The 137,169-nt window shown below is 39.0% G+C and overlaps 8 protein-coding genes across 20 annotated transcripts; 5 read left to right on the top strand and 3 right to left on the bottom strand.

Annotated features, from left to right (window-relative positions):
• Positions 1–4,287: 4,287 nt before the first annotated feature.
• On the top strand, positions 4,288–13,471 carry snx24 (sorting nexin 24). Its single transcript, XM_088355549.1, has 7 exons — positions 4,288–4,573; positions 5,196–5,279; positions 6,020–6,124; positions 9,725–9,819; positions 9,943–9,972; positions 10,046–10,110; positions 12,583–13,471. Exons 1-7 carry the CDS (start codon positions 4,505–4,507, stop codon positions 12,651–12,653), a joined length of 519 nt encoding a protein of 172 aa, XP_088211675.1. The 5' UTR covers positions 4,288–4,504; the 3' UTR covers positions 12,654–13,471.
• A 3,913-nt stretch (positions 13,472–17,384) lies between these two features.
• Positions 17,385–33,580, bottom strand: ggcx (gamma-glutamyl carboxylase). Its single transcript, XM_088356280.1, has 15 exons — positions 33,404–33,580; positions 32,790–32,990; positions 31,778–31,936; positions 29,348–29,513; positions 29,203–29,281; positions 29,034–29,140; positions 28,800–28,963; positions 25,937–26,232; positions 22,632–22,763; positions 22,412–22,563; positions 20,420–20,589; positions 20,222–20,352; positions 20,004–20,151; positions 17,816–18,020; positions 17,385–17,758 (listed from the first exon to the last, which is right to left on the bottom strand). Exons 1-15 carry the CDS (start codon positions 33,426–33,428, stop codon positions 17,599–17,601), a joined length of 2,295 nt encoding a protein of 764 aa, XP_088212406.1. The 5' UTR covers positions 33,429–33,580; the 3' UTR covers positions 17,385–17,598.
• A 3,388-nt stretch (positions 33,581–36,968) lies between these two features.
• Positions 36,969–44,144, top strand: gmcl1 (germ cell-less, spermatogenesis associated). Of its 6 annotated transcripts, none has more exons than XM_088356043.1 (15): positions 36,969–37,285; positions 37,678–37,844; positions 37,934–38,057; positions 38,346–38,442; positions 38,610–38,707; positions 38,801–38,913; positions 38,998–39,063; positions 40,313–40,397; positions 40,470–40,560; positions 40,630–40,770; positions 40,851–40,920; positions 41,010–41,085; positions 41,306–41,451; positions 43,040–43,127; positions 43,191–44,144. In XM_088356043.1, the coding sequence occupies exons 2-15, from the start codon at positions 37,684–37,686 to the stop codon at positions 43,329–43,331; spliced, it is 1,497 nt and encodes a 498-aa protein (XP_088212169.1). In that variant the 5' UTR covers positions 36,969–37,285; positions 37,678–37,683; the 3' UTR covers positions 43,332–44,144. The 6 variants fall into 6 exon arrangements, with proteins under 6 accessions (XP_088212169.1, XP_088212168.1, XP_088212173.1 ...); XM_088356042.1 differs by lacking the exon at positions 36,969–37,285 and adding an exon at positions 37,321–37,481 and having other exon boundaries at positions 37,678–37,848; positions 37,938–38,057; XM_088356045.1 differs by lacking the exon at positions 36,969–37,285 and adding an exon at positions 37,325–37,477.
• A 782-nt stretch (positions 44,145–44,926) lies between these two features.
• On the bottom strand, positions 44,927–47,455 carry timcc (TIM double twin CX3C motif chaperone). The gene is made up of 3 exons (XM_088356048.1): positions 47,185–47,455; positions 46,973–47,113; positions 44,927–45,642 (listed from the first exon to the last, which is right to left on the bottom strand). The coding sequence occupies exons 1-3, from the start codon at positions 47,269–47,271 to the stop codon at positions 45,454–45,456; spliced, it is 417 nt and encodes a 138-aa protein (XP_088212174.1). The 5' UTR covers positions 47,272–47,455; the 3' UTR covers positions 44,927–45,453.
• A 343-nt stretch (positions 47,456–47,798) lies between these two features.
• pcyox1 (prenylcysteine oxidase 1) lies at positions 47,799–64,660 on the top strand. Of its 3 annotated transcripts, none has more exons than XM_088320220.1 (8): positions 47,799–47,872; positions 48,083–48,214; positions 50,244–50,450; positions 51,959–52,133; positions 52,202–52,413; positions 55,338–55,490; positions 57,539–58,243; positions 64,563–64,660. In XM_088320220.1, the coding sequence occupies exons 2-7, from the start codon at positions 48,109–48,111 to the stop codon at positions 58,207–58,209; spliced, it is 1,524 nt and encodes a 507-aa protein (XP_088176346.1). In that variant the 5' UTR covers positions 47,799–47,872; positions 48,083–48,108; the 3' UTR covers positions 58,210–58,243; positions 64,563–64,660. The 3 variants fall into 3 exon arrangements, with proteins under 3 accessions (XP_088176346.1, XP_088176347.1, XP_088176345.1); XM_088320221.1 differs by lacking the exon at positions 64,563–64,660 and having other exon boundaries at positions 57,539–57,946; positions 58,050–58,173; XM_088320219.1 differs by lacking the exon at positions 64,563–64,660 and having other exon boundaries at positions 57,539–59,110.
• On the top strand, positions 64,588–86,011 carry LOC148350541 (uncharacterized). 6 transcript variants are annotated; one of them, XM_088320223.1, is made up of 12 exons: positions 64,588–64,736; positions 64,823–64,873; positions 67,016–67,042; positions 70,489–70,539; positions 72,808–72,837; positions 72,916–72,933; positions 73,020–73,058; positions 74,199–74,234; positions 76,229–76,270; positions 76,348–76,377; positions 79,452–79,481; positions 85,899–86,011. In XM_088320223.1, the coding sequence occupies exons 1-12, from the start codon at positions 64,682–64,684 to the stop codon at positions 85,910–85,912; spliced, it is 423 nt and encodes a 140-aa protein (XP_088176349.1). In that variant the 5' UTR covers positions 64,588–64,681; the 3' UTR covers positions 85,913–86,011. The 6 variants fall into 6 exon arrangements, with proteins under 6 accessions (XP_088176349.1, XP_088176348.1, XP_088176350.1 ...); XM_088320222.1 differs by having other exon boundaries at positions 72,913–72,933; XM_088320224.1 differs by lacking the exon at positions 85,899–86,011 and adding an exon at positions 81,958–82,798 and having other exon boundaries at positions 72,913–72,933.
• A 4,126-nt stretch (positions 86,012–90,137) lies between these two features.
• On the bottom strand, positions 90,138–110,253 carry slc20a1b (solute carrier family 20 member 1b). Its single transcript, XM_088355524.1, has 11 exons — positions 109,973–110,253; positions 105,442–106,061; positions 104,575–104,715; positions 104,029–104,114; positions 103,685–103,781; positions 99,635–99,754; positions 96,653–96,904; positions 94,313–94,871; positions 92,733–92,918; positions 91,398–91,482; positions 90,138–91,328 (listed from the first exon to the last, which is right to left on the bottom strand). The coding sequence occupies exons 2-11, from the start codon at positions 105,776–105,778 to the stop codon at positions 91,164–91,166; spliced, it is 2,028 nt and encodes a 675-aa protein (XP_088211650.1). The 5' UTR covers positions 105,779–106,061; positions 109,973–110,253; the 3' UTR covers positions 90,138–91,163.
• A 5,909-nt stretch (positions 110,254–116,162) lies between these two features.
• On the top strand, positions 116,163–127,128 carry stard7 (StAR related lipid transfer domain containing 7). The gene is made up of 8 exons (XM_088319784.1): positions 116,163–117,036; positions 118,741–118,904; positions 118,968–119,017; positions 120,433–120,543; positions 121,704–121,786; positions 123,645–123,744; positions 123,823–123,907; positions 126,238–127,128. Exons 1-8 carry the CDS (start codon positions 116,573–116,575, stop codon positions 126,417–126,419), a joined length of 1,239 nt encoding a protein of 412 aa, XP_088175910.1. The 5' UTR covers positions 116,163–116,572; the 3' UTR covers positions 126,420–127,128.
• Positions 127,129–137,169: the final 10,041 nt, after the last annotated feature.

The raw sequence follows: 137,169 nt of genomic DNA, 5'->3' as shown, positions 1-137,169 counted from the left end.
TGTCTTCAAGGTCTACTGAGGTTATAATTCAGAGTTTGGGGGTCGTATCAAACAGAGTCCTCGGCCCCTGAACCCAAAAAGGACCATTTTACTTTCATCAATCCACAAAATGTTCCTCCATTTTTCTTTAGGCCAGTCAATATGTTCTTTGGCGAATTGCAACCTCTTCTGCACATGCCTTATTTTTAACAGAGGGGCTTTGCGTGGGATTCTTGAAAATAAATTTGCCCAAATGCACAACCTTCGGAGCGTGCCTATTATGAATGCTGGGTCTTGTTTGTTTTCTGAGAATCTACTGCGCCTACCGGTAACTTGTCTGGCATGTAACGATAAATAAATAAATAAATAAATAAATAAATAAATAGATAGATAGATAGATAGAGACGGAGAGAGAGAGAGAGAGAGAGAGAGAGAGAGAGAGAGAGAGAGAGAGAGAGAGAGAGAGAGAGAGAGAGAGAGAGAGAGAGATAGTCAAGTCAAGTCAAGTCAAGTCATTTTTATTTGTATAGCCCTAAATCACGAAGAGTCTCAAAGGGCTTCACAGATTGTTACACTATATTACACAAACTATTTTCAACCGACAAGAGGAGTAGGTTATTCGTATGCAATGGAGTAGAAGTGAGTTTTAAGTTTAGATTTAAACATTTCCACTGAGGTTGCAGATCGAATCTCAGGGGGAAGAGCATTCCACAGCACCGGTGCCCGGATGGAGAACGCTCTCGAACCAGCAGAAGACTTCTTTGCTCTCGGGATCATCAGAAGACCAGCACTCTCAGATCGTAGGCTTCGGACCGGGACATAGTGGCAGATCAGATCTGAAAGATAAGAGGGAGCAAGTCCATGTATGATTTTGTACAATACTAAGAGAACTTTGAAGTCACATCTTTGGCTAACTGGGAGCCAATGCAGGTTAGCCAAAATCGGTGTTATGTGATCGTACTTTTTTGTCCTGGTTAAGAGCCTCGCTGCGGCATTTTGTACTAGCTGAAGAGACTTGATTCTGGACTTCGGGAGACCGGAGAGTAGTGCATTGCAGTAATCGAGACGGGAGGTAACAAATGCATGAATTATTGTTTCCGCATCAGACTGAGACAGTATTGAACGGATTTTAGCAATGTTGCGAAGATGGAAGAAGGCAGTTCTAGTAATTTGCTTTACATGCATCTCAAAGGATAGATCAGGGTCAAATATGACACCTAAATTTTTAACTGAGTCACTCTGTGTGATGTGACATTTGTCAATGTTCACAGCAGTTTTTGAGAATAAGTCCCGGCATTTAGAAGGACCAATGACTAACATTTCAGTCTTTTCAGAGTTAAGACGCAAGAAATTGAGTGACATCCACTCTTTTATCTCAGTGAGACAGGCCTCCAAATTTCCACAGTTTAGTGTGGAAGATTCCTCCAACGGAAGATATAGTTGAGTGTCGTCTGCATAGCAATGGAAGCTGATATTGTACTTGCGAATAATATCACCTAATGGAAGCATGTAAATGTTGAAAAGTAGGGGGCCGAGCACTGAACCCTGCGGAACACCGCAGGTAACATTAAAGGGCTCAGATGTCGTTTCACCATATTTAACACAGTGTGTCCTATCTGAGAGGTAGGATTTGAACCACGAGAGGACAGCTCCTGAGAGACCAGTCCATTTTTCCAACCGTTCTAGTAGGATATTGTGGCGCACTGTGTCAAAAGCAGCACTAAGATCCAGCAGCAGCAAAAGTGATGAAGCGCCAGAATCCATTGACATTAGGAGATCATTTGTTACCTTGATCAGAGCTGTCTCAGTAGAGTGGTTAGCCCTGAATCCTGATTGCATGGATTCAAAAAGGTTATTCTCCGATATGAAAGCATTCAGCTGCTGTGCCACTACTCTTTCGAGTACTTTAGAGAGGAAAGGTAGGTTTGACACAGGTCTGTAATTACTTAATATTTCTGGATCAAGGTTGGGTCGTTTCAGTGTGGGTTTAATAACGGCGGACTTAAAAGCTGCTGGAACTACACCTGAGGAGAGTGATGTATTTATAATATTTAGAACTGAAGGCCCAAGGACGCTAAAAAGACTTTTAATAAGTGAACCTGGGAGCGGGTCGAACTGGCAAGTTGTCGGTTTGGCCGCATTCACCACTTGTTTGAGATCATCAAGTGACAGTTCACTAAAACCGGCCATTTTCCCAGGGCAGCCACCCTGTCGTGCATCTGTAAATTTCAGTCCTTTAATACGTGTGGTACTAACAATATCTTTTGCAATTTCTTCCTGTATGCATTGAATCTTCTTAGTGAAGAAGACCATTAAGTCCTGAGCAGAGTGTGTCGAACTGTCTGCGATAGGCTGTTGCCTTGTAAGCGATGCTACAGTGTCAAAAAGGGCTTTGGGGTTGTTCTTTTGAGACGCAATCACCTTCGAAAGGTAGGCCGATTTTGCAGAGGCAAGGGCCGCTTTATACTTTAACAAGCTGTCACACCAGGTTTGATGGAAAACCTCAAGCTTGGTAGCGCGCCATTTTCTCTCCCATTTCCTGCATTCTTTTTTAAGGGTTCTAGTTTCATCAGTAAACCAAGGTGTGCGTCTTTTAGGACGTGATTTTAGTTTTATGGGCGCTATTGAATCCAGCACACTAGTCAGGGTGGTATTGAACTCATTCATGAGTGAGTCAATCGAGCCATTGTATTTAGGAAAGGACGCAACTGCTCCAGGAAGGAGTTCAAAGAGCTCAGAAACTGTGCCAGTGCTTATATTGCGTCCGCTAAATCCCTCAGCTTTATTAACTCTACATTTAGTTAGCACCTCAAATGTCACTAAATAATGATCAGAGATAACAGTAGTACACGGTAGCACCATAATGTTTGAGGTTAAAACTCCTCGAGTCAGAATCAAGTCTAGCGTGTTCCCATTTTTATGGGTTGGCAAGTCAACCAGTTGAGTAAAACCAAATGCATCAATTAGAGAACTAAACGCAATAGTAAGTGAACTGTGTGGGGAGTTCATATGAATGTTAAAGTCTCCCATAATTATAATTTTGTCTGCATAGGTTACTAGTTCAGACAAAAGTTCAGCAAATTCGTCTAAGAAAGTTGTGTATGGCCCAGGTGCACGATAGATAGTTATTACATCAATTGACAATTGAGGGGACCGCATCACAAGAGCCTCAAACGTTTTGTAATTATTAGAGGTACGTGTATTAAATTTGAGCGATTTTTCAGAGATTAGCGCAACACCACCACCCCTTTTCAGCGTGCGTGCTATATGACTACTCTCGTGGTCTGGGGGAGAGGCATAATTTAGCGCTAAGTGCTCATCCGGGCGTAACCACGTTTCACAAAGACCCATACAGTTAAGTTTATAATCACGAATAATGTTATCAACAAGTAAAGCTTTTGGAGCAAGCGATCTAATATTTAACAGACCAAATTTCAGCTTTGCTGAATCATTTGACTTAGCTGAACTCTTTGTAGTCTTTGTCGAGATCTTCAAAAGCTCCCGGCGTTGTGGCCGTTCGTGAGCGCTGAGTTTAAAGCGTCGGTTGTCCGGCGAGGAATGAATGGTGGAATTAGTTACATCCTCGCATCCATCTTGCTGCTTGGACTTCACACGCTTCACACATCTACCTGCACGGCAACCACGTTTCTGTTTCCTTTCTTTACGGGGCCGCCGCCGTCGTTTATTAAGAGGAATAGCTGTCCGCAAGGATGCCGGGTCTCTTTGAAGTTCGCTCGGTATATCATAGGCGTTATAAAAAGTGCCCGAAAAGTCGAAATTTAGACGCCCACCCAACCGAATAAGTTCGTCCCTACTGTAAGTGTTTTTGGCCACACATGTGTCCAAAAGTGAAAGCAAAAAAGACAAGAGAAGGGCAATAAATAGAAGATTAGCTGGACAACGAGCCGCAAGCATGTATCCATGCGCCGCCATGTTGGATCGATAGATAGATAGATGGATAGATACATAGATACATTGAAAGACAAATGTAATGCTTTTAGTCATATTTTATGATGTACAGTAGATGAAAAGGCAGTGTTACTCAAGACTAACTATGCTCAACCGCCACTAGAGGGCGCTAACGTTGCTAAAAAAAACAACCATCCTGAATGTTTGATGTCTACTTCGAATCGACATTGCGTCCTTCTAGCCTTCTCCGACGTTATTTTTGTTGAACAGACACAATGTTATATTATGAGAATACGTATTTCAATTTAATGACTCATACAATCTATTGCTGGTTCATTTCAATAACTCATGGTATTCAAGATCAGTCAACGATGCCTTCTGAAGTGCCCGGATGAGTCACCCGACAAGCAATGCATTGTGGGATATGTTTCATTTTTATGTCTAATCCCCGCGCCATGTCTTCTAGGTAGGACACAAACATACACCGGTATACTAATGCGTCGTTTTAGCTTCCTAGCTGCTAAATTGGGCACAACGCTAAACCTTGTGCGCCTGTGTGTACACTAAATGCACGATTGTGAGAGGAGTGGTTTTACGTCGTACTCTTGCTGTTGTAATGCATCCTATCAGCATATCGATTCCATCTTTTCGTTTAGAAAACAACTACACGGAGAGGGGCTATACGGTGAGTTTTAATCTACTTTGTGTTGTGGATTTGATTCAGTAAAAGCTCTGTGATCTGCATTTTCTTTCTCCTATTTAACAACGTAACATCAATTTTATGTGGAAATCTGGAGCACTCCTGGCAAACGTTAATTTGCAGGAAAACTACATTTCCCAAAATGCACCATCATTTATTTAAATGCCAACAGTTTACTCCAAAATGGGTGACATTATCTTCTTTTTGGTGTTAAAAATATGTTTGTTGGGCTGAGTCTCTTGTTTTATAGACAAGTATTATGTGTTTTGTGTGTTATTAATGCAAGCATTTCTTATTATTACTAAAAATTTGAAAGGCAGCAGAATCTAATACTTGTTTTTATTGAACAAAACCCCATTTTTTAATTGTAAATTTATTCAGTAAAATACACAGGTGTTTTCACTTATGCACATTTTATATGTTCATTACGATCTAATAACCTCCTTTGCACATGTATCATGGAAGAGTGGGATTGACAAGAGGAAGTTAAACCGTCCTAGCCACACGCTTCCCCCTAAAAATGAATGGCACATCATCTTTCATTGCAGTCTGACTAAGGTCCTCTTTTTATTTTTATTTATTTTTGATTATGGTCATACTATTTCAGGTGTTTCGAATCGATGTTCTGGCAAGTGGAAGGCAACATGCTGTTGAGAAACGCTACAGTGAATTCCATTCCTTGCATAAAATGGTGAGATTCGAATCACACGTTTCCTATGCGAGTTGATGTCATCAAGCAGTGTAAAACATTGGTCTCATAGTATTTGGGTGGCACTCATGTCGTTTTTTTTTTTAACAGTAGGCTAATCGAAGATCCATAAAGGATGACAGAATCGGTTAGAAATATGATAAAGCTGACTGTGCATACCATGTTTGGATTTACACTCACAATCCACAATTTCTTTATCCGATCCTTTTTCATGGATGTTAAGATAAATTAACTTTCTAAATTTCCCAAAAGTGTAAATGTGAGAATGCGTGGTCTTTGTTTCTACTGCATGTACTCTGCAGTTGGCCATGCTGAGATGAACTGAGCCTGTTTTCCAGAGTCAGGAGGTGCAGAGGAAATATCAGCCGCAAAAAAATAACCTGTTCATCAGTTTGTTTGCAATCTCAGCCATAAGTACTTCCGCTTCCCATTTTTTTATTCTTAACTGGGCCTCATGACAGAATGCTTTGTGTTCTCTTAAGGTCATCTATTTGCATAATTTTTACCCCTTTGCTTAGTTAGAAACCTAATTGATTCATTAGGTGTTTACTTGTATGATAACTTTATATACTGAGCTTGTTACAAATGGGTGTTAACCGGCAAAGGAAGAGAAAAAAAATAAAATGAGCTGTTCAATTTGTACTGTATCACATTAAATGTGGTGGGATTTGCTGACTTTGTTTCTGTAATTTGTTTTGTTTTATTCTTTTACCAAAATCCAGTTGAAGAAGAGCATAAAACCACCGGAGATCCCATCCAAGCATGTGAGGAACTGGGTTCCCAAAGTGCTGGAGCAGAGAAGGCATGGGCTGGAGCTTTATCTGCAGGTATTTGCTCGCATTACAACTGCTTGTCTGGTATTTTGTCTTTGCAACTGTACTTGTGAAATGAATGAAACTCTGAAATAAGCTCTTCCGAGTGCCTGTTATGATAGTACTAACTTTCTGCACTGTGTCAAGATTAAAATTCTAAACCGGGTTCACAAGAATGATTACCAAGAGATTGCTTGAAAAATGCTACTTAACCAACTCAAAGTACATTATAAATTTATGGTGCTGTACAGGGTTGTGTGGCACTGAGTTCTAAAATTTTGGCGAGAGGTCGGGCCAGGAGGAAAAAGTATTTATTTTATTTTACGCATCTGCGGATACAGTGTTTTGATCGATACATGTCATGAAATTGGTTTTGAAACGGAAAGAATGGACACAAAATGATGCGGCCTTTTTTTAAGCACTATACAGACGCTGTCCTATTTACGAACGGGATAGGTTCGTAAGTTGAATTTGTTCGTAAGTTGCTTCAATGCTATATTTTGTATGTTTAAGGCTTGTACAAGTAACCTGTATTGTTTTGTACTAAAAATAAACTTTTCATAAAACAATATGCTCTGTAAAGATGAATAAATTTGATTTTAACTTACATTTGGAAGATGCACCTCAAGAGGTGGTAAAAAGTGGCCGAAAAAAAGCGATCCAACCATTTTCTCAACCGCATCAAGCTGCCTTATTCCATTTTCATTTCAAAAGGAACAGCTTCTTTACACTTTACACCAACCATATTAAATGGATGCATGAGATATTGAACACTAAAAATGTCAAAGTTCTTAACACGCTGGATACAGTATAATATGTTTACACACGAACTAGAAAGAGGAAGCCGGATTTCTTCTTCGGGGTGAATGCCAGGTGAGCTCTCACAGTGCCACACGCCGGAAGTGGCGGAAAGAATCACTACAGTACTGTCTTCTACTCGGAAAAAGCTGCACAATACAAAATCTAACTTACAGCAATGTCCAAGTATTTTTCGACATCCCGAAAAAAATGTTCGTCAGTAGGGGAGTGTCTGTATTTGGAAAAATGCTTTGATCTCAAAAAGCAAAATGGCAAGGAAGTGTTTTTTATTGCTCAACATTCTCTTTTTGTAGCAAAACCCTTTTTTTTTGTTTTCTAGTTAAATAATATGTATACAATTATAAATCCATTTGCGAAATACAGGAAAATATAGCCATGCTATTATATCACCATTGTTTGATAAAGTTTGATAATGACTTATTTGATTATTGAATACAATTTCCTCAGATACGCCTTGCCTCTGTGCATTGAGCCATCAAGAATTATTTATTTTACATCGTCCATGCAAGTGATTCGGATATTGTTACTAAAAATAGAATGTAGGTGTCTTGTGTGTGGAAAGATGTGTTCGGATGTGGTCAGCAATATCTTTGGCTGATAAATTATTGTTCAAATAATATACTAATACAGCTGAATGTGTTACCCAAGCCCTCATTTTAACACGCATGAGTTATTTGAAGACCTCCCAAAGCGTTTTACAATGTGCTTCACACTTACCCATTTACACACACATTCACACACCAATAGATAGATAGATAGATAGATAGATACTTTATTCATCCCCTAAGGGAAATTCACATTTCCAGCAGCATCCCTGAGCTGAGAACAGTACAATAATAAAGCCAAAAGAATACAATATACAAATACCCAGTGTGACGTGCAAATGCCCACTGTAGCGTGTTATATAGAGTAACTAAATAGTGCTACACAGAATACATATTGCAGTAAGATTCGGTAATATCCAATGTAGGTGGTGTGGTTTAATGTGGGCCTTTACTCTGCCGGGTGGAGTTAAAGAGCCTCATGGCATGAGGAAGAAAAGATCTCAATAGCGGCCATGAAGCCATGCAAGGCGCCTACCTGACTTGAAAAGCACTATATAAATGCAGACCATTTACCATTTAAGGTTTAAAAAAAAACTGCATTATACACAAATAGTTACGATAATTACCAATCCTTTAAAACGTCTTTGAAGTTATGTGCATAGCAGCCGCTGATAACGTCACGATCGTTTCATCACCTCTCCAATCTTGTCAGTGCAGTATCCATTTTTCTTTTCTTCATTTTTAATGAAAGGCTTGAATGTCAACTTGAAACAGATTGAAAATTAAAACTAAAAAGAGAAGCTTTGAAGGTACTTTTCTGTTTCATGCACGGATGCCTCACTGTAGTTCTGGTCACCAATCGTGCAGCTGGGAACTGATAGTGTGCTGTACAATTTTCAACTTGGTTTTAAGGAATTCCAGCAATAGGTAAAGAAAATATTTGTAGTACCGTATTTTCCGCACTATAAGGCGCACCTAAAAGCCTTTCTTTTTTTCAAAAGCTGACCGTGCGCCTTATAATACAGTGCGCCTTATATATGGATCAATATTAAGTCGCAAAGTCTTGCAACTAAGGCAAGCAGCCGCCGACTAGATTTTCCCCCGAAGGTGAAGTAGTCCGCGGTGTATGCTGGGATTTATATACCGGCGTTTCATTTCCTAACCAATGTGTCAATCATCATTTGAATCAGTCACTATTGGCTAAGTTATTCGGAGGTAAAGGGGGCGGATCCTTTTTAATCATTTACAGGCTCGCATAGGCTAAAGGGGCGAAACAAAGCCTGCAATTGGCCGAAAAAGATGAATGTGAATCACACGATGGGTTGCACTACGGCATAGAGAAAACATTTTTTACTATTCTGTATTTGTAAATATTTTACTCTCCTGGATTTACTACACTCAAAGGGCTGCACAGACTATTATTACACCACCGCCTGATCTAAAACCTACATGAGGGCAAGGAAAAACTCAAAATGAGGAAAGTTAAGAAACCTTGAGAAAGGACCGCACATGAGGTAATCCCCCTTCCAGGATGACCAGGCTCCAATGGTTAATGCAATAACAAATAATAAACAGATATTGTCAACACGAACTATAGGTCATTCATGAGCTATAGAATAGAATTGTGTTTTAAGCCTAGATTTAAACAGTTCCACTGAGGTTGCAGATCGAGGGCATATTTTAACATATTTTTACTATTTCCTTTAAAGTTTCAGAAGCCCATTGGTCCGTAGTCTCCCCAGTTTTGGTGTGCTTACACTGCTTAGTAAAATACAGTCACATAAAAATCAAAGGGACCATTGCAATTTTATAATCATTTGCCCCTTTGAAGAAAAAGTTTGGACACCAACGCTGAAGCAGTAAAAGTTGCAGACAGTCAAAGGAAAGTAAACAAAAGTAGTAGTTAAGTCATGGAAACTACTGTGTGATGTATTTTGTTTCTTTGTGGCAAGTAGTCTCTAAGCCAGCTCATTGGTTTAAAATGCAGAATCCACCAAAAGCATCTTTAGTTTACAACATTAAAAGGTGCAGTACCCAAAAATATGTGCCATGATTCTACACCCCTGATTTATTACGAGTAAGTCATTTTGTTGTGAAATTTGGCAGATGATCTTACTTTGACTGCTCTTATTTTACAGATTTTTATTCTTCCAAAAAATGAGCGATCAAAATAGATTTTGACCATCTAGGATTGCCACGCAGTGTAACAAAGCTGTGTGTTTTTTTTCTCCCGTTTTCTTCGTCTTGCCAGACTATAATTATGGAGAATGAGGTTCTTCCAAAAATATTCCTGGACTTCCTCAATATCCGCCATTTCCCTTCCTTGCCAAAGACTGAAAGCTGCGGGTGAGTTGAAACTCAATTCAGACTCTCCCCAAAATGCACCCTCTTTTTCTTTGTCTATGTGCATGAGATAATTGAGGACTGAAAGTGCTCTTTGCCTTCCCATTTATTTTTGCACTCCTTAAGGTCTTTCGATACAGACTCAACGGAATCGAGGTGAGTTTAATCTCATTGAGAATATTACAGCAGTTGATCACGCTAAGTCAATTTAAAAATATTTTATTTTCAGTAAACTCTCGCATCAGCCCATTTTGGTGTTTCTGAACGACCCATACCTGCTGCCGGATGCTCACGGTGAGTTCAGGGGAGATTTAAAAAAAAATGTATTTTTAAAACAAGCATCTATACTTAAATAATTTAAAGGGACAGTGTGTATTATTTGACAACTAGATGTTGTGTATTGTGTAGTGCACTGGAATACGATTACTAAGAAGCAGAAGAAAAAAATACAAACTATGAATATTCAAAGTGAACAAACCGCACAATTTTTTTAACCAGCCTTTTTCAAGGTTTTAGTTTTTGGGGAGTACCCGTAGTAGTAAAATGGCAGACAATCATGTCATCTTCCTCTAGGTGAGGCTCATGGTATGTAAAATAAAAGCAAATTTGTTTTTATAATTGTTCATGTATTTTTGCTTATTGTTTAAATCAATGTCGTGTTTTTTTTAATGGTTTCAAGTGTTTTTACCACGGGGCAGCACGAAATGATACACTGTCCCTTTAAAATCGATGTTTAAATTACACTTCAATATTCAAATTCGTAAGTTGAAAATTGCATATTCTGAAGGTTCACTCTTAAAAACATTTGGTTGATAAAAAATCATTTAGTTCAGCAGTGGAAATATTCAAAACTTGGTTTGATTTCTCAAAAATTGGGTAATTTTAACAATCGACACAAGAATAAAGAGTGGTTTCAGATGAAAACAAATTTGGGTAGTTTTGTTTTAAACTTTACTTTTTTTCCCAAAATCGGGGTAATATTGTACAAAATATTCCCCCAAATCTGGGTCATTTGGTTTGTTTGAAACAAGATTCAAAGTTTTATGTTAATAACAATCACCCTGATTTCTTTTTTTTCCTTAATTTTGATTGTTTTGTTTTTACTGAAACGTTGGTTAATGGTTAGGTTTGCCACCTTTCAAATCAAGTCACATTTGAGTGGCAATTTATAGCCTGAAATGTGCTTTACAAATAAATGTTATTTGATTTGATTCAATTGAATAGCCATTAATCATAGAAAGTACCAAAGAGCACCTGAAAGAATAGTATATGGACAGTATATTACCCAAAAAAGGTTGAGAACTGTCTTAAGTGATAGATGTTCCAGACCCATCAAATACGAAGAATCTTTTGGAGTCTACTTTGACAGCTTAGAGCAAATTATAAAATATATACAGACGATGCCTTACTTACGGACGATTGTTCGTAAGTTGAATTTGTTCGTCAGTTGCTTCAGTGCTATATTTTGTATGTTTAAGGTTTGTATAAATATGTTTAAGGCTTGTATAAGTAACCTGTGTTGTTTTGTACTAAAATGAATCATGTAATAAAATAATATGCTCTATAAAGTTTAACTTACTTTTGGAAGATGTGCTTCAAGAGTTAGGCGGCTTCCTCCTCCGTGGTAAAAAGTGGCCAAAAAAAAGTGTTCCGACCATTTGCTCAACCGCATCACTTTCTTATTCCACTTTCATTTCAAAAGAAATGGCTCGCCTCTTTACACCAACAATATTGCATGGATGCACGAGATATTAAATAATAAAAATGTCAAAGTTCTGGAGATACAGTATCGAATTTTTACACACGAACTAGGATGAGGAAGCCGGATTTCTTCTTTGGGGTGGATGCTGGGTGAGCTCTCGGCGCCACACGCCGGTAGTGGCGGAAAGAAGCACTACAGTACGGCCCTCTACTCGGAAAAAGGTGCACGCAATACAAAATCTAACTTACAGCAATGTCTGGATATTTATCGACACCCCGAAAAAAAAATTGTACCTACCGTTTTTCGCAAGTTGAATGTCCGTAAGTAGGGGAGCGTCTGTATTTTCGAAGAAAATTACAAAAATTGACAAAATAAAACAATGTTCATTTTTACTACACTAGATGGCGCTTTTGGTCTAAGTACAAATTCTAATTCAATACCTTTTGAGTGCATCTTTATACAAAGAGTGCCATCTAAGGAATCATTTTTACGAGTGCTTTATGAAACTTCAGTTACTACCAAGTATTTACATTTTAATCACTAAATCTGTTGATTCTCACAAATAATAAACAATATATTCATACCAAATGTGTACAATGTAATTATTATGATTGTTACTTTGTTTTCTACAGTTTTTTTAAGCGATAACATATTATCTAAGAACCACTTTCAACCTAAAAACGGCACTCTCAAATCTTACAAGGACTTCTTTTTCAAAATCTGAATATTTTCTTTATCCATTCTGAAATACCAGTTTCAATATTTGATGTTCTTGCACATGTGGATAATTTCAGGCGAAGGGGTTTGTTTTATTTATTGCTTTTTTCATCATTAAAAAGGTAAATGAAGCTAAAACCTGCACACCCGTTTTGTTTGTTTTTATCCTTCATTTTCATCATGTTGAGGTTTTTGAGTTTTTCCTTGCCCTTATGTGGGTTTTAGATCAAGGGATGTTGTAATAATAGTCTATAGTTTGCTATACTGTAGTCTGTGCATATCTTTGAGACTCTTCTTGTGATCAAGGGCTATACAAATAGACTTGACTGTACTTTTATGGTTTTCAGACGCATTTGCAAACGCTGTAATTGAAGGCGTGATCCATGGAGTCTTCTACGCTGATTTCCAACCCAGGTAGAGAACGAGAAAAAGCATTTTTTGTTCTTGGACTTTAATCTCAGCATAGTTTGTGAAGCGTTTGCATCAGATAAATGAAGTTAATCAAGACATTTTATTGACTCAAGTAGCAAAATAGTCCTTTGCCTTCTTGTTATCATGTTGTATACTGTGAAACTTGTATTAATAATCAGCAAATATTGAAGAGAGTAGTGAATCATGAGATTTGTTCACCAGTGATAAAAAAGGAGAAGCTATGTTATGAGGAGCCACAGAAGAAATGAGGCTTTGAAAGCCTTCTGGTTAAAGAAATATGTGGTGCAGGGTGGTGCTGCTTTGAAATACTAGCACCCCAGGTCACAGAGTTTGCTTTTAAGGGACATTTGGTTCATTTTACTGAACTTATTCTTGTTTAATTTTCTACATGCACTAATGAGATTATTTTTCCTCACACACAGTAGTCTTATTACTACTTAACCATTATTTCTTGAAGGCCAGTATGTGACACTAGAACCAGCAATGTCCTAAAAGGGATGCAAATAATGAAGTGAAAGTTTAAATTTTGTGCAATATTTAACGAAACACTTTGTGATGTGTGCATCTTTAAAAAACTACCGCAACGTGTTAATAGAACATCCTGAGCATTGTCTACGTTGTGAACTTGATTCTGTGAATTGATGTGTACGTTTCAACAGCAGGTTTGAAAGACCTCTCCTTTTTGATGTACTGAATCCTCTTTGAAATTTGTCTCTCACTCACATGTATAATTGCACTGTTTGCAATCTCATGTCCTGATGTGTCACACACTCATTAATGATTAAAGCCATAATGTTACTGACATCACAGGCTTCTTTTATTATAATGAAATTGAGTGTAAAGGTGTTGGCTCGACAAAATATTACAGTGTGGAGGTTTGCATACATGCTCACCCAATAGCAGGAATAAATTTGTGTACATATGTTGGCCTGGAGAAGGATGGGTGCCATCAGGTTGTACTTGTCCAAGACACACCACCTATGACTCTAGTGGTTAAGGGATCCTACCCAACCCAACCAACCATCACTGAAATAGTGATCCCGTTAAAAAATAAGCTAAAAAAAAACTACACTGGCAGTCTGAAGTTGATCAAAACTACACTGCTTGGTAACGAATAAAAAGAGAACGGTGCACTTTTGTGACTTTTGAGCAGCGCTCTCTCTAAGCTGCGCGCGTGCGCAATTGCGCACTGCTCACACATTCTCAGCGCAGAAGAAAATCTAGCCAGCGCACAAAAATGAGGGCTCAAAATTACTAATTAAGAAGCGTCTTAAGTCAAAGTTACAGTGCATGAAGGTAAAAATACACGGGTTCCCCCTGACGTTGTGTCCTAAATGCGGTATTTTGAAGTCGAGTCGAAGTAGAACGAAGTTGAGTAAAGTTTGTCGAGAACCGGCTTCTTCGGCTCGGCTCACTAAAAGGAACCGGCTCTTTCGGGTCCTAAACGGCTGTTAGGGTTGTTTTTGCTTTTTTAATCCCAACATGACCAAATATTATGTAAAATTATGCACAAAATGACTTAAAGGAAGGGGGAATAGAACAAAAAAGAAAAAAATACCAAAATGAAAAAGTGAAAAGCGGAGAAAAAAAAGAAACAAGGGGAAGAGGAAAAAAAGAAGGAACAATTTAGAAAAAAAACGGAAAAAAAGAAAAAGAAATGTAGAAAAAAAGTAAATTGAGAACCAAAAGAAAAAAGTAACAGCTCGGAAAAAATAAACTAAATGAGATTTTTTTTTAAGGAATTTTTTAAAAGTTGAAAAAAAACACAGAAAAAGGAAAAAATTTTGTGTTGCATTCAAACAATTTCCCATTATATCAAGTGAATCTAGTTGCCAACATTGTACTTCCACTAAAAATGTGATTAAATTCAGTTGTGTATTGTGCAACTGACTCAATAAGCCCCCAAAAATGTTAATATTATGCGACAAAATATATCAGGTAATAAAAAGAAATGGATATCTTGTGAAAGAATTGTAAGAACAAACGACATTTGTAGGCCGTACAACCTTTGCAATAGTACATGAGTCAATTCATTCAAAAGAGAAAAATAATTTTTGCATTGCTGGAAACTTAGCAAAATGTAACGTGATGTCAAGTTTTGGACATGTTTAAAAATGACTTAGTTGCCACACTTGGGATTGCTGTTGTTCACTTTTGTTTCAAGCGTTGCTCACCGACTTTGTGTTAACGCTCAAACCCGTGGAAAATAAGAGGGAACATTGCTTTTGAGTCTCTGTAGTTTGTATGCTTTTTTTGCACTATTTAGCCAACGTTTTCAGGTGCACTACACGATAGTGACATCTAGTGGGCAAATTATACAGTGTCTCTTTAAAAAAAAGGTTAAACAACACAAACATATGGGTCATGTACCAAAAAAACTGTCCTTTTAATACAAAAGTCAATTCCATTGAAGTTGGGAAAAAGTTTAAAATGTCAGTAAAATTAGAATAGAATGACTTGCAAACCTTTTCTAACCCATATTTAAATGAATACACCACAAAGACAAGATTATCCATGTTCAAACTCATAAACTTTATTTCCATAAGCAAATAATGATAAACTTAGAATTTTATAATTGCAACAAGTGCCAAAGTAGTTGGGAAAGGGGCTTCTTCACCATTGTGTTACATCACCTTTCCTTTTAATAACACTCAATAAACGTTTAGGAAGTGAGGAGACTAGTTGTTGAATCGTTGATAGTGGAATCCTTTCCCATTCTTGCTTTATGTACAGCTTCAGCTGTTCAACAGTCCGGGGTCTCCTTTGTCTTATTCTGCGCTTTATAATGCGCCACACATTTTCAATGGGAGACAGGTCAGGACTGCAGGCAGGCCAGTCAAGCACCCGCACCCTCTTACTACGAAGCCACGCTGTCGTGAGACGTGCAGTGTGTGGCTTGGCATTATCCTGCTGGAAGAAGCAAGGGCGCCCATGGTAAAGATTCTGTTTGGATGGCAACATACTTTGTTCCAAAACCTGAATGTACTTTTCTGCATTAATGGTGCCTTCACAGATGTGCAGGTTACCCATTCCTTGGCCACTCATGCACCCCCATACCATCACAGATGCTGGCTTTTGCACTTTGCGTGCATAACAGTCTGGGTGGTTCTGTTCTTCTTTGGACCGGAGGACACGACGTCCACAATTTCCAAACACAATTTGGAAAACTGACTCATCAGACCACAGAACACTTTTCCACTTTGTATCAGTCCATTTTAGATGGGCTCGGGCCCAGAGAACCCTGCGGCGTTTCTGGATGTTGTTGATGAATGGCTTACGCTTTGCAACATAAAGTTTTAACCCACACTTACGGATATAGCGTCGAACTGTATTGACTGACAGTGGTTTTCCAAAGTGTTCCTGAGCCCATGTGGTGATGTCCTTTACACATTGATGTCGGTTCTTAATGCAGTACCGCTTGAGGGCTCGGAGGTCACGGGCATTCAATAATGGTTTACGGCCATGCCGTTTACGCACAGTGATTTCTCCAGATTCCCTGAACCTTTTCACAATATTATGGACTGTAGATGATGATATCCCTAAATTCCTTGCAATTGTACTTTGAGGAATGTTGTTTTTAAACTGTTCAACAATTTGCTCACGCAGTTGTTCACAAAGAGGTGAACCTCGCCCCATCCTTGCATGTGAATGACTTAGCTTGTTCGGGTCTCCCTTTTTTATACCCAGTAACAACTCTCACCTGTTGCTAATTCATCTGTTCACCTGCAAATAGTTGGTTGATTTCCATTCATCCACTTTCTGAGTAGTTATTGACACCTGTCCCAACTATTTTGGCACGTGTTGCTGTCATCAAATTACAGAGTTGATGATTTTCTCCCAAAACAATAAAGTTTATGAGTGAAGACAATAAATATGTTGTCTTTGCTGTGCATTCATTTAAATATGGGTTGAAAAGAATTTGCAATTTACTTGGATCAATTTTTATTTGCAATTAACACACTTTCCCAACTTCATTGGAATTGAGTTTTGTACAAAATAATCTATGAGGTTTTTATGGTGCACATATGCAAAATTGATCAGCATTGTGTACAGACTACAGGCACTGCTTTGGATGTAAAATCGTTAAAAAGGACAGTTTGTTATATTTTGCACCTCCTTTTGGTTAATTTTTAAAAATTCATAAAAAAATTCATTGATTTTTTTTTTTAATTGCACGAAAAAAATGAACTATCGGTAGAGAAATTAGAATTTATCTTGCATACAGGAATCTCATCTAGAGAGACCTGACATAATCGTCCGCCATCTTGCAGCTACGGATACCCAAACATCCTTAGCACTTTTTTGGCTAAACGACACAGAACAGCAACATTCGGTGAGCAAATTATACTCACTTACAAAACAGTTTATTTGTTAAAGATCAAGTCTAATACTTGACCACTAGATGGCACTGAATAGTAATGAGAACAAAGTCGAGTGTTGCATAGCGTAGCGGCAAAATGTCAAACATGGATGCGACTTCTAGGTAGAGATTCTAGAAGTAAAATAAATACCAAATTTCTTAACCTATGATTATTTCTGCTTAATAAATAACATTGGAATGTTAGTTCATGTAGTTTTACCTAGTATTCAAATAATTGTCTTTTGTACCATTAGGAGGCACTAAATATTACACACTATCCCTTTAAAACAACCCAAAAATACGAGTGATGATATCAAATGTTTAAAAAAGGAATGTACATTTACCACCCAAATTGGATTGTTTTTGACCCAAGTGCTTTTATGGAGCACAAAAGCAAAATTGATTGGCTTTGTTAACAGACGTACTAATGTAAAGACATTTTTCCAATTGTGGAACAAATCTCAAATGACAATAAAAAATTAAACATTGTATAAAAGCGTCACTCTTGACTCTGTGCTTGTCCCGTAGTAACAGTCTGGTAGTACCAACACAAAAGGCAGCAGTCACATCTTTAAAGTTCTTCATGCCCGACTTCATTTTTCAGTTGCTTGTCCTGGTCGCTTTCCGCCTCTGGTCCTCTTTTATTGGCGAAAGCCACTTCCCGCGTCAGCTGCTCCAGAGGAGGCAAACCCACAGCCAGGTTTCTCACGGCGATGGCGGTCATCAAGAATCTGAAAGAAAGCTGCTTCAATGCACACGCGGGAAAATATTTAAATGTTTTAACTCACCCTCGCCGAATGGCGTAGTATTTCTTTACGGAAAAGCGCTCGAGTCGTTCCATCACACCAGCCTCCCTGCGTTTCTTCACTTCTTTAATGCGCCGCTGCCTCTTGAGGAAGAGCTTCACGACGGGGTCGGTTGCGTTGACTTCAGCGCCGTCTTCGTCGTCTGTTGACAGGAGAGGCTGCAATTCGGGCGGGAGGGGTTCCGTTTCTGTTCGGATGAGACGCAAAATAACTACAGTGGCCCCTTTATATACGAGCTGCTGTATTATCCGGACTATAAGGCGCATCTGAAAACCCCAAATTGGCTAGAAATTTGGAAGTGGGCCTTATAAACTAGAAAAAGTCTATAAACTTCGCTCTGCATGATTACAATTACATAATTCTGCATTCGGTAACTGTTCTGCCTTTTTGAAACAGTGGTCTTTGAGTTCCCTCTTATGCGTAAACCCCCTGTGTAATATCTAACCACAAGTTGGCACTTTGTCAAATGTGAATGAAAACCAGTGTCACAGAGCGCAGCATAGCAGCAAGATGCCAGACAACATGGCAGCATCCTTAGGTAGGGATTCCACTATGTAAAATAAATGCATTTCTCGACCAACGATTTTTAATAAAATTAACATTGGTATAAAAGTTCATTTGTTTTTTTGCCTAATATTCAATTTTTTTTTTTAATAAACTAAAGTTTTTTATACCACTAAGGGAAACTAAATATTACATAAGTATAAATACTGCAATTAGGAAACACAAGAGAAGGGAACAACTTTAAACGCTCACTGCGAATCTCCTTTAGTAGTTACTTTCAAAAATATTAGTCCGTAATTCTGAAACATATAGTGTAACATATAGCTAACTGTGGTCATTGTGCTTGCTGTTTATGCTAACGTTAGCATAGCGCTAAATCTCCTGCCCGCTGCTATCAATAATAATAATAATAATAATTTCCTTTGTATTGTCATTCTTTGTGACAATGTACACAGAACGAAATGTCGATACACCTGACCCGTTGTAGCGAGTCGATGCAGCCGCAGCCAACAGAGGGCGATAAACAGCAGCTTGCACATCCCAACGGAGCTTTTATCGTCGCCGGCGACTTTAATCGGGCATGTTTATGGACTGTACTCCCCAAATCCATTCAATACGTGGACTGAGCAATTTAGGAAAATACACTGGACTGTGTGCACTGTAAGATCAAACATCCAGTTCGATCCACCATTTCTGTTTGTCCCTCACCCCCCTCATCACTCCCCACCAGAGGAAGCAGAGCCTATTTACAACAAAGACAGTTAAAACATGTTCTTTGTTCCTTTATCTCTTTGTTTCATTATCCTCACCGTAAAATGTGGAACTGGAGTCATCCAATTTCGTTGTTATAATATATCCCATGTTGTAGCAATGACAATAAAGGCATATTCTATTCTATTACCTGAATGAAGGAATTAAGATTTTTGTTAATGGTAACGTTTTATACAAAAAGGCGTACTCCTGTCTGAATTATTGTTGGCATGGCTTGTATACTTAGTGTCTGAAAACTTAGCAAACTAAATGGTCTTTTAGTAATTTTTTAGTTTGACGGCAAACTTGTAAGGGTGGAGGCCATTGTCCAGATAAACAGAACCCCAAAACCTTTGAATTTCTTTTTCATTTAATCAAGAGAAAATAATTAAAACCAGCATAATGCTGTGTGAGATTTTATCACTATTTGATTTGATTATTTTTCTGATAGTTAAACAGCTTCGTCAAACAAGATAAGTTATTTAATATATTTCCCTGTGATATCCCATGACCAGAAAATTTGTATATAAAAATGGAAAAAAAAAACAACGTAATCTGCTGCCACCTACTGATATGGATGAATGTTGCTCGACTGATAAATGGAAGAAGACAAAGATAGAAGAAGGCATACTTTTTTGCAAAGATAAGATTGGCAAATTTCCTGCAGCATCCTAGACAAGGTCTCAGCGCACACCGGTAAAAAAACAAACATTGTAAAGAGTGAAACTGGTCGTCATCCATGCGTAGTCCACCTCTTAGAGGTGGAGGAGTCAAATTTGTGGTTGTGTCTGAAGTCAAAGCTCCCAATTTAAGCGTGAATGTGTGACCAAAATAGCCATCAATTTTTAAGGGATTTAAACAGCATTGATCAAAAACGGATGGCTGGATGCTAGCCGCTAGTAGCTTTCAATGTCACCTGTCCCGTTACGAATGCGCTCCTGAAGGTCCAGCAACTTGGTGAAGTTCTGCTGAAGAGCTGCCTCAGTAGTGTTGACGTAGATATACATGTAGCAAGATGGTCCCTCAGACACCGTGTGTACTCTGTGGTAAGCCCCAGGAGGAACCTGTCCAACACAACAAATTGTGGGTAATATTTGAACGTTTAAGGCTTGCACCCAAATGTCCTGTTCTTACCTGTATTTTCTCTCCAGCTTGCAGGGAATAATTCTTTTTCTCCTCTAAAATCTCCACATTGAGACTACCTTGCAACAAGTGGATGCTGGTGTTGCCCAGATCTTCACTTACAAAGTTTTCCAAGTGAAGACCTATAAGATTAACAGTTTTCGGTAAATAAACACACAGAGTGGTCATGTGTGTGGCAGCAGTTTGAACCTGGGAAGTCGGCGATGAAGACTATCTCCGTCTGGTTGTCCAAACTGCTCTCAATCTCTTGGAACTTGGTTCTCCAAGGCGAAAGGTCCACCAGCAGGGGCATAAGCCACCCGTTAGGTCGGAAAGGCGACCATTCGGCCCTGACGATGTCCACGCGAGGGTCGAAGATCCTTGAAGCAGATCCCATTGACTATTAAATATAAGGTTTCCTACAGTGCTTTATAAGCCTAGAAGTTCTATTTTTTGATGACCCGCCCCCGAATACACCACAGCCCCTCCCATTTTCAAAGAATTCCCTGCAATAAACAATTAGAGAAGGAAATAAAACAATCCTTTTAACTTTAGATTATCCATCTATCCATTATCTGCACCGCTTTGGGCAGTGGACTCCCCAAATTAGTTGCCAGCCAGTTGCAGGGCACACAGAGATAGACAACTCACTCGCTCATTCATAGGGACAATTAAGACCGGCCAATTAACCTGACATTCATGTTTTTGGAATGTGGGAGGAAACCGACGCAGGCACGGGGAGAACATGCAAACTCCACACGGGGAGGCTGTTGTAGCTGGACTTGAACCCTGAACTTCTGCACCGTGGGGCTGTGCGCCAACCACCCAGCCGCCATGAAGCAACTTTACATTAACTTTCCAATCCATTAAGCTAATCAATGCAGCAGATAAACCCCCTAAACTATTTAAAGGTACACTGTTATATTTGAGTAATAAATGTCGCTCTATTGTGTAGAGCAACGGAAAACGAGGACTAAAAAGATCAAGGAAGAATATACAAACTCTGAAATTCAAAATGACCAAACAGCACCATTTTTCTTGTTTTTTTGCCTATCCGTTTACAAGGTTTGCGTTTTTATTTAGGATACCTGTAGCAGCAAGAGGGCCAACAATTATGCCAGATGAGACTCAGGTTATGCCAAATGAATGCGAATTTCTCGACAGTTTTTTTTTTTTTAAATGCACGTTTATATGAATTTCTTTTTTTTTGTTTATTGTTAAAATCAAAATTGTTTTGTCCTCAATTAAGTTGTTTTTTATCACTAGGAGGTGCTAAATGATACACACTTTCCTCTAAAGAATTGTACAGGGATAGAAATTGAATAGAAATGTAATTAGTTGTAAGAAGAGGCAGCCCAATTATATCAGAGGTGAGATAGTTAAAGTTATATCTATAATAGTAATAATGTCAATAGTTTATTGTGAAATAGCTTAGAACAGGTGTGGGCAAACTACGGCTTGTGGTCACAGGCTTTTACACCAATCCCGCCAAAATAAAATGTCAAATATATAATGTGTCTAAAAATGATATTTATAAAATTTAAAGAAAATAAAATAACATTTCCGAGCTTGCTGTATTGCATTTTGAGTTTTCAATGCATATCATATTTAATGCTTAAAAAGAGGACATCAATTATTTGCCTCAACTCTGAGACTTTCAAAACTAATTCCAGTAAATTATTCATAGACAAGAAATTACATTTAACATGTAAATGTCTAAATGTCTGTTGCAGATCATTGCTGCTATTCTAAAAAGACTTCTGCATTTTTATCACTATTTTGACTGATTGAAATGTGCAAAAAAATGCCTCAAATATTTGTTACAGTATCTGATTCGAGACTGTATCGGTAAACACAAAAATACAATGAAAAATTGTTTTCTTCCCGGCCCTCCTGACAATTTTTTTAACCAAATGCGGCCTGCGGACGCAAAAAGTTTGCCCACCCTCGACTTAGAATCACAGGATACAGTATATGCCCTTTAAAATGACTTTTTCACAATTAACCAATCGTTTATAAAAAATAAATGCATTCACATTAGAGTTGAGCAAAAAAATGATTTCTTGAAAAAGGTTAAATTCCTCAATTTCTGAGGTTAACTTTTTAAAATTTTGATTCAAAATTAAGATGACGAGTTTGGAATCCTCAAACATTTTTGTTCAGAAACTGAAATTTGAGGATTTGGATTTTTTAAGGTTCTACCTTTGCTGGAAGCGTTCATTGATGGACACCCAAATATCAAAGTAGATCTGGGGCTCTGAAATGTTGTAGCGAGGCAAGAGCTCACTCAGGCATGTAGCGTACTGCTTTAGCATGTCGCCGTGGTCCTTCCAGCGTCTGCTTTGTGTGAACACCTAACACACAAAAAACCTCAACAAAATAGGTTCAAAACACCAGTCTCGTCTAAGTAATCAAAACTCACCCCTGGGTTAAGGTATCCCACGTTACCCGTCACTCCATCCTTGTATGTGATCTTGACATGCTGGTGGCTACGGGAGTGAACCATCATGTCCCATGAGTATCCGTACAAGCCATTGGTCCAATTGTTGTAACCCTGGAAGGCAAAAGCAAACCATCACGACATCAGCAGGAGTGCGACCTTGCTTACCTCTGAGCAACGATAAGCAGTGTTTCCTCTACATAGGACGGATCTGGCAGGCCAATAGGGTTTAATTGGTCCCGTCAGAGTCTGTATTAAACTAAGAAATATAACAGTATTTTTTAAATTTATATAAACGAGAAGTTAGCCAAACTAGTCAAGTCATGTTTATTTGGATAACCCTTAATCACAAATAGTCTCAAAGGGCTGCACAGTTCAAAGACTATTGCAAACTACAGACTTTTATTACACCATTCCCTGATCTAAACCTGAGGGCAAGGAAAAACTCAAAAACCTCAACATGACGAAAATGAAGAAACCTTGAGAAGGAAGCGCGCATGAGCTAATCCCCCTTCCAGGATGACAAGGCTGCAACAGATGTTTCAATAATAATACACAGATTTTCTCTCTATAGCCATATTTTTCAAATCTGAAATATTTTTTAACTGCAACCCACTTTGATTTGACCTGCTGATTTGATCAAATCAATTCAAAATCAATTCTATTTGTAAAGCAGTTTTCAGGAAATAAAGTGTTCCCAGCATGCCTGGGTAAGTGTGAAACACATTGTAAAGCGCTTTGGGAGGTCTTCATTGACTTGAAAAGTGCCATTTAAATGCAGACCATTTACCACATTGTCAACATGAACTATAGGTCATTCATAAGCTAGAAAATAGAAGTGTGTTTCAAGCCTAGATTTAAACAGTTCCATTGAGGTTGCAGAACTAATCTCAGGGGACAGAGCATTCCATAACACTGGGGCCCGAATGGAGGACACTCTTGAACCTGCGGTTCTCTCCTTGGCTCTTGGGATCACTAGTAGACCAGAATTTTAGAGCAAAGGCTCTGAACCGGAAGAACATCTGAGGACACTAAGATTGCAGGCGGGACCGCACATGAGGTAATCCCACTTCCAGGATGACCTGGCTGCAATGGATGTTGCAATAACAAATAATACACAGATATTGTCAACATAAAATCTAGATTATTTGTATGCTATAGGAGTGTGTTTTAAGCTTAGATTTAAACATGTCCACTGAGGTTGCAGATCGAATCTTACATTTTTCATTATATAAGTGATCGCAAACGCCAATGTGTGTATTTGTGCTACGTAGATCTGTCAGTGAGAAGGAATCTTGGTCAGGTCACGTCCTAACCTCGTGGTAAAGCGCGCACTCGCACTGTCTGTCGCGGCGTTTGTCCTACCCCGCTATTAGACTGCTTGGTAAAATGTGACATTGATGAGTGTCGCATTTTCCCCAAGTTGAATATTTTTACAACCACCAGAAAAAAAGGTTTAGTGCGGGGCATACCGCGCTGAAAGTCTGCCCCATGCCCCCTCAAACTGCAAACGTTGTCAAGAGAGTATAAAAAGGCTGCTGTTGCATCACTTAAAATAATTTGCCCAGAACAGGAAAACGCTTTGGTGGACACGACCCTAATTGTAGCTCACAAGTTACACGTTACAATAACCTCCTGTAAACCCTCGAAGAAGAACAGACATCCCTTCATAGCAGCAATCATAAAAGCAGCGGAACTTGATATTTAATACTGCAATTTGCCAAATCACCAATAGGAGTATAACCAGTGTCTGAAATGACGTTTGCCCAAATGCCCGGGGCGTGCATCTTTTACGTCGGACGTACAACTTACAAAATATCTCCGCCCGGGTGGCCGACAACTTTTTCAAGGGAAAAAAAAAAACAAAAAACGTTCGGTTTGGAAATTTCGGTTTGTTTGGCAATTTGCATGCTCGGCAGCCAATCAGAAGCCTGCATCAAATAACTTTGTGCTTCCGGACTTTCCCGAGCGTTACAAGGTCGTGCATTTGCATATCATTTTACAAAGTAGACGCACAGAGAACACAAGAAAAATGGATAAGTGGTGAGGAATCAAGCCAAAACCTCAGCCCCAGAAGAAAGATTCAAAGGAAGCTAACAAAATTTATGATGCTACACAACGTAAACGTACATTAAAAGCATCATGGAAAGAGCAGTTCACGTGGCTTGTAGCAGACGACGCAACGCAAACATTGCATGAATGAAGATGAGTAAATACAGGTTCATACTGATGGCAGATGGAAAACAGCGACGCCATATCTATGCAATGAATGTTATAAGTAGATTTATAATAAACTTAATTTTAAAGTGTTCTGTTATATATTCTGATTATCAATCCTTAATACTTTGCAACAATGTTTGTTGTTTTTTTTGCGATTAGTCGTCTTATTGTGTTTCAAGTTGTGAAAAATGGGGCATGCCCTGGTGTCCGGTAACTTTTTGTTATGAGTTTCAGACACTGGTATAAAATTTAAAAACATTTAAATCTCATATTAGTGATTTGTTCTGTTAAATAGTACAGCATCAACACTAGTTATCTCATCTCATCTCATCAGCTGTACCGCTTATCCTTATTAGGGTTGCGGGGGGGCTGGAGCCCATCCCAACCATCTCCAGGCAGTGGGCAGGGGACACCCTGAACTGGTTGCCAGCCAATCGCAGGGCACACGGAGACAGACAACTCACTCGCTCAGTCACACCTAGGGACAATTTAGACTGGCCAATTCACCTGAAATGCATGTCTTTGGAATGTGGGAGGAAAACCGGAGTGCCCGGAGGAAACCCACGCAAGCACGGGGAGAACATACAAACTCCGCACAGTAAGGCCGGTAGCTGGATTTGAACCCACGCAGGAGGTTCCCACGACCTCAGAACTGTGCCGCACACACGCTAACCACTGCGCCGCCATGCTGCCCAACACTAGTTATTTTTAGTTTAATTAGATGACAAGCAGTTTTTTTTCTCATTAAACTCCTGTCTTGTTTCCCATCCTTTGTGGATGTGACTTGCTGTGTCTTTGCTTTTTATAACTAGTGTATTTATGATTCAATACTTTACTAGGGCATACATTCATTATAGATCTAGCTTCTTGATTTTGCTCTAAAAATGCACCAGGGTTTGAATTTAAAATGTGCAAAACTTCCTCGACCCCACTAGACTGTCCACTCGCTCGGGTCTCACAAAATTCTATTGGAAACACTGATAAGGCTTTGTTGACAGTCAACCGAAGCTTCAGAAGCCTGTTGCAACAAACGATTACATTCTGTCTATGTAAATACAAGCTTGTACCTTAGTTATGAAGTGGGAGTAGGGCAGGAAGAACTGCTCCAGTATGTAGGCCAGAGTAAAAACGGCCGCCAGCTTGTGTTTGAACCGTAGTTTGGGAGATTTAGGGGCGGCTGGGGTCTGTTGCCGTCCACCACCAGGGCTTGCGGGATAAACACAGGAGGAGCTGGTTTGGGGTTTCACCGTCGTGAGTGGGAGGATGCCCCCCAGGAACACCGGGAAGCGCCCGAAGAACCTCCTCGGCCAGTCGGCATGACAGAAGAGTGGGGATGTCGCCAGCATTGCATATGGGAACATGCCTGTGGAAGGGGAATGTGAATAAATGACTGCATTGGGAACAATGATATACCGATATCTGCTGGTGTGTAGACAAAGCCCTCCCTTAAAGGGACATTGTGTAATATTTCACCACTACGTGTCGCTGTATCGTGTATGTAACTGAAAACAAGTGCTACAAGGCACAAGGAAGAATTCAAACTACACAGACTCAAAGTGACCTAACCGCAAGATGGCGGACAATGTCAGCTCCCTCTCAGTATCCCTCATGTTATGTAAAACACAAACTTCTCAACCGTGAAGTATTTAAAAAAAAAAACTTTATAGGTAATTGAGCGAGTAAATGGTTGTGTCTCTGTGTGCCCCGCGACTGACTGGCAACCAGTTGAGGGTGTCCCCCACCCAATGCCCGAAGATATGGGCTCCAGCACCCCCGCGACCCTCCTGAGGATAAGCGGTGCAGATAATGGATGGATGATGGATCATGTACATTTGCTTATTATTCATATGAAACTGTTTCACTTTTAATAAATAATGTTTTTATTACTGCTAAGACGCTCTAAATAATACACAATGTCCCTTTAAATAGCAAAAAAAAAGGAGTAATTGATGCCTTAAATGTTTTTGAATTCATGATGACACTTAAAAAGGTGGTACCTGCAACTTCAAAATACTCTACAGTACTTGTTGACCCCCTCTCCTGGCCAAAATAATCATTGCAGCCTCTGTCCAACTCCTTTTGTTGCGCGTGCAAGTACGTGAAGTGCATAAAAAAACTCTTCATTTTTCATCTTTTTGGGGGGTTGGCATTTTGGCTGTGTGAGAAACAGTCATTTTCTTACTTTTACCATTTTCATCCTAGAATGAAAGAAAACTGCGACCATGCACAAGACATCACTCTCCTCCCTTCCCATCCCCCCCACCTCCTTTCCTCCAGCGTATTGCTCTCCGTGGCCAGAACACAGACTGTATAATTAAAATATGAGCAGAATAGGAGAAGTGGGAAAAAATATATAAAGGCTCTTTAAACTCACTTGAGCCTTGTTAACGAATATTTAATCGATAAAAAATGTAATTTTAAACTTTTAAAAGACATCTTAAAGTACGCACCCCACCTTTACCCCGGTTCAAATTAAAATTGTTCCAATAGGTTTACTGTTAAAAACAACAAGGTCAAAATTTGAACAATTCCAAGTGTCATCTGAGAATATATAAAAAAAACTTAAAAGTTGTCTCAAAATATGGTTAATTATAAAGGTTTTACACCACTAAATAAAACATTAAAATGTAAATTTTGTGTAGATTTATACAGCAAAAAAAGTCATTTTAAAATTGAAAAATGATCGAATAATAAATTGTTCTCATCAAATTTTGTACTGATTTTTATAGTATTTTGTTGTATTATTATTTTCTTTTATAAGTTTGTAAACGTAAAAATTTATAATGTACTTTTTAAAAATGTTTTTCTTTACTGTTTATTACTTTTAACTGGACTTTTGGTGGTGAAATACTACAAGACAATAAACATTGTGTAATAAATGTGTAATGCTTAAAAATTATCAGACTTACAAGACAATTTTATTTGGAAAGATTTTTTTTCCCTACATTTTTCTACTTTTTGCAATATATCGGTTGGACTTTAAAAAAAAATGTTTATCATCTAATGATTTTTTTACAGAACTATTTGAACTTTGATCTGCAAGCACTCTAAAAGCCCACTTCAAAAATAAAGATGTTCAAAAAAATTTCCCTGTTGAATAATTTTGCTCCTTTTAAGCAGTATTAATTCATTTTACCATCCGTTTCAATGTATCTTCTCATTTTACTGTATTCTTTACCTGAGGTATATCTTTAAACACTTTAAAAGGAACTGTGTGTATTATTTTGTACATCCATCCATCCATCCATTATCTACACTGCTTATCCTCAGTAGGGTCGCGGTGGTGCTGGAGCCCATCCCAGCAATCATCGGGCAGTGGGCAGGGGACACCCAGAACTGGTTGCCAGCCAGTCACAGGGCACACAGAGACAGACCACTCACTCGCTCATTCACACCTTGGGACAACTTGGACCGGCCTATAACCTGACATGCATGTTTTATGAATGTGGGAGGAAACCCAGGCAAGCACGGGGAGAACATGCAAACTCGATCTCATGAGCTCAGAACTCTGCTGCACACACGCTAACCACTGCGCCGCCATGCTACCCATAACATCACTGATGTACCAAATGTATTTGGTTCATCCTAATGGAAAAAAACCCTTAAAATTCCTTAAAAACCTGCTTTCAAGTAAGCAAAGATACATGAACTAACATATAAACGTGAATATTTCGAGAAATTTCTATTCATCTTAAGCAACGAACCTCACTTTGAAGAAGCTGACATGATTGTCGGCCATCTTGCTTCTACGAATAACCAAAGACCTCTATAAAGGCTGTGTAAAAATTGTGAAAAATATTGCGGTTTGGTCACTTTGAGAGTCTGTCTTTCGTATTCTCCATTAGTTCTCGGTTTCTGTCGCATGATACAATACACTGTCCCTTTAAAGAAACAACTCAAACTAAATTACTCTCCACCGGACGAACTCACCGATACTGAAGAGCTGAGAGTTCATGCAGTGGAAGTAGCTGACGAAGACCATGGCGTAAGGCCGAGTAACATCGAAAAAGAGCAGGAAGCCGGCACTCAAATCCAACATGAGCCCGCCACCGTGTACCACCAGCAGACTCACCAACTCCACGGGAAGGATGGTCCTAAATCAAAATCAACGCAATGAGTTGGCATGAGATGAAAATTCAAAGTTGTGATGCAAATGCTACTGACTTGAATGGATCAAACAGCCAATGGTGCGCCAGGTAGGACATGGAGTATCCCTCCACCCAATCGGCATCCAGCTTTTTCACGCCGGCGAGGAAGTAAACGATGAAGATCTAATCGAAAACAAAACTGTCAGATGAGTGTAAATTACATCTGCCGACATGGATCCTCAAACCTGCGTCCTCAACAATGTGTAGTTCCAGAGTGGGACGTGAGCATTTCTGATTGAAGGTCTTCTCAAGCCATCCAGTGACCTTTAACGTAGCAAAAATGAACATTGGAATCCTCCCATCAGCATTCTATGCAAACCGACCACTCACCAATATCTGTTGCCGTCCATGAGTGTGAGTTGGAAACCGAGGAGGCCGTAGAGGTAAGAATGATTATTCCAGGCGGTTTTGTCCAGGAAAAAGATGTACCAATATGTGGATATGAACATGAGGCAGGACAGACGGTACAAAAAGCCCAGCATGATGCCCAAAGCGCCTAAAAAATGATTTGGGGAAAAAAATGGGTTTGCCTTTGTATGATTTTATCCCCAAAAGTACCCTAACGAAGCCAAAGATTATATCCAGGTGTCTTTTGTTACAGCTTAGGTAGCCAATTTTCCCTATTACAGGTTTCTCAAAAGAAGTCCTTCAGACATGGCGACTGGCTGTCTCACCACAGTAAAATGTGCCTCTCCTCCCTATCTATACTAATCTTTATCTTCAAAGGTCAGTTGGCCAGCTAGCCAATACTTTACCTTTTGTTTCCCATTTATTATGATAGTTGTGACACCTAACGACCAGCATTATATCGTTTCATGGTATTATATGATTTTGTTTAAGCCAATCAGATCCGTTTTGTGTATTCATGTGATCTTGTTTAAGCCAGTCAGATGTGTTGTTTTACACGTGTGTTTTTAATAATTGGGCAAGTAGTTATCGGATGTGTGTGATTCCTCTCTGAGACGATCTTGGAAGCAGATCTAGGGGAAAGCTCAGGTGGGATGCGCCTCTGATGAAAGGGCTACCCAACATCAGTACCCGACTCAGAGTGTGTTTCTTTCTTTACTTCATTACAATTCCAAGTTTTAACCTTGACATGCACAGCATACCATTTCTCATAATTACTTTTAAACCCCTAAATTTACCTTTAGAATAAAAATGTATGCGATTGTCATTGCAAATAAATATACTGTATATTATTTTAATGAAAAACAGCTTATCTATTTTTTTTAATATTTAATACACACAAGTGACTCAATTTCCTTCTAATACCCGACAACTATACATTTTCAAAACACTCAAAAGTGTGCTTATTTTGTTCCATTTTTAAACAAAGATTAGTTTGAAATTTAACAAAATAAATTGGTTTAATGAAAAAGTGTTCAAAATATTGTTTTGCAGACAGGTTAACAAACTGAAGTGGATATTTAAGATTTTTTCATATTTAACGTGTGCTGGGGGCCACTTAAAACTGAAGAGTCATAAATGGTTCTCATGCCATGGTTTGGAGACCCCTTGTTATTTATCATGCCTCTTAATTACTAAAAATGACTGAAAGTAAAGAATAGTTCGGAAATCAGAGGGAAGGGTAAGCAATTGTGAAATGGTAAATGGTGTGCATTTATATAGTGCTTTTAAAGTCACTGAAGACCTCCCAAAGTGCTTTACCATGTGCTTCACACTTACCCATTCAGACACACACTCACACACCTCTTAAACTAAATTAAGTGTTCTTTTTAAAATTAAATTTCCTGAAAATTAGTTTGGGAAAAGCACAGATCGAATTTTAACCTGCAAATCCACCACATCATCCTCCAAACGATCACTTCAAATAATCTAATCTGTACTTAAACCTATTTACTAATTTATCAGTTTATTAGCGTATTTTGAACTTTTTCTCACATTTCAGTTTAAAAGCACTTAATTGCACATGAGCTGTCATGACAGTGATCCCCTGCCTGGATTTTTCTTTCAAGCAAGAAAAAAACCTAGTGTTTATAGATAGATAGATAGATAGATATATACTTTATTCATCCCCGTAGGGAAATTCACACTTCCAGCAGTCTACCCCGTTGTTTATTAACAGATTAACATGATGCCCGAGGGTGCTTGTAGCGGAGTGGATGACGTCACGCCAGTCCAAAAGTTCGACATTCCTGCGGCAGATGGAAATCTTTTCTTTGTGAGAATCCAGGGATACACCACCTCGTGTTAGCAAGTCCGCCTCCTCTCCGATTCCCCCCGGCTTTCATGTCTCTGTTTAGCGACGTTGAAGCCGGATTTCTCCAGGTGGCTCCGGGTGGCTACACGTTAGCGTCCGGAATGCTAAACGTGAGCCACGTTTCCGCAAAACACAGCAACTGCGCTCCCTGTGCGCTTCGATGTTTTCAAAAAGCACTCGATGATCATATTTGGTCGTGAGTTCGCATTTACCATGATTACGGATGGTACCGAAGACTTATAACGCCGCTAGCCGCTTCGCTAGCTCCGGCTCTTCTTCCAGGATAGGCCCCTTCATCACGCCGGCACGAGAATTCCTCAGGGCAAGGAGTTGAAATACACGCATTTCTTGTGCGTTGAAACCCATGTCCATAGGATAGAAGTAATCCATAGTGTAGTTGTCAAAACGGGAAGAAAAAACACCGAAGATAGGAGCAGACAATAAAACAACAGGGCAGCTGCTGGAAAAGGCAGCCGCTCTTGGCAGCGCCGCTTTGATCTGATGATGAGGAGTTCCAAGGAAATTGAAATCCAACTTACCAAGGAACATCACCAGATAGACCACGTACATCCAGTCCATTGGAAGCGGCTTCAAGAAATTGAAGAGCGGAAAGCGGCACACTGGTGAACCATCCATGTACCTGTAGTCTACATGACTAAGGCCACGTTCCTGTGTGATGTCCACGGCCATCAGGAGACCTGCATAAAGTCATGATATGGATCACCTTAATGCAGTAGGTAAGGAATAAGAGATAAAATGCATTTTTTTAACGCATTGAATTTGGGAGCACAATACCATGTTTCTACCACTATCGGTAGGAGCGCTGTAGCGCTATTCTACCTTTAAGGCTGGTAAGAAGAAATGCAATTGTTTTTTTTCCCCTCCGTTTCTCTTACCCAAAGAGATTTATCAGAATACACGTGAATGTGACATCTACCTTCTACTTTTTCCTGGTTTCGTTTTTCCAGTGTATAATTTGCATATTTTAAGAAAAAATGAAGAATAATCAACAATGTGCATGAAGACTTTTAAGACGAATGTTTGTAGTTTCCAAAGATGTCCAAGATTTACATCTATAAAATGGAATGGAGGACAAATAATGACCACTCGATTCCAAAGAACTGTGACCACCTCACACAGCTCAAGGTAAATGCATACGCATCCTTCTCATTTGCAGAGCTTTGTGACATTTTTACAAAAGAACTCTGCTAGCACCTTCATTAGAAAACCAATATTGATGGTCAAATTGAACTTCAGCGATTTCAAGTAACTGCAGAAGACAATCTAAGTGCTATATTTGTTGATATGGGATACAGGTTCTAGAATGATTATTATTATTATGTCATATTTGATGAAATATGCAAACGTCACAGTAATATTAATTGCAGTGAAGAATTAACTTTTATCTGGAGATCAGGTTTGGCAAATTTGTTTCATCTTGTTTTATGGCATGTCATTTACTGGAAACCAAAACTAAATATTTAGCTTAATGTTTTTTTGAGTCAAAATAGTTCCTGACCCTACAGTATGATTTTCAAGATTAATAGTCACCAAACAAGAAGCGGAAAATGCCAAGGGACGCGGGATCTGTTGGCCTGTTCAACAGAGTCACAAGGCTGGACCAGGAGGTCAGGTCTTCCTTCTTGAAGCCGAAGAGCTGCTCCATTTTACTTTGAGGAGAGGTTTGTTGTTTTTTCTTGCGTGCTGATTTCGTTTTTGTTGTTTGCTCTCCATCGCTGCCCACTAAAGCACCTTTAAAGTAATAGGAAATACAGACCAACCACCATCACACGGATTGATGTGACATATTGCTGCAATTAAAGTTGTTTAGTGGCTTTTTATCTAGGCACAGGACAAAAATCACTGATTAACAAAGGAAACACTACTACGTTTGCACAAAACAGTTGTACAATAAAATAATAAAATGCATAAACATGCGCCCAAAGGAAGTAGGTTGAAACCTTAGCTTCTAGGTGCCTACCCCATTCCATTTTTTTCCTTGCAGAAAACAGAACACCTCCCCACAAAATATAAAGAAAGAATTGCTCAGAAACACATAAGTAAACAATTAAGTCTTTTATAAGGAATCAGCTCGCCATCAATTAGTTTTTAGTGTATTTTTATTGATTCAAACTACATCACAAGAGCCAAGCTAGTAACCTCACCTCCACTTGCGTCCCTCGCTTGCATGGTTCGAAATGTTGAAATAAAAGCAACAAAAACGGGATGGGTTCATAAAAATAAAACGGTCTTCAGTCTTGGATCCCAGGTGGGATGGAGTCCACGGGATAAACCAACTTACGTGTCACAGTCCCACGCAGACCCCGAGTGCAGGCTGACCAGGGGGCGGGACTCGGGATTGTTGTCGAAGAAACTCATTCTTAATTGGCCGGTAGAAACCACGCCCAGAATGTGGTACTTTTGCGTCATATCCGGATAGCCGAAAAATAAAATAAATTTTTGCAAAGTACAATACTGTATATTTATATTGTATTGCAGTCACAGTTAAACTGTAAAATAATTTAGGTCCCTGTTTAGAAAACTTAATTTGAGAGTAAGTTTCGTAGTATTAATGTAGTACAGTGATCCCTCGGTTATCGCGGTTAATGGGGACCAAAACCACCCGCGAAAAGTGAAAATCCGCGAATTAGCGACGCCCCTTCAAAAATGCTTAAAATGTATTATTATTATTTTTTAATTATTTTATTTTTTATTTTTTATTTTTAGACCCGGTTAATGGGGACCAAAACCACCCGCGAAAAGTGAAAATCTGCAAAGTAGCGACGCCCCTTCAAAAATGCTTAAAATATATATATATAGATTATTTTTAGTTTTAGATCAGGGGATGGTATAATAATAGTCTGTAGTTTGCAATAATCTGGGGTCTGTGCAGCCCTTTGAGACTCTGTTGGTTTAAGGGTGTCATAAATAAACATGACTTGATTTGACTAGTAGTAATTCTGTATTACATTTTTCTATTTCTTTTTATTTTTTGAAACATTCACAGATAAAACAAATTAATATATTATGTCCCTGTTTTGGGCACTTAATTTGATATTTAGTTTTGTAGTATTTATGTAGTATTACTGTACTAGTATTTCTTACAGTATTACTTTAGTGGGATTTTATTCCAGTTTTTCTGTATTAGGAGTTTTGTAGTATATCTGTGGTATTTTTATGGTATTATTGTAGTGGTCCCGCAACCCTCATGAGGAAGACAACTGATGGATACTATAGTTGGATTTTTGTAGTATTTCTGTAATATAATTTCTGTATTACAAAATTTCCTTTTTTGTATTTGTTTTAAATTAAATTTGTTGCATAAAATTGGTTTTGAAACACTCACAATTGAAGCAGCATAATATATTAGGATCCTGTTTAAAGCAGTTAAATTTGATATTAAGTTTTGTAGTATTAATGTAGAATTACAGTATTAGCCTTTTTATAGTATTGCTGTCGTAGTATTTTTTCACTATTTCTATTGTAGGCTTTTAGTAGTATTTCTGTAGTAGGATCTTTGTAGTATATCTGTATTATAGTATCACAGTAGTCGTAATTTTACAGTATTTCTGTAGTATTTTCTTTTCTTTTAAAAATGAGAAAAAAGAAAATAATATGTTGGGTACCTATTTTTAGCACTAAACTGGATTTAGCGCTCGGTAGTCATTTTGTAGTATTTTTGTCTTGTTTCTGTCGTGGTATTTTTGTAGCACACACAAAGTCATAACGGAGACAAAGTTTGCACCCAAAAAAAAAAGTAGTAGCATTTTATTTACTATTATATATATATATATATATATATATATACATATATATATATGCATTAGATTTTAACCATTTTTGTTCGACAGCCCGTGTTAAAGTGTAGTTAGCCCACGCCTCCTGTATTAGCCTTTGCTATTTTGTATTGTTTTTTTAATAAACAATTTTCTTCCAAGGGTTTTCTTGTAAAAAAAAACACATTATGAAAGGATAAGATGCCGAATATTGACTGGTTGTGCACTTTGGACTCTAGAAGAGAGCTGCGGTCCATTCAACAAATGTTTACATTGCAAACCTGCAGAATTTGGCTCTTTCGCTGTTGGTTTAGTCTTTTTAACCCGAGTCTTTTGGTCTATTGGTGTAAAATGTAGCAAATGTATTTATTTATTTATTCACATATCGTCACTGGTTCGCAGTGTTCTTCAGGCAGTGTCTCGCGGCACACTATTGTGCAGAGTGGTTTGAAAAAGAGGATGCCATTGTTCAGTATCTGTGCATTTATTTCAGAGATCAGTCGAATAATTGGAAGGAAAACAGCAAGTACAAATACTGAATGGACGCAAATAGAAGAGGCTATTGACCAGGCCATCGGCAAGCTCATGCACAATGAAGTGGTTGGCAGTCAGGGTGAAACAGCTAGGGGTGGGGAACAACATCGAGGTTTTGTCAAAGGCAACACGAAAGGAAAGGAAGATTTGGTGATTAAAGAGGTGGTCAGGCACGAAAAGGGGCAATAACACATCAAGGCGCTCAGACAAGCGCAACAAGGGCAATGTACAACTTGGAAAGGAGAGATCAACAAAACATTCAAGTGGAAGGTGCCTCAAGCAAGGCTGAGTTTTCTCATTTGGGCAACATCCGACACTGTACCCAGTTAAAGCAATCTTAGGCAATGGAATGGCTCTTAGGAGAACTGCCAGCTCTGTAACGCCCCAAACACAAGCCTACAACATATCCTGTCCAATTCCAAGACAACGCTGGGGCAGGGTAGGTAGAGGTCACGGCACGATCGGGTTTTGCGAAAGCTTGAAGATTCCAAAGAACGTCCTTCCAAGACGCAAAAATGTATCCGCTATGTTGAACAAGGGGTCGAAGCTCAGAACATCAGGCACAGGGAGAGACCACCTATTTCAACACTAGGATGTGACTGGAACTTAACGGTGGACCTTGGTGAAAGGCTCATGTTCCCACCAGAGATAACATCACCGCTCTGAGGCCAGACGTATTGCTGTGGTACCCTGCAATCAAGACAGGGATCCTGACAAAGTTAACCGTCCCCTGGGAGGGAGTACTAGAGGCTGCATATGAAAGACAGAGATACAAACGCACAGAGCTGGTAGCCGAGTGCCGAGAAGCAGGTGGGGCAACATCTATCCGCCCTGGAGGTTGGCTGCAAGAGGTATGTTGGAACATCCATCCAACGCCTCATCAGCTAAATTGGAGTGAGAGCAGCGAAAATGAAGAGGGCAAAACGGGACCTGACAGAAGAGGCAGAAAAAGCCAGCTTCTGGCTGTGACTGAGAAGAAAGGACAGGTCATTGGGGAATGAAGGGTCCTAGGGGTGGCTGCAGGGAGGTGTCCTTGCCGTTGCTCCACCACCATGAGATGTTCCAGAATAAATAGAGCGAAACATCAATGAAGGGTAGTTCCCGGCTGATGGCCATGCAGTTACTCCTGCAGAGGTGTGTCGACGGTGGTAACGCAACGCAAGTAGTTCTTACCTGTGCTCTAATCTAACATTCATGCATATCATTAGGTGGGAAACCAGCGCAGGTATTAAACTTTTAAATATATTAAATAGACAGTGGGTATCTAGTTGTTTTATGTTAAAGGTGTTCCTTGACTCTGAAAAGGTTAGGTAAAGTAAAAAAACGTCTTAAAACGTCTCAATTCCGTTCTTTTTTCTACACGTGCGTTTGTCTGAGTCGCCACAAGTGGCGCTGTAGGAGCGATTAGCCTCCCTTGAGGAAGCAAACGTATGCCCAGACAACCAAAGAAGAAGGAAGAGACCACAACAGCAGATTTTCAGTTTTGTCCCACTTCAGCATACGTTTCAAATTTCATATGTTGTCTTTTTTGTTGTTTAACAACATGTAACTTGTCTGTAGGCTTTAGCGAACGCATAGCTTGTGAAACCCGACGCGGTCGTCGTTGGAGGCTTTGTTTTGTTTAGTAATTCGTAAAGCTAACCCACTCTCAGCTGCCTGGGTGAGGTGATAAACAGACGTGGTTTTGTTTTAAAGTCCACGTCAAAGCTAGGCAACTGACCCTGTGCTCGTCAAAAGGTAAAGTTACATATTCGTATCGTATATGCTGAATCAAACATCATATAGATATACAATTAATTTTATGTTAGCAGTCTTTTAGTTGACTCCAGGATGTATAAGTGGTGTTCAGTTCAGCGTTTGTATGTTGTACACGTAGAGCCCACGTAGTAATGTTCCTATAATAGACATTTTGTGATACAAGGGCATAATGTATGTAAGTGATTGAAAGTAACCCAGTGTTGGTTCGAAAAACTAGTTAAATGTATCTTTAAAACTCATGTTAGGATTTGTTGAACGATTCTGTCAAACTCAAATATTAAGAGGTGTAAATGTGTTGAAAAGCATGAAATGTTTCGTCATTTTACAAAGTAGACTTCCAGTCACTGTGTGACAGCCCCTTGGTTCTGCAGGTAAATATGGGGAATATGGGAAGCAGGTTTCAGTCCTCAAAGGGACCAGAGGAAACTGGTGAAAGTAGCCGTAAACATGTTTGCGAATGGAAGAGGAAAAGGAACACACAGTGTGACTGTGAGGAAGACAAGGAGGACAACGACGCCATTTTAGATACACCGCGGAGGCAAGTAACATGGTTACCGGAGGCAAATATCAAAAGATGTCCTCACATGTCATCTTTCGATGCCACTTTTGCTTCTTTATCATGATCAGGAAGAAACTGAAGAGCACGTCCAACTACATTTATCAAACGTTGTTCCTTAATGGCGAAAACAGCGACATTCGCATCAGTGCCCTGGGAGAAGAATGGAACCTTCATAAATTATATCTCTGCCAGGTAAAACAAATATGGTACATGTTTTACCAATTTTGTTTACAAGTGGCCTCGATCGACATTTCACAGATATAATCCAGTAATAACAGGAGATGATGACCTTTTTGGTCAGATAAATTAGAAGTTGAGTTTGCACTACTTCTGCATAGAAATATTTATTTTCCATTTACACAGAAATAACTAACATCCCATTGTGTCATTTGAGAGCAAAAAACAAATCACAAATATGTCACTTGAAGCATGAAAGTCCATTCTTCCTTTTTTTATTTTTACCCTTTTGTTATTTGGCAGTCGGGCTATTTCTCCAGCATGTTCAGCGGCTCATGGAAAGAGTCCAACATGATAGAAATCAACTTGGAGATACCTGATCAGAACATAGACGTAGAAGGTGAGGGTGAGACTGCAAATAAGGTGAAGTTTAAACATGAACAGTTAAAACTGGACAAACAGAACTGAGTGTGAAGCTTTATACTTTCGTGTCCCCACTCTCTGGGTTCATTTTGTGACATGTAAAGTTTTCTGATCAGAATGCTGTCTTTTTTCACACATGTATAGCTCTGCAGGTAGTCTTTGGCTCATTGTACCGCGATGATGTTCTCATCAAGCCCAGTGGGGTTGTCAGTATACTTGCAGCTGCTTGTATGCTACAGCTGGTCAGTATAATGATTTCTTTTTAAGTCAATTGGTGCTATGATAATATTTAGACACGCTGGAGTGAAGCTTGTCTTTGCTTGTTGTGATGGCAGGATGGTTTAATACAGCAGTGTGGCGAAACCATGAAGGAAAACGTAAGCGCAAAGACGGTGTGCAGCTTCTATGCGTCCTCTTGCATCTACGGGTTGGATTCCGTCATGAAAAAGTCAGTGCACATTGTTAAACATTCCTCCATGAATAGGTTTTGTGCTCCAGAATAAATGACTAGTTGGCATATGTCTTTGTGCAGATGTCAAGAGTGGCTACTAAACAATCTCATGACACACCAAAATGTGGACTTGATGAAAGAAATCGGGTATGTGGTGAAAGTTTAAGTGTTATTCCTTCCATTTCCCTTGATTGATAGAACATCTCTATTTTCTGATTCAGTGGGAAATCAAACAGAACAATTTGATTCTGTATTTTTTTTAATTGTATCCTTAACTTCTTTTCACTTCAATTTTAAATGATTCGGTTCAGATTTATTTTTGATTGACTGGTATATTTCTTTGGATTAATATTTTAATTTCTTAAATTTTACTAGAATTCACAAGGTTGTGTTTGTAGTCTTTTCTAAGGCTAAAAGTTGACATTAAAACTGCATTTTGTTGCTGTTATTGTTTTCTAATGAATATTTGTTCATTAAAAATAATTTTTTCTCTACTAGTTAATTTCATGTAAGCCCCCCCCCAAAAAAAGAGTAACATTAAAACAGTTACTTCCACCTGAAATAGTACAATTTAATTTATTTAACTTGTCTATTTTAATATTTAAGAATTTAGTAGTCCATTCTTTTCTGAACTACAACTAGAAATTAACATAAAATTGGCAAGGTTTGATAGAAAAAGTATTCGTTCATTTAAAAATAATTCAGATCTATTTTAATTCACTTCCTAAACATACAAGTCCATTTAATGTAAATATATTTAAAGAATAATCAAATAATAGTGGAAACAATTTGTTGTACAACTATATTTCACCTCTGCAGACTACAAGTTGCTCCGGAATATAAATCGCACCAGCCAAAATTAAGAAGGAAATAACATATATAAATCCCACCCCCAGCCACACTATGGAAATAACCTATGGCTTATAGTCTGGAAAATAGGATATACATGTCTTTTATTTTTACTACTGTCAAAATTCAAAGCCTCATTAAAAACCTGGTTTATATCAAGAATTAAATTGTCGTTGAACTGAAAAGTTAAAGCTTAAAGCAGGTGTCACCAACCTTTTTGAAGCTGAGACCATCTTTTTGTTACTGAACGATGCAAAAGACTACCGTTTTGAAATACATTTCCTGGGAAAAAAATCTTATCATGTTATTACTAAGCTACTAGTATGTTAGAAATCAAATTTCTTAGATAATCGCATTGACCCATTACCGGTAAGCTATTTTCAGAACCTGTCTGCATGGTACTCAAGTGTTCTTATGGGGTCACCTGGTGCCCGTGGGCACCACGTTAGAAATGCTTGGCTTAAAGCTTTAACTTTGACAGCACTGTAAATATTATTATAATTTTACATGTAAATATTACATAACTTGTTCTCACATATTTGCTTAGAACGGAGATGATGGAGCAGCTCATCCAGTCTTCCGACCTGTTTGTCATGCAGGTGGAGATGGACGTCTACACTGCTTTAAAAAAGGTATCAATCTCTTCAGGATTCATCAGTTTTTATGAAATTTGATGTTTATTGACTTTGTTTTCTTTTCCGTAGTGGATGTTTCTCCAGCTTAATCCAATGTGGGACGGGCCAATGAAGCAGCTCCTTGCCGATGCTGACGCCTGGCTGTGCAAAAGAAGGACGGGTATGTCGTGTCCTGTGGAAAAGGTGTACTTAACTTTGCACATTTTTTAAAGATTGTTTTGTTCTCCAGACCTATGTGAGAGGGAGCCCTTTCTAAACACAGAGGAGGGTGCGCCTTTTTGCTCCGTGTTCAAGCATGTGCGTCTTCAGTATATTGTCAATGACCTGGCTTCTGCCCGCATCTTGGAGCGGGACAATATTTTACCTCCTGGTATACAGTACACTCTGTTTCTGTTTATCTTAATCTTGTTCTTATTTAGATTATACATTTGTGTTTACCCTCTCTTCCAGATTGGTTGACAGAAGTGTACAAAACACAGTGGTTTGCCATGTTGCGGACAGAATTCGATAATGATAATGGGTAAGTCGAGCTTTACTTGGGTAAATCGTTGCTTTTTGTATTTGAAATAGGCTTAATGCACGAAATGAACTGTTATTACTGGTGCCCAGTCCACAGGAAGCCAACAAAGAAGAATTTGAGTTGAGCAGCATGAGGTGTGGCAGGAAACTGACTAAAGATGGAGATGTGAGTCTGACATAATGCACAACTTGCTCATATATTTTTAAAAATATGCTTCTTAGATGAATTGAGGCCTGGAAAATATTTTCATTCCAAAGCTTAAATATGGATGCACATTTTTGTATACTGCAAGGGCTACTTTGAATGGATTGTTGATAGTTGTAATTAAGAATATATTACAGCATAGTCTCATGAACAATTAAGGGTACATTTTTGTTATCCTCAGTACTGCTGGAGGTGGACCGGTTTCAACTTCGGTTTCGACCTACTTGTGACCTACACAAACCGCTTTATCATCTTCAAAAGGAACACACTAAGTCAACCGTGCGGGGGCGCTGTTAGCTTGCAGCCGAGGCGACATTTGGCGTACAGGTAAATAAGCAGAGCGCCCTATTTAATTTAAGTACTTTTAAATGTGGCTGAATATAAATATAAATTGATTTTAACTTTTAAAAAACGATCATTTAGAAATTTGCTGAATCTTAAAATACAATGAATTGTCATTGACTACAATGCAGGGAACATTGATCGCAACATGATTAAACATGGCACTCCAGGATAAACATGAAGTAAAGACTTAAAGAAGAAAAATATTTTTACAAGGTAATGCTTGGAGGCGGGCCGAAGTTATGATAAGTGCAACGAAAATATGGCCCGATAAAATTTAACAACAACAAAAGTCCCCAAGTAAGTTTTAAAAATACATTTTTCTGTTTTGTGCGGTTGTTTGGATGTTTAAAATGAATTCATCTAACCTTGTGCTGATCATTTGAAGCCAACCTAGCTAAATGGATCTTTGACTCCGTAACCGTCAATGCAGCCTAACTAAAATGGATCGTTTATACTTAACAACCAATTAATTAAACAATAGATACTAGCTAGTTATTGTGGCTTTTAAGCAAGTTATAGATCGATGCTAAAATGGCTATTTTTGCAGGGAATAATGACTATTCAGTAAAACTGATTTAAATTAAGCATTTCTTATTAATGTCAGAAAATGTATGTTTTTTTAAATACAAAAAAGATTGAAATCGTTATTGTCAAGACTATTTTTTCTTTGTCCAAGAAGCTCAGGATTTAGTTTAATCGGAACGGTTAAAGGTTGAGAAGACAGAGTACATATGTACAGGGTTAGTACTGGTGCTTGAAATAGTTAATTTTTAATGTTGTGTTTTCGAGGATTGAAAAGTGCTTGAATTTTGGGTGAATGCTTGAAATAGTCGCCATGTGTCTCAACAAGTCTGCTTACCAATGACGCCGACACTGCTCTGTGGTGGCTTCACTTTGCCATTGCATTTGTTCCATCGTGATTAACGGCAGCTCACATTAGTTTGTATAGCAATCTTACTATGAGACATCACTGTTCCTTTATAGGTTGCACCCAAGGGAAAAGGTGCATGCTACACCTAAACATGCCACTATGAAAAGTGTATTACTGCGAGGATTATGTATCAATTATGGGCCATGCAAAGATATGAGGTAGTGTTTCCCAGTGGTAAATTGTAATGGGAAATTTTTCTGCAACTGAAAATGTAAGCCACATATTACTTTTATTTTTACCCAAACAAATAAACTCTTGATTTATTCAAGTTCCAAAAATCACGACTCTATCAATTAAAAATCACATATGAAAATCTGATTTTTTTGTCGCTCTGCAAAATGAAGGATTCACACCAAATACCTTCTTTTAATCGTCCTGGAGACATTGGAAAACTGGCTTTGAAAGTCCTTAAAAAGTGGATGAATTTAGCCTTAAAGGGTGTATGAACCCTGAATGTTTTTTAATGCATCCCAAACTACCAATGGAACATGATTTTGGTGTATTGATACTGGCAGTTGCATTTATGAATGCAGTTTAACTCTAATAAACATCAAAATTAGAGTCAATTTAGCAGTTTTTGTGTTTAATGTCAAATATATTTGGTTTGAAACAAATGTGACCATATTGTTTTTGACCCAGGTTACGGTTGGCCTCCTTTGACAATCTGGGGAAGCTGGCGTGCAGCCGCTCTACTGGTTACCAGCTTCTCACACTCGAGAAGGACCAGGTGAGTCGGGGGTGGTTCATCATCACAGTAATTGAGGTGGTTAAACTCGTATCCTCTCTTCAGGAGTACGTAGTGATGAACCTTGACAGCCGCCTTCTGTCCTTCCCGCTTTACGTCTGCTGCAACTTCTTGTACACGTCGCCTTATGCGGACAACCGGACAGACTCTTATGAACAAGAGGGAAGCGCTCGCAGCATTTCCTGATCTGGACACTGTAGCCGGCATCCGTTTTCGTGGTAACATTTGCACATTCCGCCGGCCCTTTCAACATCGCCATTTGTTCAGCTCGAAGCTAGCGCCCATGTGTCACCCAGAGGACTGCGTCATGCCACAGTGGTGTTAAGGTGAATAGATCAACATGGAAAGTTTTCATTTGTGCGCTTACATTGATGACACCAAACCAGTCACTTCATTGAGGAGACCATTAAGAGGATTGGCCTACAGACTGAAAAATGAGACATTCTTGTACACCTTCAAAATTTTGAACTGCAACTGTTTTTTATAAATAAGAGGAACGGTTACAATATGATTTGTATTGAAAATGTGTTCATCTAAAGCAGAAGACTGTTTTTCACCTGTAAGTACACCTAAAATGTCAATTTACTAGTAGTCACCAACACTCACGTTACTTTTTCAATTTATAATGTCTGCAGTCTTCTTTCACGAGGGTCCACTTGTTTTTGTAAGAATCATTTACACACCCACACAAAACTCACATAGTCACACTCACGCCTTCTTTTCTGAAAGGGCAGGGTTTTTTTGTTTTTTACATTTACCGGCTCGTGTTAATCGGGATGGTTTCTTAATGCCTAGAAAGGCAAGCCAAGCTGACATTCATGCTGCAGTAGCATCCCTTGTTTATAATGGCATTTTTATTTATAATGTTTTTGGTATTTTTACTTTCTTTGGGCAAAACTGTATACAAAATGTTTATTGCCAATAAAACTGCCCAGTGTTGTGGGCTTTGGTGCTAACATTTCATTGAAAAAGCTTTCACATTAAACTCAGCCGAGAGGATTCCCTAATATTTTATTTTGTATGGGCCGCTACTAGTAAACTCATTTTGTGTTTTACAATTCGCGTAAAGAAGCAATTTAACCATGTTTCTTATCCAGCTTCTGGGGCAGCTCTTTTAAAGTTGATGTCAAGGGTCCATCACATCTATTTTGTTTGGGCTTAATATAAAGACAAATCATTGTGATATACAGTAAATATTGCGTTTTATACTCATTATTTACTCATCATAGTACTCGGTTGGTTTGGACACATGGAGAGGATGGATGAGGAGCAAATGTTGAAGAGGATCTACAGAGCAGAAGTAAATGGAAAGAGACCAAGAGGAAGGCCGCGATTGACTTGGATGGATGATGTTATGAGTGCACTGCAGGAAAGAGGTCTAAATATAGTAGAAGCTAGAGCTCTTGTTGGTGATAGGAATGAATGGAGAGGGTTTGTGAAAGGATAGTGGGATGTTTGGACGCGTTATAAGGGATGGGCAGGGAACCCGTATGATGCGGCAAGGGTAAACCAGTGAAAGCTGTCGGGCCCTGCTGTTGAATAGAAGAGTTTGTTGTCACGCTGTCCCGAGAGACATGGCCGCTTTCTTGTGTCCCGTTTCATCTGGAGGGACGAAAGCATGGCCAACTTGGGTGCCGAGGTGCTTAACTTGTTTGGGCTGGCCATGGTCCACAGAATTTTGGGTGTGTCTTTTGCTACTTTTTCCCTTTTTATATTCTTTTTTTGTATGTGTTTGTCTGTCGGTCGTCGCTCTCGAGGGATATGACCAGGGTAGATAGATACTCATTATTTAGACACTATTTAATGTATAGATAGATACTCATTATTTAGACACTATTCAATGTTTGACAGAAGCATGATTCCCACAAGTATAAAACGTAAAGTCATTGGCTTGTACACGAATCGCTGCACGGCATAGTTGAATGACTGCATTTTAGGGCTGCAAGATTTTTGGGAAAAAACCTTATTGCGATTTTTCAGACCACTATTGCAATTTCAATCCAATTTGGGTATTTTCTTTAAACATTGCATTTTCTGCGCTAGGTTTTTTTGTGAGTATTGGTTGCATGTCTTAAACTTAGGTGAACACCAACTGTGACAATTCTGGGTGGCCAAACACTCCATTAATTAAGTAACAGAAGGTAACTGTAAATTCTTGAAAAAAAAAAAACGCACTGTCCTGCGATCACACTACATCACATTGCAATATAAATTAGATTTCGGGTAATCGTGCAGCCCTACTGCTTTCACTGCTTTTTTATAGTCACAAGTCCATGTGCTCTCAGAACAATTGTAATTGTCTTTTGCATCATTGGGCTATAGAGTCCAGGTTATCTTGAATCCTTCGGGTCATGCTGGGGATCAGGTTCATGTGGTCGTCCACGCAACTGCCCACACATCGCTCCATTAGGGACCGGACAGCAGGCTCTTTTGCACCCGAGTCAAACAGATCCTTTGCTTTGTCGTTACAATGCATCGTGCATCTTGACAGCCGGTCCTGATGGAGAAGGGTGAAAATTATGTTTGTGGAACTGATCTACAGAAAACCGGAAATTCCAGAGTACAGATTGCACCCGATTAAAAGTCTCATATGCTAGTTTGAGGATGAAACTCGAGTTGGTTTTGTACAAGCCACACCAAATTTTAACCCACAGGCTCATATAGCCTTAAAAATGAACTAATTTACGCCAATTTCTTATATGTAAAAATAAAATGAGCGGGGAAAGGTCTAGTACAGAAAAGTAACAAATTTTGCTGTGATTAAGACTATAGATCCGTGGGAAGGGCCCGGCGTGAGTTTGAATAACTGATTCATATGACCTAATTGAGGCAGCCATACTGGATGGGCGTAAAATTACCTTATTATTATTGGGATTTACATTTGAAATATGGCAGTAGTTAAACGTTACGTCAAAAAATGTTTACAGATGTATAGACAGGAGAAACGAAGAGCGTTTGGTGCACAGGTTGGGGTTTAAATAAAGCGATCTCAAGACTTCAGGCGGCAACGACATACTATCACCGGCAAGGCATTTTTGGCTTGCCTGGGCTATCCTCGGGAGTCTCAATGCAATAATTCAGAGCCCATCACTGGATGAGGGACTACTCTTTTTGGCCAGGCTTTCAGGGACATCTTTCTTTGAGCTCATTTTGGCCAGAAAACGGCGCAATATATTCGCCTACGGTTTATGGTGCACGCCCATTGCAAGTGAGGTTCTCACTCTGGAGTCAAATCAAACCACATCTGGTGGACCCATCTAACATGACAGACTGTTTGTATTTGGGAGTACGCTAGACGTCACATGGAAACTATCAATGATGCTGTATTCCAGATGAGTGGGGGTTCTCCCATCAGGAAAATATCACTGAAATGACACTCGAGGGGAGCTGTCCTAGTGGCTAATGTACCCCAACTTCATCGATTGCATCAATTTGACGTCACTCGACATAATGGCGATGTCCACAGTGAATGGTAAAACATTATTCACACGATTACAGTGTGCGCTATAGACCTTTGCTGAGATTTTTCCTCCACAATTTGAGCGTTTGCGAGCAAGCAGTGTATTCTAATGAATAAAGAACGACTTTTCTCAATCGACTATTCGTTTGCATTTGCTTGGAATGCTTCGAGGTCGGATCTTGTACCATCAGAGTGAGAAAACCCGACATCCCACGTTTCTGGAATGCAGCATAAGCCGCATGTATTGTAAGCCGCACTGTTTGAAATGTAGAAAGAAAAGTGGCAGCTCTTAGTCTGGAATTTACGGTGGGCCACATGTGCTAAACACAAACCCAGATGATAAACAAAAGCAAGTTTTGTCACCCACCTGAAACTTCTCCAACTCGCCTGTGACAAATCCTTGGGCTTTGGCTAGAGGAGTGTGACACCTGTCGATGCACTGGTGCACCTGAGCCATGGAGTCCGTGGGTCTTTCACAGCATTCCGCACTGCACCTGAACATGCGTGCCTACCAACACAAACAAACTCATTTTGATAATCGTACATGCATGAACAAGTGTGCACGACCTGAAGCCCTACCTGCATTTTGCGGATGTGATCCCTTTCAAGGGTTTGGACCATTTCCTCTACCACTGCCTGAACGCGTGTTTGGTGAGCCTCCGCCATTTCTACTCAATATTTGGGTTATATAAATAATTGTATTCTGCAATGCAAGATAGACGCAAAGTAGGCGGGAACAATCCAATATTGATTACTATTTAACTTATATTAGGCACTAAGGTCACCTCCATTCAAGCATGGTTTGCGAGCGGGGAGTTACGTCATTTCCGGATGGTTTCCGCTACCGGTTTTACTAATGACCACCTTTTCCGGCTTGAGAACTTGTTGCGTTTCAAAAGAAAACAAAACACATTTATGATAAAAAAATGTCTCGTATTAACGAACAGAAGAGTAAGAAACAGACATTTTGGAGTGCGTACCCTAACCAAAACAAATCAGAATCAGTGGCTTTAAAAATAAAAGTTAAATGTCTTACTTCTACGTTTGAAAATCATTTTCTCCCAGCAATTTAAATTATAAATCTCTATCATGCAATGTCACATGTTTTTAAAATGTCATAAGTGCTTCATTGGCGTCTTAGTTTATAAAAACGCTTGTACTACTTTTTTATTTTGAAAGCACGAGAAAACGTAATCCGGAACGCTGTTTCGACTAAACTCAGGTTTATGTTTCAAACTAAGTGTCGTGTTTTTATAAATTCCTCCAGGTAAGTAAACACACATTTTAAAAGATTGTGTTATTTTTAAATGTAAGAGTAACGAAATTAAAACTAATGACAAAATAGTTCAGGCTTGTAGTATTATTTTTCGTCTCTGTACGAACTCTGGCGAAAGACTACGAGCCATGACAGATAAGACATTGAATGCATTCATGGATTCAATTTGATAAAAGTATGTTTTTGCTTTTGTTCTTTCAGACGTACTTGGACGACTTAATTGCACAATGATAGTCAGTACACTGAGAGCCTTCCTCCTCCTAGAGATCCTCCATTCGTCTGAAAGATGTTTTGCTTCCACTTCAGAGCTCCAGCGGCCACCCACAAATATTGGTGAGGTTTTACTCATTTAAACTCTAGATCTGTACATTTTGATCTTCTTTTTGTTCACATTACACGGGAATTCACAAGGAACTTAATTGGCTGCTCACCTTTTTTTGCATTGTTACTACGTAAATAAAAAAACAACACACAGTAATGGAGTTGAAATATTTTTCTTGCGTTTGTGAAGTTGTATGTGTTGAAGACATTATACTATAGCAGTGTTTTTCAACCAGAGTGCAGGGGCACACTAGTGTGCCGTGAGAAATTGTCTAGTGTGCCGCTGGAATTTGCCCAATTTCCCAAAAAATCAGGCCATTATTCAGTATTTTTGCTATCTTCAGACAGGAACTGTAACAGTCATCCTTATCAGTAGGTGGCAGTAGATTTTTGTATACTTTTTATATACCAATTCTCTTCTCATGAGGTAGCAAAGTACATTTAATAACTTAATTCTTTTAACAAAGATGTTTTAGATTGCACTGTAAAAAATATAAACATAAAGCACATCATTCTTCTTTATTTTAATCATTATTTTCTTCTTTTTATATACTAATAATCTGCTTATGAGGTAGTACAGTGAAATATTTGACATAACTTGATTTTCAAACATTTTCGACGCACGGTGTGCCTCAGAACTTTTTTATAAATAAAAGTGTACCTTGGTTCAAAAAGGGTTGAAAAACACTGTACTGTAGAATACAATACTTTGGAATACAAGCTTAAAGTTCGATGAAGAAAATTTCATTTCAGAAAGATTAAAACATTTGTAATTTTATATATTTTTAGAATACAAGGTTCAAGTCGGACAAAGAAAATACAACATTTTAGAAAGATTCAAACATGATTTGTAATCATATATATTTTTTTAATACAAGGTTCTAGTTGGACAGGAAAAAATAAAACATTTCATAAAGATAAAACCATGTTTTTGAGAATGAAGTAGCTTATTTTCTTGAACGAATAATAGAGTAAGTCTTACATTTTTCTAGAAATAATGTGTATGTTTCTGTCAAATGCAAATTAACCAGATTAAAGTTAGACCTATTTCACATTAAAGTTAAGAATTAGATTTGGAAATGCAGGACTCTCTCAGAAAGTTACAATATTGTAATAAAGTTTATTATTTTCTGAAATGCAATAAAAAAAGAGTAATTTATTCTGCTTTTATTATTTATCAACAGAAATATTGCGAGTCTTTTATTATTTTAATATTGCTGATTATGGCATACACTCAAATATCCCATCTCAAAATATTAGAATATTGTAAAAAGGTATACTACTAGGCTATTAAACTAATCAACAATATTAAAAGACTGGCAATATTTCAGTGGATTTGTAATAATTCCTGAATCTGACATTTTTGTTTTATTTAATTGCATGATAGAAAATAAATGTTCAAAATTATATAAGTCTAATTTTGTCTGTGATTATGTTAAATCACATGGTGTGTGGAGAATTTACAATCCTATAATCCTTATTATATGACTTCATATTAAGTGTTTCTTTTTTATTTGAATAAGTTGTGATTTGTTTTACATACATTTCCTTGTTATAATAACTTGTTACATGATTTGATTATTGTAAAAAGTGTTTGTACTGTCAAGAGGACAGGACCAGGATAAGATCTGGCTTTTTGCCGTGAGCTCTTTTTTTCCTTTTGATTTTTCAATCGTTTATCAAAGTGGTTGATTTTGAATTTATTTTAACCTTGCATTGTTTGTAAACAAAATACGAATGTGAATCGATCAAATAACTTTATCATAATAGAATTCTGAGACTGTCCGGTACTATTGTTACTATCTTAAAGTTATTGATTATATGTAAAGCTGTAATCATGCACATGAGATCAAAATGTACATGCTCTCTCCAACACAGCATCAAAAACAAGCTCTCCTAATTGTGCTGGTATTTTTTTGTGATCACTGATCAATAACTGTCTATTTCAATACTTTAGTCCCCAAGCTAGTCATAGATTGTTCCATATGGGCCCTCACAAATTGCACTGTTAATAATGCTTGGACGACTGCATCCTGTGCAGCTGTAGTGGGAGCAGGCATCGGCGGCACTGCCGCAGCGTTTTACCTGAGGCAGGAATTTGGACCCACAGTTAAGATCGACGTGTTCGAACCCGGCGACGTGGGCGGGCGCCTGGCAACGGTGCGGATGGCAAATCAGGAATATGAGACGGGAGGCATGGTGATCCATCCACTCAACCTTCACATGAAGCACTTTGTTGACAGATTAGGTAATTGTGTTGACACACTCGGGGGCTTTTATTCTTTTTTTTCCTAACCTGCAGATTTCTTCTTGGCTCTGGGAATCACTATTGGACCAGCATTTTCAGAGCAGAGTCTCAGATCCAGAACATAAGGAATTATCAAATAAGAAAGACGAGAGGGCACAAATCCATGCAAACCTTTGTATGTTGTCATGCTACAAAACGTTAAAATAACACATTAAAATGAAAGGGAGCCAGTGCAGGTCAGCTAAAATTAGGGTAATATGATAAAACATTATTGAATCGCTGCAACATTTTGCACCAGCTGCAAACTCTTGATGGTAGACCAGAGAGCAATACATTACAGTAAATGAGAAGAGAAGTAACAAATGCATGAATTATAATCCAACCATCAGATTGGGAGAGTTTTGGGCAAATATTTGCAATGTAGCAAAAATGGGAGAAAGCTATCCTCGAAATATTCTTATTGTGTACAGTAATATCGCACTAAAATGTGGTTTACAGGGTTTTGCTATTTCTCAGATTTTAATAGTGTATTGCGATCTGCATTTTGATTGGCTAAACATTCTGCCTGCTTATTATTATTTAACAATACAATAGTTTTTCGTTAGAAACACGTATAAAAAAAATTATACAGTACTTTTATTTGTTAATCAAATGCTCGAGCCTGCGAAAATGATTTGTTCTTTGGTTTGAGTGTATAATAGAGTATTAGTTGTATAATAATTGTAAGCAAATAAATGTTTTCTTTTACAGATTTCACCAAACACGGCTTCCTTTAGGAATGTAACCCTTTTAATAAATGAGGGATTTTCCTCATGTTGAAGTTTTAGAGTTTTTCCTTGCCCTCGTGTAGGTTTTAGATCAGGGGATGGTGTAATAATAGTCTGTGGTTTGCGATAATCTGTGGTCTGTGCAGCCCTTTGCGACTCTTTGTGATTAAGGGCTATACAAATAAACATGACTTGACTTGACTTAACTGAAACAACATATTATCTGCAACATCAGTGGAATGATTAAAATCTAGATTTAAGATACACTTATATACGACAGCTTATACTTGTGTTTTCTTGTCCTTACAAGTGAAGGACAAGCCTGCGTGTTTCCGGGTCCTGTGTTCTGAGCCATCGTATTTGCTCCTGGACCTAATGCATGCCATCATCTTAAACCTGCTGTATCAGTCAAGATTTTGAGACAGGAAGCTTGTCGTTGGTTATTACTTACTTATAGTTACTGTTAATGTTGGCTGTGTATCTTCTAGTATTGCCCTTGCAACATCCATTGTAGCCTGGTCATCCTGGAAGAGGGATGGGCAAACCCTTCTCAAGTTTTTTCAAATTTCCTTTATGCCTAAGTTTTTCCTTGCCCTCATGTAGGTTTCAGATCAGGGGATGTTGTAATTGTAGCCTGTGCAGCCCTTTCAGACGTTTTGTGATTAAGAGCTATACAAATACTTGTGACTTAACTTGACTTCAAGCCAGGCAACAGAAATAACTCAGTACATTTATTTAAAGGTATCGCCACTCGCCGAGAGATCCCTTCGAAGAAGGCAGTCTTCGACGGCAACCATCTCACTTTTGAAGAGAGCGATTGGTTCATCGTCAACTTTTTGCGCATGCTGTGGCGCTACGGGCTCAACTATCTGTTCATGCAGATGTGGGTGGAGAGTGTTATGGATAAGTTCATGAGGTGAGTACTGAGGAAACCAACTCAATATCGTTTAATGTAAAATTTAAAGAGTTTCCTTCTGTTGTTAGGATCTACCAGTACCAGCAGTACGGTTACTCTTTCACCAGCGTGGAAAGGCTGCTGCACGCCATGGGTGGAGATGACTTCCTCAGTTTGATGAATCACTCGCTGGAAGAAACCATGAGGGCAGAAGGATTCACACAGGTCTTCCTCAATGACGTGGTGGCTCCCCTCACACGCCAGACCTACGGGCAAAGCGTCCGCCTAAACGGCCTTGCGGGTGCGCTATTTCCCCATTTACTATGCACTTGCAAAACCAATCTTTTTTTATTAAATTCTTGGTCACTGGGTATACAAACACCAAATTATTTCCCTTTGGAAAACAATATCAAAGGGACATTTTGTACTATTTTGTGCCTCTTAGTGGTTAAAAAATACTTTTATTCAGTGAAAAAATCATTTTAATACTGGGCAAAAATACATGAACTATCATACCCATTAAGTCGCCGCTATGTTTGTTCGGCATCCTGCCTTAGTTGTACTCTTTGGCATTGGCCCTCGCTCGTAACAGATAACACAGTTCCATTTAGCATTCAAATATAACACGTTTATTACAAGAATTAGCAAAAAGCAACAGTAACTCGACATAACCAAAAAGGGTAAATGAAGGAATCGACCCGCTGCAGTGGGTGGCTCCCCACAAATGAGACACCTGAACATGCTATTGTAAGAAAAAGATAACAAATAACCTTGTGCGGCACATTATAAATGGCACAGTAATGTTTAAAGTCCAATCAGGTGGGTGGAACAAGTAACAGGTAAATTACACCAAGCATTCTGGGGTTTAAAGGACATTCATTTTCTTTACATAGTTAAGGAAACTGGTCCATCTTGTATATCATACATATTAACAGAGTCCTTATGTGTAAATCTATTTTTTATTAACAATTTTTCTATTTAATCCACATCGTGTGAGATAGAGAGGCTGGCAATTTCCATTTTAGTAAGATCAAGTGTAATGCTGATAAGGTGATGAAGGCGATGATGGCTTTTGGTAGTTTTAATGCAGATGTTCCAAATAATGCTATCATACGTTCTGGTTTGACTGATGAGGCTCACACTTTTGAAATAGTTTGAAAAATCTCCTTCTAGAAGTTTTACAGAGACAGGAGAGACATGGGCGTGTGCTGGGTATTGATAACACCGTGCACAGTTTGTGTTAACATCCTCAAAGACTTTGGACATCCTTATTTTAGTCCAGTAATCCTTGTGAAAAATTTTGGTCTGAATGAGGCAATTTCCCGCACATATTGAGGTACAGTATGTGCTCTCTTAAGTACAGCCTGCTACAGTAGACCATGTATTTCTTGGCCTGTTTCCTGCTCCCATAGTGTTTTAGTCTTCGTTATTAAGGGCCCAGTCAGGTCGCATATCTGACTATAAACAACCGAAAGACTGGCTTTAAGTAAAGGAAGATGCACTCTATAGCAGTATCTTCTGGAAGAATATTTTGACTTCTCTTGAACAGTGGTACGGACACCTGGGGGAGACAAAGGACTTACATTGAACACGTTGCAGTCGGTAATATAACCTGAGCAAATCCCCCTTCACACCGAACCAACACATTCGGCATCACATGTACACCATCCAAAACACATAAATAAATGATGAAGTAAATAAATAAAATGAGGCAAGGCGAGATAATTAAATATACAGGTTTAGAAATAATGATAAAGTATAAATCAAATAAAAATAACAGTGATAATTAAATAAAATAGTAATGATAATGATAAGACTAAAAATGGGAAAGTGGCAGTTCAAAGTACTGGATCATCTATAGCAGGGGTCTTAAACTCACAGCCCAAGGGCCATTTGTGGCCGTCATGATTATAGTTTGCAGCCCCCAACTTAATAAGAAAGTTAAAGGGGCAGTGTGTGTTATATGAGCTTTGAAGCGACCGAAAACGAGTGCTAACCATCACAAGTAAAATGGAAAATTCTTGAAACTAAAGTGACTATAAGGCCTTTTTTTTTGCCCAGTCTTTCGCCAGGTTTCTATTTTTTTCCGGTACCCGTAGCAGCGTGATGGAGGACAAATTGTCCTGGACGATGATGTAGTATTTTGAATAATTGTACATCTATATGATAGTTCATGTTGGTTTGTTGGAACCCTTAACCACGAGGGTTGTAGTGGCACCATTTCCTGTGGTGTGTTGTGGGCAAGTACAGCCTGGTGGCACCCATCCCTCTCCAGGCCAAAACATGTTTCCAGCCAGTCTCGAACCAGGCACCTTTTGCCTGATAGGCGAATGTGCTAACCACTGCACTACGGAGACAAGATAATTCATGTATATTTGCTAATTCTTGAAGTCAATATTCTTTTTTGATGAATAACTTTTTTTACCACTAGGAGGCACTGAACAAACACTTTTGCTTTAAGTGCAGCCCTAGCTAATTATTGATTCAAATTACAAATTGTTTTATCTTCAAATTAATTCTTAATGTGTTTTTTTTAATCTTATTTTGTGTGTGTATATATATATAATATACATATATAAATTTTAATAGTGGAACGTTTTTATCCTGTTCTTTTTGTGGAAATCGCCGATTTGGCCCAACCTCACGGAGACCCTAGCGCCGTCAGCCCCCACGTAATTGACTTTGAGGCCCCTTATCTATGTCAGACTGCAGAGTGTCTGAGTAATAGAAATGTTTGCGAGGTCTCGTGGAAGGTCTGTCAGGAACCTTTAAGGAAGAATCAATTTTTCTCAAGCTTCACATTTTGCAATATTTCCTGAATCCATCTGTTGTGTGTCGGAGGGGACGCATATGTCCACTTAAGGAAGATGAGCATCCCCTTAGTAAGGTAGTAATGGAGATGAAACTTCCTGGAAGTCTAGATTGGAACGGTGGTGGTGTAACTCCAAAAAGGGCAATGAGTGGTTCGGGGTTTATTGGTAAGCCAAGGACTTTACTTAATGTTTTGAAAATTGCAACCCAAAAGTAATTACGGTAAGCTTGGGACAAGACCTAAACATATCTAAGTAATTCACCGGTGACTGTTTACATATGTTACAATAGTCTAGTTTGTCCGGGAAATATTTTGCCAGTATCGCATTGATGAGATGGCTTCTGTGCAGAATCTTACAAAATCATCGGTCCTATTTTTTTCCTGTATTAAAACTTTTGTTCTGGCCCTACCAGGGGCCGTGTCACTGGCGTGGGCCGACTCAGGGCTGTGGGCGGTGGACGGAGGAAACAAAAGAGTTTGCTCCGGGCTTCTTTACCACAGCAAGAGTGAACTCATCCCAGCCAGAGTGACAAACATTTCCTTCAAAGTCCATCCATCCAAGACAGGTAAACCTTATTGTTTAGTATTTTGACTGTTGCCTAAGCAATAACTGCTTTTCAGTGATTCTTTTACCACATAGGAGAGTGTTTTACTACATTGTTTTTTAGCCAGTGTGCCAAAGCACACTAATTTGTGGTGAGATCTGGTCTAGTGTGCCACCGGAAATTCCTTTAATTTTATCTTTGCAAAAAAGCATGCCGTTGTTCAGTTATTTTTCTTTCTTCCAGTAATCAACTTCAGTGGCAGCAGATAGCAATTAATTTAAATATGAAGTAAGTCTTCATTTACGGTAAGGGTTAGGCTCCAAAAAGAACCTGTGATAGACAAAATCTGTGGAGGAGAAAGTTACCTTTTTTACGATCATACCTAAGACTTAAAACATTGGTACCCATTGTCTCCCTGCTTGGCGCTCAGCATTAGGGGTTGGAATTTGGGGGTTTGGTCACCTAATGAATCCCAACGAGATGTTGCAACACATCAGTTGGATTGAGCGAGGCGGCTGGGAATCCCTTCTTCTCTATCCATTTCCCAGAAAGAGTCAAAAAATGTGAATGTGTTCTTGACTCTAGCCACCTCCCACTTGGGGGGGATATGGCTTCGTAAAGTAGCGAGACCATCAATAGAAAACTGTTTTAGCGAGGGATTACTGTACTAACGATTATCTTCTCATGTAGTAGTACAGGGTAATATTTTTCATAACTTATTTTGCTTGATGAAGCATTTCCACTGCAAAAATAAAGAAATCAAGTAAATAGATCACTTTTGCTAATATTTTGACTGGTTTTATTTTTTTATTTTAGTTTACTTAAAACGATTAAGTAGAACCTAGTGAATTATTTTTTCCATTTCAAGGATTCAATTGTTTGTTTGTTTGTAAATGATTCAAATTGAATCTTTTCTTCCGGCGCCGTCACGAATGGCAGCCACTCCAGCAGCTCCCGTGTTATTTTCGATTGTTCTCGATTGTTCTCAGCTCAGGGATGCTGCTGGAAATGTGAATTTCCCTTCGGGGATGAACAAAGTATCTATCTATCTATCTATCTATCTATTATTTAATTCAAATTTCAATTGCAAGAATTGTCAAGTCATGTTTATTTGTATAGCCCTTAATCACGAAGAGTCTCAAAGGGCTGCACAGACCACATATTGCAAACCACAGAGATCGAGCTGCAAAGATAGTAAGGTTAAAAATATTGCACACAATGTTGCTGTTTTATTATTTTCCCTGGAAAAAGAAGATGGGTGTGGTGGAAAAAGATTATATATGCTCTTTGAACTCAGTTGGGCATTGATAAAGCCCCAGTGTGTAATATTTGACCACTAGATGGCTGTGTATTGTCTAATGCGAGTGAAACCTAATACAACAGAGCATAGCGTGGCAGCAAATTGCCAACAACATGGCGGCGACCTTAGGTTGATATTCCTCTATGTAAATGAAGTTCAAATATCTCGACCTATGATTTTTTTTAACATTGGTATGATTGTTCAGGTATTTTTGCCGAGTTCTCAAAGCAATGTTTTTTTTTTTTTTTTACTGAATAAAAGTTTTTGGTCTTACTAGGAGGCACTAAATATTATACACTGTCTTTTTAACTTATACTTAATGGGAAATATATTTTATTTCATCTTTTTAAGGACACCATAAACGTCATTCCCCACTTTTAAGGGGAGGAAAACGGTAGTGTAACAAGTAAAGCAGTAGTGTTGGTAAGTACGTCATTGATAACAACATGGTAAAACTGCAATGAGATTAGACAGGGCACTCAAGAGCAAACATGTATTAAAGACTTTTAAAACTGTTAGGATAACTAAGACAAATATTGTAGTCATTGTAGTCCTTAGTGACTAGTCTAAGTTATAATAGTAGTGCAATGAAATCAATTGTGTATCGTAAAAAGGGTGCAATGAAAAGCAGTGCAATAAAATTTAGCAGCACCAAAAAAATTCCCCAAAAAGTCGCAAGATATATACTTTTCACAGTTTTGCGCACTCGTTTACCATGGTGATTGGAAACTGTATTTGTATCGATTTGTAACCTATTTTTTGTTTGCAGGCCCCCCCACCGGCTTCTACGAAGTCAATTACGTCGGAGAAACCGGCTCAGGGCACGCTATGTATGACATTGTCGTCATAGCAACCCCGCTTCACCAGGGCAAGTCGGATATCTCCTTCTCAGGTCTTTCCCCGCCGATCTTGTCGCAGTTCCCCGGCATCTACCACAGAGTCTTCTCCATTCTGGTCCACGGCGTGCTCAACACGTCATACCTCGGAGTCACGGGGCCAGCTTCAGAGTTCACCGTGTCAGAAGTCCTCACCGCAGAGTCCAAAGACAACATCATGTACAGTTTAAGTTCGGTCGACCCGATCCATATCCCGCCCGACTACAGCCGAGCTCCTGCTAGTGGCAGGAAAGTGTGGAGAGTTTTTTCTCCCCGGGTGCTAGAGCAAAAAGACCTCCAAGGTTTGTTCCTCTCTTGGGATTCCGTCTCGCAGACGGCGTGGTTGGCCTACCCGGTTTACCGCCCCCCGCAACGCCAATCCCCGCCCTTTATCCTCCACAACAGACTCTATTACCTGAGCGCCGTGGAGTGGGCGGCCAGTTCCATGGAGATGAGCGCCATCTCGGCCAGGAACGCGGCCCTGCTGGCGCACCACCGCTGGCACCAGCAAACAGGTCAGATCGACCAGGAAGATCTGCACACGCGATTGAGAGGGGAGCTCTGACGCGATCGGGTTTGGCTCAAAAATGTCATTTCAGGTATTTGGGTGCTTTCAGGGTTAGACTATTTTCTACCATGTGATGCAGGGGTCCTCAAACCTTTTCCTGTGAGGGCCACATAACGTTTTCCTTCGTTTATAGCAGAAAAATGTGTGACAATGCAGGAGGATCTAAATGTAAAAATGTATTGTTTTCCAAAAAGCCAAATAACACTAGAACAGAAATCTAAAATAAATAACACTATTAATGAAATAAATAATAACCAACTAACCGTCTCTCGATCCTTCACAGTATAAAATTTGCAAAATAAATAATGACACTATTTATGAAATAAATAACAATCAAATATGATTATGTGTCTTCTACACAGAAAAAATTGTCATGGAACATAAACTTTCTGTCTTAACAGTTCCATGTTCAGCTTAGTTGTCAGAGCACTGGATTACTAGTGGTATAGATAACAGTCACCAGGTTTTTTTTTGTACCACTATGAGGCACTAAATATTACACACTGTCCTGTTAACGATTATTGCACTGTAACTAAACCCCTCTCCTCCTTTCGTTGACGTTTTTCGGACTTTTGAAAAGTCTTAAGGAATTTTGCTGTAATTTTACCTCCAGGATTGCATCAGCCCCTTACATTTTTTGTTGTGTAACGATGGGACGTTTACGAGTTTTTTTTTACAGGTAATTAAGCGACAAGTATGTAGAAGTAACTAAAGGTCGTCCTTTTCTCTGTAGGAACTGGCTTAACCTCATCGTGGTGAGTCAAACTTTAGTGACTCATTCCCATTCACGTAGCAAAGCACGTGTACGTTATCCGGGTTTTGGTTTGTCGCCAAATGGCATACTTTGTCTTGGTTGTCATTGAAAAAGACAGAAAAGATTAATTATAACTTATTTTCCGGACTGTAAGGCTCTAAATCAGAAATTCCAAAGTGTGCCTTATAAACCGGAAATACCGTATTTTCTGGACTATATGTCGCAGTTTTTTTCATAGTTTGTCCTGGGTTGAGACTCTTCCTCGGGTGCGACATTTAATGTGTATGTTTTTTTACTTCTCAATTATGCATGTTTTGGCTGCTGCGGCTTGTATTCCGGAGTGACTTATAGTCCAGAAAATACAGTATGGTAAATTAACAATGCAAACCTGTCAACCGCAGCCAATTGTTCCCCTTATTAATGATTGCAATTCCACTTATTAAGCGCTAATTAATGATACAAACAGCGTGGCACCTATTTACAAGACGGACTATGTTGAATTTGGTGACAATATTAGCAATCTACGATGACAATGTCGTTGACTACCAGCAACCGAGACGATCCGGATTAGAGCCGAAACGAAAATAGAATACAATAGTATATAATTGTCTTTATTGTCATTGATATCAACGTCATGAAACATTGTATGCAACAAGACTAGACAAGACACTCCGGGGTAAATAGTGTAATAAAGTCTTTGAAGAGAAATCAAGATGAGAGACTTTTGGGGCGGCAGTAATTCAGGAAGTAAAGCGCTCGTGTCGGGATCAAGAAGTCGCATGTTCGATTCCCAGCCCCCCCAAGTCATATGTTGAGGTGTACTTAGGCATGACGCTGAATCTAATGCCCCTGATTAGCAAGTAGTTGCCTTGCTTGGCTGACACTGCTATTGGCGTTTGAATAGTGTGAAGCACATTGTAAAGCACTTTGGGAGGTCTTCATTGACCTGAAAAGCGCTACATAAAAGCAAACCATTGACATTTAAGGATAACTAGGCAAAAAAATAATTACAGCGTAGTGCTTGGAAAACTTTCTGTAAAATAATAATGCAATGAAAAAGAATAGTGCAATGAAAATAAGTGCAATAACATTTAACAGCACCAATTTGAAAACCCAATATAATTCGCAAGGTATATATATTCACAGTTTCGTTGCTACGGTATATATATTTTCCGGTTTCAATTAGCAACAAAAAAGAGTTTAAACTTGAAATTTCCAAGATATGTTTTCACAGTTTTGTGCGTTTAGGATGGTGATGTCCCTGGGGAAGAAGCTGTCTCTTGTCCTTGTCCTATTTAGTCGTGAAACCAGGGTTCCCAATATCTATGTTATTTTTTAAAGAAAGCAATCTTCACTCACTGTAATTTCATGTACCTTATATGAAAAAATATCTCAAAAAGCAATATTTTGAGGGTGCACCTTATAGTTTGGAAAATACAGTTTGTGTACGTGTGTGTGTACGTGTGTGTGTACGTGTGTGTGTACGTGTGTGTGTGTGTGTGTGTGTGTGTGTGTGTGTGTGTGTGTGTGTGTGTATCTTATATAAATTGAGTTTTTTTGTCTTGTTTTTGTTGTAGGTTTTGATCTATATTGTACAATTGATATACAAAACTCCTACCGAGGGCTGCTTTCATTATTATCCACACAGCTCACATTTTTTGGGGTGTGAGAATGCAGCCTTAAGTTTTTTTGGGGTGTAAAATAATGTTCTACTATCAATTCATAACATGATTTTTGACAAGAGATCGCAGGTTGGATTCCCGGCTCCTGCGTGTTATATGTCGAAGTGTCCTTGGGCAAGATACTGAATCCCTAATGCCCCCAATAAGCAGGTTGGCGCCTTGCATGGCTGCATGGCCGCTATTGGTGTGTGAGTGTGTGTGTGAATGGGTAAGTGTGAAGCACATTGTAAAGCGCTTTGGGAGGTCTTCATTGACTTGAAAAGCGCTATATAAATGCAGACCATTTACCATTTAACTGTTATCCTAAAGATGCTACTACAGTGTCTCTTTATGTTTTTGACACTATGTAGTACTGATTTCCAGGTACTGGTATTGTATTTAGACGATAGTATCGGCTTCTCTTATGGTTGTTTTACGCTCAGGAACTACAAACTTCAAGAATATAAAATCCCCCTTAATCAAAAGTAGTATGAAGAAAATATGCTCTATAGCTCTTTCTTTACATGTTTTACTTTTTGGGGGTCTATGTTATATTCATCAAAACTATTTGTGGCTTTACCACTTATCCCTGCCTACTAAAGAATTAATGGTGTTGTATGAGTTTGGGGACAAATACGTTTTATCAATGACATTGTGTAAACAATGCAATATTTGTTTTTAAAGGAACAGTGTATTATTTGACCACCAGGCATGGCTGTATTGTTTCGTGCTACAAAGCATGGAAGATTACAAACTACGGAGACTCAAAGTAAACACTAATATTCCCCTTTTTTAATTAAATGTGATTATCTATATCTTTTAAGTGGAAGTCAGGCCAAATAGTTCTTAAAGTAACAGTGTGTATTATTTGACCACTAGATGCTGCTGTGCATACTCAACCCAAAACGAGGGTTTAAAAGCAAAAGAAACAATTAGAACTATGGAGACTCAAGCAGTATGATGACTAATATGTCAGCTCAAATTTCTCAACCTCTGTGTATTTCTAAAAAAAAACACTTTTATATGATAGTACATTTATCTGTGCTTGTTTTCTAAATCAATTCTCTTTTTTATTAATAAATTAATGTTTTTTTTGTTTTTTTTTTCAACAAGTAGGTACTCAATGATACACACTGTCCCTTTCACGAGTTTTCAAGTAAGATAACTGATGTTAGTTGAAATACACTACTATGGCCCATCTTTTGGGGAGGAAAAAAATATCAATTATTATAGGCATGACATAGTATGATTTTGTCCTAAATATATATTTAAAAGAAAAATGCAGTATTCCGATACCATAAGGTGTACCTAAAAAACACAAATTGGCCAGAAATTTGAAGGTCCATCTCATAATCCAGTGTGCCTTATTTTTTAGCGCAATATATGCTGGATAAGATTAGAAATACATATAGTATTTATACTATACGTGTGTTACTGGACCTTTTAAATAAACAAAGTCCGATTCATCGTTGGATACACCAAAGAGTTGTTTTACTCGTACTTTTTGCCTTGATTTACCGTATATAATTCAGGACGATTGTTTTCCCCTTTTCATAACATTTGTTTCTGGCACTTTGAGTAAAAATGTTGTGATAATGAGATAAAATCAAATGCCCTTTCATGTTTCATCTGTATCAATAGTGGTCTAGTGATTAAGTTTTGGCCTTTTTACTACCGTGGCCCGGGTTCAATTCCTATTGCATTCACTGTTTTGCAATTATGGTCAGTGACATTTTTCGACTAATAAATCATTGCACTATTATATACCGTGAGTGTGCTATCGCTATACACAAACAAATACAGTAGTTCTCAGATTCAGTGCGCCTTATAGTCCAGTTCACCTTATATATACAACAAAAGACTGTTTTTCTGGTGGTGTGCCTTATAATCTGGGATGTCTTATAGTGCGTAAAATACGGTACAGTACTCCAATAAAGCACTTTTAAAGGGGGTCATTGCACACTAACAAGAATCCACAAAGTCAAGCACAACCATTTTTTATAGAATTGTGAGATTTTTTTACAATCAATGTGTCCTTTATATACAGTAAGCTAATTATTGTTTGCCAAAAGAATCCTATTTGTATTAGACCGGTATCTCTACTTCCTCAGTTCTCTAAAATATTAGAGAAACTTTACAATGATAGACTTGAAAAATTTAGTGATAACCATAAATTGATCAACAGATCAGCAACAGTGGCTGTTATTGACGCAGTAGAAGAAATCACCCAAAGCATAGAAAAGAACAGATTCGTAGTTGGGTTATTTATTGACTTAAAAAGCATTCGATATCATTAATCACAATATACTATTAAATAAACTGTAAAGATATGGCATCAAGGGCGTGGCTTTGCAATTGATTCAAAGTTATTTGATGGGGAGGAAGCAATATGTGAAAATGGGAGAGTTGTCATCTGAATACTTGGGCATCTGCTGTGGAGTACCACAGGGTTCTATCCTGGGCCCAAAGTTATTTAATTTATATATCAAGATATTATTAATGTTTCAAAACTATTAAAATTGGTAATATTTGCAGACAACACTAACATTTTCTATTCAAATGATAATTATATTGATTTAGTAACTTGTATTAATCGTAAATTAATTAACCTAAAAAGATGGATGGATATAGATAAATTATCTTTAAATTTAAATAAAACCAAAGTAATATTCTTTGTTAATTGCAAGGCAAATATCGAAGTAAAAATGGATGGTGCTGCAATAGACACTGTATCAGAAATTAAGTTTTTAGGGGTCATAATAGACTATAAATTAAGCTGGAAAACACACATCAGACACATACAAACTACCGTTTCTAAAAGTATTTAAATAATGAATGAAACCAAATTCCTTTTAAACTATAATGCATTGTATTTATTATATTGTTCTCTAGTTCTGCCATACATAACATTGTGCAGAAGTCTGGGGCAATAATTACAAAAGTTCACTACAGACCCTTTTTATCCTCCAAAAACGTGCAATTAGAACAATACACAGGGTAGGATATCGGGGTCATACTAATATTTTATTCCTGCTAAATTGGATGATTTAGTAAAAATCTTCACTTCACAACTGCTACTTAAGGTCAACAAAAAAATAGTGCCAGAAAACATCCAAAAATTATTCATTTGGAAAGAGGGAAATTATAACTTAAGGGGCTGTAGTAAATTCATAATCCCAAAGGTGAGAACCACCAGGAAAAGTATGTGTGTGTGTGTGGAGTGTTCAAATATATGTACAAAAAAAACATTACTGGCAGAATACAGAGATGAAAAAAATGACGTGTAAGTGATAGTGGAGATTGGAAATGTTGCGTAGCAAATTGAAGGTTTACAACTATAGTTTGTTGTTATTGTTACTATTATTATATCATAACTGTTATTATTGCTATTGTTGTTATTATCATTGGTGTAGCATTATAACGTTAATAGATGGGTACTACGATGATAAGTATATAAAATATGTGACTATTGTAATTATTGATATCCGACCTATGTAATATGTATATCCGTGATATTTTGTTATATTTAGACACAAAAGAGGAGCTATCTGTGAAATGAAATTAATAAGGAAGATGAAGGTGTAGGGAAAATAAGCATCTGCTTCTTACTACCCCTTGTCAACATGTTATGTTGACATTATTTTTGTTGTCGAATCATTGTTTTGTCCTGTTTTTATTTTCTAATGTTCGAAATAAAGTTTTCATTCATTCATTCATTCATTCATATTTGTCAATGTCCTATTGTATCAGAGTGGATTAATAAAATAATAATATAAAAATTAGCTTCATTTGGTCAAAATTGTTGTGTTTTTGTTGTTGTTTTGGGGGTTCTTTGAGCACCCTCCTCTAAATAAAAGGACCATGTGATGGAAGGCCTAACAATAGCTTCCCATTGAGTCTGTGAATAAGGATGAGTCTGTTGTGGTGTGACTCAGGTAGTGAGGGGGACAATGGTACCAGAATCCAAGCAGGACATGTGACAGGACATCAGAGGACATAAAAGAAGATTGCCGCCGTTCGTCAAAAACACTCCCTTCCAGCTTTAAAAGTTAAGATGAGGTTTCTAGTGTCGGTGTTCACCGTGTTTTCTGCGGTAGCGCTGCAGTCCGGTAAGATCCTGAAAATATTTCGTGGGAATTTTATAGTTTATTCATACTTTCACTCACGCTGATAAAAAGATGGTCTCGTGTTGCAGCTCTCTCGGCTTCTCTGCAATCTGCTGGAAGCAACCAGAAGGTCCATCATGGTGAGTAGTTGTTTTAATTAGCCTTAAAAAAAACGCTAAATTACTAGGATTCTTACGGTCGTTGGCCAGAATTTGATGGATATGGGTATGAGCATTTTTTTTGTTCAACGGGCTGATTAAATATTTTTAATACCGGGTTATTTAGGCTCAGGTGCAGCCAAGCCTCTCCCTCCCTCTCACTCTCTTTCTGTCACTTACTCTACACACGCCGCGCCTTCTGATTGGATAAGCGACCGGGGTCAAAGCCACTTAAGCAGGAAGAATAGCGTTACAGCGGAGTAAACAGGAGCAGCTCTGCTAACTCCGAAGTCCGGACATGCCCGTGACTCAAGACCGCTGATCATATTGAGATTTTAAAAAGTCTGTAGTAGAAAGGAGTGTAAAAGTGTAGTTAACTTGTTTTAGGGAAGCACATTCTGGAAAAGACAGATATATGAGCTCTTATCATAACATTAGTTCGTCAATCAAGTGTGTGTGTTTGTGATTGAGAGAGCATAAAATGCACGCTCAAGTGAGAGGCAGAGTTTTTCCATCTGGCTCTGAAACATAGTGCCCAAACTTTTTTAAATTCACAAGCTCTGTTGAAATTTCGATGCACTTTTTAAGTTTATTTAAATCATGTTGGTTGTATTGACATTTTTCTTGATTTATTGTAAAAAAAAAACCTGGGAGTTTTGTAACTTTTGATATACCATCATAAGAGTTACTGCTAAGCCTAATTTTAGTTTTTGGTTTAAGTAAAAGTAAGTTGTTTTGAAAATTCTAATTTATAACAAAATATTCTATGTTTTTTGGGGGGGGCATTATAAACATTTTCTTACACCAGTTTTTAAGCTTCTACAGCAACTGAACATCGGCACCAGATATTGGTTATTAGCCTCCTCTTAATCCTAATAATCGGTATAGGCCCCGAAAATCCTAATTGGTCGATCCTTTTGGATTACCGTATTTTCCGCACTATAGGGCACACTGGCTCATAAGGCACACCTCCCAAAAAATTTTCAACCGTCTTTAATAAATACACGCTCTGAGAAAAGTTTGCAGTACTTGGCAATCAGCGTCGCGACCTCATAGCTCGCCTTTGCGGCATTTTCATTTGACTCGCAGGGTCTCGTAAAAAAGTGCTGCTGTGTTGTTAAAACAGCTTCCAGTTGCTTCACCTTTTCAAAGCGTTTGTTTATGGTTAGCTTTTTTTAGTCAGCATGTTTCTCTGGCAGTGCCTCTTTATATTATATTTTTCTCTTGGCAAAATAGGCAGACACAGTTGTTTTGTATAAAAGTCAGAAAACTTGAATTTTCCACTTGACCTGGATGCGGCGGCTCCGCCCACATTCAACTGTCCTTTTTATTCTTTTAATTATACACACCGAGTCTGAAATGGGGTTGGCTAAAGTTCTGACAGAAAGCCAATGGCGAGCTGGCCAAATTGCTACTGCCATCATCTGGTGAAATGGGATGTTTTTTTGTTTTTTTTGTCGAATGTATTTTATACTGTCATCAACATTACTGGCGGATCATATATTATTCATTTTATGACAGAGCCTGCAGGCCATTAAAAATTTGATCATGGGCTGTAACTGGCCCCCGGGTCAGACTTTGGACATGCCTGGCTCACGGTATATATTGGTGCAATGATTGACCAGTGGAAAAATATCAATGACCAAAATGGCAAAATAGTGTGTGCAACGGGATTTTATCCTAAGTCGCAGTGGTGAGAGCTCTGAAACCTAACCACTAGATCACTATGGATACAAATAACGTACGAAAAGGCATTCCATTTTATCTCATTATTGCACTACTTTAGCATTGCTAGAGACGAATGTTAAAGAATGGAGAAAAACAAAGTTGTCCTGAAATATATTAATAAATGCAAAAAAGCCAGCAAAGGAAACAACTATTTATTTAAGTCTTTTTTTATTTTCTAGCATTTGTTTCTGGCATCATGAATACAAGTAGTGCGTTCATGGGATAAAATCAAAATCATTTTCATATGTAATCTGTAAACCCGGTGATCTAGTGGTTCCGTTTCAGCACTCTCACCTCTCCAATCTGTGTCCGATTCCCGTTGCATACGTTGTTTTGCGATTATGGTGAGCATTGATTTACAAAATTTGATAATCACTTATTCATCTTTACTTGCAGATCCGCTATCAGAACTGCAGAAAATAGGTAATGTAGTGTTATTTTTTTTAAGTTGAGATTAATAAATTGATATCTGAAAACTGTGTTTGTTTGTTTTTCTATTTACAATTGTATTATTATGTATTTATATGTATTTATATTTATATTTTTATTTTCAAAAATGCCCAAATGTTAAACCTAAACATTGGTATCTGTACAATAACTGCTTGTTTCTGTATAATATTAATTTTTTAAAAAAAGTTTACAGAATTAATTTAAGATTAACAATGTGTGATAACCGTTGAAGGTCGGTAAAGATTATAATTTGAAATATAAACACCAAAATGTTGCCGGAGTTATAGCTTTAAAGCGTTAACTCTGAGTTAAAACTTTAACAAAATGGTGAGCTTTAGTTCTTAGCGGTTGCTTTGACCCTTCCTTTCAAGCAGATCCAAAACAAACTCAGCTTTAAATGCTTGAATCCTTGACAGTGAAAGTAATAAACCATTAAGACGGAGTTAAAACTATAAAGGTGGTGTCTCATCTCATCTCAATAGCTGCACCGCTTATCCTCAGTAAGGTCGCGGGTGCTGGAGCCCATCCCAGCAATCATCGGGCAGTGGGCAGGGGACACCCTGAACTGGTTGCCAGCCAATCGCAGGGCACACGGGGACAGACAACTCACTTGCTCAGTCACACCTAGGGACAATTTGGACCGGCCAATTCACCTGAAATGCATGTCTTTGGAATGTGGGAGGAAACCGGAGTGCCCGGAGGAAACCCACGCAAGCACGGGGAGAACATACAAACTCCGCACAGTAAGGCCGGGAGCTGGATTTGAACCCACGCAGGAGGTTCCCACGACCTCAGAACTGTGCCGCACACGCGCCAACCACTGCGCCGCCGTGCTGCCCAAAGGTGCTGTCCGTTACTTCAAAATATTCCATTTGCTGACGCCATCTTCTGGCTCAAATCATCATTGCAGCTCCTTGTGTTTGCACGTGCAATTATGTGAAAATCTTAGATGCGCTCGAATAAAATCTATCCTATTTAGACTTTTGGGGAATTTGGGTTGGCATTTGCACTGTATTTGAAACAGTCCTTTTCTTATTTTCACCATTTTCATCCCGGGAAAAAAACAAAAATGCAACCCCTCGCATATCACGCTCCTCCCCTTCATTACCCCTCCTCCTTCCCTCCAGCACAATGCGCTTCGTGGCTGGAACCACCCATGATAAGAGTAAGATAAAAGCAGATAGGCATGTTGGGAAAATATATATAAAGGCTCTTTGAACTCCGTTGGGCATTGTTAGCACATACTTAATAGAGAAAATATTTAAGTTTAAACTCTTAAGGACACCTCGAATTACGCACCCCACCTTTAACCTTTTCGAACTGAAAAGTCAGCTTGAGAGCTTCAACTTAGTTTTGACTTCTATGGTAAAGCAATTTTAAAACTTGGACCCATGACATTTAAACCAATAACGGAGTTAAATTTTGACCCGCCTTGACTCAAAAGCTATTTTTAGCTCTTTAAGGCTGCTTTGACAGCTCTAAAGGGAAAGTGTGTATTATTAGGCACCTCCTAGTGCAGGGGTCGGGAACCTTTTTGACTCAAAGAGCCATAAAAGCAAAAAATATGAATTTTATTTTGGGAAAGAGCCACACCATATATTATGAGACAAATTTACTAAATTGCTAAACCCGCGCCCCAGACAAGAGCTTAGTCTTCAGCACATTTATTTTTGATGATTTGATAAAAAATATGAAAAGAGAATAATGCCAGAGCCCCTGTCCCAAAATCAACAAACATACCACTTTAAACTTGTCTCTTTCTTGCAATTACTCAAGATCGGTTAAACTCCTTTTGACCCTTTTTTTCATACATATTGGTTTCAAAACCAGATGCAAGCAGTTATTGTGTAAAAACGTCACAACATTCTGCAAATAGGGAGCCTGATGAGCTCACTGTTGGCCCAGACGGCGTAGGGCGAGAGATGGGAGGGAGTGTTTGCACTTTTTGCATAGCTCCACCCATCCCTCCCACTCACCCAATCAAATGACTAAGTTCTCTTCTGGTGTTTTGGCGTATTTACAGTTCTGTGGATTCATCATAAGGTATCTGAACACTGAACACAGATTATATAGTGAACCTTTATACAAAGGATTCTTTAGCGTTGTACAGCCAAAACGAGTTCCCCCCCCCCCCCCCCCTTTTTTTTTGTGTGACACCTTGACTGTAAATTGTAGTGAAAAACGTGCCCTATATATACTGCGAAGTAATACCCTGTCATTTAGCTTTGGTTTGGCTTTGCGTGTGCCTGAATAGGATAAACATTTCAAGTTTTGAACAGGATGGAGAAATTTTGCATGCAATCAAATTTGTCTCTGAGCCACAGATACTCGTAGAAAGAGCCATATATGGCTCGCGAGCCATAGGTTCCCGACCCCTGTCCTAGTGGTTATAAACTCCATTTATTAAAAACAATTGTTTAGAAATGAGCAAAAATACATTACATATTATAAACACGCTTTATTTTATTTTCTAAATACTCGAAAATCGAGGAATTTGCATTTATTTTACATATAATGAGCCACACCTACTTAATTGTCCGCCATCTTGCTGCTACAGGCACCCAAAACATCGCCAAAGGCTGTGCAAAAATGAAAAGAAAAATGGTGAAGTTTGGTCACTTTGACACTCCCTACTTTGTATTCTTCTTTGTGTTTTTAGCACTCGTTTTCGGTTGCTCTGCACAACAGACAGGGTTGGGTAGGGTTACTTTAACTGGATTACTTTTGGATTACTCCAATACCAAATATGCTAATAAAAGACAAAAGAAACTAAATATGAACAACGTGATGACTCACAACACGTGGTAAGCTTTCTCTCCTGGCTTTGATCTCTTTGATCTCCGGCAAAACTAACATAAAATGCGACAGAAACAAAATGAAAATAAATCCAAACAGCTTGCCAACATCATTTTCCATGTTCCATGTATTCCGTTACTCCCCAAGCCTGCACAAAATTTAGTAATTGTATTCATATTTAGTTTCTTTTGTCTTTTATTAGCATATTCGGTATTGGAGTAATCCAAAAGTAATTGAAAGTAATCCAGTCAAAGTAACCCAACCCAACCCTGACAACAGAGCAACATCTATTGGTTAAATGATACACGCTGTCCTTTTAACGATTTTTACTCTGAGCTAATGCTTAAATTCTGTAAATGTTTACCCTCCATATATAACAGAAGCTGAATTACTAGTATACAATATAAAGTGGTGACAGTTGTAGTACTTTTGATTCAAAATATTACCACAAAATTGTTAGACATTTTTAATTCTGAATAGTAATCGTCTTAAAAAATTACTCGAATTTCCATGAAAACGCCTTCTAATTTTTAGTTCCCCGATTCCTGGTTCCACTACTCTCCCATCCCTAATTTCTATTATGAAAAAAATAACATATCATCAATTTTGCTTCTTGTGTTCAGATCAGCTGGAGTTTGAAGCCGCTCAGAGAAATGAAGCTGCTCAGCTAAACGGTATGCTACCGGTGACATGATGTACAGACGCTGCCCTAATTACGAACGAGATCGTTCATAAGTTGTGTTTGTCCGTAAGTCGCTTCAGTGCTATGTTTTGTATGTTTAAGGTTTATAAAATATGTTTAAGGCCTGTGTAAGTAACCTTTATTGTTTTGTACTAAAACATTTCATAAAATAATATGCTCTATAAAGATGAATAAAGTTGAGTTTACTTTTGGAAGATGGGCTTCAAGAGATGGGGATACTTCCTCCTCCGTGGTAAAAAGTGGCCCAAAAAAATTGTTCCGACCATTTTCTCAACCGCATCAAGCTTTCTTTTTCCACTTTCATTTCAAAAGAAACGGCTCGTGTCTTCTTTAACCTTTACAGCACGGGTGTCAAACAGGCGGCCCGCGGGCCAAATCAGGCCCGCTAAGGGATTGAATCCGGCCCGCGAGACAACGCTTAGAGAAGCACAAGAGAAAAACGAGCCACAGGTTGAAATATATCCACATGATGTTGCCAAAGCCTGTCAAAACCCTGTACTTGGATTTCTCTCTCACTCTCTCTCTTCCTTCCTTTTTCTCTCACTCTCTATCTCTCTTTCACTCTCACTGTCTCTCTTTTTCTCTTTCTTTGTTCCTCTTCCTCTCTGTGTCTTTTTACCTTCTTTTGCTCTCTTCCTTTTTCATTTTTCTCTCTTTTCTCTCTCTCCATCTCACTTGCTTTCTCCTTCTCTCTTTCTCTTTTTCTCCTTCTCTCTTTTTGATTTTCTCTTTGGATTTCATACTTTCTCTCTTTTAACCCCTTCTCTATTTCTCATTTCATCTCTTTTGTTTCTCTCTTTCTCTCTCTCTCTTTCTCCCTTTCTCTTTTTCTTTGTCCTACCCTCTCTACTTCTCTCTCCCTCCCTATTTTTCTCTTATTTCTTTCTCCCCTTTTTTTTTATCTCTAATCTACTTCTCCGGCCCCCGAGAGAATGTTTGTTCTATCGTGTGGCCCCCGGGTTAAAATGAGTTTGACACCCCTGCTTTACAGCAACCATATTGAATGGATGCATGAGACAATGAACAATAAAAACATTCTTAGCGCACTGGAGATACAGTATAGAATGTTTACACTCAAACTGGGAAGAGGAAGAGGATTTCTTTTTCGGGGTGGATGCTGGGTGAGCTCTCACAGCGCCACACGCTGGTAGCGGCAGAAAGAAGCACTACAGTACTGTCCGGTACTCTGGAAAAAGTTGCACACAATACAATATCTAACTTATAGTAATGTCTGTATATTTTACGACATCTCGAACTAAATGTTCGTATCTACCGTTTTACGTAAGTCGAATGTTCGTAAGTAGGGGAGCGTCTGTACAATGCAACGTGAATTATTATGCATACCTGTCAACCTCCTTGGCTCCATGCCCTTACAAGAGGTTGTATTTTCCCTTACAAAATACAAAATAATCTTACACCATTTTTTTTTTCAAACGTGTTTATTTATGTAGTTTAACATGTTATATTGTACATGTGTTTTGTTATATCATATATATTATTAATTACGGTAACATCTTGTTGTGAGATACTGAGTTGCTCGACATGAATGAGGTTTATTATAAAAAAGATTCAAAAATTAAGTAGCTTGGATGTTCACCGTAAAAGGAAAAAATACATGCAAATATAATTAAGTAGAATAATACATTTTCTTATTCAAATTATTAATTCATTTTCTGCATTTAATTATTGTTGGTAATATACTGATTAAAGGGATAAGCACAAACCTGTCTTTTTTCATTTTCTCCTTTTATACTTCCTTTTTTTCTTAACTTCTTTATACAACATAATAATTCGTAATATAATGCATCAAAGCAAGTGAGCCGTTTGACAGCCGGCTCTCTTTAATGAGTTGAGCCGAAAAAGCCGGTTCTCTAAAAAGAGACGGACTTCCTTTCACTACATAACTACCACATGAAATCCGAGGCTGCAGACGCATGCGCACAGTAGCATCAAAACGCTCGCTTCGTTTGCAACAAAAAATACGATGTCGAGATAGAGGCTACTGCAGCAAACTCGTTTGACTTGATTGTTTCGCCGTTTCGTGATAGTCGGTGTATACCGGGTGGTACCCATAATTGACAAATTTGCGTTTTTCCGTACAGATTTTCTTGTACGTCGTACACGTCTTAAAATGCATAATAAACGTAATTTGTACGGCAAAAAAGTACAGGTTGTCAGGTATGTATTATGTGTTAATGTGTTGCATTCAAGTGATATAGAGTATTTTTTGTATTCACAGACAAGCAGGTTGAGGGTACACGCTACCTCGGTGAGTGGGACCATAAACATTGCACCTAAACACTCTTTTACAAAAATTAATCTTTTGTTTTAAATATGCAAACAGAAGCTGCTACAGATGAATCTGGTAAACAGTCAAATAAAATCATGTTGCTACTATATCTGTTGCTGAAATGTAATATACACTTATATATATTTTTCTATTGTTCACAGTTGAAGTGCTCAGTGACGATTCAGCTCATGATACAGCAGGTAAATAATGCTTAAAACAGTGGAATAATTTAAAATGATATCAAACGATGAATTTATATGATTTGGATCAGGTATTTATGGAAACCGGAGATATTAATGGACATTTTTGGGGATAAGATAGTTAAACAGATGAGAGTTATGTTTGACAAACAAACCCCCAAAATATTAAGTTTTTGTTCATGACTCCACCATAAGAAAGAAACTGGCCAAAAATGGTATTCATGGTAGAGTTTCCAGGCAAAAACGACTGCTGCCACAAAAGAAAAGAAAAAGTCGTCTCACATTTGCCAAAAAGCATCTTGATTATCCTCAAGATTTTTGGAGAAACATTGTGTGGACTGATGAGTCGCAAATTGAATATTTTGGAAGGTGTGCAACCTGTTACATCTGGCGTGAAAATGGCACAACATTTGACAAAATAGCATGGTGGTGGCAGTGTGATGGTCTCGGGCTAATTTGTGGAATAATGAACTCTGGTGTTTACCAGATGATCCGTAAGAAGACCATCCGGATATCAGTTCCAGCCACGCACTCTTAGATCATGCAGCAGGACAACAATCCAAAACACACCAACAAGTTCACCTCTGAATGGCTTCAAAAAACAAAAACAAAATGAAGTCAAAAGTCCGGATTTAAATCCAATCGAGATGCTGTGCCGGGACCTTAAATGGGCAGTTCATGCTAGAAAACCCTCCACAATGGCAGACTTGAAACAATTTTGCAAAGAAGTGTGGGCCAAAATTCCTCCACGGTGTTGTGAAAGACTCATTGGCAATTATCGTCAACATATAATTTCTGTTAGCACTGCAAAATTGTGGACCAACTTGCTATTAGGTTCAGGGGTTAATTCCTTTTCACATAGGGCCAGATAGGTTTCGGATTTTTTGTGCCTTAATAAATGGAATCAATATTTCAAAACTGCATTTTGTATTTCAATGGGTTGTCTCTGTGTTACAATAAAATTGGGTTGATGATCTGAAACCTTTGTGAGTGATAAAAATGCAAAAAAACGCAGAAATCAGGAAGGAGGCAAATACCCTTTCACGGCACTGTATATTTGTAGGTTTTTGTTTATTCCTACATTATTTCTCCTCTATACACAAGCAACTAAACGTCCCCGATGTATTTTTATTTCCACAGTGGAGATCCATGGGGACCTTTCGACCGATGCAGCAGGTGAGTGCAACACGTGCTAAAATGCTGCACACTTGCACCGCATTACATAACAGTAGCCTAGATGGTAAGGCGCCCGCTTTGAGACTGGGAGGTCGGTGGTTCGCGCCCCGGCCGAGTCATTCCTAAGACTTAAAAAGTGGTCGGCGGCGCCCTCTGTTGGCTGCGGCTGCATCGGCTCGCTACAACGGGTCAGGTGCAATCGACATTTCGTTCTGTGTACATTGTTACACAGAATGACAATACAAGGAAATTATTATTATTATTATTACTTCCTTAATCTCCCTTCTCTAATGTGTCATTCGCGAACAAACCGGCCCTATGAGCCGACTCTTCACCAATCAGGAATCGTCTCCCTTCAATACAATTTTTTTTTCCTCGTTTTCTTTAACATTATATAGGTGTACGTGATTAGTCAATATTCGTGGTTTCTCTAAGTGGACAATACGGAGGACAAAAATGGCAAAAAAAAGAAATGAGTCAAAGCAGAAAAGGACCCAAATTTGGTCTTGATTGAACGATTATTACACCTTTTGGTTGATATTTTTCTGGGGTACTGTCTAGTTTCAGTCTTAATTGGTTGAAAATTGAGATGTAAACAGTTGAGAGTTATTTTATTATATAGATAGTAGCTCACGGATCCCTTAACCGACTGAGTTGTAGGGGCACCATTTCCTGTGGTGTGTCTTGGGCAAGTACAGCACGGTGAAGCCCATCCCTTTCCACATCGTTTTTTTTTTTGGGGGGTTGGTGTTTGCTCCCCCACGTGAAAAAAAAAATTCTGGTTACCAGTAGCATGAGAAGCCTCCTGATCTGACTCCGATAAAGCACCTTCATCATCTTGTCAGTGTTGTTTTACGGTGTATAGTAATCTCTCGCTGTAACGCAGTTTACTTTTGGCGGTTTTCGATACCTCGCAGATTTTGAATTGATTTGTTTTTATTGTCCTTGATATAAACGTATCATACATTGTGTTCTGCAGCAGACAGCACACAGCAAATGGTATCACAGGGGCAGGAGTGTGTGTGTGTTGGGTGGGCGTGACTGTGTGCGCAACAGTTATAGGCTGTTGTATAGATAGATGGATAGATAGATAGATACTTTATTCATCGCTGCAGGGAAATTCACATTTCCAGCAGCATCCCTGTGCTGAGAAACAATACAATAATAAAGCAAGAAGAATACAATATACAAATACCCAATGTGACATGCTTATACCTACTGTAGCGTGTTCTATAGAGTATCTAGATAGTGCTACACAGAATACATATTGCAATAAAATTCGGTAATATGCTGTTAGTCAAACAGGGTGGGCGACGCATAAGTCAAGGTGTCCAACTATAACAAACTGAGAAGCACGGCTACAGCTGCAGCTTGTGTTTCAGTGGCTCGTTACATTGAAAATAAATTCATCAATTAAATCACACTCAAAGAAGAGTCAGAAGAGCACCAAGAAATGGTGATTGGCTCCTTGGATCGTTATCGGGTCCGGGAAGGGACTGAAGTGGAGTCGGGAGAGAAAAGAATAGCCGTGCAGCGGGTCTGGGCCCGATCCTGTATCTTACCAACGCAAAATCCATTACCCATGAAACGGATAACCTGATTTAAGAGTTCATCTTTTGCGTTTTTTTCCCATCTAGTCTTGAGTTGATTGAATTTTTAATACAAAAAAGTTAAATGTTTAAACAGGCTAAAAGTTTACGACAGAGTGAAAAAATAAAGGCTTTTAAAATAATCGTAGAATAATAAATTTTTCAAAATGAATTAGGAATTGATTCGGTTACTTTAGTGTTCATATTATATGGCTTAAAACAACAACAAAATCTGAAAAGCCATTTGGGAGTCGAAGTAGTCGACTCTTTTTAGTCAGCAGAGTCGCAAGAGTCGGTTCTCTAAAAAGAGCCAGAATTCCCAGGGGCGACTCTGCCGACGCCCCTAAACATTAAAGGGCTAGTGAGGCGTAGAATATAACGTGACCCGCTTGTGTCTTTTTACAGGTGCCAAGTGTCTGTGTTCTTCCGAGGAAATGTTGGCACAAGGTGAGTTTAGCAATACTCACGTTAGGAAAGCTGCCAAGTGATTCAATCAACAATCTTGTGTAATTGTTGCTTTCCAGGGCAACAGAAGCAGCCAGAAAGCACATCAGGTAAAACGAAAGCCACACTCGAATGATTATTGTTTTCACTTCCGACACCAGGCAGGGTTGGGTAGGGTTACTTTAACTTGATTACTTTCAAATCCCGGCTCGTCCGTGTTACATGTCGAAGTGTCCTTGGGTAAGACACTGAACCCCTAACACCCCCAATAAGCAGGTTAGCGCCTTACATGGCTGCAAGGCCGCTATTGGGAAATGTGGAGCACATTGTAAAGCGCTTTGGGACGTCATTGACTTGAAGAGCGCTATATGAAATGCAGATCATTTCATTTCATTTCAATTACTTTTGGATTACTCCAATACCAAATATGCTAATAAAAGACAAAAGAAACTAAATATGCATAAATTTACTAAATTTTGTGCAGGCTTGGGGAGTAACAGAATACATGGAACGGCAAAAATGATGTCGGCAAGCTGTTTGGATTTATTTTCATTTTGTTTCTGTCGCATTTTATGTTAGTTTTGCCGGAGATCAAAAAGATCAAAGCCAGGAGAGAAAGCTTACCATGTGTTGTGAGTCATCATTTTATTCATATTTAGTTTCTTTTGTCTTTTATTAGCATATTTGGTATTGGAGTAATCCAAAAGTAATTGAAAGTAATCAAGTTAAAGTAACCCTACCCAAGCCTGCACCAGGTAATACTTTCTGTCATGGCATTTCATTTCGTCTGCAACATTTAAATTAGAATTAAATGCTATTTTGAAATGACGCCGTGTAGAATCCCTTATCTGCACCGCTTATCCTCAGTAGGGTCGCGGGTATGCTGGAGCCCATCCAAGCTATGTTCTGGTAGTAGGCAGGGGGACACCCTGAACTGTGTGCCAGGCAGTCGCAGGGCACACAGAGACAGACACCACACTAGGGACACTTTGGACCAGCCAATTAACCTGACGGGCATGTTTTTCGAATGTGGGAGGAAACCCACGCAAGCATGGGGGGAACATGCAAACTCCACACAGTAAGGCTGGTTTCTGGATTTGATCCCATGACCTCAGAACTGTGCTGCATGTGTGCTAGCCTCTGCGCTGCCGTGCTCCTGACCTATCTATTTTTTTTCTTTTATGAAGTAATATACTGTCAAGACCAAAACAGAGACAGGACCCACTTGCGTAACGTTTCTCTCAGTTTTACTGGAAGAAAGGAAAGGGTTGCCCCCCCGATCCGGTGATCGCTGGTCGCGGGAAGCAGGTCGCTCTAAACGCGGAAGTGGGACTTCCGTGGCGAGCAATGGCGGTGTCGGGAATGGAAAAAACAGGTCCGTAGCCGGGACAGGAGAGCAAAAAAACGTGGTCGGGATCAGAAACGAGTTGAAAGCCAGGAGAGGAGAGTACACGAGGTCCGGATCAAAAAACGGGTCGAAGCCAGGGAACAGACGAAGGCAAAAACAGGTGTGAGTCAGGGTTGAAAAAGCTTGCCTAGAGTAAACTGAGGTTCGCAGATGGACTGACAACAGGTGACAGAAATGAGTGGATTCAAATAGGGACAGGGAGCCAATCAGAGTCCGAGGCAGTTGGCGCCAAAAGAGCGGGCACAGCTGATTCACATCAGTAATCATGACATATACATAGAGTCATCTACATGTTATATTTTTTTTAATATTGTTTTGAATTAGATTATTTTCATAAAGTTCATTTATGAAACAGTTACAATAACAGTAAATTAATATATTAGGTCCCAGTTTTAAGCACTTGATTTGATATTTAGTTACCATTCCTAGAATTGTATTTTTTTCGTAGTTTGTAGCATTTCTATAGTTGTATTTTTGTAGTTAATCTGTAGTATTTCGATAGTACTATTTTTGCATTAGAGTATTACTGTAGTAGTGTTTTTGTGGTCATTCTGGGGTATTTCTTTAACGTTCAGAATAAACGCAAAATGTAGTTTTTTTCTAGTATTACTGTAGTTGTGTTTTTATAGTACTTCTGTAGTATTATTTCTGTAATACTATTTTTGCATTATAGTATTACTGTAGTACTATGTTTGTAGTTATTCTGTGGTATTTCTTATATTTTCAAAATGTCCAGAAAAATAATATACACGGGCCCTGTTTTAAGCAGGTCAACCTTGAAACTTGGATATTTACTTTTGTTATGAGGTACGAGAACAGGATCAGGACCCAAACGCGTGACGTTCCCACACAAGCCTTTTATTTTGTGGGAAATGGGAGTCATGCACGTTAGGCAGCGGTGTGGCGTGGAAAGACTGGAAGCCAGAGACCGACTAGATCGATTCCAATTGCCCGAGTTGACATCGGACAGATAGGGTCGATACCGGACAGGACGGGACAGACAGGATAGATAATGAAACAGAATGTCGAAAATAAACCGGAGTAACTCGACGGGAACGAAAGCTGGAGAAAATTTGTTTGCAAATATCTCTCATCTCATCTCATTAGCCGTATCGCTTATCCTCATTAGGGTCGCGGGGGGGCTGGAGCCCATCCCAGCCATCTCCGGGCAGTGGGCAGGGGACACCCTGAACTGGTTGCCAGCCAATCGCAGGGCACACAGGGACAGACAACTCGCTCGCTCATTCACACCTAGGGACAATTTGGACCGGCCAATTCACCTGAAAAGCATGTTTTTGGAATGTGGGAGGAAACCGGAGTGCCCGGAGGAAACCCACGCAAGCACGGGGAGAACATACAAACTCCGCACAGTAAGTCCGGTGCTGGATTTGAACCCACACAGGAGGTTCCCAAGACCTTAGAGCTGTGCCGCACACACGCTAACCACTGCGCCGCCGGTTGCAAATATATGTTAGGTTAATGTTTGTTATTATAAAATATTGCTTTATTTGTTTGATTGTTTTAGAAGTTTTCAGTAGGTTTAATTAGGTTCCAAGGACTATATGTCTCATTTAAAAAAAAAATGAAAACATCAATCTTGCCCTCGGCCTGTAGCTGGATTTTGTCTTTGACCCTCCGTCCATTTGACTTTTACACCCCTGGACTAAATCGTGTCTAAAATAGACCAAAATATAGCAATGCTGGGTGGGTTATAGAGGCATCTTGTTCTGATGTACCTAATTCTATGGCCTTTTTTTCTCCATGTGGCGGGAGAAGATGACAGTGAGGATTCAACCAAAGAACAAGGTGACCCAACACACACAAACAAACCGCTTTGTTTTTTTAATCTACCCTAAACAATCCAATGACATGATGTATTTCACAACTGATTACCTAACTTTAAGCTCAAAGTCCTTATCAAACCTAAATTCTAAAACGAGGGGGTCAAACTCAATTTACTAAAGGGGGCGCTGGACTTAGGGTCTGGGTGATGTTGGGTCATAACGGCCTTTTGATAAGGAATCTTTTTTTCATTTTCTAAAACACAAAATAATCTCAGTAATGATGACATGGTGGTTAAGGAAAAAATGGAAACAAGAAACTAATGTAGTGATAAAAGACAACGAATGGGAAAAAACATTGAAAGAGGGACACAAAATAACCAATAGTCCGACATGAAGGGAGTTTGAATGGAAAGTAAAAATGCGATTCTTCTATACACCCTCTATCACTTCAAAATATAAAAATACCTCAAATCTATGTTGGCGTAACTGTGGGGGGGGTCGGAGACTTTACGCATATTTTCTGGAATTGCCCTGTAATATTACATTTTTGGAGAAGTATCCAGACAGAAATAAAATTCATTATTGGCTGGGAGTTGCGGTTGGACCTAATGGCCTACGTAGTAGGAATTTTGCCAGAAGAATTACTGTCTGGTCAACAGAAATATATACTAAAGGTTATGCTTCTGGTAGCAAAGAAAATCACATTGTCCTGGCTGAAACCGCAACCTCCTGACATAAAACAATGGAGAGACAAATTAAAGCAAATGTACATTATGGAAAAAATCACTGCAAGACTTCAACTGAAACTCGATCTGTTCGAGAAAAGATGGAAGCCTATCACACAAATTTTACTTGATGTCTAAACACCTCCCCCACCATTTTTTCTTTTTCTGTTGTTTCTTCTGTTATTTATGGGTGTGTCAAGTGTATATGTTTTGTGCTTGTGTTGATGTATGATGGTGGAATCAAACCTCTGTCAAAATTTGTGTGAGAAATAAAAAGTTATAAAAAAAAACACAAAATAATCAAAAAGAAGAAAACACATTTTAAGAATCAAGAAGAAAATCAATCTGTAATAAATAAAGAAAATATGAAATAATACAGGGTATAATAAACACTTAAGAAAATAAATATGAGAGTGGTAAGCTATAATTAACTACGTTTACCCAAAGGTAATACATCATCCAAAGTTACATGCATGGAGCATCCACTGTCCTTTAAGCTTCAGTTCAACAGCGGTGATCAGCTAATTTGTTGAAACTAGTATTTTCTGCCAAGGGCTAAACCCAAAAGTAGCGTGCTAATCCCATTCCGGGGCAGACGTACATTGATTTCAAAACATTAGCGTTTGAATTTTGTATCCTGCTTAACTAATTAGCGAGGAAGTAGCATCCATATTAAACTCTAACATCAATTTCATATTAAGGCAGGGGCCAAAAACTTGCGGGATGCGAGTTTGAGACCCCTGCTCTAGTCTCCACCAGAGCTCATTAACATGGAGCCTATGGGCATCACATAGCCTCCTGAGAACACTTGCTTCGCCTGCAGACTGGTTCTAAAAATAGTTCAATCGTATTTCAACTTCAACTTTATGGTCGAATAAGCTATATGCACAACATACTGCACAGATAATATGACTTCCTCTTTCCCGCATGCAAACTTGCGATAAATAAGACACAAAACAAAAGAAAAGAATGTAAAAAAATATGCACATACAATATAGAAATACATCAAATTTAGAATAAAAATGTGCAAAGTAAAGCCAGAATCAAAATAGAGTTGTGTTGCATTGAGATGCTGTCCTTGAGCCTGCTGGTTCTGGCTCTAAGACCGGGAGGGATGTGAGGCGGACACTAATGACGTTTTTAGCTGTTCTCACAATGCGCTGGAGAGTTTTTTGGCAGTTTCTAGCTGGAATGATGTTTTAGTGGTGACTGAGCCTATGTCAACCCTACTTCAAATGACTACAACCTTGTAATAACCTAATAACAACATAAACAGCATAGTAATCACATGATGATAAGATTTTTTAAATTTTAGATATACAAATCAAACTTGCCGCCTTTTGCGCGAAGAATTGGTAACAAAAAGCAGCTCTCAGCTTCAAAAAGATTGTCGTCCCCTGGTCTCGACACATTAGGGCAGGGGTCCTTTACATCAGAGGATATCTTATTGCCACCATGTGGACATTATTAGGAAAACAAAAAAGTGGCGTGAAAATGCTATTACCTTCTGACAGCATGTAAAGAAGTCCTGTTATGAGGGAGATGAAATGTCTTCCTCTGTCTTTTGTGGCTTTTCGAGAAACTTGAAATTGAAGTTGGTGTCCAGTAGTTCAAAATAATACTTGCTGACGCCATCTTCTGGCTGAAATCACTATTGGAGCCTCTGTCAAGTTCCTTTTGTACAGTATGTGTCTCTTAGACGCGTTTAGATAGGTTGGCATTTGGACTTTATTTGAAACAGTCCCCTTCTTACTTTCACCATTTTCATCCTAGAATGAAAACAACCAACGGGCTTGTGAAATCACTCCCCTGCCACTGAAATCTCTTCCACTCCCTCATGGCAACATGACTCAGCTGGGAGATATTTGAAATCTTGTGCTTCTCCACCTTCTACTTGAGGATGCCCCCAGAGATGTTCTATTGGGTTTGGATCTGGAGAGATGCTTGAGCAGTTCATCCCCTTTACCATTGGCCCCTTTAGAAAAGCCATGGTGATCTTTTAGGTGTATTTGGGGTCATTGTCATGTTAGAACATTGCCCTGCAACCCAGTTTCGGGGGTAAAGGATCATTCTCTGCTCCAGTTTTTTACAATACATGCTTGAATTTGTGTTTACCCCAATGAAATGCGACTCCCTAACTCCAGTTGCACTCATGGAGCCCCAAACCATGACATTCCCAACACCATGCTTGACTTAAGGCACGACACTTGAGATCATACTCGTCAAGCTCCCCCTATGTTCTATAATAATTGCAAATCCTCCACATTCAGCAATAATGAACCTTACCAACACATCACAGCACCTATTTACTCACAGCAAGACATACTATGTAGAACAACTAGACTATTAGCGTAGTTATCTAGGATCACGTTGTTGTCTGCTACCAGTGAGTGAGATGACCTGGATTAGAGCCAAAATGGGCAAAACGGAATTGTGTTTTTTGGGTTTTTTAGTCTAAAAATTGTTATTCTTTATACTCAATGTAAAATGGTCAAACAACTTTTAAAATCCCGGGAAAACTTTACTGGTATGCGATCTCTGTAACTCCTCCTTGTAACCCTTCTTCCACACATTCGTTAAACCCTCATAATAAACTCGCAAATTATTTCGTTAATATCTATCTTATTACTGTATTTTTTAGCACTGATTACTGTTTAAAGTCTTTTTAGTGATCAGGCAACTAGTTCAGGGTGTCCCCTGCCCACTGCCCGAAGATAGCTGGGATGGGCTCCAGCACCCCCGTGACCCTACCGAGGATAAGCGGTGCAGATAATGGATGGATGGATAGTGATCAGTAAATGAGTTTTATAGCTATACCGATTAGATTTCAGAGGATATCTATAAAGAATCGCCACCGTGTAACAATAATCCAAAAAATAACAAAATGACTATTCTCTGTGCTTGGCCCAGTACCAGTCCAGGACCCCGTTGTCGTGGAACTCAGTCTTATTGTTTACTCAAGCTGTCAAGGTTTCTAACCCCGCGATCGTGGCCTGAAAGTGAGAAGAGAGTAAACATATCCTTAACCGCCATTGCGGTAAAAAAAGGACCGTCAGTGCTCGGGTGCTTGCCAATGTGAGCTTATGCAACGCAGCACGTTGTGGTTGGAGCCGGCCGCAGCCAGTCTCCGTCAGCTGAAAATAGTCAAAAGCCTTTTATAGACCTTGGCCGAGAAGACAACATTCACACATACCGCACCGGCCTCCTTTTTTAGTTTGTGTCCTCCAACTTTTTGAGTAATGCGAGCGAAAACTGGGGCATTGTTTTCCGTATCCAGGCCAACAATCTCCTGCCGCTTTACTAAATTTGTGTGTGCCACTTTCAGCGGTTGAGTGAAAAAACTACAGGCTTGTATCTTATACAGCAGGGGTCGGGGACCTATGGCTCGTGAGCCGTTTCCTGGCTCTTTTCAGGAGTACGTTTGGCTCGGAGATAAAATAAAAGATGGGCATTTATCTGCTACCTTGTAACATTAATGTGAAGCCGAATTTAGCATATACAAAGCAGGAACAACACTGGATACAATGTAGGTTTAGTCCGGTATATATATATACATATTCATGACAAAAAGTTACCAAACACCAGGGCAGACAACTCTGTAAAGTTGCCTGCCCCATTTTTCACACCATCAACATTGTTGCAAAGTATTAAGGATTGATAATCAGAATATATAACAGAACAACTCTTTAAAATTAGGTTTATTATAAATCTACTTATAACATTCATTGCATGTATATGACATCGCTGTTTTCCATCTGTATTGACTCATCTTCATTCATGCAATGTTTGCGTTGCGTCGTCTGCTCCAAGCCACGTGAACTCCTCTTTCCACAATGCTTTTCATGTACATTTACGTTTTTTAGCGTCATAAATTTTGTTAGCTTCTTTTGAATATTTCTTCTTGGGCTTAGGTTTTGGCTTGATTCCTAACCATTTTTCTTGTTTTCTCTGTGCGTCTACTTTGGAAAATGTTATGCAAATGCGCAACCTTATAACGCTTGGGAAAGTCCGGAAGCTCGAATTTATTCCATGTAGGCTTCTGATTGGCTGCCGAGCATGCAAATTGCCAAACGAACCGAAATTTCCAAACCTAACGAAGATTTCAAAATCGGAATAAAGCAAACGTTTGATTTAAAAAAAAAAAAAAAAAGAAAAACGAAAGATTTTTTTTTTTTCTTGAAAAAGTTGTCGGCCACAAGGGCAGAGATGTTGTGTAAGATTTAAGACATTTTAATGCCAATAAAGTGTCATGATGACCGATATGAATCACCTGTGCCCGCTCCTTTGGCACCAACTGCCTCGGACGCTGATTGGCTCTCTGTCCCTATTTAAACCCACTCCTATCTGTCCCCTTTTGTCAGTCCGTCTGCGAACCTCAGTTTACACTAGGCAAGCCTTTTTTCGACCCTGACTCCAATCTGTTTTTTGCTCCTGTCTGTCCCCCGGCTTTGACCCGTTCTTGATCCTGTTCACGTCTACTTTCCTGTCCTGGCTTTCGACTTTTTGTGTCCTTGACCACATCTACTCTCCTTGCCTGGCTTACGACTTACTTCCGACCCGACCACGTTTTTTGCTCTCCTGTCCCGGCTACTGACCCGTTTTTCCGTCCCCGACACCGCCATCGTTCGCCACGGAAGATCCGCTTCCGCGTTCAGAGCAACTTGCTTCCCGCAGCCCGTCCTCTTTCCTTTGACAAAAATTGTGAGAAACGCAACGCAATTGGGTCCCGTTTCCATTCTGGTCCTGACTTAAAGACCTCATTTTTAGAATAATGAATTTAATGGTTTTTAAGAATTTTCAAGGATCCACGGGAACCCTGATATAGCTCGGATGCCAAACCGATCCCATGCAAACTTTCGACATGCTTATCCAAATTAGACCGAGGGAAGCCTATTGTTGCGCACGCAAAGCCGAACCAACGCTGGAATTCTTAGCGGCACGGTCCAATGTATATAGAGCACATTGGACCGTACCACTGTAGTGTTTACAGTCAAGGTGTCACACCTGAAAACTCGTTTCAGCTGTACATCGCGAAGGAATCCTTTATATAGAAGCTCATTAAACAATTTATGTGAGAATCTTTCTAACAAAATCCACAGAACAAACTGTAAACACCCCAAAACTCTAGCAAAGCACCCAGAACTATTTGATGAGCAGTAGGAATGGGCGGAGCTACACACAGAGTGCAGGCCCTCTTTGTCCCCTCGCCCAGTGCCGTCCGCAATGAAGGTAAATAGGTTGGTATCCTTGTCCGCAGTATTTTGTGACATTTTTACAAAAAAAATTTGCTCGCACTTTGCTTTGAAACCATTATTTAAGACAAAAATGACAGGCTAAGTGAGACTCAACTCTCTCAAGTAACTGCGGGAGGGGGGGACATGTTAAAGTGTTATATTTATATTGATATTTGACACAGGTTCTGGCATTATTATTATTTCACATAAAATGCGCTGAAGAATTGGGTTTTGTCTGGAGAACTGATTTTACGGTTTTGATTAATTTTATCCCAAAATATTGGGTGTGTTTCCTCTCGAAAAAAAATATAAATATTCTAGTTTTTTTGGGCGCTTCGGGTTATATGGACAAGATTTCACTGCACCCGTTTGGGGAAAAAAAACAACCTGTTAAGTGTGTTTATTCCAGAAATGCCGATTCCTGTTATTTGAGCCTAGTGTTGGGAATTTAACCTTTGCCTTTGTTTTTGTGTCTAACAGACGAAGTTGAGTGACAGCACAACTGGATCAGAGCTCTCTTTACAGTGTGGCTGCACCAACTCAACGAAATGCTAATCCATTTTTAATTAAATAAATGTAGAAATATTGAAAGACGTGTGCCGTGTCTTCTTGTCTTTGTGAAAGCAAACTGATTCATCAACAATCTTTCTCTTTTTTTCAAATTAATCAACTATTTGCATAATTAATCACTTCTTACACAGCTAGTTTCCCGTTTGTATTGCCCTGAATGCAGAGTTGGGATAACATAATATTGAAGCAGTGGTGGGCCATCAGGGCCTACAAGGCCCTCTCTGCTGGCCTAAAAAAAAAATCTGAATCATGTAATGTTAATTAGATTTTGTCCAAGAAAGCTTATTAGATAATTCCAAAGTGTCTGTCAGCTTTCTTTTATTACTTTTACCCTGGTTGCATTGCTGGATCCCTTAACCTTACGGGTCGTAGGGGCACAATTTCCTGTGGTGTGTCTTGGGCAAGTACAGCCTGGTGGTGCTCATCCCTCTCCATGCCAACACATGTTACCACCCTGTGCGTTTTCATAACCAAATATTAAACCAATCACATTTCAGCCATTACTCATTACCAAGGTCAGAAATCTAACTGGAGGCCTTCACAACCAGTTCTGCAGGCCCTGTAGTATAAAATAAGTGTCGATAAGGCTGTTGGTTTTGAAACACCGGGCTGAGTGTGCTGCATGTGGGTGGAATGAATGAGACGGCAGAGAGAGAGTGGCGCGACCAGGCATGAAGAATGTTAATAAAGATAATGCAAACGAGGAAACAAATAAAAAGGGTTTAATACTAACGCACACTGGAGTTCGATATTGTCCCCTGTAATGTGCAACATTAAAATACTTTAAAAATAAAATTGTAATCCTTCCTTTACAAAATGTAGCTCAATTGGATAAAGTAACGCCATTACATGTACTCCATTACTCCCCAATTCCGCCTGTATGAATTTAAATGTTTTGCCGATTTGATAACAATAATTTGGTATAATTCCCAGAGTACCACGTCTCATCTTGTTGTTATTAATGACAATTTTATCCTATTTATTCTAAAATACTATATTATTGATACGCCCAAACACGTTTGTTTTGTTTTCACAAATTATTGATCAGTATGGAGTGAGAAAATGTTTGAACATGCAATTGTTGTTCGGATCGTTTCAGGCAGGGGTCGCAAACCCGCGGCCCCCGGGCATTTTGCAGCCCGCAGGATGATAGTTTGTGGCACCCCCCCATAATACGGTAGCTAAATGTTGGTGCAGTCCCTGCTAATTATTGAATTGGGGTTCAAAATTGGGGAGCGATTCACATGTTAATGTTTGAGATCGGCCCACGTTTCCCCTGAAATATGATTGGGTAGCTATTTCCTGGTTTGACCCACGTGAAGCATACACATTACAGACTACTTCCAAAAATTAGCGTAAACGATTCATTATTTTTAGCAATATACTTGCAAAATGTTTTATCCAAATTGAAACTGGGACAAGAGGCTGCTGTTGAACTGAAGCTTAAAGGGCAGCGGATGCACCTTGCACTTAACTTGGTGAGGTTTTGCCTTTGAGCCAAGCTGTTTAAAGATATTTCATTATCTACTAAAGTTAAATTGATTTATTTTCTTAACTTTTTTTAATAAGAGGATATTTGGAGACGGTAAATGCTAATTCTTGCAGCCCTCCAGTACAATTAGTTTAAGACCTGTTTTAAATGGAACATGTGTAATATTTGACCGCTAGAAGTCACTGTATTGTGTAATGCAACCAAAAACGAGAAAGAATTTAAACTACGGAGGCTTAAAGTGACCAAAAAGCACCATTTTACTTCCCCCCCCAGACTTTAGCAAAGTTCTTTTTGAGGGTGAACCACGATCAGCAAGATGGCAGACAATGCTCATATTATGTAAATGAACATATTCTAACCTATAAGTATTTTACAAAAAACTGCTTGTTTACATGGTAGTTTATGTGTTTTGTTTTGTTTTAACCACGGAGGCACAGAATACATACTGTCCCTTTAACATTGTATTGTTGTAGAATTTTTAAAATAAAGAGATGTAAAATTATCCAATTGACAAAATAATAGTTTGCTTGAGACCTATAAAATATTAACTTCAGGTCTATGTTAAATGGAATTTTCTGGAATGTTTGGGAGGGGAGGTGTGGGGGGTGTTATTCCAGTAAGTACACAATTATCTATGTATTTTTTCTACTGGTCACAGGCAAGCTGACCTGAAAAAGGGTCATGAGGTACAGGAGCAAGTTTAAACTTGCATGCCGACCAGTAATTCGAGTCGTCATCATATACATTCAGAATGTGGGCAGGGCCGGAATGCACAGCTGTAGAAAGCCATGAAATTTGACAGTCGTGCCGAAATTCAAACCTACCATTTTTGTGTCTATGATTTGTCACATTTGCTGTTTTTTTTCAACCATGCACTGACTTGTTCAACATTTGCACAGAAATCAAACTCGAATTGTATTTCTCGGATGTTATTTAGCTTATTTTTTGTTTTTTTTTGCATTCTTTGCGTTGCCCAGATAAGCAGCACATTTTTTCCAATCCTCGAAATTGCATAAAAAAATGGATTTCTGTATTGCATTTCTTTAATTTCATCAAATAAATCATAATGTAATCCATTGACATTGTTGTAAACTTAAGGAGATACCCTACAATAGACAGTGTTTTCGCCAAACCTTGAAAAATCTTAAAAGGCATTGAATACCATCCATCCGTTATCTACACCGCTTATCCACAGTAGGGTCGCGGGGGTACTGGAGCCCCTCCGAGCTGTCTTTGAGCAATGGGCAGGGGACACCCCTGAACTTGTTGCCAGTCGCAGAGACACACAACACACACTCCATTCACACCTAGGGACAACTTGGACCAGCGAATTAACCTGACATGCATGTTTTTGGAATGTGGGAGGAAACCCATGGAGGCACAGGGAGTACATGCAGACTCCACACAGGGAGGTTGTCATAGGTGGACTTGAACCCTGAACCTCTGCACTGTGGGCTAACCACACGACCGTGGCATTGAATTGATTATTCTTAAAATAGGTCCTTAATTAGAATTAAAATGTCTTAAATCCAATTTTATGAAGTCCAAAAATGTAAACACATGAAATTTAAATTTGTTGGAATTTAAACAAATGTACTTTTATCAATTGCCTTTTTCTTTTTTAAACTTTAGGCCAACTTTTTTTTTTATGAGAAGTGGCTGTCCTTGGCTAAAAGCCATCCAAGGTAATGTACAGTACTATAAGGCGTTACAAGAAATACTTGATTCGATTTTTGTTGTTGTTGACTTGGTATTAAAATTTAAAAAAAAAAAAAAGTCTCGATTTTAACTTGCCTTAAGCTGTAGGAACCCCGATACAGTGTCTTGCAAAACTATTTGGCCTCCTTGAACTTTGTCACCTTTTGCCACATTTCAGACTTCAGAAAGATAGAAAACTGTAATTTCTTGTGAAGCAACAATAAGTGGGACACAATCACTTGATTGGATATTTTAAACTTTTATACTCCTTCCATTTCAACATTATTGCTTGCAAAGTGCTCCTTGGGATGTTTAAAGCTTTGGAAATCTTTTTGTATTCAAATCCAGCTTTAAACTTCTCCACAACAGTATCTCGCACCTGCCTGGTGTGTTCCTCGTTCTTCATGATCCTCTCTGCGGTTTAAACGGACCTCTGAGACCATCACAGTGCAGGTGCATTTATACAGAGACTTGATTACTCACAGGTGGATTCCATTTATCAACGTTAGTCATTTAGATCAACATTGAATCATTCAGAGATCCTCATTGAACTTCTGGACAGTTTGCTGCACTGAAAGTAAAGGGTTGAATAATTTTGCACACCCACCTTTTCCTTTTTTATTTGTTAAAAAAAGTTTAAAGTATCCAATAAAGTGTGTTCCACTTTATGATTGTGTCCCTTCTATTGTTGATTCTTCATGAGAAATTAGTTTTCTATCTTGATGTTTGAAGTCTGAAATGTGGCAAAAGGAAAGTTCAAGGGGGACAAATAGTTTCGCAAGCCACTGTAGAGTATTCACGTGAAGCATCAGTCTCCACAGGATGCGCTGCATTAAACATTTTGATAGTAGGTTATTACAGCTAATATAGTCGTAGCATTAATATATATATATATATAAAATATAGTTGTCTGTTCAGCCCTGAGACTTCTTGCGATAAAGAGCTATACAAACACGACATTCACACTCAGAACTCGACTTTTATTGCAAAACTTCAAAGTCACACGTCACATTTCGACTCGTTCCATCCGCAATGCAAACCAGTGTGTTCATGTGCCTATTTAAATAAAATCAAAATTGAAAAACTGAAAATAGAAAAGTCTTTGGTACCTATAAAGGGCAAATGAAACACTTTTAAGGCAAATGGAGCACATCCGATATAAGAGAAGCTTTTGACATTTTTTTGGGCGGGGGATCAAACGCAAACAGTGGAATGCAACAGGTCTGTCCTCGAACATATTTTTCAGCTATCGGGAAAGCGAAAAGAAAAAACAGATAAAGGCAGTTGTAACAGGCAAATGCAAGAAAGGATCGATGGCATCAAGCTACAGCACATTCTTTTATCGAATTCAAGTAAAAATGTTCAGTGTTTTAATAGCTGCACTGATACTTCAAAGAAGCGGCGTTGTTTGTGTTGTTTATGCACTTTGTTTTGGCCTGAGGCATATTTCAAAAATCACATCACGCATGTTCGTTCTGTATACACGTGTACTAGAATGACAATAAAGTAGATCTGAATCTGAATCTAAATATCAGACCAATATTTCGCTTTGTTGCAGAGTTATTCTTAACCTTTGTTGCTTTGAGCTTTGATTGTAGTGTATACATCAGGCTAGCGAATGAGTTTGAGAGGGGAAAAAAAAAAATGAGCATCTATCCAGCGCGTGTAAAAACAGGAAAGTCTAATACTGCATTTGAATTGTTCTTTTTATGTACTTTTTCTCGACATGGCTAAAACGGCACAGTTGTATTTACATAACTGCAAAGTAAAAAAGGAAGAATCAAGTCGTTTACAGATTAAGAAAAAGAAAACGAGAACTAAGAACTGCGACTTGTCCTTTACCAGGCCCGGCTTGAAACAAGCGAGACAATTTGTGGCCTGTACGAAAGGCCCAAATCCAAAGACCCGATGAAACAAGTTTCTTTTTCTTCCTCGTTGCCCGAAAGCAGTCATCGCCCGTGCCTTCCGAGAAGGGGGCGCTGTGTTCACAGCGTGCCGTTAAAGGCGTAGATGAAGATGGCCATGATGGCGGCGCTGATGAGGCCCGAGATGGGCACGGTTACGAACCAGGCCATGAAGATGTTGCGGAAAAGGCGCCAGTCCACCGCCTTCCTGGAGCGCAGCCAACCCACGGCCACCACAGAGCCCACCTGTCACCAACATTCCTTTTTCAGTTTGACTGTCGCGGACGATCAGAAACCGTAACCAAGGCGTCCTACCTTGCAATGTGTGGTGGAGACGGGCAGGCCCACGTTGGAAGCCACCACCACGGTCAGTGCCGATGCCAACTCGATGCTGAAACCGCTGTACGGGGGAGAGGGATGTCATTGAAACCAGGTTTTAGACAAACATCTTGCCATTATTTAGTGTAGCGCACAGCTTGTCCATAATTTTCAGAAAGCGGGCCAGATTCCGTAAGCTTAAAATTTGTGAGGGACGACTGAATTTTCTCAAACATTTTCAGGACAGTAATAAATTCTTCCTCCGTGAAAAGGTTTTCATTGCTCGCCTTTGTAGCATTTTCATTGGACGGGCGGTGTTCACTTTCTCCCCACCAAAAAAGGTATCAAGGAAGCGAAACGGGTGTTACGACTCTTGCTGTAGGTTTAATTTCCTTTATTGGACCCAGTAAGTCATTCAGACTGTCAAGTAGGTTATAAACCTACTACAATAAACATAATTTACTTAACTTTCAAGTCCCAAATAAACAAAGCAATAACATATTTTAGAGCAAAATGTACTATCCTAACTCCCCACAAACCATTGCACCGCAGAAGCGCGATCATGCCGAGTCTAAACATTTGCGAACCGCACAATTCAACAAATAACGATCACAAAGATTGCGACATTAAACGACTTAAAAAACAAGGCCTGTTCACAAAAATAATAACGGTCAGCGTTTCACGTTTAAATTCTGGGAGCGCAGTCGTTTCGGATTTGTGAAAAAAATTATTCAACTTCCACTTTTCCTTGAAGTAGCAGCCCGCGCTGTCAACTTTCCTTTTTTTATTATTATTTACAGTCACGATGATGAAAATGGGTACGGTGACCAAAGGGCTAAATTACTCTCGAGCCACATATTATCGATTTTATGACAAAGGCCTGGTGTACCATATTTGTCTATAACGCGCACCCAATTTTTTTTTATTGCAAACCCGTATAAAAAAATGTGTTCCACCTTTTCTAAAGCTCAATTCAAGTTAAGTGCCAAAATTGTTGAATAGGTGCGGCCATGATTAAAATAAGTGATTTACAAAGTATGAACAGAATACCAACATGGATGACTTTGTATTCTCAATTATCCAACATTAGTTTCTGGTGCCATGGATTTTTGACTCACTGCTCGATTCCCGATTAAGCATAAGTGACTGAGCTTGAAGAGGAAAAATTAGGACTCCAAATATAATAAATTGTTTAATTTAATAAGATTGTTATGTGTGTTTTTTTAAGGGGGTAAATATGAGCTCATTTGATTTTAAAAATCACTATTTTTAATTACAGAGAATTTACTGCCATTTGTGTCCTCCCTTTGTTGAAATGGAGGCAAATCTTACCTCGAAGGGGTGATGGGAGTGAGGTCCCTGCCCATGGTCTGGATCACCCTTCGGCCCCAAACCCACAGGCCAATGCAAATGCCCAAGCCTCCGTAGAGCAGAAGCCACGTGGGCGTGGGGTCATTGGACGTTACGCTGCCGCTGCTGTACACCAGCCACAGCGCCACCAACGGGCCGATGGCATTACTGCGTGGACACAAACAGAAACATCAGCACCAATGCCCACTGAATAAATTGTATCGAGTCACTAAGGCATCAACATTTAATCAACATATACCAATAATAAAAATGATCTACAATGAATTTCATTGCCAGCTATTGTCGCCAGACATATTTTTTCAAGCAGATTGAGGCATCTCTACATGAATACAATCTCTAGTGAGAGTCGCTTCTGCACATTGGCGTCTCAGTCTCGAGCAGTAACATAAACATACAGAAATTATGTGGTCAACATCAACTCAGAGTACCAAAACTTCCAAAGTTTAGGAGCATTCTCGTCTAGATACAGCTAATAAAAAGACTACTTGCAATGTTTGCAATGCAGACCTCGGTATCACGGCAGTGCCACGGTGATGCATGAACATTTAAAATGAACAGTTGGAGAGTTTGAGGTAACGGAGTCTGACTCGCCTCTACAAGATTCATGCAACGTTCAAGCCAATACAGTTTTGATGACATGGTTGTACATCTTACATACACGTATGCTTTACTATAACAGAGCTTGAGCGTTATGCCAGACTGTTTGACAGACTTATTTGAAATTGAATGCATGCACTCCGAAAAACAAACCTGTCAAAATATTTTAACTGACGTTTGTCGTGTTTTTGAACAGTTGAGAATCGATAAGTTCTATTGTTACAGAATTTGCAGTTGCCCACTGAATGAACTTCACAAAATGCACACCGAATTTGTTTTATTTACTGTTCTACTGCTACTAATAAGGATGTGCTTGGTTTACAAGGATACAAATGTAATAGATTTTAATTTCATAGCCGGTCCCTGAAAATGGACAGAGGTTTATTCATGGATTCATGTCTCTACCTAACCAGCTTGATTGGTTTCAGATTTTCTAAAGAAAATAATTTTTTTCATTGCACAAATTTCTCTTGTTTCTTATCCTCCACATAATGAAATAACTTGCACGCTAAATTTATGGGGAAAAAAATGTATAATGATTCAACTAATCGCCTTAATAGTCTGACTATTAAAGGGACAGTGTACAATATTTTCTGCCACCTAGTCGTACAAAAAACATTTTGGTCAGTAAACACAATAACATTAATAAGAATACCTAGCAAAAACACCTGAACTGTCATTCCAATGTTAATTTTTTTATATTATAAAAAAAATAAAAAAAATCATGGGTCGATAAATTTTATATTTCTTTTGCATAGTGGAATTCCTACCTATGGTCACCGCCATGTTTGTCTGGCAACTTGCTGCTCCGCAATGCTTCGTGGCACTGGTTTTCATTCGCATTAGAAGATACAATGCCATTTCGTGATAAAATTTCACACAGTGGGGCTTTGAAATAGTAATAAGTTTCAGCCATAGTATCAACGCGGCATGTGGACTCCTACCTGACGTCGTTGCCTCCGTGGGCGAAGGACCCGAAACAGGCGGTGAGAATCTGAAGGAACTGGAAGAGCGTGGACACCTCTGGTTTGTCTGCATCTGCACCATCTTCGTCCATGGAGCTCTGCGTGCTGCCCGCATCCTCCTTGCCCATCTCCAACGACACGTCGTCCTCGCCGATGCCTTCGGGTGCCGCGTGCTCGGCCACGGCGTTGCAGTAGCTAGTGTAGCTGTCCATGCGGATGCGCTTCTTGTCCTGCCCGGGGACTTTGTCCCCTTCCGGGAGCTCGCCGTCTTTGTGCTTGAAGTCTCCGTGCATGCCGATGATGGCCATGGTGTAGGACGTGTAGCTGTTGTTGCGGCGAATGGGACGCTCGCCGCCTTCGCCCATGCAGTCGCCCACCTTGGCTAGGTGCAGCTTGTGCAGCAGGTCCTTGTAAAGTCCCGAGTCCTTGTGGACCGTGTGGTACTGGCTGTAGCCGTTGCTCGGGATCTGCGCCGGCCGGTTGCTGAATTGCACTTCACAGTCGCCAGTGGAAGTACCATTGCTCAGCTGCTTGGCGACTAGGGATGACAATTTTGATTTAATCATATATAAAAATACATATGAAAGAATAAGATTTATTAAAAAAATGCATACAATATAACAGGCGTGAAAATGGGTCAGGGTTTGAAGAGATCCTACCTCCCAGATAAGTTGCAGTGTTAAATATGGTGAAATGACATCTGAGCCCCCTGTTGTTACCTCTGGTGTTCAGCAGGGTTCAGTACTTGGCCCCCTTCTTTTCAGCATTTACATGCTTCCATTAAGTGTTTTAACTCGCAAGTATAATAAAATAATCAGTTTCCATTGCTACGCTACTGAGATTCGATCTGCAACCTCAGTGGAACTGTTTAAAACTAAGCTTAAAACACACTTCTATTCTATAGCATATGAAAACCTATATTTTATGTTTACAATATCTGTGTATTATTCGTTATTGCAACATCCATTGCAGCCTGGTCATCCTGGAAGGGGGATTACCTCATGTGCGGCCCCTTTTCAAGGTTTGTTCATTTTCCTCATGTCGAGGTTTGAGGGTTTTTCCTTGCCCTCGTGTAGGTTTTAGATCAGGGGATGGTGTAATAATAGTCTGTGGTTTGCAATTAATCTGTGGTCTCCTTTGAGACTTAGTGATTAAGGGCTATACAAATAAACATGACTTGAAATGAGAAGCGTATGGAGGAAATACTGCATTTGTGTATAACGCACACCCTTATTTTGATTAAAATCGGTATGAAGTTTTGTTTGACTTCTCTCAGCTCAATCTAAACATTGAAAGTGACAAACATTGAATACATGCAGCCTTTTAAATCATTTACTGACAACTAAACACAATACCAACATTAAATTCACATGTATTTATTCAATGTCCTTTAAATGACAGATTTCACATCGGATAGACCAATGTCTATCGTGATTCTTTTGCTTTTATTTTACTTTATTTTCTCCATTCTCCAACATTCGTCTCTGGTAGGGTGAATAAAAATATGATAATGAGATCAAATCTATTGTGTTACACACATAAATACAGTACTCCTACCCGCGCAAACAACACTGATAGTAATTTAAAAAAAATTATAACAACACATCTCAAATTCCTGATTCACTCTGAAAAATCTCACAATACTGCCCCAACCCACCTCAAAACATTTTCTCCTCGGATATATACAAATAATGTCATCCTTAGTTACTTCAAAACAGTGAATTTCTATTAAAAGTGAGCGATTTTCATGCAGGCTAAGAACTATCCTTGAAAAACTAAATGAAAGAATGTTATATATATTATGGCCCCTTCACATACAAGCTATTCAAGATACGAGAGGCCTTTTGACGAGAAGAAATCTTGCCCGATATACGAGAAAATCAGAGTTACGAGGATTTCCAAACGCTACCGCTAGATACCGCTGAAAGCAACCATCAGCTTGTCCGCTTCTCACCCTGCAAACCCGATCCTGCAGACTCGTGTTGTGTTTTTTTTTTTTTTTTTATCGTATTGATCTCTGCATGACCGGGCTGGCACCAAGGGGTCAGGATCCCTAACCCAGCCTGGACCATCTTTCTTACTGCAGTCCTTCTATGTTCAATTACCATTTGAATAGGTTTTTACAGACCTGGAAGGTGTGTTTTATAACTATTTAGAGTCAACAGGGATTGGAAGGTCAGGAACCTATTTATCGGTTGTCTGTCATTTCTTATGGGGAAAATTTGTTCAAGACAAGGAATTCTAGATACAAACTTGATCCAGGAACAACTGGTCATATGTAAAGGGGCCACTGTACACCACCTTCATACTTTTGCTTACCATTTTCATTGCACTCGTTTTCATCGGGCTCTCCGACATCAAAGGCCACCTTGCGCTCTTTGACGAAGTCCCCCTCGTCGCCGTCTCCGATATCGAAAGCCACGTGGCGCTCCTCTTGAGGTGTAGGGGCAGCGGGGCTTTGCTCAAGGGCTGGCGGCTCCTTGTCAGTGTGTTTGAGGATGGGGCAACTGGGCTCCATCATCTCCTTCTTCATCAGGGGGCTCTCCGAAGGGCTGGAGGATTTGCTATCACCTAGTAAGGGGAAGTTAAGTTGAGTGAGACATTGCTGGAGACTCGTCCAAATGTACACAAACAAGTCCGAGAACGAACACGGGATTCCGTGCACATACAGTCAGTGCGGACTAAGGGAGGGAAAATACTGTTTAAGGATCAGATGACAAGGAGTTTATTTACAATACCGCTTGCAGCTTCCCTTATAAAAGCGGACTTGGATCTCACATGACAAGTTTGTGGATTTAAGGTGATCTGGTACAGAGCTGGCAAGGTTTTGGTGCTCAACTGTTACATTTATGTTCCCCCCTATGACCAGCAGAAAATATCAGTTCACCAAGGTTATTCAAAAGATTTAAAGTACAGTGGAACCACGGTTTTCGAACATATATCAGTTCGAACAAATCGGAGTCCGACCAAAAATTGAGAAATTCTTGCTTCGCTGTTCAGTCAAGAAATCGGAGTTCGAACGCCAGTAATGCGTGAGTGCGTACGCTAGGGTGCAATGCTGAGCGGCGTACGGGTGTAGATCGCTCTTTTCGTTACCAACTGTTCGCGTGCGGATGTGCTTCGTTTTGCTTTCGCTTTTAATATAGGTGTACTAAGTGTTTTAGCCCCTAATTATGCCTCTGAAGAAAATCAGTGCAAGCAGCAAAGTTGCTACAGGTGAAAAAGGAAAAGTAGTGCGCACAACTATTGCATTTAAGAACGAAATAATAGCAAAATATGAAGGAGGTGTGCGAATGTCTGATCTTGCTAGGGAATACCCCACTGTCCACCTGCGCCTTCTGCTGACCACCACAAAGGTAAGAAATCCTATTCATTATTCTTTTCTTTAACAATAACGCGAACGTACGATTAGCCTGGGTGAGCTTTATGTTTACGTTGAACATTAAAGGTAAACATTCAGGGTGTTGGAACGGAGCCCAACTTTCAGGGTGTTGGAACGGAGCCCAACTTTCCAATGAACCGCTCACCACTTGTTGTGAAGACCCGGGTGCTAAATGACTTGTAAATGACCTGATTTTTATATTTTTACACGTTCATGTTAGCGTAATCTTTCAAACGTACGTTTAGCCTGCGTTAGCTTTATGTTTACGTTAAACATTCAGGGTGTTGGAACAGATTAAAAGGATTTACATTATTTTTAATGGAAAAAATGATTTTGGTGATCGAACTAATCTGTTTTCGAACAAGGTTCTGGAATGGATTATGGTCGAGAACCGAGGTTCCACTGAACCTTATTTGTGCACAAGTCACACCCCTATTTTATTATTTTTTTATATCCTAAAAATCAATTAAAAAAAAGTTGTTTCACTTGCTCTCAGCTGACACTAAGCATTTTAAGTGATAAACCTTGTTGAATATGTGTGGCTATAAATAAAATCATTTATCGACAACATAAACTATGAACGTAATAAATACATTGTGAATTTTATGTTTGTATCTAATGTCCTTTAAAGTTTGATTCACCAAGGAGTGGTTTCCCTCATCATACTTTTTTGTGTTTGTTTACATCTTTCGGGACAACTTTGATTTCTCGGTTCTCAAACATTCGTCTCTGGTGTGCTGTACACGACTAAATGTGGTAAATTAATATTTTGTTGCAAGTTTAACAAAACTTGAAGCATAGTTATTAAGATATTCTGGATAATTTGGCCCAAAATCAAATTTGTCAGTCCGGTTATTACAATCTTAAACAAACCTTAAATACTTCCTGAGCAAAATGCTCAGGCAAAAACTGTGTTTACATAGACACGTTATTTATTCAACACCAACTTTTAATAAAATTTAAATACCTACCAGTAATTTTACAATTTAGCAAATTAGAAACTAAAATGGAGACATTAAATTTATGTGATTTATTGCCCAGTCATAACAGAAATGTTTTATATAATTAAATTTCAATTAGAGTTTATTTCACACTTCACAATTATCTATTGAATGAAACCGGTTTGCAAAATAGCTTACTGTATTTAGTCAACATTTAGCAAAATGGTAATTGTATACAATAAATGGTGTGAAAACTTAAAGGACCCTAACTCTAACCCTTAAACCTAAGAAAAATTTGGACCACTAAACGTTTAGTGGGTCTGATTTAGAGGTTCCATCTTAATTTTGGACCTAAAATGTCAACCATTACTTTCGGGTCAGGCTGGGCTTCTCTCTCGCTGCCTTTTGTATTATCCACCAGTCATCATTCTTAAAGAACAGCATTAGATTCTTAAAAGAGGTACTGCTGCAGTGGTTTATAGCCCAACCTTCAACCCGTCAAAATGACAGACGGCCTTAAAATGTTTGCGTCAACTCTTAAAAAATTAAATGAGGAAAGATTGTTGGTAATGTAACCTCTGCAGGCACATGCATAATAAATATGTTCATGTTTATACAGTCTTGTTTAACTTGTTATGTTGGGCTGGATTTTTTTTAGAACCGAACTTGACTCTGGTCTGATTACAACAACACTTCCAGTATCTCATGTGTCCACAGTGCGTCCACCAAACTAGCTATGACCAGAGCATAGGTGGTCACAAAGGCACGTTGTAAATGTCGTGTTGACACCTTCATACAGTCAGACTTTTTTTTAGACTGTCTAGCTAAAGGCCAAGTAGGCTCCTCACTATGACCAAAATAGCAGACTTGCAGCCTGCCAGTTTCCCTTAATGACCAATAAATCGATTAAAAACTAAACCATTGAAAGTGTGTGGCCAGCCAGGAAGCAATTTTGCACTCAATGAGTCTTTGATTTACCTTCAATCTTTTTCTTCAGGCGTGGACAGACGAAAAACCACACCACCACGGCTGTCAGCAGCGCGAAGCCCAGAGAGATGAGCAGGGTGCCCCACCAGGGCAGCTTGTCGAAGCCCAGCACTGGAGGACCACCGGGTGGACGTGACATGGTCGGATGGAGAATGGGAAGGGGGACAAAAGGGCAGGTATTTAAACAAACGGGCAGCGGGCGCCACCTTTCTCCACGGGCCTTTGATGTACCAACTTTAAGAATGGTCACTGAAACACTTTCGAGGGGGAGGGCAACAGTTCGAATACAACTAGTCTGTACATTACAATATGAGGAGGGTAGCAAAAAAATCCAGATCTAGCCATTTAGCCACAATTGAAAACGACATCAGTTGCTCTTGGTCATGTGACATTACCTTAACAACTGTGATGTAATTTGAACAGCATAAAAACGTATTTTTGTCAATGTTTTAACATAAATAGAGGAAATCTCACTTTCCAAACAAGTTCCATTCCTATCCACTGAATTCCAAATTTACAAGTCTGATTTCACAGCTATGTCAAAATATAAGTGTTGTAGGCAGAAATGGGGGTGGGGAAAAAAGTCCCTTGGAGCATTGTTTGCAGCTTGTTTGCTAATGATCCTACCAATCAGTTTCCTAAAAAATGTTACTTTTTGTAGCACTAAATGGCTACCTAAATTTAGAGCTAAGAGGATGCTGGTTGTGTGGAAGAAACGCGTGTTCTCTGATTTGAAAAAGACAACGCTGTTTCTCAAGTCAGAATTTCTCTCATAGCGGATATTGAGGCCAAGTTCTGGTGTATAAGATATTGCTCATTCGTGGCAGGGAAAAAGCTTGTATTAGGCAAAGAAATAGATTATGGTAGTTTTTGTCAAAGAAAAAAAAACTTTTTGACATGGGGGGGGGGGGATTTTATAAGGGTTATTGTTCTATATTCGTTATCAATTATCCATTATCGGTCAATTCATAATTCACTACAAAGCCACGGGCCGAGACACTTGTTCTCAGCCAAGAGGCCGAGTCAAGAGAATGTTGTTTTTCAGTTCAGAGGATTATGTTAGTTTTAACCGTATAACAAGAAGATGCTAGTTTATAGCTTAGACTACGTTATTTGTTTATGGCATAAAAAAAACTTTTTGGGGTAAAGAAAAAAAAAATTAAGCTATTTTATGACATAGAAAAAAACTTTGCTAGTTTTCGACAAAGATACAGCAGAGAAACCAGTGCAGGGAAAGAATGAAGTGAATCTTTCAGATTTCTTAACAAACATGCAAATTAGTGTTACTAATCATACTAGGAACAAGAGGAAATGAAATGTCTATGATGTCATGTTATAGTTGAAAGCAATTAATTTGTCCCCACCAGGAGAGAAGTTGAGCAGCTGCATGAAAGCTAATCGTAAGCAGGGATGTAAATTTATAAAATCATAGGACATTGTTTGTTTGTTTGTACATGATTCAAATTGAATCTTTTCTTCCGGCGCCGTCACGAATGGCAGCCACTCCAGCAGCTCCCGTGTTATTTTCGATTGTTCTCGATTGTTCTCAGCTCAGGGATGCTGCTGGAAATGTGAATTTCCCTTCGGGGATGAACAAAGTATCTATCTATCTATATGCGATCTAGTTGCTTAAAGGAAAATAAGGGGTGGTTGAAATAGTTCTATTTTTAACTCTCATGCAAGAACAAAACCGTGCTGCAAGTACAGATTGTGCGACCATAACAGGAACTTTATAGCGGACAAGGCACAGGCTTTGTCAATGACAACTATGTAACAAGAGGGATCTTGGATTCAGTGAAAGCAACATCATGCGCCATCAATGTGTGGTGTGTAAATATTAACACAGTGGCGTTGCAGGGCTATTTCAACATGTGGAAGCCTTTGATGCAAACACTTATGTAATATTACAAAAAGAAGAAAAAACCCTTTCAAGAGTTCCATAAAAGAAGACATTACATTTCCACGTTGAGAAGGAAAGGAGGGGGGGTCATTTTGATGCCAACTTTGCAGCAGACTGGCACAGCCGACGTCAGGATGACGCAGTGCGCCGGCACAAAAGTTACTTTCCCCCTTCCAAGGGACATAGGCCACATTGATTTATAACTTCTGTTGCGAAGGACAAACAGAAACGGAGAAGTGAGGCCGAGCGATAAAGTGTTTTCAGGGGCAGAGTCCGCATTGGACCTCTCTCACGCTGCAGCATGAGACTGCAGAGCACCTCGTAGTCGTTTGCTCGGTTATGTAACGGAGCCGCCCTCCGTGGTGGGAATAAACAGGAACGAGCAAGTTGAACAGCTGAGCTCGCTGCCCTTGGCGAGGGTTGTGCATGAGATGGTCACAAACAGGTGTCAGATGGGCTTGGAAAATTATCCAAAACTGGATTTTGGAGCCCAGCCGCCATTCACGTCAGTCTGCCCGTGTGTCATACTGACTCAGACACAGGCATCCTGCAAAACTGTCGCGCCGCAGCCCATTAGGTGGGAGAAGGGTACCGCACAGGAAACGGGATTTTGACCACAGAGGCGTTTTACACTCCTCCCTAAAAAAACCTCAGCGCGCTGTGGACCAGGTTACACAATTACAGTGTTGTTTTTTCCCCCCCTCCTGACTCTCAGTTTGCCGCCAACTTAAATTACACAACTAATGGCAAGTGGAATAATTTATGGGCGACTTGACCTAACGCTGGCCTAACTTCTAGCTGAGTGGTCACCAACTTGGAAAAAGGGTCCTTGAGTTCAGCATTTCGGTCCCGGAATTACAATAAATCAATATCTAAAATAAGATAACCCCGGGAGGGGATTTTCTTGAGTTGCTTCCAGGAAGTTAAAAAAAGGCAACTTAATGCGTCTGCCGTTTGTCAACACAACGACAAACGCCCCTCGGCGTTTGTTTTTCAGAGTAACTCAGGCAGAAAATATCCACCCAGCCAAACACATTGAGCTCATCAATGGAGGCTGGTGCGCAGGTCGGATTGTCTGCCCACAATGACCCAGACACGCGCTCACGCTGTCTGGTGTGTGAAAAGGGGATTTGTTTACTGGCTGACAGATGCTGTGGCCTTTCAATGCAAATGTTTGATTGGTGCAGAATTCTTCTTCATTGAAAAGACCACATGATCATTATAATCAAATCCTTCTAAAAAAATGGACGGCTTAACCAGAACTGCTTTGTCCTGCGATCATATTGGCTTGGCTGAAATGGTCTCAGCCATTGGTGAGCATGTATCAGGTACTGGAATGTGCCCTGGATTCTCTAAGATTATTTGGCACCACCACAATAACATCTGAAGGCCCTCCGTCCTAGCTTGGGTACTCAAACATGTTGCGGTTCGGTCCAGTGTCCAATGAAGTTGCATTTAAGAGAGGCTACCCATCGAAAAATGTGGATAAATGTGTGGCAGGTGGGCAGTTGTTGATGTGTCTCAAATGCTTTTCGCACCTTTTAAAAAATTGTTTAAGCCACATGATCCTGGCTAAGCAGGCTCATGGGTTCAGATGGAAGCACAAGTGATCGCCCCAGTGCGCTGATGTGTATATGTGCACATCAGCGCACCATATCTGGTCCTACTCTGGCCTGTGGCCACCATTTATTGGCCCAGGCCAGCTAACATCTTGTTAGGCCCTGTAGAGAGAAGAACACACAAGGAGCAAAAGTTGCTCATTTAATCAAAGCGTTTCTTGACCTTCATAGGCAAAATGTACAGGCTGTAAACAATAGTGCAACTCTAACCAATGTCAACATCCTTGTTACTTCTCTTTTCCTCTTCCACGTCTGAAGGCCACAGACAGTGACGTCAAGACTAAGTGAAATCTTATTTCTGTCAGCCTGGAGACTGTTTTCATTACGCCTATGACCCACTCCCAACCACAAGCAACCAAAAAGCCCCGAAAAACACACTAAAATAAACATCTTAAGGATAAACAGTCTGGTTGCGTCTGGAATATGCGTGGGCACTCTGCAGTCCTAATGAGGGGAACAGTTATATTTAACTGTTGCTGAGGGGCAGGCACAGAGAGAATTGAACGAGACAACGACACTCACTCGGAGCTCCGGTGTACATGATGGAGAATAGGTTGATTCCCATGGTGATGGCGTAGAACACAGGCAGGGCCTTCAGTCCATTCGGCACTGGGTCTTTCTGCAAGAACAAATTACAATTGTTGAGCTGACAGGGCGATTTGGCCCAAAAGATCTTTCTTATTTATGTTTTTACGTTGATGCCAACAGCGATGCCAGCACTGCTCGTCACTAATGCTAGCAACTGTGATCATTACATCCGTAAAAATGTGTCCATGGTAAAAACACTTAACAACAGTAATAAATTCAAAGCGACTGAATCTCCCAAAAATACAGTACTTCTTTAAAATTCACATTTTAAAACGTACCTTGCGCAAGATAAACGAGCGCACAAAGTAGAAAACCACAGCAGATGCTATACCAGAAAGGAGGGGACTCAGAAACCAGGAAGCAACTGTAAATAAAACAAAAGTGATAGTTATACATCAATCTCTAGAGGATCTTTATTTTTTGAAGTAGCGCAAAAGAATATCGGGCAACAATGTGGAATTCCCGTCCGTTCCTCTTCATGTACCAGTACGGAGGCAACTGCCACCAGTCAAGTTACAAACAGGAAATGCTTGCTCAGTGTCGAGTTACATCAGTTACCGCCAACATTAGTAATTAGCAGCTACAGATCAGTGCACTGGGGCTGGGATAAGAACATGTGTCCAACTGTAAACAGTAACCTTAAATTCATAAAAACATTAATAAGGCTTATACTATGTGGCGTCTTTCTAAAATAATTTCAGTAACACTCTAGGTTCTCATGTGTCCAATGTAACAAAACGCTGACTGAAACGCTTCATTATACAAACAAAGCAGCCACCAGCCATTCTAACTAAAAGCAACTATGAAAGTCATGTGCTACTTACCAATACGAAGAAGCTGGAACCACCTGACTCCCTGCTGGCCGCTAGCTACTAAAGAGAAGCCGATGGTCGCGCCAACGATGCAGTGTGTTCCCGAGATGGGCAGCTTGAGGAACGATGCCGCCAGCTGCCATACAGCAGAACCTTAAGACAATCGACATGGATTTTGGAAAGTTAAACATTTTCAATCTTCATTGAGTTATAAACAGTGCCCTTACCATACTGACTGATTCACTGTTGTTGACAGTCATAGATATTAAACAAGACATATATTTAATGGGGTTGACGCGAAATTACTTTATTTCCCGCCACTGTGATATCGCACTTATTATCGTCATGGTACCATGTTGACGTTACTTTTAGGCCAGCCCAGAGTATACGGCCCGAAATTAAACCAGTCTGTATCGCATGGTCTCTTCTAGAGTCTGAACTGAACGAAGGGGAATGCATTGTGGGCGGTAATTTGGTCATCCTGAAAGATATAAATAAACACATGGCATCAAGTATTCAATGTTTGTCACTTACAATGCTTAGTTTGAGCCAAGAAAAGGTGAAAGAAAATGTTTTACCAATTTATAATCACTGCTTTCTCATTTCGCTACCATTTGTATATGTCCTACACTCCAAAAAAAGGACAGTAATTTAAACATTTCAATCATTATTGAGTAACCACCACGGCTTTACTATAGTAACAGATTCACGGCCGTTGATAGCTATAATCATCAAGCTAGACACGTTTTGTTTTTAGGGCTGCCATCAAATTACAAGTATTTCAGATTTTCGTCTTTATATTTATAAAAGAGCAAGGCAAGAAAGGCAATACGCATTTAGTTTCATTTTTTTAACCATGTATGCGATGCGGATACTCACCAAACATGGCACTGATGGATCCAGCCATCAACACGTGTGCCGATTCGTTGTACATGCCCACATCGATGATGCCAGTGCGGATGGTCTCGCTGACTTTAGCTCCAAGTAGAACAGAGCCCAGGGTCTCGAACACAGTGGCCAGGATGCAGGCCTGTTTTAGGGTGACTACACCGGAGCCCACTGCCGTGCCAAATGAGTTGGCCACATCATTTGCACCCACAGAAAAGGCCAAAATGAAGGCGATAATGAAGCCGATGATTAGAAGCCATAGGTAACCTGTCAAGGGGCCCGCCGTTGCTTCCACAAGTTCCGTCACGGTTGCCATTGTAGCATCCATTATTGTGGCCTTATTGTCCCCAAATAAATATTGGTATTATATTATAATATCAAACCACTAATAAGTGGTATCAATAAATATGTTTTCTCGAAGGCTCGCCTGTTGTGCAGGACTTATCAAGCCCAGACAAGAAAACTGAGGTATAGTGTGCCGACTTGAGGGATTTTTTGCTATCCTATAATTAAACTAAACAGGTCACAGTTTTGGGGGGACTCAGGTAGTGTGCATTGAGAAGAGGCAGCCATTGTGCAACTCTAAGAGGAGCGGATAAGCAGGAAACATCCTGAAAGAAAGAAGGGACATTATCAGTCGATGAGTGACTTATTATTGTAGGAGTTACACTCAATTGTCCACTCGCATTTACTCCAAAAATTCATTCATCATTCATCACAAATGACGTGTTGCAACAAGCTGAATAGATGAATGGTCTCTAACCAGATGGCAGTGATTACAAACATTGCTGTGTACCTTTCAGAAAATTATTAGGTACTTTATTACAATAAATACAATTAATTGTTTTAAATAGTCTATCGTATTTACAATGTTTTGACCATCACATTTTAGCATCAGCTTTAATGAATTGTTGACTTTGATTAAAAACAAAGAACATAGACATTGTATCATGAAAGGCAAGAAAATTGCCAAATATTTATTGCTGAAAAGGTTAAATTCTGAGAACTTGGAGAATTTCTAGTTAAAAAAAAAGGTATTCTTTCATTTTCCTTAACGTTTATCCCCAATCGGGTCTCATATTTTTTTTGCAATTTTACATTTTCACAAATAAATTTTTTTGTTTATTTTCTAGAAAAATAAAGAATATAATACCCAAAGGGCAAGCATTGTCTGCCAGTGAAAAATTATTATTAGACTGTTCTACTTTTACAAAATAATTAAGTTAGATTATGAATGAATGGCCATTTTTTTATCATTATTCAAGTAACAAAATCCAAGGGCTTCCCTTTTCCGTGCAAGTAAAATTAAAAAGGGAGAAACGTGCAAACGGAATAAAATATTCAAACATTATATTAATGATATACAAAGAAAAAAAATCACGTGCAATAGTTTTACTTTATTTTATGATTTTCGTCCAGTGCAAGCTTAACCACTCAAAACAAAAAGATATTGCCAGTTGCATTGAAAAATGCGTGTTTTTTTTTTGCAAATTTTGTTGCTGCTTAATATCATTTCACTAATTTTCATGTAATTATTCTTACAACTTAAGCCAGTCCCTAAGCACTACCTTGTAAATATTTTGCCTATTTATCATGGCATTCTTAAAATTTTCTCTTGAGAGTCTTCATTAACAGGGTTTCTACAGCTTAAGACAGGTTAAATTCAAGACTTAATAATTTTTAAAACAAAACAAAAAACCACAATTGAAACAAACCAAACAACAACCACATGAATTTAAGACAATTTTAAACAAAGGTTTATTTCTAAGCACATTTTGGTTCAGGTTTCTAACGTTTTAGACAGACAAAATAGGAAATAAAAGATGTTTACAGTACATTATGGATCCTCAGCCAAAGTTCTAACAAAGTTCAGTTCAAACATATATGAATCTAAATAATATGTTCACACAGTAAAGACTTTAAAATTTTGGCTTTAAGACATTTAATGACAATAAAGGCCTTATTTTTAGAATAATGAATTCAATGCATTTAGCGTCCCATGTCAAATTAATTCCGTTGTTCATTACGTTCCCATCAATGACTAAAATGGTTAATGAAACATAATAAATTGTTAAATATATACCTGTAATACTTCATGAGCAGATAATATGACAAGAAAATAGTGATTTGCTGTAGCTTACTTTGCTGATAAATGGAAAAGGAAACTGAACAATGACATGCATTTTTGCAAAGATAAAATCGGGCAATTCCTTGGGGCACACTGCTTGGAATACTCAACTATAGCCCCATTGATACAATATTGGGTCTGGATTGTCAAATAACCTGAAGTCGTAAACGCCTCACTATATAAACCATGTAGAAGGCTGAGCCTAGCGCCACGGGCAGCCATTTTCGGTAGCAGTAGCCGCACAAAACCGGCTTTTTCTTTGCACAAAAACATAGTCCTAAATCCCACCAAGCTCGACGCAACACACTTGGGGCGTTTAACTGAACTAACTGGTTTGCGTGTTGTCAGTCTGGGGGGGAAAGAGTCCATCTACTGAAGCGATTTAAATCATACGCACGTGTTTTCATCCATTCATAGGGCTTAACGCTTCACCACCACCACCCCCACGCTAATGGGAATTTCGCCGTTTTGAGAGAACCGGCTCTTTCGGCTTGGCTCACAAAAAAATGATTAAATTAGAAGGTAAAATATGAGGAAAAAAAACAGAAAGATAGAAAGAAAAGGACAACATTTTTTTGAAAAAACCCAATAATTAGAGGTAAAGCACAAGAAAAAAGGGAATCAGCTAAAAAAAAATCAGAGGGAAAAAAAACGCAAGAAAAGATAATTGAACAAGCCAGAAAAAAGCTTAAAGCTAGCATAAGTCTAGATGAAATAAGAGAAAGAAAAAAGCTGAGCAGAAACAAAAATAAGAAAAGATAAAACAGGAGAAGAAAAAAAGTGGAAAGATATGAAAATAGAGAAATTGAAAAGATAAAATAGGATTTTTTTCATTTGAAAGGTAGGGAAAGAAAAAGGAACCAAAAGGGCAAGGGAAAAGGGAATAAAGGAAAAAAAATATGGGAAAATAAGAAAAAAAAGATGGGTTTTGGGGTTGCCTTAATCATGCACAAAAAAAAAAATATATTTTTTAAGAATCTATTATCCTACTTAATAACAATAACATTTATTTTTTTCACCCCACAGTGAACCCAAACTAATTCAAAATGTTTTTTTTTCCAAGCAACTCAGGATCTCAGAAAAACTAGCAACAAAATGTCAATTTAACAAATACTAGCCTTTCAAAGCATTCGGAATATAACGGAATACAATAAAAAAAAACTGACATGTCTAGGTTAAAAAGCTGATTGTGAAACAAACCATCTCTGGAAAAATCGATAACCAAAATATTTACAGATCTACAAAAATGATGAAATTGAATTCTTGTTAATCTTTAAATATTTTGAACCAACTTTAAATACAACAACATTGACAATCTTGAGGAAGAAGTGGTCCCTTCTCATTGTTTCTTCATATGTTTATGTTTTGGGGTTTTTCCTTGCCCTCATGTAGGTTTTAGATCAGGAAATGGTGTAATAATACTCTGTAGTTTGCAATAATCTGTGGTCTGTGCAACCCTTTGAGACTCTTTGTGATTAAGGGCCATACAAATAAACACGATTACTTAAAAAACGCATCTTAAAGGGAGCCGGCTCCTCCGGTCTCTCCAAGAGCCGGTTCATATAGCCGATTCGTTTGCGAACTAGACATCACTACCCCACGCCATTTTTACGAGTGCGACATCCGAGCAGTTTATCACTTCGTGTAACATTAATATCAAGTGAATCGTAATTCCATGACATAAGACCATACCAGCCAACCGCTCCCCTTATTATTAATCACAACAACTCTTATAACCCTATAATAAACGTTACAAAAACAACACCTACTCGGAAAAAACAGTGACAATATTATCAATCATACGATGACGTTGTGGTTTTGCTACTGTTGACCGAGACGATTCGGATTTGAGACAAAACAGACCAGACGTGATCGGTCTACAAGAAAATCGATGTTATTTTTATTTTAATTCCTCGTACAAAAATTGTTAAACGGTGAGTATAATTCAAAATGATAAAAAACGTATAGAACACGGGCGAAACGTATTAGTTGACAGGTATGGAAGACTTACAAATGTAAAAATAAATTACACCGAGACACATTCAAGGACATGCAGAGTTTTGGACAAATGGCCACCACACCTCGTACCCCCGACGACGACTTTCATTGTGTCGTAAAAATGATATACTAGCACAACTCGAACACGCACATAAATGGTTGCCTCTGCGGCGGTTAAAAGACAAACATAGTCTGTCGCTTTTCTCCACAACACGCAGTAAAAATAAAACAAGCCGCCGTAGTATTCGAAATAGACTTCATTCAAGCTAACGTGTCATTGAAGTGGAACAACATATGCTAACAGTGAGCTAAAACACACAGTCCATTGACGCCCATCAACAAGACGCATTTCAAAATAATCTAAAATGTTCTTTAAAAGCATAAAAATCCACTTACCGCCTTTAAAGTCGTGAATTCTCATTTGAAGTACGTCGTTTCTGGATGCCGGTAAGCTAATTAGGATGGCGCGCGCGCCTACCGGAACAGTAAGAGAGCGCGAGGGAGGGACCGAGGAGAATTCAGACTACAATTGAAATAGCGCAAACCACAGAAGAGGAAGCAAAATAATAATACATATTTGGTACGTGATATCTAGTACGAAACGAAAGCAACGTCTTTTCTCGAATCTTCTCAATGGAGGGTCTTCACCACGACGCGCGTTCGCTCACTAGCGAGGAGGGGGTTTTATCAATGCCTTGTCCCGCCCCCCTCCCTCTACTTACACATTGACGCACTACCGCCATCCTGTTAACAGCGGGATATCTTTCAAGTTCAACGAGGTGCTTTTGTTTTTTACTTCCAAAGTCCTCGCACGCCATTCTATCTAAGTATATACAGTGGAACCTCGGTTCTCGACCATAATCCGTTCCAGAACCCTGTTCGAAAACCGATTTGGTCGATCACCGAAAATCGTTTTTGCCATTAAAAGTAATGTAAAATCGTTTTAATCCGTTCCAACACCCTGAATGTTTACCATGAACGTAAACATGAAGCTAACCCAGGCTAATCGTACGTCCGCGTTAGCGTAATCTTCCGTACGAAAGATTACGCTAACATGAACGTGTACACGTCATTTAGCACCCGGGTCTCCACAAAAAGTGGTGAGCGGTTAAAGGATAAAGAAAATAATTATGAATAGGAGTTCTTACCTTTGTGGTGCTCAGCAGAAGCCATGCTGTATGTATAGCAAGATCGGAAACACCTTCATCATATTTTGCTATTATTTCTTTCTTAAATGCAATAGTTGTACGCACTACCCTTCTTTTTTCACCTGTAGCAACTTTGCTGCGGAGGCATAATTAGGGGCTAAAACACTCCGTTCACCGATATCTAAAGCGAAAGCGAAAAGAAGTGCGCGCGCACGTCATAACAGTTCTTCACGAGGGGTGGGGGCAATCTACACCCGTACGCCGCTCAGCATCGCACCCTAGCGTACCGGCGTTCGAACTCCGATTTTTTGAACGAAAACCGAAGCGTAGAATTTCTCGAAATTTTTGGTCGAGAACCAATTTGTTCGAACTGAGAGTCGTTCGAAAACCGAGGTTCCACTGTAGATGTCTCTTTCACTTGAAAAGAAAAAAGCGTAACAGTAAGCCAAAGACAAGAGCATTTAAAGATCTGATACAAAACCCTTGGTCTGCTGGTTGATTTTGATATGACGCAATTATTGGCGCAGGCATCCACTAAGAGAGCAACAAAAGAATAACGCTCATTCAAAACAGTTTTTATATCTATTTATCTGATATTTACAAGGTTTTAGCCTGACTCTCAATAAGCTGGAAAGCTATTTCTCATCTAATTTAAAAGAGCAGTGACACTTTTCAATATTAGTTTTACTCCTGTAAATATTAACACCATGGAAAATGTTCTGTTGTCTCTGGAACTAACCCTGAAGTACTTTCGTAACCAGAGAAAATTAGTAAATTTTGAGACACACAAAAGGTAATATCATACCTGTCAACCTCCACGGCTCCATGCCCTTGCAAAATGTTGTTTTTTTCCCTTACAAAATACAAAATAATCTTACACCATATTTTTTTAAACGTGTTTATTTATGTAGTTTAACATGTTGTATTGTACATGTGTTTCGTTATATCATATATATTGTTAATTAACATTTTGTTGTGAGATACTGAGTTTCTCGACATGAATGAGGTTTATCATAAAAAAGTTCAAAAATTAAGTAGCTTGTACGTTCACTCTAGAAGGAAAAAATACATGCAAATATAATTAAGTAGAATAATACATTTTCTTATTCAAATTATTAATTCATTTTCTGCATTAAATTATTGTTGGTAATATACTGATTAAAGGGATAACCACAAACATGTCTTTTTTCATTTTCTCCTTTTATACTTCCTTTTTTTCTTAACTTCTTTATACAACAATAATGATTCGTAATATAATGCATCAAAGCAAATGAGCCGTTTGAGAGCCGGCTCTCTTTAATGAGTTGAGCCGAAAAAGCCGGTTCTATAAAAAGAGACGGACTTCCTTTCACTACATAACTACCACATGAAATCCGAGGCGGCAGATGCATGCGCACAGTAGCACCAAACCGCTCGCTTAGTTTGCAACGGAAAAAAAAACGATACTGAGACAGAGGCCACTGCGGCAAACTCGTTAGACTTGATTGATTTGCCGTTTCGTCATAGTCGGTGTATAACGGATGGTACCCATAATTGACAAATTTGCGTTTTTCCGTACTGATTTTCTTGTACGTCGTACCGACTTAAAATGCATAATAAACGTACTTTGTACGGCAAAAACTTACTGGTTGATAGGTATGTAATATCACCATTTTGATCCTCTTGTTCAAGACAAACCCAACCCACCAACTATGATTGTCAGAACGTTTTGAAATAAAACGATGTTGAAAAAATATTTTAAAATTTAGATTGTGAAAATAGAATTTAAGAACATTATGTTGTTAAATGTAAAGGTATTTAATGTCACAAAAAAATCAACTTAATAGATTTTAAAGAGCAGAAGAGTGGGAGGATGCTTTTCACCGACAACAACAGAGGCCAGGTGATGAAGGTGATGCAGCTGAGTCAGATCAGGAGGCTTCTCCTGCTGCTGGTATTCATGGAAACCAGTACCATCTGATTCATGTGAGGGGCAAACCCCAACCCAAAATAACTCACCTGGAGAGGAATGGGCGCCTCCAGGCTGTACATGCTCAAAACACACAACAGGAAGATGCACCCCGGCGACCGAGGCGGTATAGGGATCTGTAAACCCTGAACTTAAATAACATCATCATACTAACATGCTGTTTATTGCTGAGAAAGTACAGTTAAGGTTTTGCATTTGCATTCTTCTTTCGGCTGTATATTAAAGAAATGAGGAATGACAGCAGGGCATCGAGGTCCTTGAGGCATTGTTGGGTTAATATGTGTATTTTGGGAGTGAAAGGTAAAAGAGAATGAGAATTTGAATTCTCTTAAATGTCATTAATAACAATGTACTAAACATTATTTACAACAAGATTATACATGGCATTCTAGGATACACATGTAAGAAAGACTAAAAGGAGAAAAACAAGATAAACAAAGAACGTTAGGATAAATAGGAAAACATGTCCACAAGGTATTGCTTGGAGACCGTCTTAAATTGTGATTGCATCAGAACAGTGCAATGAAAATGTAGTGCAATTACCTTTAGCTGCAACATCTTGCCCAAAATAAGAGGATAAATAGGATATGAATACTCATTTTTCAATGCATAGGCAAGATATATTTTTTTCATAGTCTTGCGTGCTTGTTTTGGGGGAGTGATGGCCCTGGGGTAGAAACTCTCTCTGAGCCTGTTAGTCTTTGCTCACAGCATACCACACCGTGATGCCGTATGCGAGAATGCTCCCCACTGTGGCTTTGTAGAAGGATACCAGCAGCTTCTTTTCCTTGATTTTACTTAACACTCACAGGAAGTGGAGTAACTGTTGAGCATTCCCACCCACAGATGTAATGTTAACAGACCAGGAAAAGGTCATTGGAGGTGTGCACACCCAGGAGTTTGAAGGAGTGGACTCTCTACTTGTTTCCATTGATGATGAGTGGATGGTGACTAGGCATTCTTCTGTTTTGTTTCTGCACATTTATCAAATTACATGCACATTAGAAATAATTTCAGAACTCCAATTTGTCACGACCAGAACGGAATCAGGACCCAAATGTGCAGCGTTAACCACAAGTTTATTGATAGCAAGAGGAAGGGCAGCGCCTGCGATCCGGTGCTCGGTGGACGCGGGAAGCAAGCCGCACATGCAATCGGATCGTGATCCGAATACGAAGTGGATCTTCCGTAGCGGGAGATGGCGGAGTTAAGGTTGGGGAAAAAAACAGGTCGATAGCCGGGACAGGAGAGCAAAAACGTGGTCGGAATCAAAGAACAGGTCGGAGCTGGAGACAAACAGGGAGATCAGGAACAGACGGGTGCAAAAATGGGTGCAAAAAACGGGTGCAAAATCGGGACAGGCGGGAGTCAGGGTCAAAATCCCTGCCTCGTAACAACAGAGGTTCGCTGACGGACTGACAACCGGAGAGTGACAGGACTGGGCTTAAAAAGGGACAGGGAACCAATCAGGTAGCCCGAAGCAGCTGGCGCCAAACGAGCGGGCACAGGTGATCCAAATCAGTAAACATGACTCAATTTGATTTTTACTTCCACAATTGCAGAAATAATATAGCCTTTTTAAATTGTTACTACTTCAAAATACTTTTACCTTAGAAGTCTGAAAATATGCTATTGAGTTGCTGCTAATAAAACATAAATATTTTGAATGAATTAAACATTGCAGAGAAACCTGCCTTTCTTTGCCTAAACAAATTAACCATACTTATAGCCATCCTTCTATCCAGAGTAAGATTACTGTTCCTAATCTAATATTTGTGTGTTAAATGTTTACTTCTAGAGAGCGTGGTTTAGTGAATGACATCAGGAACTGGAGTCAGGTTGGTATTTGACTTACTTGAGTCATGTCTGAAAATGCCTGTGGTTTTTCCATAAATTTCCCACCCGATTAGAAAAAAAATAGAGGTATCCATGTCCTGTAGTTTAAAAATGTTACCATGCTTTGTTTCACCATAGGGCAAACATTTGATTTTTTTAAATTTGTTTAGTTACTTTGAAAGGCGATGCGGCAGCTAGCCCGTCCACGACACAGTTCTGAGGTCATGGGTTAAAATTTAGCTGTCCGGAGTTTTTATGTTCTCCCTGTGCTCTGGTTTCCTCCCACATTCCAAGAACATGTGTTCCAGGTTAAATAGTGACTCCAAAACTGTCCCCGAGCATATGAGTGGATGTCTGAACCTGTGTGCCCTGCGACTGGCTGGCAACCAGTTCAAGGTGTGCCCTGCCCTCTGCCCGATAAGAGCTAGGATGGGCTCCAGCACCCCCGCGTCCCAACTGAAGATACGCGGTGCAGATAATAAATGGATGGAGAGTATAAAGTTGTGACATTAGTTTTCTCTATCATAATCCATCCATTATCTACAACGCTTATCCTTAGTAGGGTCACTGGGGTGCTGGAGCCCATTCCAGCTATCTTCATGCAGTGGACAGGGGACACCCTAAACTGCTTGTTTTTATTTTTGGATTTGTACTTCTACAAAAACTAATGGTTATGCACAACTTAACTCCACGTTGTTTGTGTTCAGGTTGAAGCCAGTTTTTTTTTTTTTTTACAATTTACGCAAGGACATTACGTCGACGGATCGGTTAGCCAACGCGTGCCGGAAAGGACCAGCGTGAACCAGAACTGGGAGAGGTCGATTTACTAAATTGGCGGGTCGCCAACAGACACCAGTTTTATAAAATTGGCCATTCAATCAAAGAAAAAATAACTTTGTATAGTATTTACTTTTAGTTTTTTTAATCTCGCAATGAGACATAATGGTTAATCCTCCCTTTGTTAAACACTGCCATCTGCCGCCCAACATGGTGTATTACCCCAAAATGCTTTCCCTGAATGTTTACAGTATTCAAACTTCCGTTGTTCGTTCATATTTTGTGAAAACATTTTCATAGCTGTAATTAAATTCTAATTACTAATTATTTTTTTTGTTGACTCAAATGCAGGGTGTAGGCCGAACTAAATAAAAAATAACTGGAATACGGGGAACAAAGCCAATTTAAATAAAAAAGAATGCAAAAAAAAACATGGACTTATAAATTAAAAACAACAAAAATGTGTGCTAAAAAGACGTGTTTGTTTATATTTATTACCTAAAGTTGAGACTTACATAATTATTTCTGACATAAACAAAACAATGGACGCATGGTGATGACGTCAATTCACCTCTTGAGACTCCCCTTCAGATTGAAAAAAATAATAATAGTCCAAACAATTTTTAATCGTTTGACCTTTCACAACGTTAGGGATGATTCTGTTTAGTAACCAATGGCTGTAAAATAAAGCAGAATAGGTGGATGGTGACATTCAGATCAATGCATTTCATATCACAATTATCAAAGATGACCTGACGCACATGCTTGACAGTGAGCTCGATTTAGGGACCGTTTAAACCAATCACAATCGCCTTGATAGTTTTTACAGTCCAATTGGAACTCTTGTTAGGAGGCTGCAAGACTTTTCCCTTCCGGGTAGGCGTGTCTACCATTCGCTAAGGAGAGGAGGTCACACAAGCTGACTTGGATGCAAAACGTGTGAGACTGTGCACCTCTCGACAAAGTATTTGGGATTTTATCAACTTCTTGGCGCAGGATTCGCCGTTTGTTTGATAAATACGAGACTAGGTAGTCGCACGCGCAACTTAGAAGAAGCTGGACTTGGTGTGTGCAACTGCGCTGCTAACGCTAGCCGATTGTAAATGTCGCGTGTGCTCTGCAATGGACATTTGATAGCATAGATCTTCCTTTTAAAGTTTTCAAGTAAACAACTGCATAGTTATCATAGGTGGAAACGTCATTTGGTGGTTTTGATATTGTAGTTGTAGGGTTGTCAAATATTGGGAGCGTGTGTCACGGTCAAGCATGTTTCAATCCGTGCCTCGTCGAGTCACCACCGAGGTCGGCGTGAGGACGCTCCGGTTACCGGGGACCAGGTCGTTTAGGCAGCTTGCTCATGAGGAGGAAGGCCGAGGCTCGGCTCCGTGGTTGGGCAGGGCCGTGGACCTGATCCTGTCCACCCTGCGCAGGGTGGGTGTCTCCTGCAGAGAGACCGCCATTGCCAGATCGGGACAGGGGAGGAGCAAAAAAGGTCTTCTGTCTATCTTTGCGGATCATTGCGGCTTTGTCACCGGCCAGAGGCTTCGACGGGCGTGTCGGATTGCCGAGCTGTACTCCAACCTATATTCTCAGAGGACTCGATGGACCCTGGTGGGCAGCATATGGCGAAGGCTCCAGAGCAAACACACTTCACCTGGCAAGATGATCGCCGCTGTCCTGGGGGTCTTCATGTGGGATAATGAAAAGATCCAAGATGAAGAGATGCACAGGTTTGTAAGCAGCCAAATATTAATGTTGTATCTGAACCTGAAAACTCCGAGCAAGGGTGTAGTTTTGGCATAGACGCAGGGAATGTGTCCCTACCAATATCGATCATTGTTTTTTTTCTCCGCCAATATCATATGATCACTTGGAGGAAAATGCCATATTCCCCAATATCGAACAATCATTATTTTATCTTCACCGATATATAATTTAGTCACTCAAATATACATTATGTCCCTTTTAATGCCAAAACAAAACCCTCACCCTTGAGCCAGGGGTCTGCAACCAGCACAAAAAGAAACAATAAAGCCTTACTGTTGACTTCTACCCTATTTATTTGGGCATATATGGTTTTTGTTATGTTTTTTTTAACCCCAAAATGAACTCTAAAGCTTGGGTGTATGTTATAACTGAGGTTTTACGGGAGCATAACACCACATTCGAGCAATGATCCATCAGTGAACAGTTATTTCTGACGACTTATTGGTCAATATTGGATGCAACAGGAATCGAGCCCGGATCACGGCGATGAGAGCGTCGAATCCCAACCACTAGCCCACTAGGATTGTAGACGACATAGAAAAAGGCATTCAATTTTATCTCATCATAACACTATTTATTCAGTGTACAACGTTGTATTGGAGCATCATGGGAAAGAGTTCAGGAAAAACGTTGAACATTGTGGCACAGTACACAGTGTGATGATGAGATAAAATGGAATGCATTTTACTATGTCATCTCAACCACGTGTAGTGTAGGGATTACACAGTGGATTAGACTTTTAATTATTTATCAAGGTCAAAACTTGAGATTGTCTTAGGATGAAATAAAGAACACACTCTTAGTCAGAGGCGCGTGCTTCCAGAATCATCTCAGGAAGGAAAACACGCTCCGTCTATAGCTAGAGGCTCATTCAATGGAAGGCACAGGCATAGAAGAACACATTTGATTGGCTTAAGCAAGGTCTTATGAATACAAGAAAAATAATTTAATTTGTTTAGACAGAAACCACATGTTTAAATGAAGTGAATAATGCTGGCCGCTAGATGGTGTGTGAGCATTATAGATGAGTAGTAAGAAAAGTGAAACTTTGTAACACAAAAGGTACACTGTGAAAAAAAAGGAATGTGGGGAAGCTCTTTAGCAGACTACCCCGCACTAAAGTGAAGGCCATCTTGATTAATAGTTAGCAGGCCCCAAGATCATACAAATGTTGCAAGAATACAAACAGCACCTGGATATAATCTTTGGCTTTGTTAAGGTACTTTTGAGGATAACATACAAAGGCACATTCGAACTATAATTTCCCTTACATTGGACCAGCTCAGTAGCCTAGATGGTAAGGCGCCCGCTTTGAGACTGGGAGGTCGGTGGTTCGCGCCCCGGTCGAGTCATTCCTAAGACTTAAAAAGTGGTCGGCGGCGCCCTCTGTTGGCTGCGGCTGCATCGGCTCGCTACAACGGGTCAGGTGCAATCGACATTTCGTTCTGTGTACATTGTTACACAGAATGACAATACAAGGAAATTATTATTATTATTATTATTATTCTTTTTTTCTCTGCAGTGTAGGGAGACTGGAAGAAAGCGTTTGATTTTTGCATGGCTACAACTTCTTATAATATATATTGAAACCTCTCATCCTTCGTCGAGTGCCTTCATTAAAAACCACTCCTGTGAAAAGATGGCTGATCTTCTATATGTTTGTGCAGATGCGGGTTGGAGTTCCAGGCCCTGGAGGCCGTGAAGAGTCCCAACGCAAACGTTAGTGGGATGAACGGTCGCGCTGAGCCTGGATGGGAAGTCGTGATAGAGAAAAAGGACTTCCGAGTGTGGAAGCGACCGATTCCCGACAGTCACCTCTACGAGTACAGAGGTTAGCCGTAATCTTTTCACACACCAGCTTCAAGATATGAACATTTGTTCTTTTTTGGCGCAGTTTTGGGCTCCTACACCGATGTCACACCAAGGCAGTTTTTCAATGTGCAGGTAACTCATTTCACTCTTCTCTGAAATGGGCAAGATGGCTGTGCATCTCTTCCACAAATGAAAAATCACGGAGTCTACTTTTGTAAAATACACCTGTTAAAAGGTTTTAAGAATTAGAAGTCAAACTTCTCTTGGTCTTCTGACTCTCCGGGACGTTTTAAGTATTTCAATATCTCAATATGTCGTGCAAATTTAAAAAAAATATATGGAAGTGGGAGTTTTATGCTTAGTTTATATCTGAATAAAACAATGCAATGGATTTTAATTTTTATTTTACCTTCTTGAGTTGAAAAAAAACACTTTAAAAGAATATTAAAAAGACATAATTCCTAAATTATATTTAATACACCAAATGTCCTTGTTAGTATTTTTGCTGCTAATAATTATTCGGCGCAATTTATTTTACTTTTAAAAATAAATTTTGCACTGGTAGTATTCTATTACTGGTAAATAAAATAATCAGCATTCTAAGTGGTAGCTTCTTGTCCACAAACGAGAAATGAATATCACCTAAAAGGACTTCAATGTCTTTCAAGTATTTTCCCTTATTTTCCCCTTTTTCTTTTTTAGAAAAACAAACGCAAAATATAAAAAAATAAAAACAATAAAAATGTTCAAAAATCTTCCAGTGCAACAAGATTTTTTAGCAGTATATTAGGACATGGTTTTATTCCTTTTCCCTAATTCCACCTTTATTAGTTCATTGAGTTCATGTCATTATTACAATTGTACACTGTATTTTATTTTTTGATAGATATTTAGGATTTTTAAACAAACACGATAATCATATTATTTTCTAATCATTTATAAAAGTATATGTATTTTTAACATGACGGATTGATATATCTGTGGCGTAGCATATTGTAAATCTAACAAACAAAAACATTCTACATCCTTTACTTATTACCAGTTTTAATAGGACTCCCTCAGGAAATGTGGATCTTTTGATTAAATTCTTTATTTTCTAATAGTGCAATGGAAAAAAATGTCATACATTTTGGATTATTTATACATCATTTTATTGTTTTAATATTGCTTATAATGGCAAAACTCAAATACCCTATTTCAAAATATTAGACTATCATGACAGTGTAGTAGTAGGCTTTAAAACTTCACCCGCAACATTAAAATAATAAAAGGCTTGCAATATTCCAGTTGATTTTTTGAAATAGCACTACAGAAGATAAAGATCCTTTATCACAGTATACTATTTTTTTCTGTTTTTAAAAATGTATTGCCTACTCGTGAACAAGGAATGCCATTGTACACCAATAGCATTGAAGCTCTCGCATACTTGTCATATCACGAGAAGGTGATCATGTATTTGGGGAGTCACCTCTTGCGCAACACGGCAGCGTTACATACGTTGTATAAATAGCTTTGCACTTGACTGACCGCTTTGTCTTTTGTCAAAGTTGGACACGGAGTACAGGAAGAAATGGGACGCTCTGGTCATCAAACTGGAAGTGGTGGACCGGGACGTCAACACGGGCTCCGAAGTTGTACACTGGGCCACGCACTTTCCTGTTGGTTACCCTTCACTTCCTTTTGTTTTTTTTTCAATTAATTAGCAACCCCCGTTGGCCATTAGTCAGCTACCAAATAGTGGTCCAGTCCACCTGACTTGAATTGTTTTCAAAAGATCCGGTTCGCAAGATTTCAGAAATTCCTACATTGTTTACTATTTTTTTCATTGCTCGGTTTGAATTTGAATGTGTTTCGGGGATAGAAAGTGCTTGAATATTGGTTGAATGACTTGACATTGTTGCCATCTTTCACACCAAGTCTGCTTAAAAATGAGGCCAACATTGCTTCCTAGTGGCTTCGCTATGCCATTGCATTTCTTCCTTCACAATTAACGGTAGCCTCATTAGTTTATATGTCATTGTTTTATGAACTGTTATCGCCCCCTATGGGTCACGCCCCAGAGAACAGGTGCATGCTACACCTAAACAGGGTATTATGGAATTAGAAATGTGTATTAGTGCAAGGATTATGTATCAATTATGGAAGTATTGTTTATTATGGGCCATGCATAAAACTAAGGTAGTATCCCAGTGTTAAATTGTAATGGGAAGAACTTCCTGCAACTGAAAATGTAAGCTACTAAATACTGTCCTTTTACCCAACACTTATAGGGAGAGATTTGTCTCAAAAATATTTACACACTTATTGTTTAGAACCACAAATATATTCGCATATTGCTCAAGATCTAAACATATATCTTGATAAACTCACATGAAACATTCAAAAATTGCATATCTAAATGGCAGCTATATTTCTGGATCTGCAAAATACACGATTTGCACCCGTTTTCTTTTTTTGATGGCACTGGATAAATTGAAAAACTGCTTTAAAAATCCTTCAAAAGATATTGGAATTGGCCATAAAATAGCAATAATGGAATACCTCTGCTTTTAGTCTAGCAGCAGGCTTCTTGTACTCAGGCTTGACTGTTGTGTTTTAAAAGGTTTACGTTAGTACATTGTTACACAATACATACATTTCCCCCCCCTTTCATTTAAACTCAATGTTACAGTTAAACTGTGCATATTGTTACTATGGTTAACAATGAAATACTTCCAATTATTCATCCAATATAAACTCTATTTTTTTATAATTGTTGATTGTGATTATGAAAAAAAATATTTCTGTTTTTAAAAGGATTTCAATGCTTCTCCCACAGTATCCCATGTACTCCAGGGACTACGTGTATGTGCGACGCTATGAAGTGGACTTGGAAAACAACTTGATGATTTTGGTGTCTAAGTAAGAAAGAATGACTTTATTCCATATTGTCATTATTGTTATAATTATTCACGTTAAAAGGTAAAAAAAGCTAAAACGAATGCATTTATTTTTCAGCGATTCAGCCAATCAATGCAATATTTCTAGCCTACTCAAATGGAAACTGAAGGATTGACGTCTATTGTCGTCATTGGCACTGAATGTGATAAACAATTTTCTCTATTTGATCTGCTTTGACCAATTTCAAAATAATTAATGACAATAATATTACAGTAATGATAATGAAAATGTCTTTGACTAATCACTCATTATTGAATATTGATAATAGATTATATAAATGATTACAATGATTTGATATTCTTCAATTTGTGAGTGGCTTTTTTCCACAACACAAAAAAACCCATCAACCATTTAATGACAAAAGGAAACAACAAAATGTCTCCACACCAGCAGCTGTACGATACAATGATATAATACCTAATCATGTGCCCAAAGGGATTAGGCTGAAGTAGAAGCTTTTAAGGGCCTAATCCTAATCCATTTTTCTTGTAGAAAGGACACATTCAAAGTGCAGGAAACGCCTATTCAAATGTTTGTGAATACATTATTATGCTAATGTTAAAATCGGTTGTTAGTGGCGCAAAACCGTCAGATTGGAATGCAGCCTCGCTTATTCTTTCAATGTCAAATTCTGCCGCGTTAAGGAATTTTCAGTCATGTCTCACTAAAAATGCACTTGATTGTTTCGTTTTGTGCTTGACAGCGAGTGTCATGACACTCCACACACACATCATTTTTTAATAAGGAAACTCCGAAACGTAACGGGACTTACCGTAAATTCCGGACTATAGAGCGCACCTGATTATAAGCCGCACCCACCACATTTTAGGAGGATAACCGCATTTGTACTTACACAAGCCGCACCTGTATATAAGCCGCATGCGCCCATATTAAAACATGTAACACAATCACGAAGTTACCCCAAACCCGACTTTGAAAAAGACCCGCAATTGTGACTGATTTTGGTTTGAACAAATTTATTGACACTAATAACAGCAAACAAACAATTGTGAGGTTTGAACAACCCCTCGCAATTGTGACTGAATATGAAGTAAACAGTCCAAAAACAACAGCCGGCAAATTGAATGTAAAATGATACCGGTAGTTAAGATATAACGCAGACCTGCAGAGTCCGGGACCCGTTGAAAATAATCCAAAGAAAAAAAAATGTATATTTCCAAAGGTAAGGGTGGGGAAAATATATATCCACTATTGTCCGCTGCATCCACAAACACGTCTCACCTTTACTCCACTTCCCATCAGCCCCTGTTGTATTCGCCCCTTCTTTTTGATTCACCCATAGAAAACATATCAGAATAAGTCTGTAAAATAAATACATTACAAAAATATACAGTTGCAAATACATATTATACATGGTTACACATATTTGCAAAGGAAGACGGTACACCGAGAGCGTTTTCAAAGCTTTAATAATAATATTATAACTTTCATCCCAAACCGTGTCTGTGAAGGGTAGCAAAACGCTACTAAGAACACGCTGGCAACACAAGGAAAGATGTCTGTTAAAAAAAACATGGTACTTGTAAAAATCATGTTTGTTTCCAACCTTGGAAAGAGGCTTTGTCATATAGACGTCGTCCTAGGCTCCTTTGTTCAAAAACACGCCAGCTACACACTCGCATATGTTCCACCGGTTTAAATCTTACCTTTTGTACTCGAGCGCTGCTGGTGGCTGTTTAAAAAAATACATAAATTGGCCGCATCACTGAATAAGCCGCAGGGTTGTACATTTGGGAAAAAAGTAGTGGCTTATAGTCCGGAATTTACGGTAATCTTTTTTTCTCACTGCGTTCTATAGAGCCGTGCAGCATCCCCGAGTTCCCGAGTCTCAGGAGTTTGTAAGAGTTCACGCGTATCAATCCAAGATGGTCATCCGGCCTCACAAGTCCTTTGATGAGGTATGATTCTATGATTTTTCTGATCCTTTTTAGCAATCAGTAAACGGATATTCAACCCTTTTAACCGCTTGTCGGCAGAACGGATTCGACTACCTGCTCACATACAGCGACGACCCCCAGACCGCCTTCCCACGTTACTGTGTCAACTGGATGGTGTCGAGCGGTGAGTTTCTTGTATCTTGTTTAAAAAGTGTTCACAATCCTAATTTGGATTTAATGGCCAAATACAACAAAATGTGTCTTGACTGTCTGATAAACATGATGTGCAGTGGTTAGAGGCCTTATTTTGAAGCCTGTTTGATGTTGTTCCTTGTTTCTTATAAGCATAAAAAGAAAAAGTAGGAGAGAAGTTGGGCTGGCTATTTTCGTTCCACTTACCGTATTTTCACGACTAGAAGGCGCAACAGCTTATAAGGCGCACCCATCAAAAATTGTTTTTTGGCCTATATTTTCCATTCATAAGGCCCACAGGACTATAAGAGGTTACAGTGGGAATGTCAACAAATCAGTCAGGTAGTTCAGTCAAACCTATTAACCCCTTAACATTCCGATAGCTCGCAAGAAGCAAATATGTGCCTCAGACACGTACGGACACGGTGTCTGTACGATGTCACCAATCACTCAAATGCGTCATTTCACATATTATTAGAAAGGTTAAACTCTTGGGATTCAAGAAATGCCAACCATCTCTTAGTTTCTATTTTATTTTCCGCTGGCAACTGTGTGGACAGCAAAGTAAGAATTTCATTGTGGAGGGAAACGACGTTCTTTACCGTGCGTAATGACAATAAATACTTTTAATTGAATGTAAAAATGGACTCATCACAGAAACATCAAGATCAGTCTGAAACAAGATGCTGGGAAAATATATAGCCGGGGTAGCTCACCAAAGTCATCTTGCAGTCATCACGTTCAATATTAATACGCAACCATGGTCCTCTTACATCCGTGAGTGTAGTAAATCCAAGCGTGGAAAATATTTACACTCCAAAACACGCAACTGCTTTTTGGTAGTTGTTTAGCCCCATAATTCCTGTTTACAAATACAGACTAGTAAAAAATGTTTTCTCCAGGGCGTAGAGCAACCAAACGTGTGATTCACATATTTTTCGGCCAATTGCAGGCTTTGTTTTGCCCTGTAAATGCTATAAAGGACCCGCCTCATTTACCATCGAATGACTTTAGCCAATAGTGACCTATTAAATGATTGAAAAATTGGTCAGGAAATGAAACGCTGGTATATATATCCAAGCATACACTGCAGACTACTTCGCCTACGGGGGAAAATCTAGTCTGTGTCTGCTTGCCTTAGTTGCGAGACCTTGCGACTCAATATTTATCCATATATAAGGTGCACTGTATTATAAGGCGCATGGTCAGCTTTTGAAAAAAATAAAGGCTTTTTCGGGTATACTATTTTTTTTAATCACATTTATTTTTCTATAAGGCATGTTGCAACAAATGATACATTACAAAATTAACAAATAATCTGGAAAAAAAAACGTGACTGATTAAAGCAAAGCTTGTAGTAGAGCTTCTATCGACCATTAAAACTCAAGGCTTTTGAACCAAGGAGCCATAAAAGCAAAAATATTTTGATTTTCTTTTTTTTTTTTTTTAAGAGAGCCACACCATATATTTTAAGACAAAATTCAACAAAACCTCTAAACCTGCCCTCCGGGCAAAAGCGAATTCTTCAGCACTTTTTATTTCACTGATGATTTGATAAAATCTACAAAATAATCATGATAATGCCAGAGCATGTGTCCCATATCCATATAAATATACCACTTAAAATCTGTATACCTCCTGCAGTTATTTAAAGAGTGTTGAGGCGCTTTTTGACCGTCATTTTTGTCCTAGAAAATGCTTTCAAAACAAGGTGTTAGCTAAGTTTTTTTCTTAAAAATTTCATAAAATACTGCAACGTATTTATCTTCGGTGCAGACGGCGCTGGGCAAGGGAGAGAAGGAGTGTTTAGCGCCCCCCATTCCTACCACTCACACAATCGAATTGCTCTGGGTGCTTTGCTGGCGTTTTGGAGTGTTTACTGTTTGTTCTGTGGGTTTTCATCAAAGTGTCTCAATAGTGAACATACATTATTTAATGAGCTTCCATATAAAGGATTCTTTAGCATTGTACAACCAAAACGGCTTCTGTTTGTGTGACACCTTGACTGTAAATATAGTTAAGACTACAGTATCTGGGTTCTACTCCTGTTGAGATTGCAGTCAGCGATATTTTTGGATTGATCAATCATTGCAGAAATACTGTAATATATTACCGTAAAACCTCACCCAATCTTTGAGTTATTTTTTAAGTAACCAAAAATGGGCGTTATACATAAATAAATGGAGATTTAATTTTTTTTTCATTTGAATTTTACACATCTGATTTTTGCAAAAATGAGAAACACAATAAATCTAGAAATTATTCTTTTATAATTTCTGGGGGTTTTTACTTTTTAATGTTAATTAAACCCGACTTTAACAGGCATGCCGGACTTCCTGGAGAAACTCCACACAGCTGCATTGAAGGCCAAGAACTTGGAGGTGGGAATCCACGACTTCGCCGGCGTCATCAAGTCCAACGACAAAGCCGGACGCCAACAGAACCCGGAGCGCCTCGCTGCCGAGAAGAAACACACCGGCGGATCCGGTCAGATATTCGCCTGAAACCGTCCAAAGCCAACTTGATGGCAACAACGTGTGTAAATGTGGGTTTTTCTTGATGAAGTATCAAATAGTAGGGGCTGATGGGTGATATGTATCCACAATGACATGGCAGTGTTTGTTGGGCCTTTATTAACATTTTTATGGCCATGTTTTTTTGAAGTATGTCCATCACAATGGAAGACATCTGCACTGAATAGTAAGGCCTCAACGGGAAAATACTTGTCTGCTCCTTTCATTATCTTTTTGAATACTTAATTTTTTTGGTACTCACAGTGATGCTTTTTCTGCCATTCGGCCCACACAATGCGAGGGCTTTATAAACTAGCAAAACCAGTCCTTCCATACAGGGCGCAGTGTCTTATAACAACCGTGGAAATCCTCTCGTCACATCATACATATGCACTTGTTTGGGGCTGGACAGCACTTCGAAATCTGCTTGTGACATTTCACAAATGGGAAAAGTTAAAATTATAATAAACTAAAAGGTTGTATCATTTCAACTATGTTTTTTTTTGTAGTGAGCTAACATTTTAACACTGTGATTTGATTTTCCTTGTGGCAAATTTGACGCAAACTGAAAGCAAATGACATGTGTAAGCTCTGCTTTCTGTCCTACTGTTCATCCTTTTATGAATGTGTAAATAATGTGTTCGCTTGGAAATGATTAATAAAATGTTTACAGTCTGGCGATGTGGCGGACAACACATTATGTGTGTTATTGCTTTTTGTGGATATGTTGCTTTGCTTTACATCTTACTGCAAGTGTGGAATAGTTTCTTTTTCAGTGCACAAAGAAAGGGCCAACCACACACAATATTTTGTGAAAAATAGTTTCCTAACCTTCTAGAGGGCAACTGGAGGTGGAATTCTTCAGGCTGTATGGCTCAACTCCAGATTAAAACGATACAATAAATATTACCTAAATGTAATAAAATAACCCAAGAAAACCCCTTCTCTAAACTTTGTCTAGCTAGCCATAGTTAAATACTAATCTCTCATATATTCAGTATATTCGCTTGCTAGCTTTTTCAAAAACTCGGGAGCATGGTAACTAAGGAACATAATACAAGAAATTGTCGTCCCTAGGTGTGAATGAGCGAGCGAGTTGTCTGTCCCTGTGTGCCCTGCGATTGGCAACCAGTTCAGGGTGTCCCCTGCCCACTGCCAGATGATTGCTGGGATGGGCTCCAGCACCCCCGCGACCCTACTGAGGATAAGCGGTGCAGCTAATGAGATGAGACATAAACCTGATATTCTTTTTCACTTACTTGTGGGTTGAGAATTTTGCATTTATTTAACATAGCTTAAAATCAACTAAAAAGAGCTGACATAATTGGCTGCCATCTTGCTACTATAGGTAACCGAAAAACAAAAACCTTGCAAGTGGTTGGGCAAAAACATGAGAAGAAAAATAGTGCAGTTGGGTAACTTTGGGTCGCTGTAGTTTTTAATCATGTTAAGTCATGTTTATTTGTATAGCCTTTAATGACAAGGAGTCTCAAAGGGCTGCACAGACCACAGATGATTGCAAACCACAGACTATTATGACACCATCCCCTGATCTAAAACCTACGAGAGGGCAAGGAAAAACTCAAAAACCTCAACATGAGGAAAACGAAGAAACCTTGAGAAGGGACCACACATGATCTAATCCCCCTTCCAGGATGACCAGGCTACAACGGATGTTTCAATAACAAATAATACACAGATATTGTCAACATGAAATATAGGTCATTCATAAACTGGAGAATAGAAGTGTGTTTTAAGCCTAGATTTAAACAGTTCCACTGAGGTTGCAGATTGAATCGCACCGGGCACAGCATTCCACATCGGGGCCCGAATGCTCTCGAACCTGCGGATCTCTTCTTGGCTCTTGGGATCACTAGTAGATCCTCCTTCAGCTTTTTAGCACTCATTTTTGGTTGCACTACACAACACAGTCACATCTAGTAGTCAAATAATACACACTCTCTTTTTTAAAAAAAGAATAGTGTGAGGCTAAATAAATAGGATCATGTAAAATAAGACTAAAAACCAAAAGGGCCTTGATGGCTCAAATGCGGCCAAAAATTATTGCTTAAAGTAGGTGAAAATTGTCATGTATATAGTAAAGCAAAAAACTAAAACAAAACATTGTTGATAAGCACAACAAAGAGGCTAAAAAACATGTAGGAATAAAAAAGTATATATCAGGGCTAGAAAATAATAATGCCTGTAGGCTAAAACTATGATAAAAGTAATACAAAATTATAAAATTATGATACATACTACTGTTCAAAAGTTTAGGGTCAGATCAAAATATCCATTCTTTGACAAAAGCTCAGTGAGAAGGATCTATATTTTTCTCAAATAAAAATCATTATTTCTAACCTTCTCAATCCCTCAACTATATTTTCTATGTCTTTCCAAATCAATAAAAAGTATGACTTTTCATGGAAAACACTATTTTCTGGGTGACCCCAATTTTTTATTAATGGTAGGAGTAAAGCTAATAAAATGATGTATTAAATAAGGTTGTGTGGACTAAAGCTGGATAAAACATTTAAAACCATAGTGAAGCACAAAGCAAGGTTAAAAAAAATCCCGACATATATGATAAGCCTATGAGAAATTGTGGTCATTATAAAGCTAAATAGCAGCTTCAGCGACAGACTGTCACAGTCTTGTTCCACGGACAGACTGAGGAGATCATTTCTTCCTCATGCCATGAGGCTCTTCAACTCCACCCAGGGGAGTAAAAGCCCACATTAAACCCCACCCCAACATTTGCAGTGTGTATTTTCCGTAGCACTATTTAAATACTCTATATCAACACGTTATACTGAGTATTTTTGTATTCTATATCTTTTGTTTTATTATTTTATTTTTCAACACAAGGATACAGCTGGAAGTGTGAATTTCTATCTATGTATCTGTGTATCTGTGTATCTATCTATCTATCTATCTATCTATCTATCTATCTATCTATCTATCTATCTATCTATCTATCTATCTATCTATCTATCTAAGTTAAAATCATGATTAATGCTTTGTCTACAAAATAAGAAATGAGATTCACCCACCTTCACATAAATCGATGTATATTTTATCCGCAGTGAAACGGTGTTTGATTTTTCATGATGATGTTTAAGTTTATTAGACTGAATGTCATTGCACTATTCTTGTGAAGCATTTACAAATTTGACCATTATCCAAGCACTACAATGTAAATATTTGTGCATATTCATCCCATCATTCTATTTGTTCTTATTCTTTTATTTCAAGTCTTTATTTTTTATCATGGCGTGCTACGTTTATTCTCATTTTAAACGATGTGTACTACATTTCATTATTTAAAGAGAATAAAGACAATTCCGATTGTAATTCTAAATTGTCCAAAATTGCATTCGATCATTTATCTCTTATTCCTCCTTACAGTGTGTGAGTGCACGCAGTCTCTCAGCCTGATCCCGACCATGAGCGATTATCTCCCGTAGTTCCTCCTAATGGGATCATGAACGCAATGCCAGTTTTCTCTGTCTGGAGTCTGGAATAAAGGTCAAGGCAGAGCCAAAGAGAGGTAGACCGTCTGAATTGTGTGCTTCCAATACAAAAATAGGGACATCACGATGGAAATCCATGTTGACCTAATGTTAATGTAATACACTTAAAAAGGCTGATGTTTAATTTGGTATCAGTGGCAAATTCAAATATTTGCTTATTATGAAGATTATTGTTACGATAATAAATGTATTATAAATGAATAGTCCTACAGTTAGCGAGTGTATTGGAGTACTGTATATGTATTGCATTCCATTCACACTTGAACGTTCGTATATATTTCTTTATTCTTTGAGCAGGAGAATGCTGTTACCAAACTAGTAGCTGAATCATATTCAACTCCAAGTGCGCTTTACAGATTTCCAACAAGGTGTGTGCAATCTATCAATGGCCGTAGTGCAATAACATTTGAGCATGTCCATAAAGCCCTGGTCGTCTCATTACGCAACGTCTGCTGGCTTTGATTTATGGATCTGCTAACAGCGTTCACAAAATGACCTCTACTTATTAACTGGACAGTTGAGGCACTTACTCTAATTGAGACACTTCACAAATCTGTCGCTTTGGCCCGCAGTTTGGAGACGCGGGACTGTTTGGGTGATGCTTATTACATGTTTATTACATATTTATTACACATTGATTTCAAAACAACAACAAAAAACGGTTACTTTGATTAAAAAAACGAGCTTGAAAGATTGCAGGGGTTAATGTCGGATGTGGTAAGTGCTCGCAAGGCTCCAAAGTGCTTGGCACAACCATGGACTGAGACGCACTGCATGGTTAGATCAAGCACAATGGCGCCCTGGGCATGCTCAGAAGTAAGTTACACAAGAACAATCTCAGCAAAAATTTACATTTACATTCTTTTTTTTTTTTTTTTTTTTTTTTTTTTTTTTTCAAAAAAACAGAAAAAGTTTATAAATGAACAGACAGAAGATATGAAATGCAGCACGAATAGTACACTGACGTTTTTATGTTCTTTTACAATCTAGTTCCATTTTTAAGACAATTGATTCCGTATTTTGTGTGTGTCTTTTTAAAAATGGCATATTAAATTAATATCCAATCATGTAATTGGAAGATGTTCTTAAGGCGTCATTCTCTTTGACGCTCTTAAAAATATTGTTGAATAGGAACTGCTATAAAAACTGCAATAAAAAACTGAAATATACTGTTGACCATAAATCTATAAAATAAAACAAACATTTTTTTATTTCATTTTGTGTTTTTTTTTTTATTTGTAATTAGATTTTATCTACCTGAGGACCAATTATGTCACCATTGACTGTATTAAAATTAAACAATATGGTTTTACTGAATTAAAAAAGAATGGGGGTATCCATGGAATATAACTCAAGGAAGAAATAGCAATCCTTAAAATTATTAACAATTTTTTTTTTATTTAAGATTTTATTTTTTAATTTAATTTCATCGACCCGAGGACAAATGGTCACCACTGGCTGTTTTAAAATTAATATATGGGTTTTGAGTTTTAGTGAGTAAAAAAAGGCTGGGAATTATTTATCATATAAAATCTGAGGAAGAAATTTGAATTTATGAAAAATAAACAAATTTTATTTTATTTTAAGATTTTTGTAATTCGATTTGGTCAACCTGTGGAAAAATGCTCACTGTGGGTCTCATCGGCTTTGACGAAAATAAAAAATAATAAGGCCACTGAGTTTAAATGAATACAAATGTAGACAAAACAATTTTTAGACATGTTAAATAGATTTGGCTCATAATAATATTTAAAAATCTATACTATCCTTAAAAACGATTTGATTTGAAAAATCTTTTCATAAAACATATTTTTAAATCGAATAACTAGTAGAAAATATCCCCAAAATAAGAAGAATAAAGGGAATTTCACATGAAAAAGGTTTGTTTTTTAACTCACTCATAACATCAACACAATTTCAAAAACACGTTCCAAACCTTACGAAACAATACAAATGAAAATAAGAAGTGAGATTCCGCGATTGCGTGTCACTGCGGTAAAAACTAAATCGGGGCTCCGCCCTTCTTGCGGACAAACTGCGTCAAACCCCACCCACGTCTCACCAGTCGTTCTTACCGACTTTAGGACCCGAAATTGTGAAAAATTCCATAATTCTTCCTGTTAAACTCTAAAATTGTCTGAGCTAACTCGACGCGACTCAGACGTTTTGCTTTTCCGTCGCTAACCTTGTTAAACGCCGACTTGGTTAGCATCCCTTGAGAATTTCGGGACACGCTGATCTTGCAATGGAAGCACTTTGGGTGATGAATAAATGTTTTCATGAAGTCGGTGATCTTACCAGTTTTTTTCCGACTTTTTACCTGAAAACGCTGCGAACACAAACCGTTAATTTCAAATGGAAGGTCAACTTTTTCTATTATCACATGAAGACCCACCTTTGGCGACAGACTCGAAAGTAGGCGACCCTACCAAGTTTTTCCACACCCTCTCACCTGAAACTGCAAACATGAGTTGTTATTACCAAATGGAAAGTTATTTTTCTTTTCTGTTATCTGAGGAAGACCCACCTTTTGCATGGCGATGGACTCGGAAGGGGTAGGCTGGTGGTACCGACGGTCTCCGAGATGTTTCCTGGGTGCTAAACGGGAGCCCAACTGTTCCCACTGCACCCAAGACACCCTTCAAGTCACCATCTCTTTCCGCCCCTCCTTCCAGCTAAAGGAGGGGTCAGCGATGTTCTCCTCTCGGGATAGGTGCGTTGGTACCAGCTTCCGACGCACATCAGATTGTGAGGAGGGCGTATAGTTTTTTTTTTCTCTTTTTGGAGGACGGCTCCAATTCCGCATTTCATAAATATTAATACCGAGGCCTCCGTCGGTGCCCGCCCCCGCTAAATGGTTAGTTTCTTTAATTTTGTTAGTGAGGGGGGGTGCTTTATTCACTAAATGGCTTTTATTAGTGGGCGCTCTTCAACTCTTTCATTAGCTAAAGTGCTGCTATAATTTACAAGGGGGAAGGGAACCTGGTAGGGCAAGGGAGGAGGAGGCTCAGATAGAAGGCCGCGTCTGCAGGGCCGACTGGAAAGTCCTTCAAGTGCTTGGATTCATAGTCGCTAAAACATTAGAGTGATATTGGTTAATGTATAAAACATTTCATATGATGCATTTTAATCTTAAGGAATCCTGAAGAATCGAATTGAATAGAATAGAATAGAATTGAATAGAATAGAATAGAACAGAATAGAACAGAATAGAACAGAATAGAACAGAATAGAACAGAATAGAATAAAACAGAACATTCAGAACGGAAAAGAACAGAACAGAATAAAACAGAACATTCAGAATAGAATAGAATACCGAGTGCTTGGATTCGTACTTGCTAAAACATTAGAGTGATATTAGTTAATATATAAAACATTTTAAATGATGCATTTTAATCTTAAGGAATCCTAACGAATAGAATAGAATAGAATAGAATAGAATGGAATGGAATGGAATGGAATAGAACAGAACAGAACAGAACAGAACAGAACAGAATAGAATAAAACAGAATTACGGAACAGAAGAGAACAAAACAGAACAGAACAGAACTGAAAATTCAGAATAGAACCGAATAGAACCGAATAGAATAGAATAGAATAGAATACCGAGTGCTTGGATTCGTACTTGCTAAAACGTTAGAGTGATATTAGATAGATAGATAGATAGATAGATAGATACTTTGTTCATCCCCGAAGGGAAATTCACATTTCCAGCAGCATCCCTGAGCTGAGAACAATCGAGAACAATCGAAAATAACACGGGAGCTGCTGGAGTGGCTGCCATTCGTGACGGCGCCGGAAGAAAAGATTCAATTTGAATCATTTACAAACAAACAAACAATTGAATCATGTACAAACAAACAAACAAAATATTCATGTTTTAATAAGTGGAGTGTTAATAAAATATTTCTGATACTGATATAACCAGATAAAACTAATTTTAAGTTACCTGTCCAAATGAATGTTGTGCCATCTCACCTTTCCCACTCTCTCTCCTGCAGTTGACTTGCTGCTTCTCGCTCCTGAAACTAATACTTACCTCTTTGTGTATTGCCTGCCTCTTTGTGTATTGCCTGCATATGGCGACACCCTCTTTCAGCTTGTCTGTCAGAACCTTGATCTCCTCCTAAAATGCTTGTCTAAATGTGGGAGCATGCGGCTTATATACAGGTCCGGCCTTTCGAGACGCCTAGACATATTAGTTAATATATAAAACATTTTAAATGATTTCGGACCCTGTACCGGTCCGTCGTGGTGAAGAGGGAGCTGAGCCGAAAGGCAAAGCTCTCGATCTACTGGTCGATCTAGGTTCCTACCCTCACCTATGGTCATGAACTTTGGGTCATGACCGAAAGAACACGATCCCGGATACAAGTGGCCGAAATGAGTTTCCTCCGCAGGGTGGCTGGGTTCTCCCTTAGAGATAAGGTGAGAAGCTCAGTCATCCGGGAGGGACTCGGTGTAGAGCCCCTGCTCCTCCGCGTTGAGAGGAGCCAGTTGAGGTGGCTCGGGCATCTAATAAGGATGCCTCCTGGACGCCTCCCTTGGGAGGTGTCCCGGGCATGTCCCACCGGCAGGAGGCCCCGGGGGCGGCCCAGGACACGTTGGAGAGACTATGTCTCTCAGCTGGCTTGGGAACGCCTCGGGGTCCCGTCGGATGAGCTGGAGGAGGTGGCTGGGGATAGGGACGTCTGGGCTTCCCTTTTAATGCTGCTGCCCACGTGACCCGACCTCGGATAAGCGGAAGACAATGGATGGATGGATGGATTTTAAATGATGCATTTTAATTTTAAGGAATCCTGACGAATAGAATAGAATAGAATAGAATAGAATAGAATAGAATAGAATAGAATAGAATAGAATAGAATAGAATAGAATAGAATACTGAGTTGAGTGTGTTCCAAGAGTCTTGGACATATTTTGACATTGAATATCTTGGAAAGGATTTGAAAACACAGTGGTTAGCGTGTGTGCAGGCACAGTTCTAAGGTCTTGGGAACCTCCTGTGTGGGTTCAAATCCAGCCACCGGACTTCCTGTGCGGAGTTTGTATGTTCTCCCCGTGCTTGCGTGGGTTTCATCCTGGCACTCCGGTTTCCTCCCACATTCCAAAGACATGCATTTCAGGTGGATTGGTTGGTCCAAATTGTCCCTAGGTGTGAATGAGCGAGCGAGTTGTCTGTCCCTGTGTGCCCTGCGATTGGCTGGCAACCAGTTCAGGGTGTCCCCTGCCCACTGCCCGATGATTGCTGGGATGGGCTCCAGCACCCCCGCGACCCTACTGAGGATAAGCGGTGCAGCTGATGAGATGAGATGAGATGGGATATGAAAACATATCTGGTGAATCCAGAAAGTTCTATCTCAATTTTACATGAAATGTTCAAAGAAGTTCAATGTGAGCACAATTGGTTACACAACACACATCAAAATTCTAGCCAAATACGTTTTAGCATTGCATCTTCAATGGTTGCAACAACTTCTGTTGTTTGTGGCTAGTGCTCATCCACCTCCCCTGGAATATGTGACACATCAAATCCTTTCACAAATCCCCTCAAAGAGAAATCGCATGGAGTGAGATCTGGGTGGCCAGGACATGATATCAGGATCATTCTGCCAAGAAGGGCCAATCCATCCATCTGTCTGGCAGTGTTGTGTTCAGAAACTGTCTAACACTGAGCCGCCAGTGCGGTGGCAGCCCATTCTGTTGGAAAATGAAGTCACCAGACTCTTTCTCACTCAATGTATTCATTAACCAGTTTTCCAACAGGTTAAGGTGCGTCTCACCATTCACGCTTTCTCTATAAAAGAATAATGGCCCGTAGAAGCTCATGTGGGTTCTCGGTACCCCATATGTGAGTATTTTGCTTGATAACTTTATGTGGGAAGTCGCTTCCTGGCTAAAATCAAGCCGGTCGACAAATCGGTCATCCTCCATCTTGTTTTGCATTGCAATATAAAAGTCAAGACGAGCTGGTTTCACAGTGTCCTTCCAATGTTGGACTGTCTGTGGCCTGGAAGGCGTCCTGTGTAGTCATCCTCTTAAGACACCAAACAGTTCTGGTTTCAAAGAAGCACACATTTCCATAAAGACAGGTGTAGTATTAAGACCAGTGGGTTACTCACTTCGCTATTAGCATTTTGCACAACCAGGAACCATTTTGTTAAAAGATTTAGCTGCAAATTTAACTTAAATTGAAAAAATAATTATTAATCACCACAATGTTGCCATTTTTGGCTAAAAACTCCAGCTAAATTATGGGTCCAATTGACCCAAAATAAAGTTTAAAGGACAAGATGTAATGCGTTGTCATCTATCTGAATATCGAAAATTATATATTCGTTTAATGTTTTCTTATTCAGGTACTTGTATTGACCTTTGGAGGACAGAAAGCAACGTATCTTGCTGATGAAGGTCTACATTATGCTAAGGTCGTTTGGGAAATTGACCATAACTGCGAGTGAAGCAGCATGTCGCTGAAAAACTAACATCATTTATGAAGCTGTTCTTCCTCAATAATGCTAGGAAAAATCTGTATGTGCAAAAAAGAAAGAACTAGTCTATGTTCTTTGATCTCGTAGATTGATAAGTCAATTAATTACTGTATAAGGTAATAATAAGGTTAAACAAAGAGGTCCCAGTCTCTCAATACGACGTGACCAAAAACGTTGACCTTAAAAAGACAATGTGTATTATTTAGCGCCTACTAGTGGTAAGAATGGCATTCATTTAAAAAAACAATATAGGTTTAAGGGCAGCACGGCGGCGCAGTGGTTAGCGTGTGTGCACAGTTCTAAGGTCCTGGGAACCTCCTGTGTGGGTTCAAATCCAGCTACCGGACTTCCTGTGCGGAGTTCTCCCCGTGCTTGCGTGGGTTTCCTCCGGGCACTCCGGTTTCCTCCCACATTCCAAAGACATGCATTTCAGGTGGATTGGTCCAAATTGTCCCTAGGTGTGAATGAGCGAGTTGTCTGTCCCTGTGTGCCCTGCGATTGGCTGGCAACCAGTTCAGGGTGTCCCCTGCCCACTGCCCGATGATTGCTGGGATGGTCTCCAGCACCCCCGCGACCCTACTGAGGATAAGCGGTGCAGCTAATGAGATGAGATGAGATGAGATATTGATTTAAGCAATAATACATGAACCCTTATATAACAAGCATTTTTAAAAATACTGGTTGGTCCAGAAATTCAATTTCCTTTCTACCCAACAT

This window comes from Urocampus carinirostris, chromosome 16 (assembly GCF_059441175.1).
Source record: "Urocampus carinirostris isolate Australia breed hairy pipefish chromosome 16, RoL_Ucar_1.0, whole genome shotgun sequence".
Classification (NCBI taxonomy): Eukaryota; Metazoa; Chordata; class Actinopteri; order Syngnathiformes; family Syngnathidae; genus Urocampus; species Urocampus carinirostris.
The sequence above is the reverse complement of the archived record's forward strand: the minus strand, read 5'-3'. Positions and strand labels throughout refer to the sequence as shown.

What these genes read in the sequence shown, in the direction of transcription:
- snx24 (XM_088355549.1), top strand. Translation starts at nt 4,505, where the DNA reads ATGCATCCTATCAGCATATCGATTCCATCTTTTCGTTTAGAAAACAAC. An exon ending in CCAAAGACTGAAAGCTGCGG is followed by an intron (nt 9,820 to 9,942) that starts GTGAGTTGAAAC and finishes GCACTCCTTAAG; the next exon opens with GTCTTTCGATACAGACTCAA. An exon ending in ACAGACTCAACGGAATCGAG is followed by an intron (nt 9,973 to 10,045) that starts GTGAGTTTAATC and finishes TTTTATTTTCAG; the next exon opens with TAAACTCTCGCATCAGCCCA.
- ggcx (XM_088356280.1), bottom strand. Translation starts at nt 33,428, where the DNA reads ATGCAAGCGAGGGACGCAAGTGGAG. An exon ending in TGGCTGTTTGATCCATTCAA is followed by an intron (nt 28,964 to 29,033) that starts GTCAGTAGCATT and finishes ATTTTGATTTAG; the next exon opens with GACCATCCTTCCCGTGGAGT. An exon ending in CTTCATCGCCGACTTCCCAG is followed by an intron (nt 20,353 to 20,419) that starts GTTCAAACTGCT and finishes TTAATCTTATAG; the next exon opens with GTCTTCACTTGGAAAACTTT.
- LOC148350541 (XM_088320222.1), top strand. Translation starts at nt 64,682, where the DNA reads ATGAGGTTTCTAGTGTCGGTGTTCACCGTGTTTTCTGCGGTAGCGCTG. An exon ending in TGAGGGTACACGCTACCTCG is followed by an intron (nt 72,838 to 72,912) that starts GTGAGTGGGACC and finishes ATATGCAAACAG; the next exon opens with AAGCTGCTACAGATGAATCT. An exon ending in AGCTGCTACAGATGAATCTG is followed by an intron (nt 72,934 to 73,019) that starts GTAAACAGTCAA and finishes TATTGTTCACAG; the next exon opens with TTGAAGTGCTCAGTGACGAT.
- stard7 (XM_088319784.1), top strand. Translation starts at nt 116,573, where the DNA reads ATGTTTCAATCCGTGCCTCGTCGAGTCACCACCGAGGTCGGCGTGAGG. An exon ending in CAAGATGAAGAGATGCACAG is followed by an intron (nt 117,037 to 118,740) that starts GTTTGTAAGCAG and finishes ATGTTTGTGCAG; the next exon opens with ATGCGGGTTGGAGTTCCAGG. An exon ending in TTGATGATTTTGGTGTCTAA is followed by an intron (nt 121,787 to 123,644) that starts GTAAGAAAGAAT and finishes TGCGTTCTATAG; the next exon opens with AGCCGTGCAGCATCCCCGAG.
- slc20a1b (XM_088355524.1), bottom strand. Translation starts at nt 105,778, where the DNA reads ATGGATGCTACAATGGCAACCGTGACGGAACTTGTGGAAGCAACGGCG. An exon ending in GTTCCAGCTTCTTCGTATTG is followed by an intron (nt 104,115 to 104,574) that starts GTAAGTAGCACA and finishes TTTTATTTACAG; the next exon opens with TTGCTTCCTGGTTTCTGAGT. An exon ending in AAACGAGTGCAATGAAAATG is followed by an intron (nt 94,872 to 96,652) that starts GTAAGCAAAAGT and finishes TGTCATCCCTAG; the next exon opens with TCGCCAAGCAGCTGAGCAAT.
- pcyox1 (XM_088320220.1), top strand. Translation starts at nt 48,109, where the DNA reads ATGATAGTCAGTACACTGAGAGCCTTCCTCCTCCTAGAGATCCTCCAT. An exon ending in GTTATGGATAAGTTCATGAG is followed by an intron (nt 52,134 to 52,201) that starts GTGAGTACTGAG and finishes TTCTGTTGTTAG; the next exon opens with GATCTACCAGTACCAGCAGT. An exon ending in AGTCCATCCATCCAAGACAG is followed by an intron (nt 55,491 to 57,538) that starts GTAAACCTTATT and finishes TTTTGTTTGCAG; the next exon opens with GCCCCCCCACCGGCTTCTAC.
- gmcl1 (XM_088356042.1), top strand. An exon ending in GGACAATATTTTACCTCCTG is followed by an intron (nt 40,771 to 40,850) that starts GTATACAGTACA and finishes CCTCTCTTCCAG; the next exon opens with ATTGGTTGACAGAAGTGTAC. An exon ending in GAATTCGATAATGATAATGG is followed by an intron (nt 40,921 to 41,009) that starts GTAAGTCGAGCT and finishes ACTGGTGCCCAG; the next exon opens with TCCACAGGAAGCCAACAAAG.
- timcc (XM_088356048.1), bottom strand. Translation starts at nt 47,271, where the DNA reads ATGGCGGAGGCTCACCAAACACGCGTTCAGGCAGTGGTAGAGGAAATG. An exon ending in ATCACATCCGCAAAATGCAG is followed by an intron (nt 47,114 to 47,184) that starts GTAGGGCTTCAG and finishes TTGTGTTGGTAG; the next exon opens with GCACGCATGTTCAGGTGCAG. An exon ending in GCGAGTTGGAGAAGTTTCAG is followed by an intron (nt 45,643 to 46,972) that starts GTGGGTGACAAA and finishes CTTCTCCATCAG; the next exon opens with GACCGGCTGTCAAGATGCAC.